The 103,413-nt window shown below is 43.6% G+C and overlaps 3 protein-coding genes and 3 long non-coding RNA genes across 16 annotated transcripts in view; all 6 read right to left on the bottom strand.

Moving 5' to 3' along the window:
• insrb (insulin receptor b) overlaps positions 1-27,374 on the bottom strand; it is an 89,736-nt gene extending 62,362 nt beyond the window's left edge. Inside the window, exons 1-2 of the mRNA XM_076278738.1 lie at positions 26,094-27,374; positions 9,799-10,347 (exon numbers count right to left, since the gene is read on the bottom strand). Coding sequence (XP_076134853.1) covers positions 9,799-10,347; positions 26,094-26,172 — 628 coding nt within the window. The 5' untranslated portion in view covers positions 26,173-27,374. The remainder of the gene's footprint in view (positions 1-9,798; positions 10,348-26,093) is intronic.
• A 1,505-nt stretch (positions 27,375-28,879) lies between these two features.
• Positions 28,880-32,465, bottom strand: LOC143116435 (uncharacterized). Of its 2 annotated transcripts, XR_012985780.1 has the most exons (4): positions 32,277-32,465; positions 31,184-31,295; positions 30,716-31,014; positions 28,880-29,245 (listed from the first exon to the last, which is right to left on the bottom strand). It is a non-coding gene; the product is annotated as an uncharacterized LOC143116435 (long non-coding RNA). The 2 variants fall into 2 exon arrangements; XR_012985779.1 differs by having other exon boundaries at positions 28,880-31,014.
• A 5,352-nt stretch (positions 32,466-37,817) lies between these two features.
• Positions 37,818-43,238, bottom strand: use1 (unconventional SNARE in the ER 1 homolog (S. cerevisiae)). The gene is made up of 8 exons (XM_076278737.1): positions 43,110-43,238; positions 42,147-42,196; positions 41,953-42,031; positions 41,455-41,607; positions 41,087-41,102; positions 40,960-40,990; positions 40,406-40,568; positions 37,818-39,380 (listed from the first exon to the last, which is right to left on the bottom strand). The coding sequence occupies exons 1-8, from the start codon at positions 43,209-43,211 to the stop codon at positions 39,198-39,200; spliced, it is 777 nt and encodes a 258-aa protein (XP_076134852.1). The 5' UTR covers positions 43,212-43,238; the 3' UTR covers positions 37,818-39,197.
• Positions 43,239-45,008: 1,770 nt separating this feature from the next.
• On the bottom strand, positions 45,009-46,009 carry LOC143116434 (uncharacterized). The gene is made up of 2 exons (XR_012985778.1): positions 45,925-46,009; positions 45,009-45,141 (listed from the first exon to the last, which is right to left on the bottom strand). It is a non-coding gene; the product is annotated as an uncharacterized LOC143116434 (long non-coding RNA).
• A 1,222-nt stretch (positions 46,010-47,231) lies between these two features.
• Positions 47,232-51,304, bottom strand: LOC143117179 (uncharacterized). The gene is made up of 9 exons (XR_012985955.1): positions 51,242-51,304; positions 50,834-51,106; positions 50,393-50,695; positions 50,081-50,188; positions 49,901-50,005; positions 49,118-49,225; positions 48,915-49,019; positions 47,648-47,701; positions 47,232-47,448 (listed from the first exon to the last, which is right to left on the bottom strand). It is a non-coding gene; the product is annotated as an uncharacterized LOC143117179 (long non-coding RNA).
• Positions 51,305-56,487: 5,183 nt separating this feature from the next.
• On the bottom strand, positions 56,488-103,057 carry LOC143117178 (myosin IXB). 10 transcript variants are annotated; one of them, XM_076278735.1, is made up of 44 exons: positions 102,673-103,057; positions 91,073-91,969; positions 82,691-82,785; positions 80,796-80,858; positions 80,382-80,481; positions 80,043-80,143; positions 79,569-79,698; positions 79,203-79,292; positions 78,939-79,055; positions 78,611-78,745; positions 78,093-78,214; positions 77,744-77,885; positions 77,384-77,579; positions 76,978-77,053; positions 76,355-76,447; positions 74,405-74,518; positions 73,263-73,302; positions 72,943-73,065; positions 71,261-71,341; positions 70,950-71,060; positions 70,642-70,764; positions 70,324-70,473; positions 69,831-69,988; positions 68,452-69,723; positions 68,190-68,274; positions 67,815-67,976; positions 66,782-66,894; positions 64,998-65,101; positions 64,460-64,653; positions 63,789-63,896; positions 63,500-63,670; positions 63,246-63,287; positions 62,917-63,028; positions 62,747-62,820; positions 62,438-62,630; positions 61,679-61,807; positions 61,303-61,408; positions 60,919-61,050; positions 60,662-60,785; positions 60,368-60,415; positions 59,240-59,358; positions 58,285-58,475; positions 58,066-58,127; positions 57,338-57,467 (listed from the first exon to the last, which is right to left on the bottom strand). In XM_076278735.1, the coding sequence occupies exons 2-43, from the start codon at positions 91,907-91,909 to the stop codon at positions 58,069-58,071; spliced, it is 6,735 nt and encodes a 2,244-aa protein (XP_076134850.1). In that variant the 5' UTR covers positions 91,910-91,969; positions 102,673-103,057; the 3' UTR covers positions 57,338-57,467; positions 58,066-58,068. The 10 variants fall into 10 exon arrangements, 9 of the variants coding, with proteins under 9 accessions (XP_076134841.1, XP_076134844.1, XP_076134845.1 ...); XR_012985954.1 differs by having other exon boundaries at positions 57,413-57,467; positions 58,272-58,475; XM_076278726.1 differs by lacking the exon at positions 58,066-58,127 and having other exon boundaries at positions 56,488-57,467.
• Positions 103,058-103,413: the final 356 nt, after the last annotated feature.

Raw genomic sequence — 103,413 nt, 5'->3', positions numbered from 1 at the left:
TCCGAGACCACACATCAACCCAAGACCCTCCGAAAGAGCTGGTCTGCATACAGCTGTTTCGCATGCTGTTAAAAATACCATGTTTAGACTACACGAATAGGCCACATCCCAGGTGTTCAACATGAGAAAGCTCTCAGAGATGGCTCTGATAATACACAAACACAAACATGTAAGCCGTCATGATCTGATGGCCTATATTCAAATGACAGAGTCTTCCATGGAAGTGCTGAATGTGTTTTGTTTCAATCTACAAATCGAGGAAGCTGTTTTATATGCGCTTTACAGCCAAGGGCTTTGTACCATTACAACACATCCAAATAAACTCTGAATAATGGAGAGCACTGTAAAAATATTTGATCTGGCACCAAAACCCAATCATAAACAAATTCAAACTCATCGTGCACTATGCGTTTTTCTTGTTTTCTTTTTTCCCTCAAATGAACTCGAGCCCTTGACATGCATCATGCAGTCTGGCTCCAAGCCTGCAGCCTTCTTCATCGAGCCTGCAGAGCCGGGACCAATCGCAAGCCTGCACAGCTGCAGGAGAATGGTACACGAGGCAGTCAGCGAGTGAGTTAGTGAGCTAACGCACGTGTGTGTGTGTGTGTGTGTGTGCACGTGTGTGTGTGCGTGTGTGCGTGTGTATGTGTGTGTGTGAGAGAGAGAGAGCAAGCCTGGGAGGGAGGCTATGCAAATGCGGCTGTTTTAAAGAGCAGTCATTGATAATGCGAGCCTCCTCCACGTTTCCCCTGGGGCGAACCGGTGCTAATGAATGGAGCCTAGTGTAACACTACAATCACACCAAACAGAGGCTGCCTCTCCTGCAATGCACTACACCACACCACACCACACCACACCACACCACACTTCACACACGCAGTCCGTCAGGGAGGAAATGCAGCGGGCAAAACCCATTCTTAAAAACAGAACATATAGCGCACAGACATGTGCACTGCACACACTGGCACACACAGAGTGCATATCACTGTGACTGATCAAAGACAATCCATATCCTCCAGCTCAAATACACACCCTGATGGGAGCAAACTATTCTGTGTCTGTGTGTGTGCCATCACAACAGCTCTGTCTGTCTGTCTCTCCATCTCTCTCTGTCGCTCTCTTTGCCACACACACACACACACACACACATATCGTTTCCTGTCGTCTTCCCAGAGGAACAAACGGCGACATAGACTAGATCACAGGGAACAACGCAAAGAATGTAAGCCCACTATGACTGGTTCATGGGGAGAATGCAGGACGCACAACAACATGCTGCTGGCCTTGGGGGTGGGGCTAGAGGCGCCATTGTGATGCGCTGTGCGCTGAACGGATCAATGAAACGTGCGCATGTGGACCCGGACTCTCCTTCTCCAGGAGGTTGCTGCTGGCGTGTGCGGAAGGCAGCCAATCGATCTGCAGCAGCTGTTCCCGCTGGGGCCCCTCAGTTCCTGTCCACACATCTTAAACAGAGCCCTGCGTCACATGGCCATCGCAAGCGCTTCTCTCGCTCACTCGTGGACGCACGCGCGCACACACACAAACACACACAATAAAATAAAATTGGAGGAATTAAAGCTAACGCAAATACTAACAAGGTAACCACAAATTCAAACTACAAAACACAGATATGGTAAGTGGTAGGCCTACTAAATTAAATAAAAACATGCACATGCAGTAATGCGCACACACACACAGACAGGCACAGACAAACACACACACACACACACACACACACACACAGGCCAGCCCAAGACTAACACTAATTATATCGAAAGCATGGGGTACCTTCAAAGGAGCGTGGAGAAAATGATCAAAGTTCAACGGGTAGAGCAACTCAGCTCTCCCGCATCCCCCCACCTCCTGTACCAATGCACGTTTGAGCGCAGGCGACAAGGAGGTCATCGGGGAAGGGGGGGGGGGGGGTGTTACCCCAGCCCTATCGGTAAGGCTGTAGGGAGTTCTTAGCTTTCTCTTGTGGCTATTTATCAGAGCTGCTGAACATGACCAAGGTGTGTGTGTGTGTGTGTGTGTGTGAGGGAGAGACTGGAACATCCTCGTGCCTTTTTATGGACAAAAGAGTACTGAGATACTACGTGCCAGTGTGTTATAAAAAGTGCCGCAGCTGCGACGATCAAATGGACTAAGAAGTCATCTAGTGCTATGACACTTAACTTGGCCCTCTAGAGAACGCCAGGGATGTTCTCACACACGGATTCATTCAGATGAATGGTGAGCATCTCTCACAATGCCAGAGAGTCTCAGAACTACTGCGAGCTCTCTCGCCAACTCGGTCATCAATGTTTGTTTTCCTGCCCCAACACAGAGGTACTGTGGGAGTCTTGTCTCTTCCAATAACATTCCTCCTATCGGGCCTGCCTCAGCCAGTCTCCTGTAGGGAAGGAGCATCAAATAGGGAACAAGACAAGAGACAAGACCACGTCGACCACAGACTGTGAGGGTCAGTAACAACAGATGCACCACCGTGGAAGGCCAGATCGTCCAGCTCAACACCCTGCTTACATGGCAAGTCAACGCAACACAAACAAAGTCATGGGCCTATGGAGCCTCTGAGGGGTCTCAGCTGCATGGCTGACCTCCAGCTGATGGTCAAGGCTGAGGAATCACCATTGCAGCACGTATCTGGTTCACAGTTACAGAACACAATGTACACAAAGGACTATTACGTTTTATTTACTTGGTCATTCATTCAGTTATTTATTTAGACAAGACAGTAACGTAAACATATTATAACGTAAATGAGTACATGGGAACCAGCCACTTCTGATCAGAAGAAGTTAGATACAAAAGAAAATAGCAAGACTTTTTCCTTTATAATGACCTTTTCACACTCCCATACTCATGTGACTACATACCAAAGCCCAGGTTTGCAACACAGTTGCCAATACTGAAACTTGGGAGGAATTGCTGGTTCCTGGACACAAACTGAAACATGACTTTGACTTGACTCATATCATGTGCAGTATACCGAACCTAACACACTGTATTACAAATCAAGCATGTGCCCTTGTCACCTTGCATCCTTCAGAGGCACAACGCAAAGTAGTGAGTAGTGAGGGAGTGATTGGCAGGAAAGCAAGCGAGAGGCCGCAGGCCAGTCAGTCAGTTAGTCATCGGGTGGTGACAGAACCTAGGAGAGGCCAGGGAGCCAATGAGAGGAGGAGGCAACCGGAAGCGCAGATACGGCCGGGATCAATAGTGTCATTCATGCAGCGGGGACTGTGTGTGCTTCACAGACACTTGGTTCTTCATCCTGTGTGTGTGTGTGTGTGTGTGTGTGTGTGTGTATCTGAGGCGAAGGCAGCCGCAGCAGAGGGTGCGTCATCAAAGAGCCCAGTGTTTTGTCCAGGCCAGGCCAGGCCAGGGGGGCTCGGAGCTGGGGGCAGGGTCCTGGGGAAGGCTCGGGCGATATGGGTTGTGGGTACTAGGACCAAACAGGAGGATCATGGGAAGCTCATCAGATAGCACAATGTGTCCGCACAATCCCAGGGAGAGGCTGAGAACTTCCTTTCTGGCACTTTGGGAATGTTGTGGTGATAGTGGTGTGTGTGTGTGTGTGTATGTGTGTGTGTCATCATCAAGTCAGCAGAACACACTGCTACTGCTTCTGTGGAGTTTGACACTCAATGCAGCACTCGCAACTCACAGAAGCGACTGAGGGAGTGTGGAGTGCTGCGGAGAAAGCGAGGGAGACAGGGAGATGGGAAGAAAAGAGTGGAAAGAGGGGGGAAGAGTGGGAAGAAGAATAAAGGGAGAGCTGCCTCTGGCAGGTCCCCTGGGACTTCAATCTCACACCCCCCACAGAGGCAGGTGAGTAAGGAAGGGCTTTTATGCCACATCTGATAAGATGGAGACAGCAGGGGGTGAGTAAAAGAGGAGAACTCACACACTACCCTCTCATGCACAACACACCCACCACACACACACCTCTTTCTCTCTTCCTCCCTCGTTCCCTCTCCTACGCACAGCTGGCAGACTATATCTCTCCACTCTTACGTGGGTCTTGCAGTGCGTGACGTACTTCCACCCACCCACCCACCCCCCCCCCTTTCTCTAACAGCTCTCCTGTCTTCTGCAGTGCAACATGAAAGTAACCATCCAGGAATTCCTGCTTGTAAATGCTCTGTTTCTTTGTAGCAGGGACCCTGTGTGCTGCCCCTAAGCTCCCTCCCTTACAGGGCCTCTGGTCCGTGCCTCGCAGGCCCTGACGGGAAAGTCGCCGTTAAAAACGCGGTTAAACTGTAGTAACCCCGGTGGCGGGGCAACGCAGCGAGCCTGCTGCCGGGGCCGGCCGGATTAGCGCCGCATCCGGCAAACTAGCTGGAGGTTTATTAACTTCATACGCAACAAATTCCTCCGCCGCCCCTTGATCATCAAAAGCGGCGGGGTCTTGCGGCAGCGGTGCCAACATTATTGGCTTTAAGCGCTCGATTTGTTTCAGCTAACATAAGCGCTCGATTTGTTTCAGAAGTCATCTAACATATGCAGGTGAAGGCGGCTGAAGTGCGCTTGCTGCTGATTTTGATTTTGCTGTATTGTTGGAGGGCATATTCTTTGAAATAAAAAAGATATAGTAAAAAGCTAAATGTTGTAGATTTGAAAAAGAAACTTTTTCCTCCTTGTCGAGCCCACAGCTGGCTAAAAGTTATTCACAGATGAAAACAGACTCAAAGCTTGGCTTCATCAAAGGACCCTGAGAAGAACACTTTGTTTTGACTCTTTACGAGCAAGTCAGCACGAGTTCTGGTCTCACACCACGCTTCCAAACCGTTCTGCATGAGTTGGTCTCATTTCATGACTTCATACCCACTGCTGCTCATTGCAGCTTCTGAATGGAGTTCTGCCTGCACAGAACTCGTCAAATGCACCACCCCCTTCATAATGTGGCAATGTTTGTTTTTGAGTGTTTGGTTTTTGTGCTTGCTTACCTCTGTGTGGTGAGTTAGACAAGCACTGGAATATTTCTCAGAATGTTCGAGCGCCACAGATGACACATTCCCAAACAGAAGCTACAGGACTCAGTTCGTTAGCCAGGCCTTGGCAAATCCTGTATATTCTTAAGCTGGCAATTCATTCATAACCCAGCTTGCAATTTGTGAATGGCAATTTTTAATCTCTCTCTCTCTCTCTTTCACTCTCTCTCTCTCTCTCTTCTCCCCCCTCAAACGCTCGACTTAAAATAGCTTCCTCTGATGTGTTCCCCTGAGAGAAGCCTGGTTACTGACAACCAGACTGTTATTATTTTGGTGCTGCTTTGGTGTGTCGAGCAAATCGGGCATTAACGCTGAGCTTGACTGACAAATCCAAAACCATTTCGCTCCATATCTGTGTTCGTGTGTGTGTGTGTGTGTGTGTGTGTGTGTGAGAGAATGTGTGAGAGAGTGTGTGTGAGAGTGTGTGTGAGAGTGTGTGTGAGAGTGTGTGTGAGAGAGTGTGTGTGTGTGAGAGAGAGAGACCAGAGCGAACACAGGTCAGAGTGTGCCAGTGCTATCTCAGAGGGGCACTAGAGGGCCAAAGCCCTGGGAGCAGCAGGGTGGAAAAACACGGCCGAGACGCCTGGCTCGTCGTCCCCCCCTGAAGATGTGCGCTCAGGGAGAGGAATGCCGGAGATGTGCGCTGAGGACGTGAGGAATGCCGGAGGTTTCACCGCACTCCGGGGGCGCGCTCCGGCGGGAATGTGTGTGTGTGTGTGTGTGTGTGTGTGTGCACCTGGGAGGTCAAAAACCCCGACAAGCCGTCTGCCATTTGTTTTTCTCTGTTTGTTTTGTTTTTGCACCCCCTCTCTACCTCCCTCTTTCACCCTCTCCCCTTTCTCTACCATTCTGCCTCTCCCTTCTCTCTCTCTCTCTCTTGTCCCACTCCTCACCTCACTTGTGGCATTTCCACCTAAGTAAGAAATAACACAAACCTCTGGGCCGAGTGAGTGTGTGTGTGTGTGTGTGTGTGTGTGTGTGGGCGGGGGGGGGGGGTTGGCGAAGCTGAAGTGGCTAACAGTGAGAGGAAACCACGTTTTATGGACGCAAAAATAAATCTGAAATGACCCATGGCCTGTTTGCAGGCGTGCACTGGAGGAAGGAGGAAATTATTTTTAAAAGCCGAATCATAGGGGGCAACATGGAGGGAGGGGGAAGAGGAAAGGGAGGGGGGGGGGTTAATTGGCACTAAAGACAACAGGAGGACAGAAAGAGAAGGAACCTGAACACAGCCATGCGGCAGATGACAAACTCACCCGTGCTCAGTCATACACATGTTCAGTCGGCTGAGAAAGTTCTGTCTCTCAAGTTTTTAAGTGTGTGTGTGTGTGTGTGTGTGTGTGTGTGTGTGTGAGAGAGAGAGAAAGAGAGAAAGAGAGAGTATTTGTACATTTTCATATAAGTCCATATATCATTTAGTTTCATTTCATGCAGACAGACACAAACACACACATACACCAAAGCAGCTATTGTCATTTTTCCAAGTGGAGGCTTTTTTTTTTTTTTTAAATCACCCGTGTTGTTTACCCTACTGTAAAACTGCACAGTATTCCTGCGGACGATAAACAGCCATAACGAACAATGCCCTGCCACAGCACAGAGGGAGCTCAGAGAGAGAGAGAGAGATAAAGAGAGAGAGAGAGAGAGAGAGAGAGAGAGAGAGAGAGAGAGAGAGAGAGAGAGAGAGAGAGAGAGAATAAGAGAGGTGAGGAATAAAAGGGAAGAAAAACAACAAAAGGAACAGACCCAACTCTCTCATATTCTCCCCCTGACTCTTGTTTTCCTCCCTCCCTCTCGGTTTCTCTCCCTCTCTACACTGGCGAACTTTGACCTGAAAAGCTCTCCATTGCGCAAGAGGCCGATGTCAACGCAGCCAAACAACATTCACAACAACAGAACAGTGTGTGCCAGAGGAAAAGATAGGGCTTATCTGTGCAGGGGATCTGTTTGTGCCTCTTAGTCCCCACTCTCTCTCCCTCTCTCTCTCTCCCTCTCTCCCTCTCTCCATTTGTTTTTGTAGACTGTGAGCCTTGGACCCTCCCCGATGACATAAGAGAAGACGATGTTCGCGCAACAACTCCTAAAAAGCGTCCTCAAATGCTCGCTCGGCGGGCCGCCGTACACAGCGCACACCTGGCAAGAGGGCGAGAGTGTGTCGGTTTGGCGCGCCGATGCCGTCCTGATAAGACACTGACCCAGTTCCATTAAAGCTCTCATCTGCGAAACGGTTCAGTTCAAATGAGCCACCTGAACGAGAAAAGGAGAGTGCTGAACCGTACAAGTGAGATAGAAAGAGAGGGGGGAAGAGAGAGAGAGAGAGAGAGGGAGAGAAAGAAAGAGAGAAGGATAGAGAGAAGGAGAGCTGACGTAGCAGGGGTGAATGACGAAAGGGCAGAGGAAAATGGATCAGGAGACACCTCGTCTCATGACCACTGGCACGGATGCCGACGGGCACGGTATAGGTCCTGCCAAAGGCCACTCAGCACGGGCGAGCACCTTGAAGGAGTCACGACGACCCACTCGTCAGCGCCAATCTGGCCCTCCAATCTGGTGCCCATTACTCTCCAAAGAGACAGACATTTCTAGCCCACCGCTTTCACACGCCGTCTTCCAGCCCCCCCCTTCCTTTCTTTTCACTCTCTCTCCTTTTCATCTCCCTCTTTCTCTCTCTCTCTCTCTCACACTCACTCACTCTCTCTCTCTCTCTTTCACACGCACTCGCCCGTTGTCTCTCGCCACTCGTTTTTCAGAGCTGTAAAAACAGACGGGAGTTCTACACACAGACGGAGTGCAGGGCCCTCCGTGTCTGACCACTCCTCTGCACCTCCTGGCTGGGTGACATCCACTACTACGACTCGTACTGCTGCGAGAGTGAGGGACAAATACAGCGCTACGCTAACAGTGGATCAGGACGAGGGCAAATCTACGGCAGCAGTATATCAGAGATTTTCCATGTCCAGGCCAATTTCACCTGAAATAAAACTACTACTAGATAATTTACATGTTTACATTTTGCATCAATCAGCTCAACACCTTACACTAATTTAGATTTTTTTTTTTTTTAAACAGATAACAAGTTCCAGCTCTGAAATGAGAATGCAAATACCAGGTTGAACTCCATGAACCTGGTATGACAATGAAAACACACAAACAAAGAACATTTCTGGGGCACTGCATGTTGACACTAGTAGGATACGGTGGAGGATTTCACAACCCGATTCAATTTCTCCACTTCTCCTCTCGCGCTTCCCTCTCGCTTTCCTGAGCTTAGGGGGCCAGAGAGGGGGCAGCGCAGCGGTGGCCCCGCGCGAGGGACCGCCGTCCACCCTCAGGAGTGAAACCAAATGAAAGAAACGAAAGCCCTTTCCAGCCCATTTCGCCCCCCATACTTTGGGGTTAACCCGCTAGTGAGGGGGAGCCACGTGTGAGCGGGAGAATGGGGAACACTCGTTTGCACACTCTCCCTCTCTCCCTCCCTCCCTCCCTCCCTCTCTCTCTCTCTCTCTCTCTCTCTCTCTCTCTCTCTCTCTTCCCTCCCTCAGTGCGTCTCGCCCCTGTGCCGAGAGGCATTGCATCATGATCCCGAAATGGCTCGCGCTTTGACACAACACTTGACTAAAACTAGTGCCTATCACATGACAGCTGGAGAGAGATGAGGGGCATCGCGTTCACTCCGCTGCCCTTTCCAAGCTGAAAGGACACCACCGTTTGAGGCAGAGAGAGGGAGAGAGAGGGGGGGGGGGGGCTTCTGAAGCTCCTCAACGGTCTCTCCCGGGGCAGTTAGACCACCGCCGGGCCTCTCGGTCAGAGGAGGTTTTCCTTGGCGGATGGGATGTGAGGGGCGTAGATGAGCGCACGGAGGTGGCCACCGCTGACTTACAATCAATGTGCGTCTCCCTCCCTCTCCACCCGCCCCTAACAAACGCTAATTCCACTTCTAATTGATTTGCAACGGTGAATCATCCACAAGTACACGTGGAGAGCACATGCCGACCCGTCAGAGGAGTAGCGAAGGAGATAGCAGGAGGGGGCAGCAGGTGAGATCTGTATTGGCACAGGCCCCGTGCATCTCTGCAGAAGCCGCCTGTTTTTTTTCCCCAGATCGCTTTTCTCCTCCTCTCTGTATTCTCTCTCTCTCTCTCTCTCTCTCTCTCTCTCTCTCTCTCTCTCTCTCTCTCTCTCTCTCTCTCTCTCTCTCTCTCTCTCTCTCTCTCTCTCTCTCTCTCCTCTCTCTCTCTCTCTCTCTCTCTCTCTCTCTCTCTCTCTCTCTCTCTCTCTCTCTTCTCTCTCTCTCTCTCTCTCTCTCTCTCTCTCTCTCTCTCTCTCTCTCTCTCTCTCTCTCTCTCTCTCTCTCTCTCTCTCTCTCTCTCTCTCTCTCTCTCTCTCTCTCTCTCTCTCTCTCTCTCTCTCTCTCTCTCTCTCTCGTGTGTGCTGGCCCTTCCCGCTAAAGGAGCTTTGCATCGCAAATGGACCCACACAGGCTGTCAGGTTTTTATGTTACTAAATGACCATAGAAAGGGGTCAATGGGGAGCACTGAGCACCATGCTGCACCAAGCAAGAAGTGATACCGTATCTGTGTATAACCTAAACGCCTGAATTAACTATAGGCTGAAACCGTGACTGACAATATGTAAATAAAAAACGTATCATAGCCATTTAAATGATCAATCTTCTGATTCCTTAGGTTAAAATCTGCCATGTAGACAGAAACCTACAAAAACTCAGAGCAAAATCATCCATGAAAGCACCACTTTACGCAAGAGCTCCAACCCGACGAAGAGGAAAAACAGAATGGCTACTCACTTCTCTGGCAGTGGTCCTGGTTCCAGCAGCGCTCTCCGAAGTGGTCGTTGATGGTGGTCGGCGAACAGTGTTTCTTGCCGCCAACCGTGCCGGGACACACGTCGCCACACTCACGTTTGTCCTTGTTGGACACGATGTAGTTGTCCTCCACCGAGTCCAGCACCTTGGACCAGTCCAGCGTAGACAGGTAACAGAGGTCGGGGTTCTTCTCCAGCCGCACGGCGCCACGGGTCACGTTCATCAGGCTGTACAGGCCAATCTCCTTCAGCTGGAGCATCTCGAACATGACCAGTGCGTAGTTGAAGAAGAGGTTGTTGCCCCGGATGACCGTCAAGTTGGGGAAGAGGTCACTCAGGGTCTCCAGGCCGTAGACGCGAAAGAGGAGCAGGTAATCGGTGATGACGGTCAGCCGGGGGAAGGTCAGGCCGCGGAAGTCCTCCGCCTTAGTCTTGAACATGAGCAGTATCTTCAGGTGCCCCTCGATCACCGTGCAGTTCTCTAGCAGGGTCAGGTTGGCTGCATTGTTCCGGATATCAATGCTGGGACAGACTGTAGAAGCAAAGAGATTGCAGTAAGTATAACTGTGACAGTAAGCACAATTACAACATCTTAAAACAGTAACACTAGTAGACATAGTATAAGTAAAGATCGTAGTTTGCTGCATGGTATTTTGCTTTGGACAAAACATCTGCATTTGGACTGACTGACAAAGAAATGCTTTGGTTGGAAGGTTAAAATGTAAGAGTGAAAATACTTTTTTTTTTATAACTTTTATAATATTTATAATACATTTTTATAAATACATTTCAAATAAATGCTATAATTTTTTCAATGATGTAGCAAAGTTACTATGTGATTAGAACAGAGCTGACCAAAAAGTGCTTATGTTAGCCATGAACAGAATAACAACAAATGTTACAGCTGGATAAAAATGTAAATGTACTGAAATGTTTACCAGAATTAATGACAATTAAGCTGCACATCAATAAACTAATACTGTGCATTGAAAGTAAATCTAGTCCACACAGATATGTTAACTAAGGTATTAAACAACTAAAAACCTGCAGCCATTGCAGGGACTCAGTAAAAGACAAGGGAAATCTGTCCCTCGGTTTGTGGTTCCCCAAACGTCTGATGTATATAAATAAAAGTCAATCATAAGTTCAATGCAAACCAATGCTTTTGTGATCTGAAAAATGTAGGACTATTATGTTCAATTACCAACCAGGCAATTAGTTAATTTATTGATTTATTATCTAGGCCTATTGGATACTGACACTGGGCAACCGCATCTGAGGTCTGGGCGAAATAGGACCTTCACTTGCCCAGTGGACAAGCTACAGAAAAGAAAAGGATTTGTCCAACCCTGGAGCTTATCTTTTCAACGTCGGGTTAGTCCGGGTGAAATTGTATGCGGCCGAGTCATAAGCATGTGTAAAGAGCATCTTTAAATAAAGTGCACTCTCTCCAGCTCCTCATTTCGCTACATCAGGGTTTGTTTATTCGCGCACACTGGCTGTGCTCTGCCGAGGCACTTGAGCGCCTCAGCACCCCACTGAAGTCTCTTGCCTGTGCCTGGCTCCCTGTGGTGCTAACTGACGTTGAGCCCTGTCTGCTCAACAACAAGTGAGAAAAAAACAGAGAGAAAGAAAACACACACACACACACACACACACACGAGAACGAGAGGCCTGGGAGGCAGCTTTCCCTTCGTTTCATTCATAATCTACAGAGCCTTTGTGTGTGTGTGTGTATGTGAGTGTATACGTGTGTGTGTGTGTGCGCGCGCGTGTGTGTGTAGCTGCGCGTTGATAGATGAGACTGGGAGAATTCATTAGCGGTGAGGATTCGCTCGCTGCAAGCATCTGCTGATGGAGCCAGTGGATGATAATGAGTGGAGCGGCGTGGTGCGGCACGGCGCTCAGTGGCTGCTGGCCGCTGCTACGGCGCTCCTGCTCATTACAAAAGAGATTACGGTGATGCTGCTTGCTTTGTTCTCCACCGTTATGCTTTCTTTTCTCCGCACACCCCCTCAGAAGGTTTTTCCCCATTTTTCACCAGAATATGTTAAGATGGCTTAAGCTGGGGAACTGTACTTAAGACTGCTTACTGCAGGAGGCTCATGCATTTTACAACACAAATATTCACTGTCACAGTTTCCAGTCAAGGAGGGATTTCTCCCTTCCTCTGTATTACATCATTTTAAAGGGTGGATGTCCTTGTCTTCCCTTTCTGATGCATTTCAGCGATGATGGCAGTGCATAATTGACATGGCTAGCTACTACATTTTAGACAGTGTCAAAGAACAGCACTCCATGGGCCTAAAGACCAAAAAGCTAAACTACTAAAACACATAAAATAACAAAAACTACACCAACTAAGAGAGAGAGTCCATCAATGAGCACAACTGAGTCTGATTGTGAGTGACGTACTTCGGCCTGCACAGGAATGACAAATCAAAGCCACATTAAGTGGCAGGTGAGGTGAGCATTCTCTGACTATCTTGTCTTGAGCATCTAGTTGCTACAGTGTCTTAATGGATCCTCGTCTTTTTCATTCAGCACTCCTGCACTGCACTTTATCTATTAAGACACCTGCATGTAAACATCTTGTGCGAGAGTTCACCCACACATAGAGCGATGGAGAAATAACATGCCTCAGAAAAAAACAGCACTTAACTAAAACATGACATCTTTTATGCGCCATGTTATTATGTGGAAAAAAACACCGTTCACACATCACATTGTGTGTATGATTACAGCACAATTGCATGTATTTTTTATGCTTACAGTGAGAGGGTATTAGCCTTGTTGACACCAGACCCTTCTCAATTGACAGTGGGTCTAGAAAAGATTCATTGACTTACGACTTCCAGCAGGGGCGTAACTAACAGTAAAATTAAACTTTAATTGGTGAATTAAACTCTCACCAAATTGTTTCAAAAGTGTAGCATAGCAGTCTTGTAAATGAGGGTTTTAAATGCAGTTGTTTACTCAATTCCAAAGAAATACATGTCCATGCCAGATTAGCAATTGTATTTGCGTGCCCGTGTTTTAGGGACATTGGAAATGGGCCTCAATGGCCTCATGGCCAGACGGACCTGCAGAGCAAATCTCAAAATTTCAGAAAGCTTGTATGGGTATTCCCAGGCTAAGAAGGTATAATAGATCTACACAATGTTGACAGAAGTGTATGTGAGATCATACACCAAAATTAAACGGATTTCCCCCCAAAGGGCATTTTTCATCTGTTTTTTATTTTTCCTTAAGACGTATATTCACTTTCACAAATGTTTTCATAATGTCAGGAAAAAAACAAATGGTGTGGTGGGAGGACAGATTTAAAAGTTCATCATTGCTCACACGTTACCACAAAAACTCACAAGGGACACAACCTCGTCTCTGCGTTTCACATGGCCACATTTGGTCTATAATTTTTAGCAGTGATAACATGGTCTTCAAAGCAGCTTTGAAACGGATTCATACTACTGCCCACAATTCCATATAAGTACCAAAAAGAGAAATGGCTTCATCAGGTTCACTCAACTGGGTAAACAGTGGAGGCAACTCCTCGCCATGGTAACGCATTTCCGAGAACACCAAACAGACACAGAGCTGTACGGCAAAAAAAGCTTCTCAGGCAGGAAATATGTAACATACTTTGAGGGAAAGAGTTTTTTTTTGCTACACAGACCAAAATGCTAATGATACCAGTTACAGTTTATTTATTCTTAGATGGACTAGCTTAGCAAATGCACTGATAAACAAACAAGCTGTGCCACCATTTAAAGACTGTGCACACCATCTAATTATAATACATGTTGACTGGATAAGCAACTTGCGATCCAGTTGGTTCAGTATGATATTAATTTCCTGATTTCCTGAGTCTGGTATTCTCTTTAAACGTCTCACAGCTGTGACACACACACACACACACACACACACACACACACACACACACACACACGGGAGGGTTTTCAGTCAAATCAGCAATTTCTAAAAGCAAGCTTGCCCTTAATGGCTTCGAAGTTAAAGCAAATTTCAATCAATAATTAACTCAACATTACTGTACATCACTGTCACCACAGATCACTGAGGCCAACAGCTTCATGAGGAAGAAGCAGGCATAAAAATAAGGTGGGGGAGAAACTGTGTGGGGTGTGTGGTGAATTCTTCTGTGCATGTGTACGTGTGTGTACGTGCGTGTGTGTGTGTATGTGGGGGGGGGGGGGGGGGGTGTGATGATGTGGGACCTCCTGTACTGAGCTGTTCTCACACATGCTTGGCATAACACACTTCCCCTTCTCCCAGCGCCTCTGTCTATTAGCCTTTGGCGCTTCGGGAAAGGAGACCTGCCCCCCTGGACAGGAAAGGGAACACCAGCACATCACTCAAGCCGCTGATTTAGCGCTGTCACCCGGGTGATGTCAAGTTCAAATACGACCCCTTGTTTACACCAATGCCGCAAATTGCAGCTCTTCCTTGTCTCGTTTTTTTATTGGTAGACAGAGAGAGGCAGCGAGAGACAAAGATAAAGAGAGAAAAACAGAGAGGAAGAGTGGGAGAGAGAGAGAGAGAGAGAGAGAAAGGAAGAGTGAGAGAGAGAAACGGAAAAAGTGAGGAAGAGGGGGAGAGAGAAAGACAGAGAGGAAGAGGGAGAGTCCAATCAAGTCTGAGGAAAACTGACAGACAGAAAAAGGGGAGCTGATAAATCTCCACCTTGGCGTCCGTCCGGGAATCGTGCCGGCCAAAGACCCAAAACATCCACCATCACAAAGAGACAGCGAGCCACAGACCAAACATGAGGACCCCAAACAGGGGAAAGAAAAAAAAAACAGCAGTTGAGAAACAAAAAACAAAAACAAAAAACAAGACAAACAAAAGCTGATATGAAAAGAGGCCAAACCACAAAGGATTCTGGGAAAGCCAGCAGGGTGGATCGCTCATCCCAGCACCTGCTGCCCTGCACTTCACCTCAACGCTCAGACGAGCAACGGCTAATTTCTGGTCTGATTCACTTACATAAAACTCCAGCTTCTCTCTTACATCATGGTCTGTTATAGACCTTCACTACAACGGTTTACAACTGTCTCTTAGGGGACAGTAACGCGGCAGTAACCAAGGAGCCCAGGCCAAAAAAAAAAAACTCTGGCTTACTATTTGCCTTGGCTATTGGCCCGTGCACTGAGCTTGTACCGCCTCCCTTTTAAATAAACCCAGTAAAACATCACGGGGAATGACATTCATAACAATCACTTAACTAAATCGACCTCAGTTTGGAACATTACTCAAAGCCTTTATAGGCGGCCCCGGAAACACACAGAAAAGAGAGATGGAGAAAACGAATGCCTGATAAGGGCTCGGAAAAAGGTAACCCGACACCCGTTGCTTTATCGTCGCAGCCCATCAGACTGCCGCACGCTGACAGGCTTGTCTCCTGATGGATTGGGCCTCGTTGTGCAACATGCAGTAACAAATGTCATACGAGTGCAACTGCAGTCAGCCCACCCCCGCCATCGCTCCTCCCTTTGTCACAGCAGTCCCCGACAGGGACACGCTTCGCTCACAGCGAAAGCAAATCTCGCTGCATTATTAAAAACATAATGCTACACAAAAGAAAGTCCTGCCCTTTAGGGTTTAGACTTGGGTTGTGAAATGGAACGACACGTAGAGCACCAAGTGTTGGTCAACTGAGCTGACCCAGTGTGGGGCGGTACAGTGAAAAGGTCCTCGGCAGTGTGTGCATTGTAAATTAAACCAGACACTTAAAGCAGAAACATGAGACCCCAGTCATGTATGACAAGAGGCTAGCAGGTTGGCTTACATCACACAAGTGAATGAAGGGGGGGGGGGGGGGTTCTGGACACAGCTATTCAACTGGTGCAGACAGGCAGACAATGCAGCGAAGTTGAATCTGATTTCGTTATCAGCGCTAGGGATAATATTAGATCACGCAACAGCAGAGGAAAGAGATACGAGGCTCATGAAACACCTCAGTGGAGTGGACCCACAGTAGGCTACTTCCTTTAGGTCTGACAGAACGTTAACCAAACAACTGTCAATGTTGCAAATATTTACAGTTTAGCCCAAATATTATTCATGCCGATGCCAAATCTTAGTTTAGTGAATTTGTTTTTGACCAGTGGGTTTCCCCTGTCTGGAAAGGACATGGAAAACTGGAAACTTTTTAACCATTTCTGTGTTTTCTTGGTCAAATAAAAGATCATATTAATTTAAAAGTTGTCATGGATATGAATATTTATGGACTTACTATACATCACAACAAGTGAACAGAGTTTGTCACTATATAATTTCATCTCATTTTGGCTTAAGTGCTGTTTTTATTTGTCGCAAAGGATCAACACAAACTGGACAAAAGGAATCAGAGGCGGGTGAGGGGGTCCATCCAGCTGCACTGGCCATCATAGTGTTCATTTTCAGAGGGATCCTTTATTTTTAGCATGGCATTCCCACACCGGAGAATTTAATACGCTTCTACCAATAGTAACTGGTGCATGGAAACTGGAACACTCGGCGCGCGGACCACATGGCAGGAATGCTGAGGCCGTAAGGGCTTTGGGCGATTCTGATGGGCATGGGCATGGCCAACAGCAGCATTAGCTCTACAAGGAACCTGCGCGGCCAACACACTACCGCAGACGTGAACAGGCGACTACTGGCACTAAAACGTATCATATGGATGTCACCTTATGTAATTCTACAACTAATAGCCTACTGCCAAAAATGATCACTGGATATAAAAAGGATGTGTTCCATCAAATTTGGCCAACTGATGCATTAGCATCACACAGGTAAGAAGAGGAGCCAGGACAGGTTCATACCGGGTGTGATGGCAAACGGAAAGTTCTCGACAGAAATGTGAAAGCAGTCGGATGGACGGCTGCCTTGATTCTCCCATCACCTTCACCCTCCTTTCGAAAAGACCAGCAGCAGGTATAGGAGCACCTGCCAGGGCAACTGCCTCCGCCACCCTGCTCCAAAACCGAGCCTATTTATAATTAGGATCCAGTTACAGGACAGGAGCCAAGGCATGGCAGATTGCTCCACGCATAAAAGAGCAACATTCAAGGTCTGCCACACTGTTGGATCTCCTGCCAGGAGCCACCTGACAAAATCCCGCCGGTAACATCAGATCCAGCTCATGTTCGTCACGAGCGACGTGCTCCGAGGAGCCACGATAGGTTGTCGCTCTTTTTTCTTCAGAGAAAAAGGTAGAATAATCGCGGGAGGAAATATCTCGGCTCGAAGTCTGGTTGCTGGGCGAAAGGTGGGAAGAGCTTACTGTAGTAATGAATTGGTGATAAAAATAAAGAAATTAATTTACACAAGGTTTTGAATCAACAAAGGAATCAAGACTAAGATTTTTCTTTCTCTTGAAAAAGACTCTGGGTATGTAGCCTATGTGGGTAAATTCCTTCTCTTCTTTGCAGGAAGTAAAGAAATCAGCTACTAATACTTGCACTGCAACGTGGGCCTTGGAACATATTTAAACAAAGACGGAGAGGGAAAAAAAATCACAAACCAGGTGCTGAGCCAAACAAATAAAAGAGAGAACTCCAGAAAGGAGCATTCCTCAAATAGCAGTCTAGCAGCAGAAGACACTCACACACGTCCATATACACACACTAGAGCAGAGCGCCGCACACTAATGAAGAGCAGACCGACAACGGCGTTTTACTCTGCCCTCTGATATAGCCGCGACTCCCGAGACACACCAGGCAGTGCTGGCGAACATGTGACGCTCTTTTTTTTTTTTTTTTTTTTTTTTAAACTTGAGTACAAAGTAGCCCAAACACGGAGGAATCTGTCTAGGAACACAGATAATTTCCTCCCCTTTCCCTCCACCCTGCGCTCCCTTCCAGCCGGCCACAGAGCAGCTGCAGCCTCCCCCAGGGCCGCCGCCGGACTCGGCCTCAGAAACCAGAGGTATTCCGCTCCCGAGTACATCAATTGAAAAACAGATGGGTACTGGCATCTTGACTATTTGGCAATTTCGCACAACATTTTTACAGACCAGATGGGTGGAGCTCGCTACGCTCCCCCATAGCTGCCCCCCCCCACACACCCACACACACACACACACACACACACACACACACACACACACACACACACACACACACACAAACACACACACACACACACACACACACACACACACACACACACACACCAAAGCACGATCACTCACTAGGCAACAGTTTCATGTTCAAGGTAGTGTTGCACGGTGCACGAATACCCTGAAATTGTATTACTATCGTTTTACTATCATTTTTTAAATGATCGTGTTCTTTTGCGTCTTTTCATATCCTGACAACACTAGTCCAAGGTTTAGGGAACACTTGAACTGTTAATCTGCACAGTTCTCGATGGAAGTCAACGGTTCTTTTTGTCAGAAACGTGCCACTAAAAAGCCATGTGCTCGGCTGGGAGAGACAACCACCTTCCAAAGCGCATCCCTCCACTTACATCATTAAAGAGAGCCAGGGCCCGTGCTGACAGTCATTACACTTCACTATGAGACCACATTAAGTTGCTACAAAAGTCGCTTCTGTCAGGTAGAAAAACCTCAGCACTAAATGGCCGTCAGCACTTCAGTGAACTGCTTCGATTCAATCCAAGTTGCTTGTCAGATGCAAAGAACATGTGTCAACAGTGAATGCTGTATCTGTTACCGCATTCACTGCTGACACTAACTTGGTAAATACCTATAGGATGAGGTGGAGCATGTGCGGAATTGCAAAAACAACTCTCGGGGAGGGCAGAGGAGAAAACAGCTCATCTTCCCAGCAGACATGGGTGCCGAGTGGCCATCCATTACTGGCATGAATGTCCAGCCAGTGCTCACTACCACTGCACGTCTCCCCGCTCACCAGTCATATCAGTCTCCATCAGCACCTGAGTGAGGTGGTGCCTTTTAAGCAGCAAGTTTGGCTTATCTCTGTGTGTATGAGGCCAACCCATTTGGACAAGCAAACAACATTAAGACTTGACATGGGGTTTTCCGTGTAACAAATTAAGGACCATTTCCCCCCTTGCTCCTAAAGCTTCCTAGAGAGCAAGTGAGTCATTTTCCACTAACATTTAGTTGTGATAAGAAGATGCTGACCATTCCATACATATCATATCAGTCAGGTGGTGCAGGCTATGTTCACAGACACAGACAGCAATAAGGTTTGAATTTAATACCAAGCTAAGGGGTTCAGCAATATTTCTAAATATTTGCTCTTCCATTGCAAACCCTGTTGCCAAGATGCACGTTGTGTTTTCCATTTCTAATTATGCAATGTTTGCACACTGAATCACAAAATATTTCCAGAGGCCCTACATAAATCCCTATCTACAGTACAGTACGCTGACTTTTCTCCTCTTTCTGCACTTGAGATCCACTCCAGCTCACAGTCTGCCAGACAGTTCCGACCAAAAGCCAAAACAAGAGGCTGTACGTACAGTACGTGATGCACAGCAGCAGCCCTCCCTTTCCTCCACAAAAGCAGTAGCAGTAGCAGGCTAGCCTGGGAGCAGGAGAGGGAAATGCTACACCTCATCGGCCCTCTCCTCATCTATGCCCCGTCTAATTGGTGTTGACGTTAAACAACAAGCTCTAACTTGTCAAGCTTTTACATGAACATGGAGATTTAACGCATGGTGTGTAGAGAGAAAGGGGCACCCGGACAAGCCCAAATAAATAAATAAGTGGCTATGCACAAGTGGACTTTTCTATTAACAATACCTTTAGTGTTTGGTGCGACAGCGCTGTAAACCGTGGATAAATTCACCCCCACTGGTCAGACGCCAAGCCCAACAGGGACCTGTGGCTTGGGCTGGTTGGCTGGCTGGCACGCGGCAGTGTTTGGGCTCGTTTTTCTGAAGACTGCCACTGAACACACTCCCCTGTGCTGAGCGAGACGGCCGCCCGGGCCGGCGCTGCCGCCGGGAGCTGGCCAGCGCCACACACACAGGAAAGAGCTGAAGCCACACTGTCTGCAGCCCCGAGAGCACACCGCAGCAGCACTACGACTGTCAACCCAGCAGCTTCAGGGTTATTAAAATGCATTAAGAACTCTGATTGATAAAGACAATACATGAAGAATGATTTATAGGGAAAACTGTACAAACCATGACAATGTAGGCACTATTTTTAATTGACTTTGCTTTTGTGGTTGGAGACATTTTATTAAATCTGATAAAGTATTCTTTCTTGATTTTCTTTTTTGAAACCCACAGAGTTTTAACATCTTTGCACAGACACCCAGGGAGCAAGCAAGTCCCTTTGAGGTTGAAGCAAGACAAAAGGTTCTTCAGCCCTGAAAAACTCTCCAGCCACTCATTTCATTGTATGAAAAAAAAAAAAACAAGAGCACTTTTGCTCAACAGCTCTTGGCTTTCTTTCAGAAAAGCAAAGGACCGCTGGCAGCTTTATTAGATACCGTGCTTGAGTGACGGGATCCAAGTGTCAGACTGAACATCACAGTAGGAGCTGAGAGGAGTGGAGATGGGATATGGAACGGGTGCTGTTCGCACCTTCGGAGCCGAGGAACAAACAGGATGAAAAAAACCTGCCTGGCATAGCGAGGGATTGGCCGGGCCACTGAAGAGTGGACACTGTGTGCCATTACAAGGGAAGCAGGGATTTTATGTGCCCGTGCAAACATCTGTGGTTCGGCAAACAAAAAACACACACGGCAAAAAGGAAAAAAAAAAAAAAACAGACAACGCCGAACTCCCTGACCTCACACGGCTACGTGCGGCACCAGCGCCAAGGCCGGTCTCCATGCTGACCGGCGGCCAGGCGACGCGGCGGGGCGTGGAGGGAGGATGCTGGGGGAGAGTTGGGGCGGTGGTGTGTGTGGCGTGGGGGGTATGGGGGGTGGGGGTGCGCCTTTGTGTCTCAGCTCCCCTCTGTTGGGAGCTAAAAATACACAGACAGACAATCCTTACAGCCAAGAGCCACCAGCCAGTCATCGATGGATGGGAGCTCAACCGTGCCTCAAGAAGAGGCTCTACATGAAACCTCTCAGAGGTAAAGCAAGAACAAGAACTATTCATCTTTTTGAGTCCTTCAAATTAAGAGGGTTTTCTTTTACAGATTTTATTATTTTCTGTGACACTTTGGTCATTACATAAAAATCACACTGTTTACCGTCACTGCTTCTTACCAAAATACTAGGTTTTTGAACGTTCTAAGTTCCGCAACAATTGAAGGTTCTAAAATTCTATGTTGAATTCAATGAACCCAGATATTCTTTAGAACGTTCATTTCTCAACATTCCCGTCACACTGGTGTGACGGTACTCCTTTAAGGGTTAATCATACAGTACAAAATGCACATCTTCACTTGAAAATTGGCTCTAACGGTTTGCAACACTTTCCTTTACTTTCTACTACTTTACTTTCCTTCAACATAAAGACTGATAAATGGCCGGGAGAAATAAACTCCATCTTCACTCCTTACCACAAGATGAAACAAATCACAGCCACCCCTTTAACCTTGCTGAAAGGTTTACTGCCAGAATAGGGCTGAGCATCACACAGATTTTATGAACGCTCTCGCAGGTCTGGTAACGGCTTCCAAACCCAAACCTACAGCAGTGCAGAGGCTTGCTGTCCGGAGAGAGGGGAGAGAGACACATGCTAATGAGGCCGTATTAATTTTGGCCCCAATCAGCACCACTACCACAGCCACAGCCTGCTGGGAGTGCCGTCAGGACCCCTGATGATGACTAGCCCCACACAGAGCTGTTTATTCCAGCCCACAGCACTCCATTTAGCCCTCCAACAGACAAAATGCAAACGACATGAATTTTTATGACCGGTTCCGTCCAGTCGTTTGTTCATTCGTTTCCGCGTTAAGGTCTCCCAACATTTTACTGCGCCTATCAATCCTGCCTCGCTTGCGAGGACCTCTCCTGTACACAGCTCAACCAGCAAGTGGTGATTAACAACTCAAAGTGGGCTATGAGTCAAAGGTCTGGTTTTCGGTCATATGACAGTCCTTAAAATACATTTAACCCATCAGCTACTGGAGCTTGGACCGGCAGGCCTCCATAACGCATGCACAAGTACGCACACAGACATACACACACACACACACACACACACACACACGCTGCAGACAAACCCCTCACCATTATTACCACTGTTACGTTGGCCACAAGAGCTTCCAACACAGCCACAACTGATCCCAGCATTACCAACATGGCTTAAGGTGGGACTTTTGGCATTAGGTCACTGACCGTTAAAATAGGACCGATCCAAACAGCAACAAGCCCATCAAAATCAAATGGTTCAGTTGTGCTGTAACAGCCCAGCAATAGCACTTTCTAAATGACCTCATCTGGGGAGATATATTTTGATAGTTTGAGAAATTAAGTTGCCGTCAGAATCATTAAACATGCACCTGTGCAAAGAAGTGTGAATCACATAAATACTGATTTTGAAACATCTGGACAAAGCACTGCCAAGAGACAAAACATCAGATTCCACCTCTCACACCGTTACATTCTGTTAAGCAAATGTTGGGATACTGACTCTGGGAGGTTAAAGTGCTACAGAGGCGATAGGTCCTTGTAAACAAACAAAATTTGAAATGTGAACAAAATTCAGAGGTAGTTGAATCCCCAGACTACATTGTTAAGATATGGATAAAAACAGTTCAACTTTGTCAACTGAATACTACAATGGAATCCCTAATACCAAAACATGGCATTAAGAGGTCTCTAAAATTAAATGTAAGTGGTTGTGACTGACATGCATTGGCAAACCACAAAACAGAAACTCATTTGTTTACGGTCTGTATTTCACTAAACACTAAGAGCAACCAAACTTCCTTTGGCACCCAGTGGAATGGAACCAAACATGGTCAGACATCTACGGTCATTCTTAAGAAGCCAGTAGATACTAGCATACTCTGAGCATCTCAACACATGGTTCAACTGTTCACAAGCAACAGCTGTCCTAGGAGAATGACCTCAGTGCATTCAACAGTTTTCCACAACACTTACTTCTTAACTTGGAGCCAGATTAAACAAAAATGGTTGCCTGACACATGCTGTGACGATCTGTCAAGCAGCCAGGTCTGCATTTACACACATCACATTTGGGAGCTACTCCATGTGAATCATTCACCTCTTCACTTGAGGAACGACCATTTAGTTCACATCAACACAATTTAAAAGGCTCCTCCTTTTAGAGTTGGAGTTTGCTTATTCTACACACGCTCACACCGCCACACACACAGCTTGAAGATCAACCTCACTCGACAAAGTAGCATGGATGAAAAAAAAAAAGTAAAACAAAACAAAAAAGCTGTGCGGAGTGATAAAGGCCACCTCTGAGACTCCAGGAGAACTTGGTGTTCACATGCCAAATAGCAAATGAGGAGATGCGTGACCTGGGAGACAGAAGGGTCACTCAAGAGCCATGCAGTGAGACAGTGAGCTGATCTTACACCCCCCCCCCCCCTCCCTCTACCACCCCCCTACCCCAACTGCAAGAGTACCTACAGGGTGGGCCACTTCAAACACATTCCACACGCAAAGCCTGATGGGAAGAATGCCACTGTGATCTGGTAAGTGCCTGAGGATCCCAAACAGAGCCGTTCACAACACAAGCTAGTGGCCCCGTTCCAAAATATTTTATAATATTCTGGGACAATGAGCAATCCCCATTAAATCCTTTAATGGAAATGTAACAAGGCACTTTGCACTGACAATGTTCATTAATACATTGCCTTTTTTTTTGCTTTGCCTGGTTTATTATATCAGATGGAAAAAAAACAGGAATTACTGAACAGAACCAAAAAAGGATTTCACCAAATCTGGCTACACTTTATTTTTATGAGCATGAATGCTTTCACACAGGTCCTCAAACATGTTCGTAACTGTCTCGTTAAGCAGCCGGTGGTGTTTGTAGCACATCTGCTTGCTGAATGAGGAGGACTTTAAAACATTTCCTTGTGGCTCCAAACAGGCTATGACTCAAGTGCATGTCATACAAGAGTATCTATATCAGGAATCCAGTCATGTTAAAGCAAACTTGACGGTGAGATACAAAAACAACCCTACAGGTTCTTAATTGATCTCTTATCGGTAAGGAATGCCAAGTAAGGTGTGGAACTCATCGCAAAATATTTCCCAAAAGTGCATATTTCATATTTCAGAGAGCAACTGGCATGCAGTTTGCTACGTATGAAGAATGGCATGACCCCCTTTAGTGCGGTTGAAATGCAGTCAAAGAACCAGGCTCATGTCATGGCACAGAAATCACTTAGAGAAGTAAACTAAGCAGACGTAACAATGTATCTTATTCTAATGCAGCAGGTGGACAAATGTTTAACCCCTATAGAAAGAGAAGGAATTGGTAGTTTTCTATTGTAGCATATGGATTCATTCACTCTCATACATGTGTTGAGTTGTTTTGGTGAAATTCTCAGTCATAGTGACTGAATCTGAATGAAACTTTAGCTGTGCTGTGTTATTATGAAAGAATGATCAACAATGGTACATGATAGATCCTACTTTCGCTATGCAAAAATAATTTCTGCAACTGGCTAACACTAGCTTACACTACATTCTACAGCTCATGGCAAAATTCAGAAAGTCAGATATTCATCTGTAAACAGGGAAGTGTGTGAGTTCGAGCATGTGTGATCATTAGATGAAAACAAACTTCCTCCTACTCCTTCATGTTCCGTTTTCCCAATAATGACACACCTTAGAAACGCCATGTGCCTTTATTGGTGCACTTCATTTATCAACAACCTACTGGTTACTGAGTTTCTTCCTAAACATAGCGAGTAATACTGCAACTGTATTGCCTAAAATGTAAAGCATCAAATTGGCTAAGATGTCAAAAACTCAGGGGATTCTGAAAATGTCTCATATCAGTCTGAAATTCCTATATAATAATTTTGACGTGTTTTACCTTCACACTGGAAACCAAGTGAATGAAATATACCTAGGCTATGCAAATAGATACAACTTAATTAGTTATTTGAATTCATTTGAATTTGAAATTAATGTTAAAAATGTTCAGTTAGGCCTGCTATCTTACCGCACCTACATTCATGTGATTAGACAGAATCCAAAGCAACTGAAATGTAAATAGCCCCCTATATTGATAATTTTACTACAGTGGATATAATTGAACAAAAGCTTGGTAAACACCCTGGGCTACAATATATCTAAATTTCAGCGTCCCAAAACTATAAACCAGAGGTTCGTGAATGTCTCAAGATTTTCGTTACTGAATGTACATAAATGAATTAGTAGGCCCTATATATTTTTTATTATAAGGAGATAAAATTTGCACATACTAGGCTTCTAATAACATGAGTCTCATAACGGTGCATTTGTAATGGGGCAAAGACAATAGGGTAACGTACAATGATGTCTTCACAGTGTAGGCTATCTTAACGTTTGATTTGCAACAACAACGCTTGATATTCTAGTTTGTTGAAAGAAATCGCGATGTAACCCTAGCCTACTTTGCCTATTCTACAACTGTCCCAGTCATATCGTCTCCCATGCGACATGACTTGGAATACAATCCGCATGCAATGTCAAATAATTTCTCTAAACGCCACGCTTTGGTTTCAGATCGGGTTTATAAAGCCGACCACAAGAGAAGACACGGCACCAGTACGGCACTGGTAGTATATAGGCTAATCCACCACTTATGGGATCTCGGAATCTTCTTAACGTTGGCTAAATTTGTTTACGTTTCCAATACAACGTGAGGAGTGTTGCAAAAGTCGCCGCAGGAAGAGGCCTAGCCGTGCGAGCAAATCCTGCGACTTCCAGTTTAGATTCGCTGCAACAGACCACCCGAGTCCGGTGACGAGAGCTAATCTGGCTGCAGGCTCACGTACAGTACCAGGCCTCCGTAATGTTTTTAAGAGGGGGGCGGGGGACTTATCTGCAACTTCACAAAAAACATATCTGAAAAGTCGAGGGGTGGGGAGCAAGCTCCCTATTCATTTTTTCTCATATGCATGCCTTTCTAAATGCATGCAGTTTGTAATGCTTTACTACGATACCAAAAGGTCAAGCGTTGGGGGGAAAAGGCTAGCGCAACTCAGATGTCAATTGTATTAGGCTAGGTGATACTCTTTACTATTAAGATAAGCAAATAAATAAATAGCCTACCATTTTCCAGAAGCAATCAATAAGATAACCTGTCATATGGTATAACCTGTTCACATGTTTGAATAGCCTATTGCAATGTAATTATTATGGGGTACAGTTATTAAAAGTTATTAACAGGCATACTTACTCTCTCCATGTATTGATCCACAGTGGCTCAAGACGTAGACAAAAGTTACCAAAATGACCGCTGACATTTCTAGACGCATCGTGATGGTAAAACTGCTTTTCTGAACTCAAAATCCGTGCAGGGTAGGCTATTAGTTAGCCTAATATAATGATCAGCGTCTCAGTTGACAAAGATATCAAAAAGATAAAAGTGAAAAATATATATATATATATATCACTTAGAAAAAAATATAGGCTATTCAAAACTTTACAAAGTCCCGCGAAGGACCAGGGGTCCAACGTGGTTGATTGTAAATCCAAAACGTCTAGTTGTCCAACTTTGTTCTGCGCCCCAAAATGAATTGAACATTAGCCTAAATGACGTGATCTTGGGTTCTGACCAAAAATATGCAAACGAAAATCTTCATTGTAAATAGTCATTAGGCATATTCCACATCGGCTTAAGTTCCCGAAGTCCCTCGTTTCGAAAAGAAATCCCACACCGCTAGTAAGGAGGTACCCAAAGGGGTACTATTTGGGAGCTGCTCATACCATGAATGATGAGGTACCAGTTAGAAAATTCCAGTTGAAATAAAATTGGACAGTTAAATATTGTCTACTATCTTCACGTCCAATGATGCAATGTGACGATCTAATTGATCAACAATATAGAATTATGTCCTGGTTCCACAACAACACGGTCCTGCTGGACACAAATATTGACCCAAGACTCAGAAGGGTTGGCCGAGCTGGCTTTAATCCACAGGTCGCTGTGTTTCATGCACTGCCAAGTCTTCTCCCTCTCCGCTCTATCACCAGAAGTTCGCCCTTGACGAAATGCGAATGGGAAAATGAATACATTCCAAGATCCCCTCTAGAGCACGCGTACAGGAAAACCGCGACGAGTTTCCCTTCAGTATGAATCGACGTTCATATAAATCCGCAAAAAGCCGTCTGCTCCGGCGTGATAGACGAAAACAACTATCAAAACGTAATTTAGCCTTGGCTAGACAAACTGCACCCCTCGAAAAAGGGTAGCCTCCACGGAGGAGCAGCAGCTTCCACCACAATGCTTTCAAGTGTTAAAACTCCACGCTGTAGTCCTCCGATTCCTCGGATCAGCAAATAGCCCCAGCTAATCTGAAACAAACGAGGCTTTTGGTTTGACGATCAACACACGTTAAATGTCTTGTTTGCAGGATTCAGGATGGCTAAGTAAACAAACTTATTGGCGTGAGGACAGCCGAAAAGAAGCGAAAACTTCGCTCGACCCGTCAGAGGTTCCTCTCTCTCTCAGGTTCCCCCTCTCTGTCTCTGCCCTCAGTAAACAAGTAGCCTACTGCCAGTCAGCTGGACTAGATACGTGGGATGGTGGAAAATATGGAGCGGATTCTCCTAGGAGACCATTTAAAACACGGATTGGAGTATATAAGCCATTTCTGTGTGCTCGACTGGCAAAAATGTTCATTGATAGGCTTTGTCAGGTCAACTAGTGGGTTTCCCAATCTTTGGTTAGCCTAAATACAACAGGCCCACTCATTTACTATTTCCAGATGAACATTTAGCCTACTAAATTAAGTTTTATTTTTTATTCAGATCTGTTTAGTTTATTAAAATTCTTTCACTATTTTCTATTGAGCAGAGAAGGGCTGAGGCAAGGGAAATATGTGCTGTTGTGATCCTTAACAGGACATGATATTTATATATTTAGGCTATCAACTAATGTTTTTGTTGTTGTTTTACATCATGTCTTGCAGAGCAATGTGTGATTATTTCTCCAATATTCACATACAGTACAAGTGTCAAGATTATAATGAATGTATTAGAACAAGACTCTACTTTCATTCAGTGATGAATCATTATTCCACTCCTCTGTCCTCTTTAACACAACATTATCAGCTTGAGACACAAAATGCCCTTTATTTTTATAATGCACTATTGATTTTGTTATAGGCTAGCATTTCTGAAATCTAAAATTGTTTAAACATGTATCTACACATTTAATGTCTACCTATTTCAATAAAGCATAACAACAAAACAGAAAATGAGACAAAGAACAGCAAGAGTCACTTGAGTACCTTTGCATGAAAAATGTGTGAAAAGAGAAAAGAGTCGAGGAATTTCTCAGAATTCAAATAGATGTACTGCAGATGTACAGTTCATCTTATGCACAATAGATGGCACTGTATAGGGCTGTAAATGTGCAGTAGTCCGCATCATGCCCTATTGGAATAAGGCTGAAACACATTGCTGAAACATTTTACAAAAGCTGAGCTGAGACTGATGATTTGCATAAGGTAATTCTGTAATTCTAGGTGTTATGCTCCCATTAAGAAAAGAATGCATATTCAATCAGATAAATCTTGAGTCAAGTAATTGACCCCACTTCTGTACTGGACAGGCTGAAAGTGATTTCCCCTCAAATCAAATAATCAATCAATCAGGAAGTGCTAGTTGAGAGGATTTGCCGTCTAGGCTGCATCTGATTTAATAAAGGTCATGCAATAAATTAGTCTCTCTTGCTGAGTACTGATATCTTCAATTTTTAATATTTATTTTTCTTTTCTGAAATTAGGTAGCAAGAGGGACAGGAAGCTGTCTTTAATGTCACAATGAATTGTGCCTCAGGGTCTGTCACAGACAAGGCTCATCAACTAAAATACACTTGCAGACAAAACGTTCCGAGATTATCCTCCTTAAACTGCTCCTGAGGTTGGAAACGTACCCTTAAGCACTTCATGTTCTCATTGATGCAGCAGGGGCTGTGCCATCAACAGAGAGAAAGAGGGGGGGGGGGGGGTTGTCCGTGGAACAATAGATTCACATGTCTAGACTTAGACGTTTAGACTTGTAAGCACAGTCAACTTTTCTGTTCATCTATAGCATAACATATAAATATCTTCATCGTAGTTCCATTTAAAAAAAACATCTATAATAAACCCTGCTAACCGGGAAGCAAATGCAGAAGCTGATTTCCCATACATGCTTGTACAGAGTACTAGCAGAGTACAGAAGGCATTTGATGGCAGACGTTCAGGGTAAAACAGAAAGCCAGCAGGCATGTCAGACATGACAGGCACAGTGCCCAGTGTGTGCTATAGGCTGTTGACTTGTTGTCGTGTTCCAGCACTCAGCACCATCCGTTATAGATGTTGGCATCAGGTGTGCTGCATCCTGTGTGTCAAACAAATAGGAACAGGCATGTATTCACTACTACCATGTTCAGCTTGGAGGGGGAAAAAAGTAAAGCATTTCATTGTTATATAATTGTGAGATGATGAAATAGTAAAAAAAGTTATTTTGCAAGCCATGATAAGTAATTGTAGCCTATTCATAGTTTTGTCTTGATTGATCATTACCAATATAACAATTCGGACACATTTCATGATCGCCTTTAAAGTAATCAACTCAAATCAATCTACTCTGACAGGCAACAAACATTTAATGTATGTCTCAAATATAAAGCTCAATGGTAACTGTTCTGTAACACATGTGTATATATGAGGCCATATTTTTATATACAGATAGACAAAAATCATCAAAAAAATCATCATTTTATATACAGATAGACAAAAATCATCAATAACTGCATCATAACTCCTCATAGCCTCATCATGACTGAGTACTGTCAAATTCAAGTATAGCCAGTTGAGTATAGCCTACCACCTGTCAATAACTGTAGGCTATATGGCAACAGGATAAAGAACAGCCCAGTGGTAAGCCAATGGAAGCAAAACTGAGTCAGACACAATACAATCTCATCCTTTCTGTCATGATAAGTAGAATACCCTACAGCACCAGTTAGGTTGGTTGGGCTGCATATCTGTTGTTCCAAATAGCTGGTAGTTATGACTCAACCATGCAAAGGCTGTGGCCAAATATTAAAATATTAATCTGCGTACGGTGTGATGACCAACGTTATTAAGCCAATGAGAGGATCTCTAAACCCCCCTACAGAGAACATCTTGGCTGATACAAAGCAGTGATTATTCACTCTGTGATGCAAAGGGTCATCTTATAACACTGCCTGGCAGCCAACACACCTATAATTCATGATATCTGTCCAAATCTGTGGGACAGCTCCACCTGTGGACCCAGTGACCCACTATTGCTGTGCCCTCTTGTGGGAGGAAAAGGATTTGCAATCCAAAATGTGCCCAAAAGAGAATTTATATATTTTATATTTTTTAAAATTTATTTGTGCTGTATGTGATCTCTAAATGACCACAAAAGTCTGCTGTTAGAACAATATTTAAATCTTGGTCATCAATCCTTTCAGTGGATGTTTTAATTGAAATAAACTTGAGGACACTTGCTGTTACCACCACAACGTAGTCAAAGAGTGGATTGCACGCACATCTCCAAATTTAAACAGGTGCTGGGTAAAAGGCTTAGCCGACAATTGAAAAATAAAAAGATACCCGCACACTGTTTCTATAAGCTCCCAGAGTGGTTTATTAACACCACCACAATATAGAGCACCACATATTCTTTTCCTCCTACTCTAAGCCTGAGGTAAACAAACACCACCAGTGTAAATGTGATACTGCGTTAACCCTCTATCAGAGAAAACAGACCAACTTTGGCTGTGGTCTCTTGGACACCGCCCTCTCCCATCTCACACTGAGGGACACTTGACCCCACCTTATCTATTCAAGGGCTCTCGCTTTTTTTGCGTTCCCATGTGAAAGACACAGCGGCGTTTATCAGTGGCTTGATTGCACTCTCGGGTCTGTTTTCCTCCTGGTCGCACAGCGATGCCGGACCCAGTCAGCCTGGGTGGGGGTGGGGTGGGGTAATGGTGGGGGTTTAGCTTTATCAATGATTGGAGTGTAGTGCTGCTGGCTGTTCAATCCCCTTCCAGAGAATGTGTCAGCCTCATCCGGTGTTTGTTGAGAGGAGTCGAGGTCGGGTCAAAGTCATCTGCACAGGAACACCACGAGCTTGGAATCAACACACATGTTTGCAGGAAACACAATTCATTTTCCGTCAAACACTGGGTGTGAGAATGTGGCTTACATAATTACTTTTATAACTGGGCAAAGTTGGTTACATTATGCATTCACAATACACAACTGAAGCCTAGCAAAACAACAGACACCATTCCCTCACCAAGGTCTCTTTAAACAGCAGTCTGGACCAAATGAGAAAGTAGAGGAGTTGGTATAATTCCTGTCTGGTGGTTCTCTGTGGCATGTGCTGCTGGTGGCTTCATTCCCTGTCACTGAGGCAACAGCAGAGAAAATCGCAATTTTGATGACAGCTCTTTTGCTGACGAAAGAATGCCCTGAGCTACCAGGGCATTGTACTGGGCTACCCATTTTATTGGGTTGAAGAAAATGGCATCATCAAAAAAAAATATATTTTTGTATTTCTTTCATACTGCCAAATATTTTTGGTAAAACCAATAGCCTATTTTGGTGATGTGATGACATCATAAAGGTGCAAAACAATGAATGTAGCCTCTGATTCAGATTCAGAAAGAAGATCCAGTGCAAGATCCTCGCTCTCACACCAAGCTCAAACCGGCCTGCAACATTGCTCAAAAAGTTGCCCCGTGTATCATCTTAAGCAACACAATGAACAATTCATATGTATGCCCCTGTCATCAATATAGCACCATTTAGTACAACCAATGTAAAAGGGTCATGATCCTTCCTGATCAACAGCATTACCCAATGCATCAAGCAATCTGGGCATACATTAACAATATCAGAGTCTTGTTTCCACTTGACAGGTTAAGTTGTGACGTTTTGAGCAGATATCTGATACAGTATTATAGGCTATGAGATGTAACAGGCACAGTTGAGATATTGACTGTTTGCAGGTTTGTGGCATGTCTCGTAGGCAGAGAAAAGCTGTTGCTCTCAAACACTGTCCACATAACAGAGTCAGTGTACTGATGAAGGAATAGATTTAATAGACAGATATGGAAAGTTTGCTAAGTGATTTCATGCTCCCTAGTATTTTTAATATTTTCAGAATACAAAAATACAGTATTTTATTTTGATACATGGCGTGGTTACTGTATTTTGTAGTTTATTTGATACACTTAAAATCAGGGTACTTTTTAAAATACATTTTGATGTATTTTTGCCCATCCCTGACAAAGGATAACAAATTGAAAATGTTTTTTTCTAGATATGGCTGAAATGACAAAATGTGAGTAGAACAAATGCCATCTCTTAGGCTAGAGGACACTGACCTTTACTGTGCAGTGCAGTTTTTACAGAAAGCCTGACATTTTCACACCAGGCTGTACAGGAAGCAGTGGCACAGCTCCTCGCCTCTGGCTGAACCCACTGGCCTCATCCCATCTGGAAACTCCTCGCAGCTGCCAGTTGTTGGGGGTCTTGTTGCTACTGCAAAAAGTTAGAGGTCCTCCACTTTCAGCATTTCACCTTATCCATTGCTTGAACAGACACTATTCAATGTTCCAAATAAGGTTTGGTCAGTTACACCACAGTAAACATTTTGACATTATTCAGCACAATTGTGTACAGGTACAGAACAGAATTTCGATGACATGATAAACACTGTAAAAACGAACATGCAGAATCAATAAATAGCTATACCTTTCAAAGGGAAGGTTAGCCCGGGCAGCAAATTACATTTGCTGCCGCTATAGGGTGCGTCTAGATTTCTAGGCTAAGGGAAGGTTAACAAACTGAAATCTCTTAATTGAAAACTTCTTGAAGCTGCATGATAAGTCTTGATGTTACCAATGCAATACTTCACCATTGGGTTGGTGTGACTTTAACTGCAGTCGAAGAGTAATGATGCATTTGTTAGTAAGGTCAATTGGAATTGGTGTAGGTCTAGGTCTATGTCTATAGCCTACCGTAGTATTGTTTAAATTGACACCAAGCTTCACATTGATTGACTTAAAAATATCAGAAATTGTGTGCTACTGATTAGGCTACTTTGCATTTAGTCAGGTCAGTTTTTGATGTGAGACCTTTTTGTGTGCAGCTCGCATCCTGGGCTGATGATACTTTGTCCACCTCCTATTGGTGACCAACATACTTTCTGTATACAACAGTGTGTGTCACACTAGAGCGGCTGATACCCTGCTGTCTGGATTATTGACTGTGTGACCTGTTCAGACTGAGCATTGATGTTTTTCATAAAGCGGATGAGTTAAAGGATAGACATGAATGAAAGTAGAAAGGAATTCAGATCGTCCTGAAATACCAACCATGAAATCTTAATTTTATATTTGCTTACTGAAGGCACAATAGATCTATTATAGCTTTTCTCGATTGCTTTACAGCTTCTGACAACATTGAAATCACGTTGTCTTATGCCTACACTGAGACACTCTGGCCAAAATGGCAGAATTTGTTGACAAAAGGCTCTTACCCCATCAAAACATTTAAAACATCCAACAGAAACTAATCTTTCCTTCAAACAACACAACTTGAGGCCAAATTACTACATTTTCCCAACCAATCATTACACAATTGTATTTTGTGCTTCCATGCCTGTGTGCCTGTGCCAAATGAAACCCCTTGTAAAGAATTACTATAAAACCCAAATTATAAACACTTTGAAACAAAATGTATTGATGCCATTCTTTTCAGTAAACTGAAATACTCTACACATTACAGAATCAGTTAGGAATATACTACAATAGAGTAACAAAAACATTAAAATAATACGAAGGTACTATAGAGTACAGTAAATATTCAGTCCACTCTGTCATGACAATTAGGCCACATATTCTCATCCACATCACATCAGGGGAAAAACATCTTTGAATGTCTTATCCACCTTTGACAATCTTCAGCACTAATGTCCTGGGCAGCAGCTATCATTGCGTCCTGGTCATAGGCCTGATGATCATACACTGTCCACCTCAAAGCACTAAAGAATTCCTCAATTGGATTGAGGAAGGGGAAATAGGCTGGTTGATGACATGGTCAACTAGTTGCCTGAATTTCATCTGAAACATGTGCTCTTCCTACTACACCCCTCCACGCCTTTTCCTCGGGCCCCTCTGTACCTCTTACTCTAATCCTCACCTGCCCGAGACCTCTTGGATCCATGCTTGCAAAGAGCAACACAAAGGTGGCTCCTTTATGGATGGATACAGACTGATTGCAGATTGTTACTGTTGTTGTTATTATGAAGGCATAGCTCATAGGGCTTTTTGCCCAGACAGACGTTCCGATGTGCTAACTGAGTTTGTTGATTTAATGTTAGGTCTATCTCTTGTGCATCAACCTAATTGTTTAACTAATTTTATACAATGCCTGTTTGCTACAATTGCTGATGACAGTCACTCAGAGGCTATTTACTGGGGGATATGATATGATATCTTGTTGATAAAGACCACCACAATTGTTAGTGGTATCCCTAACACCATTCAAAATAATTTAGTAGTGAAATATAGTTTTTTCCTATTGCTTGCACACAAATTGCAGAATTTGGCTCATTATGTCAAAACTCTACACAAGCACAGCACTTGGAGATAAACAACTCACATCTATGTCAAAGTTGTAGAGATATAGTATTCTGAAATCTTTAAAAAGTAACTTGGTAGGCCCATTTTTTGGGACGAGATTCACTGTCAGCTGCTCAGGGGCTGAGTGAACACCCCTAAAGATCTGATCTATTATAGCCCCTTGTGTTTTTTGAGTCTTCGTCAGAGTTAGTATTCACACTGCATGCAGTGCTTTGCGGATTGGCCAGATGCTTTAATGTTTTAAATCATTGGCTTCTTTTTCCATCTCCAATGGAATCCAGTTTTATAGCGTTTGTGGTCATGGACTCCAACACCAACACCTCCATTCCAGCCACTGAACTCTAGATTTTGGGGGGTAATGGCTGGACTACTTAATTTCTTCCTGACACTTGGTTTGAGGGGTCAACCTTTTTTTTATAAAGCATTGCAACTTCCACTTTCTTTGTGTGGATCCAGTGCTGCTCAGTTGGAGGCAATAACTTGGAATATTTTCTTATGGTTTCAGGAATATATTCCTGTATTTTCCATATTATAATTTGAATCACATGTTTGATGACAATTGGTCAGAGTGATTTTTTTTTTTTGTCCAGAAAGAGATTTCTTTCATTAATAATTGTAGCATCTAATTATATTCAGTTATGATCAAATAAGTGGCACCTCTAAACTATTTGTGAGAATTTGTCATCTGGAACTTGGAGGTTGAATACTTAAGCAACTATTTCAGTTTTGAATTAATGTATTTCAAATCTTCGCAGAAAAAAACATAATATCTAATGTTCACAATTATAATACAGATCGGCCAAATATGTTTGAGCATCTTTTTAAAATGTGGAAATAGTGAGAAATTTCAAGAGTGTTGGAACTCTTTTTCAAGCCAGTGCAAGAATGCATAGCCTTTGGAGTTTTGAATCCCTGTAGCCCTGCATTGCTTCCAGGAATAGGCCTAGTTGGGCTCACCAACTTAGATCTCTATGGAAAGAGCAGGCCAGGGCTCTACACTAACATTTTTTTCCAGGAGCACTTGTGCCCCCAAGTTAAAAAATTTAGGAGCACAGACAAAAATTTGGGAGCACAGTCAGTTCTGTACTTAACTTACACATAATCTAACATTACACTGCAGCTAACAGTTAAACATGCCAGTGCACCAATTGCGAATATTAAGAATGACTGACAACATTTAGGCTACAGGAAACAGGATTTTAAAGATCAGTGCCTACTTTATTTTCAGTCTGTTTTATTTTCCTACATTTTGTTAATGTAAAATAATATAATACATTGCCATATTTGCATTTAGCCTGTATATCAAGTATCCTGCCAAATGTAGGCTAATTTATTTATTTGTGAATCCACCTGTAGCTAATCCAAATATGCCCATGTGACCTATCTGACTGCATACTGCCTAATACTACTACTAAAACAGTCAATTTTCTCTTCCACAAAACATAGTCTAATCAAGGATATATATATATTTTTATACTTTTATTTTTTCATTTGAAATATCTGCATTGATGGGGGCAGTAGCCAAACGTTAGGCCTACACTCGTTTTGCACTTAAGCTTGTATTCGGTGTAAACAAACAAGCATGCGTGGAAGCCTGCAGTAGCGTTCTACCTTTGAATAAAATGGGAGTATTACGGGAAGCTACTTTTATGCCTGTTCGCTATATTTTGCATATTGCAGCCAATACGTCAACTGGGCTAAAAAGCATGTTAGGTTACCTTTCCTTCTCTCACTGCATTCTCAGAATCTTATCCTGTTCCTCCTATATGCGATTAATTCGGTGGATAGAAGGCGGAAGAACTAATTTCTTCAATCTTTTCATCTTGGCTGGCTAGTCTAACTTTCCGCTTTCTCTGCGCGCTCATGGATTTCATAGAAGCGACTACTACTATCGAGTCCCAACGCGAAACTGCTAACGTTGATGGGAGGTGTAGTTTTATGCTGCATTCGCGACGTGATTCTATGGTTTGCACCAGTACTGTTTCTCGATGTTGCGGTGTATTTTGTAGACAAACATTGACATGGTTAGAAGTCATTCGCACCAGTGCGCCTAAATATTTTTTTGCACTCGCACGTCATCATTTTTACTGAATACCGCCTCAAAAATCCCTCCCCTCTTTCAAAAAGCATTCAATAAATAGATTTCACACTGCAGTTTTCCGTTTCTAGATTTTGACACTTGTGCTGTTATGTGGTGGGGGAAATCCACTGTGAGGGTGGCAGAACTGAGTAGTAGAATGGAACAGTGAACGCAGAACTGGAACGGAGACCTTATGACGATGAACACATAACAGGGATTTCTCCACAGATGATGGAACATCTTACATTTCACTTGCATATTTGTCTGCTATACAGAATAGGTTTTGAGAAGTGTTTTGAGTCTTCCTTGTCTCACAAGGAAAACCAAGAAACTCAAAACAATCCAATGGAACCAACAGGCACAATTCATTAAACATTTAATCTAAATCACCACAGAGCATTGTTTTTTTGAAAAATGATTGAATATGGAATGATTATTTGTCAAATAATCACCAATTATAACAATCAACATCATCTGCTCTAAGTTACCAAATTTTGTTTTTACTAAGTACACAATACTGTCAATAGGCTAAATGTGTACAAGATAAACATGATGATGAAGGGAAAAAATGACAGCTCTCAAGTTTGACAGATGGGTTTACATGAGGTCAACGGATAATAACACTACTGTGTGCATAACCTGTGCACCTGCCTGTGTTATTCTTCCATTAATTGTTTTTTAAATTAAGAATTTGGAGGCATTGCACAGTGCTTGAGTTGCAGTTCCTTGCAGCACAAGACTAAACCTCTGAACCCCTAGCCGTACTGGCAGCAAGCCAAACATTTTGAACTGAGAACTGAAAAAGACCACTATTCAGTTTGCATAAGACAGGAAATGTAATGATAGTTTAACGGAGTCTCTGAAATCCCCTTTTCCTTTCAAACTTTAGCCCATTAACATCAACAGTATAGTCATTATGAACTCATACTTCATCTCTCTAAATCCCCACACCCAGAGTGCCTTCCATGTCCTTGCTGTTGCCCTGGACAGAAAACACAACAGAAAAACAAAAACAATGGGTGTGGAAAAGCCACTGCCCTCAGACAAGGAACGAAGTTTACTCAAGTGTGACGATACAGTACTGTCAAGAAACTCATCTATCAAACCAATTGAGACATCTCGAACACATGCGCACGCACACACACACACACACACACACACACACACACACACAGACAGACAGATTTTCTCAAGACAGATTCAGTTCAAGTTATTTTATTAAAATAAAACACTTCATATAGTTTATTCTACATGGAGAGTGGACGTTTTTCGCCTTCAACAAAATTCCTCAGAAACTGTATGGGATATGGGAAGAAATGTATTTTCTAGGGAAAAGGTCTTAATAGACATGATTGGTTTTTCCATTACACAGATCTTTATAACGAATCTCTGAATGAGGAATTCAGCTTGACAGACAATCAACCACAAACTCCCAAAATGACAAATGTTTATAGATAGGCGAGGATTAAAAGTACTCTTAGCATGTCAAAAAAACAACAGGGAAGCTTCAGGTAGGTTTGTTTTAGTCTGAGTCTGTTCTATTACTACACCCCCCCCCCCCCCTTTGGTCTTTGACATACCAGGCTGGAAGAAACACATGACCTGCCTCCAAACTACAGCAACTCATCCAACTAAACTTTTTAGCAACAAGCTTGGACAGGCCAGACTGCTCCCAAAACAGTCAGTTTTGTTTGAGACCATTTAAGACAGTTTTGTTTGAGACCATTTAAGCCCCCCCCCCCCCCCCCTCTGGTATTTTCAAGTTTAGTCATATTAGGCCACTGTTACACTTGGGGGTGATATCTGCAGTCTAGCATACTGTTAGTTCCTTTCCTTTAACACTTCAGAGTTGCAGGAATGCCAGTCATCCACCAGGGGGCACTATGAACAAGCTGTGGTTAAACATTATTGGGGGGACAGCAATGCACAACCCACAATAGCAACCGAAGGAGCAGCCTTGGATGCCAAGACAGGAAAATCCCACGTGTAAAATGTACTCCAACATACTGAAACACTCAACTAACCATCCATGCGTGATAAGGCCGTGAACAAAACAACACACGATAACAAATACAAACAGATGACTGGAATACCACACCCCGTGACTGCATCAATGACACAAACCGGACAAGTTATGTATGGATGACAAGGGTTCACACAGAACTGAAAATGAGACCATGAGAGACAGATATGGAAACCAGGAGTCGTCCTGTGTGCTATGCTCTGGCATCTGCAGCATGTATGCATGTAATAGAATAGAGGAAAGAGATTACGTGTTGTGATGACAGTGCAGTTTAGTCCAACTGGTGCGCAGAGCTGTGCATCACAGCAGCAGACTGCTAGTGGGCAGCCCCTGTGTGTCGATTAAGGCTTTCGTACTGACCATGTTCATGTCCTCTCAGATCCACACAATAGCCTCGTCTGCTTCACCTCTCCTCTGTTGAAATAAATACGATGACAGACTCTTCTCTTTTTTTTCTTCTAGCAGTGTACGTCCACACATGCTTCGTGTGCAAACGGAAAAAAAGAAAATCCAAACTCTAACTCTAACTAAGTGCCGTCGGGGCGGAGACAGGTCATCATCTGAGCTTGGGGAAGATTCGGATGAAGAGGATCATGCTGATGAAGGTGAAAGACACGAGGATGAGCATGAGCCACAGGAACCAGTTGACCGACTTCTTGGCGTGCTGCTCCAGGCGGTCCGACTCGGTCTTCAGCTTCTCGAAGTTGACGTCCGCCTGCCGCATAGAGTGGCTCAGGGTCTGAAAGACACAGAGTAGCCAATGGTCACTGCTGTGATCTGTGATCTTTAGTCCAGGCTTACAACTGAGCTTTCATAATGCACCTTAGTACATAAAATGCCTAAAGAACATAATGGACGATTACAAATCTAATATAACAAGTGTCTCTTAGTGCACAAAACTCTCCAAAATGTTTTTCACAGTGGGTAGGACTCGTCAGAGCAAGGAAATAGCATAACATAATTGCAAAAGGGTTCTCCAATGTTTTCTCGGTTAGCCTTCTAAAATGATATCAGATTAGTAAACAGAATGTGCCTTTGGAACATTGGATGAATGGTTGCTGATAATGGGCATCTGTATACGTATATAGATATTGCATTAAAGATCAGCCATTTCTTTCTACAACAGTCACTTACAACATTAATGATGAAAACAAGGACATTTCTAAGTGACTCCAAACTTTTGAATGGTAGTGTATACTTAGCATTCAATGCAGTGCACTTTTGTCTATTTAAGTTCAATGACAACTCATGTAAAATTAGGAATAATTAATTTTCCTCCTCAACTGTGACATCCTACATCTGCTTAGCAACCAATAAACATCAGCTCAGACCTACAGCACTACTGCCACCTTGTGACTCAATTTAATAGCCTCTCTGCCTAAAGATACAAGTTTCTTACCGTGGTCAAGAAACTTCATTAGCATGATTTTTCTACAGCAGTTGACTTAATAATCTACGCAATTCTTATCTTAACAGATATTTTTTATCACACTTCAGTGAAACACAGCAATTGAGAACATACTTTTAGACATACCTAGCAGTGATCTTAAAATGATATGCAGTATCTAATATTACACAGGAATCTTATGTTATGGTGTTTACCTCACCCCACAAATCATGAAAGACTGCCTTGTGTGAATCAACTCTTATCTGAATATACCATCTCACTGTCTTTTATTATGGTCTATACCTTACACAGCTAGACACAGCTTTTTGTGAGCTACAAAGACAATCAGCACAATGTATTTATTTGGAAGTGCTAACCTGATTGTCTTGTTTGATGATGTTCTGCTGTGCCAATGTGTTGTTCTTCAGGTTGCGGGCCAGATTAAGCATGTCCTCCGCCAGTTTCTCCTGCAGGTTGTTGTGGTGCTGGAGGATGGCGTCCAGCTCAGTGGCAGACTGTCTCTCATCCAAAGGCACTGCTCTAAGAGAAGGAGAGGGATGCCTCAGAGATCTGGCAGATCTGCTGACACCGCCAGACCTAGGGTGCTACTCAATTTCAATGACTAGGGCAAGCCACTATCAAGGTCATTCAGTTAAAAGACAGTGCCCCAAAGACTAGGATACTATTTAAATATATTACATGGCAACTACCTAAAATGAGTCGATTTTTAAGCATGCCCATAATAATGCTGAACTACAACAAATGATCCCACTATAAATGACATTTTGAACCACCTTATAAAGGCATATATTTGTGAGATCTGTGAGACAACTTAGGTGTTGATAAAGTATATCTGTATGATTAGTAGGCCCTACATGCACAAAAATATGGCAGCTAAACCAATTCAGCTCAGAAAATATGAGGAATTTACCTTCTGTGTCGCAGGTCTGACTCAGGTGAATCTATGCAGAAAATAAGTAGTTTGTTACAATTAATATTTTGCCCAATAACCGAAACACTGGGTTTACAACGGAAATGAGAAAATGAAAGATGTTTACCTGTGACCGAGGACCCCTATGGGTAAATAAAGAAGGAAGAATGTGAAGTTCATATCAGGAAAGCAAAGACATCAGCAAACTAAAAATCACAATCTGTAAGGTAATTCCATCAGGCTAAATTTCTCTACTTTCTAGCTATTGACTTTGCACCATTTTTGACAAGGGCTATGGTTGTTGGACCAAATTCTGACCAGATCACATGTAGAGTTAAGAGTGTGGTAGTACAGGACAGGAGATAAACATTTTAAGAGAGTAACTAAAGAGGAATGTAATGGTTACTTCACCATTATATTATCTTTCGGTTTAGTGCACATGAGTACCCCAGCAGGGTGTACTGCAATAGTGCCTTCATTTCAGGTGCAGCTCACCTTCCCCATGAGCTCACTGCGCATTTCTCCTGCGCATCGGGCCTTGGTCTGCATATGAACCGTCTTGCTAGCAGGCATTCTCTCATTGGAAATAGTAGGGGTCCTTCCTGGGGCCAGGAACTGGTTAGCCAAAGCCTTTTCGGCAGTGGAGGACTACACAAAAAAGCAGAACATCCACTTTGTCAAGGAGAGAAACACTTATGTTTAGTGTTTTAGTTAACTGGGACGGATATACCATGCTTCCAATAATATAACTGTTCATTTGAGTGCTGTACACTGTACACATGTTCAAAATGATCTTGTTACTTGGAGTTTACAGTTCTGTTAATGCCACATGCAGTTTCAGTCGCATCTCCTAGACTTCTACATTGGTGGCCATAAAAACAGCCTACAAGACAGAACAATTAAGATGCTTCTCAATATTTATATGCGTTTTTTCTGACCATTCCTTACACTTTAATGTTGTACATAATGTTTTATAAAGCTTGTATAACTAACCAGTTTTTCAGCTTCCAACAGCCCCTTTAGGAAATCCACTTTTCGAGTGTAATCTGTTAAAACCTCTGGAGTTGGTTTGCTGAAAGGTGTAAGAATTCGTTCAGATTTTTGTAGTCAGTGCAATTCTACCCAGTTTGTAAGGATGATTGTTGATAGATGATTTAATTAAAAAGCAAGAAGACAAAAAAATGCACCTTGGACTTTTCCTCAAGGCCACCAACATTTCTTCTAGCGCACCAACATACTGAAAGGGAACGCATCCAGATTGCATCATTCTGTAAACATGACTGCAGCAATGTTTGTCCCTATTTACAGACATAGCCTATACAAGCCTCTTAACAGCATTGTGACATTGTAAAACGCTTACCTGATTAAAATGAAAAAGCTTTAAAGAGTTTAATGTGAAGACAAAACAGCACGGGTCCTGAAGGCGTGATCTAGGCTACTGCTCAACATTTTCAAACCAATCACCTGGCAAGCTACGTGTTATCCATCTAATTCCTACTAGCTAAATAAAAAAGAAAAGCACGGGTCTATTCATGACTTCTGGATGCTTTGTCAAATTGTGAACATTACAACCATTCCTAGTTAACATTGGTTAGCTTGTTAGTCAGTCTTTCCATGGGGAGAGAACAACTTGAACGTTAGCATTAAGTTTATTCATGTTAGGTATTGTCGAGTGGATCCCAATCAAATGTGATTTCAAGGAAATGTAATCACAACATATGATGAAAAGAAACACTCAAACGCTAAGGTTACATCTAGATATTATCATGACATTGTTTCAGGGGGGTTGATAGCAGTACAGATGAGAGAAATGCTAAAGGCATTTCCGTAAATATAAGGATAGACACCTTGGTTGCGTTGCCTATATCAATAACACCACATTCCTAAAATCTAATTTGCTACTTGAAGTATACTGAAGACTTGCTGTCGCTGTAATGTTACACACAAAACAAGCATCAGGGACACCAGCTGCACCCGGCTGTCAGATTCAGGTGCTGACGACGTGGCTCAAGCTTGCTTGCTACGTTCCTAGTTAGCTGAGTTAGCACAGAGTAGATAGCAAATGGGGTTAGCTACTGAATATAAAAACGTCATAGTCTGACAACCAAAATAAGCACAAGTAGATCGACTGCACAGGGATTTAGGATTACCTTCTCAAGTCTCCATTCCGTTTCCCCTCGCTTTTCTGAAGCGATTGATTCGCACCGCGACAATAACCTAATAAAATTTATTTCAAGCCTAGACGCCGCCATGTTTGGACCTGCCGAGTGTCGCAAGGATTTTACGCAAGAAGATTCTGAGGGGGTTGGTCTTTTTTCTGCCTTTAGAGTCCAGTGCATTGTGTAGCCTATTATTCCCGCTGGATTTTTATGTTGGAATGGATTTTTTCCCCCCTTCAATTGGCTTATCATGGTTATATATGGACATTCTTCTTTGACTTCAATTTCTTACCTACCATTTACACAATGTGGTGATGCAATTCATGGGTTTCATCAGGTCCCTTTCCACAGGTGTATTAATCAATCACCATGCAGTCTGCATTGATAATTAAGGTGCTTGATTTTATACACCTGTGGAAAGGGACCTGATGAAACCCATGAATAGGCTACTAGACACTGCACACAAGGGCTTGTTTCATGTTTAGGCCTAATAACAATCATTTTGACTTGTTAAATTTAAATGTTAAATATTACATTGCAATACAAATTAACTTTACATCAACGTGCATAGCATATGCCTATTTAACAATACCAAAAGACATAAACATATATTGCATTAGGGGACACATGATTCTGGTACTCATGCAGGGCTAAACGAGTAAACATCTTTTTTTCTCTCACAAAAACGTGATAAGTGTAGGCCTACTCCATGAGTTTGCATTTTAAATATGCATGAGTTTACTCGGCAAATGTGCATTTAGAACATAGGGGGCACTATGGAGGCTAAATGCGTTGTAGGCTACAACAAATAAAAAGTGTCAGCGATCGTAGCCTATAGCATGTTTTGCAGTCAGAATTAGGGGGGGGGGGGATAAAATAATCGACAAAACATAGGCTACGGAGATTAACAGACATCCCAAGTCTCCCGGAAGTTCCGGGAGTCTCCCGCATATTGATAGCGGCTCCCTGACGCCCGCAAATTAGATCAAATCTCCCGGAATCTAGAGTGAGCGATCAAGAGCGCGCATGCGAGACCACATGTGCATCTGAGTGTAGCGCGCACACGATGGGAGGGAGGGAGGGGTGGTGCGTGTGTGTCTGAGCGCATCCAAGACAGAGATCCTGATTGGCCTGTTTCGCTAAATCAACCAATCAGTTTTCAGTGTAAGCGGGCTTCTATCTCTTTTCTCCCGAACTTAATTAATCAGTTCAGTGTAGGCTATAGAAACAGGAGGGTCATGGCAGAGTCAGTGCCTCAAAAAAAGGAAAATGTAAGACCCATTTCAAAGTGTAGGCTACCCTTGTCTCATAAGAGTAAAACATAATGATGGACCTAGTCTTGCACCCTGCACTGTTTGTAACAGTGACTTTAGCATTGTCCATAGCGGGTTAAATGATTGCAAAAGACATGTTGAGATGAGTTTAACAATGTCAATTCATGTGCATATTATTCAGGCCTATAGCCTACTAGATGGCTAGTTGGCAAGGCTACATGAAAAGACCAAACTACCAAAATCTACACTGTAAAAAGTTTAACGTAAAATTTACAGCAACTTGCTGGCAGCAAATAACCAGCAAGTTGCTGTATTTCACTCTACAGTACACCTACTGTATATGAAATCACAGTACCTATGCCTGATACTGTAAATGCAAACTACAGTAGTACTACCAGTGCTGTAATGTATACAGCATTGAATTGTCTACCGTATTTTTAATCACAGTACATATGGATCATACTGTAACTAAGTACAGTAGTAATACCAGTGCTGTAATATTATATACAGTAATTGTGGGAAATTCATATCCTGCTTTATCTACAGCCAGGATAAATTTGGCTAGGCCTAGGTATGGTTTAGGCTACACAAACTTCCATAAATAACCATTGACAACTTGTTATCAGTTTGAAAAGCAAGTACATTTATTCACTTTTTTCCGTTTAGAAATTCTCGTGTGCTGCATCCTAACGTTAGACCAACGGTTGCAGTCAGCCTGATCCACCACCAGTAGCAGAGTGAAGCAGCACCTAGCAGAAATAGAGGAAGAAAAGATAAATAGTGTTAGATAACAATGTTCAACTGAAACTGAAGGCTACTTACAAGTGAAACTTTAGAATAATCATTTATATATATATACTGTATGTTTTTTGAGTTTACTGTCAAAATGCCAGGCTGAAGAAGGTGTTAGCATAACTCAGTTTCGCAAGGTATATTTAACGTTAGCCAGCTGGGTGAGCTCATTGATGATGTTTGCTTGCAGCAACAGCCATTCGCGCTGTTCGTCCGAACAACGGTTAATGATAGTCAGATGTGACTTAAAGTTAACTTATATCAATATTGCTAAAGTTCGCCTATTAAACTCACAAAACCGTACATGATTACGGGGAGTTAACGTTACATAAGTCAGCTAAACCTCCACGTTAACTTTAACCAGCAGCACATCATCTTCAGCCTAACATTTGTGACAGTAACATACTAGCAGCTAGGCCTAGCACTACTAGTGAATGTTTTATATAAATGATATGAATATAATAAACTGTAACTTACTGAGAACTAAGGTAGGCCTAATATAAATGAGACTGCCATAACGTTAACGTAACATAAAACATTAACGTTAATGCCACCGTCACAGCAACAGCAACTATGATAGCTAGCCTAACGTTAGCTGCTACTTACTTAGTTGATCCAACAAGCATGGATGAGTTGTAAGTTAGACAGTACAACGTACATAGACTGTACACATGCCCGAATTTAATGTAGTACACTTTCACAATGAAACATTAACGTTACATAAATAAATGCTTGCTTACCATTAAGGTGGAGCTGCGAACTTGTCAGAGTGCTGAACACCGTTGGTCTGACTGACTGAACTGTTGCTCAAAAATGATCTCCCGCCCGACAGTTCAAACGTCGTCGCGCGGTGCACGTTTCAATCACCACGTCAAAATTTCCCAGTAAACCATAAATCCATGCCTTTTCAATATCTTTTCAAAATGATGATTTGGATGGAAAATCAACATAATATCAATGTCACCTTGCTATCTGGGAGCTTAACTTTGTATTTATGTGCAAAAAGAAAACAGAAAACCCCAACTGATTTTCCGCCATGTTTTTTCAAAATTTTCAAAAAGCTGACAAGTGAGGGAGGAGTCAGATTTATTACTGTGTTATGATTCGCAGCAAATTTTTATTACTGTAGTTTGACCATTTTTGACCATAATTCATAGCGAAACCACAGCAACATACTGTATTCACAAATACAGTACACATTTTCCCCAAAAACAGCAGTGATGCTGTGAAAATCACGGAATCTTGTTACAGTGTACATATTTTATTTTCACAATTTATATCTATAGGCCTTCCTTATTTGTTGTCCTGACTAGACATTATTGAACATATGAATCTTTTTTTTTTTTTGGGGGGGGGGGGGGCTTCGTGATACCTCCCTGAAATGACTTTTTGGAGGTTGGGATGTCTGCATTAATCCTAAATAAACTAGGCCTACTGTATTTTTTTGAAAGCAGCTTGAGGTCGGTGCTCATGAAAGAAGAATAACTGAGAGACTCTATTAGCAAAATCTTCCCCAAGTTTCTCAGGTTTTGTTCCCACATGAGGCGATGTTCTCAAGGACCTTTCCGCTGGGAAAATGCAGCATATGCCCGAAAACACCGTACAAAGTGTCAACAGTTTTAGGCCATTGCATCTTGTGTGACAGAGGCTCATCAGCTTAGTTTTCATTTCTTCACCTTGGAGATTTTCATCCAATTAGTGTTTTCCAAACAGGTATACTAACAAAATCCAAGGCCTATGTCTAATAATGAGGCCTGTCCTTTTTTAAACCCAGCATTTAGATGAACTAATGGCATTTATTTTGCAGTCAAAATTGTTAGTAGGTAGACTTATACTGTAAGTTGAAAGATGGGCACCAACATATTTAATCACTGGCATAAAATAGATGCAAAAACCTTTGTCTTCCAATATTTTGTGTATGTTGACAATTAATCATAATTTTAAAAAAAAGAGTCAATGTCAAAGAGAATGTCAAATATACAACATATTTTATTCATTTTAGCAAATAGAGAATTAATATTTATTGCATTAATAAGACCACATTGAATGTTTCTGTTTCTTTTGTGTTATCAAATGCTACATATAACCTATTGAATTTCATGACACTTCTTTTAATTCATCAGCGTTTTCTTTTCTTCGAGAACTTCCAAGACAAGGTAGTTTCCTTCCATACTTGTATGCGTAAATCACTATTCCCATAGCAGAAAACAAAAGTGCACCAGTGGTACCTATTGTTGAAGTGGTGAGTCTGGAGACAGTCTCCACTGAAACAAAAAGACATATTTAAATTCTTTATTACACTCAGATATTAACACACACACACACACACACACACACTAACTTTTAATGGATGTGAAATTTCAGTATCAGTTTCAGCGGAGGACTATTCAACCAACTAATTTACCCTCTTCATTAAAGTCCTGAGAAAATATTTAAAAGTTTGTAATGGAAAATGTTACACACCTGCTTTCATAGCATTGGGGTCCTCTCTGTAGTCATGAGTCAGTGAAGTTGAACCTGTAAAATGGCATTCTTTTCATTTATTTTGCCATATATTGAATTAGGCGTTGAGTACTGAAACAGATTCTACTGGAAAAGTAACACCGCTGGCCCTTTACTACACAGACCCAGTGACGGTGGAATTGTGCATGGGGGCAACACAAATGATGAGAAGGTACAGGAAGATCACTTCTAGCCACTGCTGGTCATGGGGTGAGTGAGTGCCAACAAAACCCCAACATGCAGGACAATGTGGGAATGTTTGCCAAGGTTTAAGCCTGGGCACAAGGTGACATTTTGCTACTTGATCTTTCCAACACCCCATTTCCTCTGCTGCTGGGAATACCTCGCTAGGTTTAAAATCAGCGAAACTTTCAGTAAACTCTTGCCTTGTTCTGGTAATTCCCCCAGCTATAAATGTCTTGTAATGAGGCTATTGTACTTGTCTTATAGCCTTCATGCTCCTGTCCATGCCTGTAAACTGGACTGTTTTTGGCGAAGAGAGGTTATTGCTAATTTGTTCTCAACCCCAAACTGTGTCCAGTGCTCTTCCCGCTAATTAACATTTTCACTTGTTGAGTAAACAATTCCAGGACACAACCTTTTTGAAACAGGGCCTATATGTTCCAGTCAAAACATCCAAAATATCCAGAGGTGTGCCTGTAAGGTTAATCTAAAAGGGATGATGATCTGCCTGTAATCACACTTTGAGCTTCCTGACGTGGCCCATCAGGAAAGCACACCCTTAATGGGAAGTTGCAATATCAGTTGTGTCAAACAAGATTCTTTTAAGTATTTTTTTTTCACTACATGTCAAATGTGAGCACAAAGGGGGAAAAATCCATTGCTTCATTGGTGCAGTGGGACACTTGTGTTAACCACCTCCTGAAATCTGAGAGAGAAAATGCTCCAACTCATTGACTCCTGAAATAACCTACATTTTTATGAATGAGAAAACTGTTAAAACACAAAGTCATTCCGAGATTTGAACACAGAACTTTTCTTATTCCACATTTACCATAACAGGCCTGATATGCAAATCAGGCAAACATACATTGATGTTCAATGAGTATGAAAGAATGGAAAAGGTTTAGTTAAAAAGCATCAACCAAATGTAATGTAATGTAATCCTTAACAAATGTTGTTGGTATTTGTAATAATAGCAGATAGCATGATCACACATGGTAGTTGTTGAGAAGATATTTGAACAAAGGACTCGGAGAGAGTATACCTTCCCCTCGGGGTGACCTAGTCATTGATTCAGATGAAGTGGTCTGTCCTGAAGAGACTGAATCTGGAGTTGTATCAGGATGGTTCGGCTCTGTACCAATAGCACCTAGAATAAACACGAGGTGGATTTAAGGTAGCCTACTATCAAAGTATAAAGAATAGTGATACTAATGTGCCGAAATATAGAGAAATGTACAGACTTACTCTCCCCTGGGGATGTTTCAGTTATTGACTCCACTGATATTGCAGCACTGCTGGTCAAAGTGGCCATAGTTGGGGTGTTATACTGCGTGGAGTCCACAGCTCTAATGTCTATGAATATAATACATATACGCGTACACATATTCAGTATACACATTTCAGCTAGAAACAAACATATAACAAAAATGCGTTAGTTTCAAGCACAGTATCTGACAACTCAAAAGGATCATCAGTTAATTCAACATTTTCAAAAACATATACCGGTAATTAGAACCAATTATATACTCTGAAATTAGAATACTGACAAGAATGACGATATTTTGTTGTTTTGTGTTTTATAATAACCTTGAAACTGTATTGTCGTATTTGCAGTTTTGCTAATATGCAAACTATGAACCCTAAGTCATACTGAGATTTGAACATGGAATTTTTCTTATTCCACATTTTGAATTTTAGGCCTGATAAGCAAATCAGGCGAACCTTGAGTTTAAGGAGTACTTTATCAGTATGTAATCCCTGAAAAAGGTTGTTGGTATTTGTAATAATGGCAGATGGCATGATCACACATGGTTGTTGAGAAGATATTTGAAAAAAAAGGCGTGAAAAGTCAGAATATCTAATATTGTATTGTTTGTCCTGTCTTGTTATTGTTGTATCCTTTTTTTGTATACTGTTGTTCTTAGGGTACTTTTTTACTTTTGCGAGCCCAGGGCTCCCTATGAAAACTCACCTGTAAAATAAAATAAAAATAAATAAAAAATAATAATGAAAAAAAAAGAGTAGTACCTTCCCCTCGGGGTGACCTGGTCATTGATTCAGATGAAGTGGTCTGTCCTGAAGAGACTGAATCTGGAGTTGTATCAGGATGGTTCGGCTCTGTACCAATAGCATCTGGAATAAACACAAGGTGGATTTAAGGTAGCCTACTATATCAAAGTATATAGACAGAGAAATGTACAGACTTACTCTTCCCGGGGGATGTTTCAGTTATTGACTCCACTGATATTGCAGCACTGCTGGTCAAAGAGGCCATAGTTGGGGTGGTATACTGCGTAGAGTCCACAACTCTAATGTCTAAGAATATAATACATATACGTACACATATTCAGATACACATTTCAGCTAACAAAAACATAACAAAAATGATAAAGTTTCAAGCACAGTATCTGACAACTCAAAATGACCATCATTATTATTGTATAAGAACCAATTATATACTCTGAAATTAAAATACTGACTAAAAAGACACCATTCTATTGTTTTGTGTATTACAATTACCTTGAAACTGTATTGTCATATTTGCAGTTTTTCTAATAGTACGCATGGAAACTGTGAACTCTGCCGAACAGGTGTAGTGAACTCTCTCTCCTCCTCTTCGATCTGTAGCAGACAGCATGTGGTTGCAAATATTGGATTCATCGCAAAACGTATACATTGGCCCACTCAATTCATCCTCTCCAAACAGCTTGATGTCCACTTCGTAGTTATCACTGCAGTAAACACTAACTGTGCAATTAACCTGCACAGACTGTCCAGATACAGGATTCAGAGGAGCCATGGACAACACAGGGTCAGGAAAGGCTTGAAGAAAAAAGTATAAAAACATAAAAAGTATATTACCAATATATGCCTAAAACAGTATAATAAATCACAAATCATGCAAAATCAGCCTTTTCCAGCCTTACAAAAATCAATGAAATTGCAGCATATTAAACTCACAAAAGACGTTTAGTCTGGCAGAAGCCTTCTTGTGTTGCTGTTTGCATTGTGATATACAAACATAATCTCCAGCATGATATTCATGTGTAGATAAAACAGAGAGGACAACTCCTTGTCTTCCTTCAGTTGTAGTAAAGTCACTGTCATCCTGAGTTACCCAGGAGGCATGTCCTCCAGGGCAATCTGTGGAACAGCTGAGATTGAAGGCAGAACCAAGCTCCACAAACAGCTGACTGGGCTGGACTCTTACAGTGTGTGCATGCAGAGAGGTAACTGCAACAAAACAAAAGTCAGCATAAAAGCGTAAAAACACAACTTAACTTAAAAGAATTGTACTTTATGAGATGCTAAATGAATGATCGTACTGTCATTTATGGTTTTATAATATAGGTTTAAATGTGTAGTTACCCAGCAGCACCAGTGGAAGACACTGGAGCAGAATATGATGTTGTTGCTGAAGTGCCATGTCTCTGCTGAGTGGTCCCTGTTGGGGAAGTGTGGAGAAAAGGGGTCAGGGTGGTCATTTCTACGCCCACCGACAGCCAAAGAATACTTACAAGATTCCTGTTAAAGTCTGAACAACACAGATAAATCTCGAATAGGAAACAATAAGCACACCATCCAGAAGGAAACAATGGCACTAAAACAAAGACAGCATCTCCTATGAGACAATAACAAACAATAATAATAAAAAATAACATTTCGTTTTCATTTATCATTCAACACACTCTTCAGATAATCACAAAACATATTTTTGTTTCAGTTTTTTTTGTTTGTTATGTCTGCTGTCTTTTTTTTTGTCTTTCTGTGTGCTGCCTTCTTGGCTAGGGCCCACTTTATAAAAAAAAAGATATTCTCAATGTGTTCTTTTCCCTGGTTAAATAAATGTCAAATAAGTAATAATAATAATAATAATAAAAAAACATACATTTATACATTTCCATATAAGTTTGTTTGTTTTAGGATTGTTGTCACTTCAAAGTAATCTGTTTACATTCACAGTAAAGGGAGAAGCTGCATGTGATCCAAAGCTCAAGAATGAAACACTGTAAACAGTAAAACAGTAGAACACTGAATGAAAAAAAGGAAAGTCCACATTTCCTGGGGACTTTGCCAGCATGACTGAACTTTGCTCAGGATGGACGTTCTTTCTCACGAGAGGACAGGGCTAGTGCCAGGGGTTGCAAGGAATGCAGTCACACACAGGCCTAGTTTTAATATCTTCATGAAATCTTTCAAAATGTTCTTCATTCACATCATTAAAAGCTGGGGGAAAGATGTAAGCAGTCCTAAAAGCCCCACAGGCCCAATGACTATTTGTAGGAAGACTGTATGATGTCAATGCCCATTTCAATGCCTGATTTACAAATTCCAAAGCAATTTTCACCCATTTCTTATCTAGCATGCCCACTCTACTCCAAGTGGGTTCATAGTACCTAATCCAATAATAGACAGTCAAATATTACAAAAGATGTTGATTATATGATCAAATGACCAAAATCTATGATAAATGTTGATGTTGTGTTGTGTGATGTTGTGTTGAACTCACGTCTTCAGCACTTTTCGTGTGACTTTCCTTGTCTAGTCATGTTTCATTGTATTTTCTCAACTTTATTTTTAAGTGTGGGGGAAATCAGAAATGAAGATGGGACTTATCTGATTTAGTTTATGCAAATGCTTAAATTCTTGCATGTTATTTTTTCAGTGAGGGTATATGCAACCAACCCAAAAGGGCACGTTACCCCGCTGCTCATCCAGCTACACTGGCTACCTATGGCCATGGGCGGATTATGAAGTTTCGGGCCCCTGGGCCCATCAGATGTATTAAGGGCCCCCCACTTATTGTTGTATATTATTATTATAACGTATATTATATGTGGGAGGGGGTGTTTGGGGGTCCTCCCCTTAGAACATTTTTAATTTGTTTGATTTCCTGTATTCTGGTGCATTTTGGGGATGGCCAATACTAAATTCAATCAGATTCATAGCCTACATCCTGATTTGTTGATATGGAGGCAATGATTCCCGGCAAAGGCTTGGGCTTCAGGGCCCTCTGACCGCTTGGGCCCCTGGTCCTGCTCCCACCTACTTGAATGCCCTCATACAGACATACGCTACCTCCAGACCGCTGCGCTCCTCAGACGAACGACGTCTAGCTCTACCACCGGTACGCTCAGGCCAATCCAAACTTTTCTCATCTGTTGTTCCTCGTTGGTGGAAAACACTGCCAGTTCCTACAAGGGCAGGGACATCCCTCTCCATTTTCAAAAAACTCCTGAAGACCCAGCTCTTTAGAGAACATCTCCTCTCATAGCACCACTTACAACAAGTCTTGCTGATCCTAGCACTCACCAGCCGTCTTGAACTGACATGTAACTGTTAAAAACAGAACTCACTGATGCACTTATTCTTACTGTACTCTTACTGTACTGTTTTTTAAATTGTCCTAAAATTGTTGAGAATTGCTTTAAAACTTAAACTGTTTACCATGTTGTTAGTCGCTTTGGCTAAAAATGTGTCAGCCAAATGTAATGTAATGATCTGACTTTCCATGGAATGATCTGATTCTTAGTTTCATTTAGCTTGATTTCAACTTTAGCTTTTAGTGTTTAATCAGCCTGTTTATGCCTCTCTACAGGTGTACAGGGTAATAAATGTTGACCAATCATAAAATGTGTACAAATCGTGCAATCCTCTCATGCCATACAGTTTGTACATTGATTTGGTATAAATGTATGTTATCTCAGGCTATGTGGCAACACAGGCTAAGTTTGGGCATCTCCCAAATGAGACCAACCCTGGACCCTGGCCTGCTGTTCGGGAAATAGTATTAGCAGATAGGAATACATATCAATCAAAGAGTAATGCAACCTGCAGATACCGTGGATGAAAACAAAATGAGTCATGACCTCAAACTCATCATAGTCCATCCTACCATTCCTTCCTCAAGTTCATCCGTATCCCATTTGGTTGCATGTTCCAGATTTCTGTGGTGGATGCTGAGTCTTGTAGAGATATTCTGCTCATAAACAACTCTCTATGACCCTGGCATTTCAGGTGAAGAAGTTACACAATAACTTAAGACATTTAGCAAAACACAACCCAATGCATGCACCACAGTCCCCATGCTTAGCCACAATAACTTTAAGAACTTGTAACTTGTTGAAAAGAGATAATAATTGCTGCTTTTGTACTTTAGAGTTCTGCTCCACATGGTGCAAACAGGCTGCAAGTGTATGTACAGTAGATCCCACTAGTAGCATCAAGCACAAGTCTACAATGTCTCCTCAGTCATACAGCACAACTGATACTATATGTAATTTTTAGATTAGTTGTCAGTACTGTTTGTCGGATCTTCACCTTTGACCCTGTTTTTCTCTTTAGTTTTAGATTTCCTTGATGTTTAGCAAACTAGACCCTTGTTTTTCAACCACTGTGCTGTGAGAGTTTTCCACGGCACACCTGATGATCTATCTGATTTCACTTCATTGGCTCAAAATGATAAACTTCCGTCAAATAATTGTTGTGGCTGTGGTGTTGGTAGTATGCTGTCAATGTAATGAAATTAGTCTTGATACTTGAAAACCATCTTTTTTAATATCTGACAAACTACAGGGCTACCTTTTCATTTCTGTCATGGACATATAATAGGACAATTTAAAAAATATTTAACCCATTGTTCTTTTGTTATGCTCACAAAAAATACCCTACACAATTCTCCATGCGTTTATTTTACTGAAAGGGTCTTGCATACAGGCGATTTTAAGGGACTTGCATTTGTTGGAGTCTTGAATATTATAAGAAAGTTAGGCTATAGTAAGCTACATTTCATTTTTGTAATATTTGGGTTGTTGGTGTGCCATGGAATTTTTCACTGTCAAAAATGTGCCATGACACAGAAAAGGAAAAACACTGAACTATACAGTCAAATTTGTTGTGGTGGATGCTTTCTCCTGTATTTCACATTTGGATTGCAAATGTGATACTAGGAATTTTACATGTAGCCAAAACACTTTATGTTCACTGAGTAATCATCTTATGTCTCATTGTGGCCATCTAGTAAAGAAAGCCATGAGAAAAAAAATTGTACCAAGTCTGTCACTACTCCTAAGTGGATCAGGTGGATGGATGGCCCTATAGGAAATCTGGCCTGCCTCTCCGTCCAAAATAGAACACAGCAGATCATTCTGACGGCAGGAACAAGTAATGAAATCCTGTCGTGCAAGCTCTAGATAACCTGGATGGAAACAAAGGGTCATGACCTCATGCTCATAACAATAATCCATATCCCACTCTGCCTTCCTAGAAGACATTTCCCACCCATTTGGATGCAGGTGCTAGAAGAATGCTGTAGGTGTGGATTACCTCATATGTGCCTGGAAGTATATTAATCTCAGAACTATTTAATAAGTACAACATAATTATTACAAAAGATCAGATCACAAAAGAAAGAATGCATGCACCAGTTTCAAGCCAGTTGCATATGAGTGAAATTTAAAGTAAGGCACCTGCATCACAGTGGACCTTATACTAATTACAATTAACTTGTCCAAATAAAACTTTCATCTCACATGAGGATGAATTGTGGGCAATATGTGAGTGTCTAAATCTTTGCACCGTGGTGGTGGTGGCTAGTGGCTAGTAGGAAATCTTCAACAACTTACAGTTCCTGAATCAGAGACCAGCTTTAGGAGAGGGAAACAGATGATCGAAAAAGATTCAGATCATAATGTAGACTGAAAAGATGGCTAGAAAACATATCTTTACGGAGATGTTGACTGGTTAGATTTTCGCTGTTATGGCATACCATAGTTGTGATCCTGCTCATGGTGTTTGTCCACCACAGCACTGAGGCCTTCAACATGTGATACACACAGACGACACTAGGTGGTGGAAATGTTCTCAAAATGTATTATGTATAGACATTATGGTCCAAAGGGTGCATAAGCTTCAGGCCTTTACGGAGCAACTGGGAGATGTACGACTACAATAAATATATACATTAACACTGGACATTCAAAACCTGCAGCCAGTACAAATTGTATTGTAAGAAAATAAAAGAGTTAATCATTCCTCCATAGTCTTAAAACGCAAAAGGCATCACTAATGACAACAAGAATGATCCACACCGACACTTTCTGTATAATCCACGATTAACACACATCCAATCAAGACTAGACCAGCATTCATTCAGTACAGCACAACCTCAGTCCATCAGCAGTTTTAATGACATTAGTATTTTAAAACACCATGGCTTTCAACCGGAAGGGCTTATCCTTCAATACGTCCATGTTAAATAAAAAAATCCGGTTTCACAAAAGAGTGTCCATCAGTCCACTGAAGCCACGGAGATGTAGAAATGTTAACACGAGCGACACGATGAAGGAGTTAGAGGAAAGTTGATTAAAAATAGGGGGCCCTGGGTGGGGTAAGCGGTTTTGTTTATCATCTCAGAGAAAGTGGCTTGTGCTGCTCCCATTTTCCCTTTGTTAGCAGAAAGCAGTGTGCTGAACATCTCAATGTAGACAGAGATATGGGGGCAAGAACAGGGCAGTAAATGCAATCTCAACCCAACCCCTGTACCCTATTCCCCAACCCACCAGCATAGCGAATGTTTGGTCCTGTGTTGGACATGTCTAGATTTTGTACCCCCCCCCCCCCCGCCCCCAATAACATGAAAACCATACAAGATCCATCCATTATTAATCAATGCTGAAGAGGAGAGAATGTATCAATTTGTGCTAAGTTGTTGATGAAGGCACAACTGATTAAATGTCCACAGCTGGTTTGGTTCTACAATGAAAAGATCATACCAGGGAATGAAAAGGTGCAATATCATGACAATTAACATTATGGTACTACCTCTACGACTAGGAACAAATCAGGCCTCAGGAACCGTTTACGTGCCTGAAGCACAGCATTAATGGTCTTAAAAAACAATATATTAACAGCATTAAAAAGTGCTTTGTGAGAAATAACAACAAACAAGAAAAAAAAAAAACACAAGATGGTATAGCATTCCTTTGTGTCTCATTGAGTGAGTGTAGCTGGTGGTAGCCTGGGTATCAGGAGCACCATGGCCAGGTTTGAGATGGCAGCGGGTTGAGCCAGTCTTAGAGGTTTCGAAAGGGTGCTTCACACCTGGCGAGGACAGGTGGGGGGCCATCCAGACAGCTGTCCACTTCTCAGCCGCATCCTCAGTCCGCCTCTCCCGCAGGAGAATAGTCATCTATGAAGGGGATGTCCGGGTCAGAGAATCGCCTCTTGACCTTGGTGGAGGTTGGGGAGGGCAGGGACGCCGACGACGGGGAGGGCGGCGTGGAGCTGAGGTCGCTGCCGGGGGCGATGTAGAGCGACTGGATGCTGTCCTTGCGGCGGCCTGGGTGCTCGCGCCGCTGCACCATGGTGAGGAATGCGCGGCGCGAGGCCGGCGTGGTGGACGCGGCGGCGGAGGGGGCGACGCCGGGGGGCAGCCGCACCGTGCCGGGGATGATGGGGTGGCGGCGCTGGATCTGCTGCCGCACGGCAGTCAGCCACGAGGTGCTTTCGGCTGGGGCGGCGGGGCGCTGAGGCAGGTCTGCGGGTTTGGGGGGACACACGGGACGAGACCTGCGCGCCGCTACTGGCGTCCTGCCTGGAAGACAGTGGAGCGGATGAGTAACGGGCAGGAACATCAGCTCATGAGCAAAGAAAGAGTCGGAGAAAGATGAAAATTTTTTTACTGACGTAGACATGACAAATGAGTAACAGAAAATGTGACAGTACATTCACTGTGAACGGAAAGGAAAATCATGCTAACGCGTGATATACCATTAGTACAGAACCACAGAAATTCCTGACATTTTATTAATGGTCATCATTCTGAGTCCTATAAATTAGAAATCATTAAAGGTTAACGTAATTAACGTAATAACGTAAATGTAATAAAAAGCAATAATATTTTGTTATGTTATGGTAGTGCTAATAAAGGAATTTATGGATTACCCAAATGCTGTATTGTTAGAAAAAGCTTTTTCTCAAGATTATTGGATACTACTATTATTGGATAACTCAATACTAATAGTTGGATCATAAGACCATCTACTGTCAGGATCAGAAATCATTTACACGAGATCGAACAATTTCTTCTTGGTTTGAGGAGACCAGGAATGTCTTTGTGTGAAAGAAACATGCATAACATAAAACTCATGCAGCTTGCGTTGGCACGAAAGACTCTTGGAGACGATAACAACCTGCTACAGAGCGGAGGGCACCGGCACCCGCTTTAAATGCACCACCACCAGCTTCTCCAGACCTGCACCACAAAAAACGACAGGGAGGGGGGGAGGACCATACGTTGGATCACCGAAGCGCACGTGAGAAAAGCCAGAAAGGGGTTAGAGAGGTCAGGGGGAGGGGGGGGTTCACAGTTGGAATGGGAGAGGCAGCAAGACTGTACCTTTAATACTGACCTTCCGTCTCGGTGGTGCTGCTGCTGCTGCTGGTGGTGGTGGTGGTGGTGGGTGGGGGGCCGGTAGTGAGGGTAGGGGTGGCCACGCGGTCGTCCAGCAGGCTCTCGGAGCTCAGCGACGCCTCAGAGTCCAGGTTCTCCTGGTCCGAGCCGGGCTGCTCCAGCTCAGGCAGCCTAAAAGCCAGCTCCTCTCTGGGACACGATATCAGACACACACACACAGGAGAGCAGAGAGGTTAACAACCTCAGAAAAGTGTGGACAAACACACACAACAACCTGGGGACTATTTCTCTTAAGAGCCGTTCATACCAAGACCGATAGCTATAAGTTAGCGATAACGACAAAGAAAAGTATCGCTCTAGCTAATATGCTAATGTGAATTGACGTTCACACAAAACCTATAACAATAATGATATGAAGAACGATATTGTTGGGGGATCACTTTCAGAGATTTTGCACAATAAAAAAAAACAAAAAAAAACAATAAAAAGTTGACTGCCAGTCAGAATCCATCAAATTTCAGATGTCACATTCATTAACACATTAAAACATCATTAGTCAGTGTGGATGCTCATATCGTTAGTTAAAGTTCTCATTATAGTTTTCATTCCTTGTGTGAACAGTCCTTTCCTTTCAGTGGTTCAATGATTTTTCATGATTTCATTTCAGAGCATTCCGCACCCTGTCTCTTTTTCCATCGACTTCCTTTAGTCACACTTAGAAAATTAAATATATTGTCTGTTTACCCAATTCAAACGGATTAAGTGCACTGAATTAACAACTTAAATAAACTAAGAATCACTTGTCATAAGTGCACAAACCAGTCTCGCAACAAATCAGAAAGGGCTCATTCAGGTGAGAGAACATTGCACCAAAGTTGGTTTGCACAAGAGTCTGATCTATCTGGGCTACTTTAACATAGTAAAGTCAAGCATATAGTAGAAAGGTTCTGTACTTCTCCTGTTTGATGGACTTGATCCTCTCCACCAAGCTTCTCTCTGCCTCCGCGTCCGAGTCGATCGGCTCGTTCTCGGGTACCACGCACAGGTCTGAAGACGACGGCTTCTCTCTCATCTGGGGAGGAAGAGGCCAGACAAAGACAGGTTAGCGAAGCACCGGAACGATGAGCTGTGGGTGGATGATGACCACGATGCAGTGTATTCTGAGTTAGTGGAGTAGGAGGAAATGGGAGGACATGACACCTCTGCCAGGCCACATGCTCTCTCTGTTTTCACAGGATCCTCTAAAACAATGATTCAGGTTAGGGTATTAGAAGGAGGGGATGGGGGTATGAGGACAGTAATACAATAGGTCACCATGTAAATTGAATGTTAAAAGATTACAGAGCACAGATTCCAAAAGACACCAATCACATCACCCTACTAGAAATAAGAGAAAACAACACTCAAGCCAACACACACACACAGACACACACACAGACACACACACAGACACACACACAAACACACACACAGACACACAGAGCACCAGTCTCTATGGCAGGAATTTCAAAGCCTTGTGCTGCATGGCAGATTTGCATCACATATGCTTCTTGGTGGAATACAAAAGCTATTAACACATTTTCAGCTCCAGGGGAGAAAGGGCCTATGAGAAACAACTGTTGAGCTCTCCTACGAAAACAAAAAAACAAAACATACCCCATTGGAAACACAATGGGAACATCAGAGAGGCCTGCAAAGCACAGCTTTGAAACTCATGCCATTGTCACAAAGGAATTAAACTTCCCAACCCCCATAAGAGATGTTATTTTTTCCACAAAAGATGACAAACCATCCCACACCTGCCCTCTATATACACTCACACATCACAGTAGTCCAAAACAGGCACGAGGCTACATGCATTCAACTACGGAGCCCAGGAGGCGTCTCCAGTGCGGCCCGGGTCTGGCTCTGACGCGGGCCAGACCAGTCCCACAGCTGGACGCCATATGGGGGTTAGTATGGGAGAAGGGATGGATGGACGGATGGATGAAATGAGGTGCACGTCATGCACGTGCAAAGATGAGCACTTCAAAAACCAAACAGGACCACGTCATAACCAGCCGAGCGATGCTCATACATACCGAGCCTCTCACCACCGGAGAGGTGTACCTGAGTGGTAACCGCCACGTCTACAGAAATTAAAAAAAGGAACAAAAGAACCAGACAGCAGGACAACGGTTACATATGCAGACAAGAAGCGAACTTAAGACAAACATCAAACTCGTCTGTGGAGCTCCAAACCAGCTCCGCGCTAAGGAGGGACATTAGAGCCAGACATTGGCTTGGGACAACACGCTGGCTGCTGGTATGCAACATGACTGACAAAAGCGCTGAAGACTGGCTGAAGGCTGAAGGGGCAGGAGGTGGGCACCAACCGTGTTGTTTCTCTTCAGCTTGAGCTGGTTGACGGCCAGGTTCTCGGCGTACTCCAGCTGCTCGATCTCATCCATCTTCTCGTTGTATCGTCTGATCTGCTCGTGGATGAGCATCTCCACGCACCTGACGGAAACCCAGGAGGGACAATCACAAGGTTGCACGGCACCTCTCAAGTCACACAGCAGACGTTGAAGGGGAATAACAGGTCAAACCAAACAGATATTAACAAACTGCAGTGTGTGATATTGATATTTACATGGTTGTCTTGGCGACATCCTTCATGCTCATGAGTGGATCGGCGCTGTCTGGACAGCGTAGGATACATGGGGCGAAGACGATGGCCAGGGAGTTGGGGTTCATGCGGTTATGCACCTCCTCTTTTGACACTCTGTCAGAGAGTCACAGAGAAGTCAGACATTGGATGATGTGCTCAGCAACATGTTTATTTCTTCCCTGTTCAGTCAAGTGTGTTGATTGATCCACTATATAATTTAAGACACTCCACCGTTGTTTTTATGAATTGTAAAAACAAACAGCTATTTGCTGCTGCAAATGTTTGCTCTGGAGAATGCTTAAAAATGAAAGAGAAGAGAAAGTCATTGTTGGCAGCTCTGGTCAGCCATTAGAGATGTGAGCTCACCTGACGAGGTGGAAAATGAGTCTCTCCAGCGTGTTGAAGTGTGGGGTGGAAAGCTGATCCAGGCCTCTGTAAATGGCTTGAAGCTGTTCCTGCTTTTCAGGGAGTTCTGCAAAGAGAGAGAGAAGTCTTAAGGCATGTTGCAGGATCTATGCACAATGTATGGACCCACATGGAAAAGAACAAACAAACAAACAACAAAAACAAACAAACAACAAAAACAAACAAACAACAAAAACAAACAAACAACAAAAACAAACAAACAAAAAAACAAAACACTTTTTAGGTTGCCTCCAGACAGGATAAATTCCATTGGGGACAACTGCTTGACAGCAATACAAACACCAATGCCTGAATCCATTTGCCAGAAGACACCTACCCACGGCTCGAAGGAAATCACTGTAGTAGGTGAAGGTCATAAGGGGGTCAGGCAGCTCTCTGAGCCACTGCTTGATCAGGCCTGTGACAATGTGGGTGGAGTAGTTCTCAAGGCACACACTGGTAGGGTCTGGAGGAACAGAGAAGCCCAGAAAATACCACCATAGGCAATAGGCATAGGTTTCAATATGATGTGAGGATATGAAGATTTCAAAACCATCATGCAAGCAGTCATGGAAAAGTATGATCCAAAGGCAGGGATCTTAAAGGTTGTATCAGCGATAGCGAAGATACATCACTTCTGTTGATGTAAAAAAAAAAACAGAGCTAGCTCGCTACTCCCTCCCCCTCCCTCCCGTGCAATTAAAACTCTCCTAAACGCACATCTCGTCGGTTATTGGTTGAAACACTTTATTTTGCCTTTGAGTGGGCTGCCAATCCTTGTTGGTAGCAATTGTTTTTGTGTACAGATCTCGGAGCCTAGGCTGCCTACAGAGACGCGTTTTTTTGACGGCCTGCCTATGGGGCAGACAGCTAGCAGATCGTTAGAAAAAATTAGATGAATGTGATCATTTATGTTTGGGCCTTTTTGGATCTGAAATCGCTGATACAACCTTTAAGTGAAAAAGAATTCAACTACCCATTCTAAACAATGCGACCAGCCAAATATACTGTATACTTGTGTGTGTCTGTCTGATCTAGTCCAATCAAAGCATTTGTAAGTTAACAGTTAATGGCTGCAATTTCTCTTAGGACTTGCCTGCCTCCATCTTCTGGTAGAGTTCTTTCATACGGTTGGCGGAGCCAGACTTCCTGTAGATGCCCTCAGTGTAGAGGCCATTCATCTCCACGTGCTCCAGCATAATCTCCAGAACAACGGGGACCGGGGTTTTGTCGTTGGTCAGGTGGCACACACGCACTCCAAAGTTGCGCAACCCCGAATCCTCCTCGTTCTGAAGGAGAGGTGTGTAAGGCATGGTCACTAAATACACACTTGCATTGAGCCAGCCTAGATTTTTATACAGAGCTCACATAGCATGAGGGATGAGAGAATGTAATTAACACAAACCTTCTTGGCACAGAAAGAGGAGCAGTCAGTGGTAATTTTGCTCAGGCATTTCCGGTGGCACACCATTTTGCAGTCTGTAAACACAAAAGGAGTTTGGTTACACTGAATAAGGCAAAGGAGCCAGAGTGACATATGCTGAAACCGTAGGGATTGCTGAGGTCTTTACTCACAGCTACACATGCAGGCTTTCTCCATGCCCCAGATATAAGAGGTACACTGGTCACATGACTGCACAATGTTCACCTGGTAGGTGGTGAACATGTGGTCCAATGGGCTTTCCATCTACAAATAGCACAGCAGCAAAGTCAGCAGCATTCTCAAGCATTCTTACCAAAAAGGAAAGAATCTTAAGGTTTATTAACAATGTCAACAAATGACACCAGAAAAAGGAAAAACTCATTCTTTTAAGTTTCCTGCAAGGCTTCATGAGTTACCAAAATAAAGTTTGAGGATAAAACTGGATTCAATTAGTCTACATAGGTGAATAAGCTCAACTTACACTTTTATCCTTTTTCCGTCTCTTTTTCCGAGTTTTAGCGGGCTGGAATAAGCAAGAAAGCCAGAAGGTGAATTCTCACCAACACTACCTTCAGCATATGTGATGCCTTTACCAAATAACCATCAGAGAGCACACATGCTCCATTATACTACATTACGGACTTCCAAAGGCAACTAATATTCATTACTTTAAATTAACTCCAGATGGACATTATGTGTACATACACGCGTGTGTGTGTGTGTGTGTGTGTGTACCTTGGCTGGCTCCGCTTCCTCCTTCTTAATCTCTCCTCGTATGAAGCCGTCCAGGACCGATTGGAAGAGGTTGACCACCAGCTGCACCTCGGCCTTCTGCTTCTCTCCCGCGAGAGCCACCACCTTCATCTGGTAATTCTTCATCAGGGCCTTGTAGCCAATGTGAGGCTTCTTTTAAGACAGCCATGAGAACAGAGGAGTGAAGGCACACAAGTATCAGTCAACAAAGCACAGAAAGTATGCAGTTGAGAGGGTGAATGATTTGTGAGGAGTACAGCAAGCGACCTACAGACAAGGAGTACATGCTCTTGATGGTCTCTCTGAACTCCCGGGTAGCCGTGATGAAGATGTCCTCCGTGGCAGACAACTGCTTACCTCTGGAGCGGAGGTCATTCACCTACAGGAGAACACAAAGCCAAACGCACGTGAACCAACTGAGATGGAATTACATGAAATGTCATGATGTTACTGCCTTGATCCATCTGAATGGCTTCGTATTTGGTACATGCAGATCAAACAGGACTCAAGGTTTGATGAAATAAAGAGGGCTAGTCTGGCAAAACCTTGACTGCACATGACATGTCATAATGAGGTGATCTTTCAGAGTAGAAAGACAGTTTGAATGTTTAAGATAACCAAGAAAGAATACAAGTGGAGAAAAAAAAATGATTTGTAGACCAACAAACTGCTTTGATTCATTCGAATAGTTTTGTTGAAATAAGAATGGCCAGTCATACTGTACATTTCATACCAAGGTGATAGGTCAGATAAGTGATCACAAGAGCTGGAGAGTAGAATTAGACTGTTTAAAGACATTGGATTAGACAAGTTGACAGATATAGACCAACAAAAATATATTTTCCCTACGAGAGCAGCAAGTTCACTAGAGGAGTAACTAGATACTTGAACTAGACAAGATGAAACAGTTGATAATAAACAGGCCCAGGAATGAGGCCGGACCTGATTGCCAAGGAACTCGTCCAAGTGGCGCAGCTCATTGGCGTTGGTGATCTCGCGGTCCAGCGAGGCATTCCACTGCTCGGACACCCGCGTGGCACGGCTGATCTTGATGGTGGGGTTGCGGCCTCCACGTCCGCCTGGTGCCTCACTGTGGTGGTGGTGGTGCGTGCGGGAGGAATGAAGGGGGTGGGCAACTGCGTGGAGCAGAGTTGGGAGAGAGGAGAGATCAAACATGAGACCCCCAATGGGAGCAGACATTACAGTGCCGAGATCTTTTGGCAAATATTGAAATGCGTAGTCACTAGTGTGGAATGCATACATAAGCAGATAACAGAAATATGAGCATGCAAGGGTGGCCTTCAGCCAAAAGATTTTACATCTTGGAGTTAGTTTTTATTTCTTTACATCAACGCAAACTCACAAGACAATCTTTTCAATGAAACTGTTGGGGTGAAAACACAAAACGGCATGTTATTGACCACATTTCATACATTCATTTGTGCTATTATTAGGCCCTATTTGTATATGCCTTGTGTACCTTCTGCAGAGCGTTCAGCAAGAGACTGGGCCATAGTGAGGTCCCCATCCTCAGGTGTTTGAACTTTTTCACGCTTCTTCAGGATCTTCCTCAGGAACCCAGACCTAGTGAGCACACACAATCCAAAGTTTGTTTGTTTGTTTGTTTAAACTAAGGCTATTTAATGGCCAGAGCATTGTGCTTAAATATATATTTTTTTTTTATCTATGCTAGTAAGATATTCTAAAACCTTTAAAGGTGGGACCACACAACCCAAAGAATGGATTTAAAATATGCCTCTCTATAGTATAACATGCAAAGCTAGAGGACATGCACATCACACAGAGGGACATATGTTAACTAGAGAAACAAGAACCTGCATGTGTACGATTAAGGTGTTAAGGAAAATATGTGTTTGTGTGCTGCATAATTGCCAGGCTTTCATTTAGGGATGGGGCAGTACGCACGCTTCTTTCCACTTTAACATACTCGCTCACATGGGATACATGTGAGATCATTATTTCAAGACATGTTCTCAAGGTCTGGGTTTTGTCTGTCCCAAGACCCCCACTCCTCCTACCTCCTATCTATCCACCTAGACTAACATTAAATCAAATCTTAAAACTCAAGAGATGTCCTTTTCTGTGCTAACTGTTGTCTGCTCTGCACAGGGGCACCCTACTTATTCCAATCAACCATGGAGAATCCAGAGCATCAACATAACTCTGGGACGAACTCACAGCATACCAGGGTTGTCATCAAAATCACCTGACCCCCCTAAATATATGAGCTCTTAATAACATCAAGCAACCATGTTCACGTAGCCTACTATTTTGTGGTATTTTCTCTCCAATTACTATTTTGGTCTGGTCTTGAACCTCAAGTCTCAATTTTGTGTTGGCCTTGATGGGCATGGTTCTTGGGATTTGTCTGGGTCTCAACATGATCCTGACTACCGCGAGCACACAGAACATTTGCTCACTTTGGCTACATGTCCATTTGAAACCCATGCTTATGTTTAACAAGTCTGATGTTTACATTAATGCCATGGTTACATGAAACACGGAGACAAAATGTTCAATTTAATTCTCAGCCTGATGCTACCACCAGGGCAGTGAATAGCCCTTCCTCCAACAAACCGCTGCTCAAAGAAAATTACGTTTTCAGGAATCCAAGGAATCCATCCCCTCCCATAACGAGGGCCTCTGCAGCTATATAAGGTTGAGGAAAGTTTACACATCACCGAAGATAGATGAGCTGCCCTGGATGGGACTATCAAGGCAGCCGAGACTCCTGAGGGAATCAGTGAGTCATAGACTGTGTGAAAGGCCACCCATGTCTGACCTGAGCTTCGTGAGTCACTACACTGTCGACTTGGTCAAGTTAACAGGATTAAATATGACTTTCAACACTGCGCCTAAAACCACAGGATCTTCCTTCCTTCATTCAATGCAGACTTAGTTATATCAGGGATTTCTGTACGACCCCTCTGACTAATATTATCTTTAGTTCATAAACAGTTGAACAGTAGAAGTGACCAGTACAGCTAAATTGAACTACTAGCACCACATTGTTACTTTACAATATATGCTTAAAAGAAAATTACAGTCTAAAAACAATCTGGGGTCTATTTTTGGATGACAATGTATAAACTTTCTTTGGGGACAAAAACATCACTGCACTGTTAATCACTGCAGTTTTGAGTAAGACTGGAGTTGTCCTTTCAGTTTAACCATCTTGCTCGTCATCAGGTTATCCTGTGGTGTGATATTGTGTTGGGAGACAGGGGAGAGGAAATGCTGTACTTCTCTGGGGTGGAGGGCTGGAGGTGAGTAGTGTCCTGCTGGCCCTCGGGTGATCTCCTGCTGAATGAGCTGGCTCTGGCCCCTTCCGCTATCGACTCTGTAGTGACTTGACCCTGTGGAAAAGTCATCGAGTACACTGGTTAGTAAAGCAGCCAGAGACCACTCCGCTGCATGACTGAGAGACTCGACTCCTCCAAGCAGGTCTTCAGGGTCCCGAAAGGAAGCAGATTGTGGTTAAATGAAGAGAATCTGGCCCATGGTTAGTAAGCGCCCTCGAAAGTCATTACCTCTTTCCATCATTCAAGAAAGCGGAGAATAAATTAGTTGAGAATTTTATGAATTTCCACAAAAAGCAAGTTAGTAGTCCACCACCATTTTGACCTTTTTTTCAAGGTTTAAATCTCACTATTCTGTGCAGGCGCATGATTGGAGGGAGGGGGGAATTAATATACTATGAGATGACAGGTAAGAGACACTGTATTAGTAAAAAATTGCAATAGGCTAACAAATTAAACAAACTGTTCATTATAGAACATTATGCATATGTCAAATGTTAACTGTGTGCATTATAGAGCCAGAATCTTTATGTGATTGGCATGTTACAAGTGCAGAGGGCTCAGTGCTTCAATGATTAGTGTATTCCAAGAAGACTTAGAGGAAACACATAGAGTATGTACTGAACTTAAGGTATGGTTCAGTATTCTGCCAAAAACAGTGTATGCAGCCTGAGATAGTGAGCATTTGTTTATTTCCCTCCGAGGTTGGCTAAGTCAAAGATCATGTAAAAAAAAAAAAAAAAAAAAATATATATATATATACACACAAAAAAATCTGACGCTGTCTGGCTCATGTCCAATCAAGACTGAAGAGGAAAAACAGGTCTTCAGAGAAAGAGCAGGTAAATGGAAGTCAAACCGACGATTCAGGGCTCCATCTCCCAATGCGGTTTTCATTTTATTCCACAAGCAGGCAGCCGAAAACACCACCTCCTCCTCCCCACCCAAAATGTCGGCAACCTCTACTTTGGTTTCACCTGAACCTGCCGTCTGTCTGGAGTCGTGGCCTGGACTGGACTCACGGGGGGCAAAGGGAAAGTCCAGTACTCCACGTCTTCCATTTCTGCGCTTTTTACTGGCAAGCAGCTACGTGCAAAGCCTAGCCGGCGTTTGCGTTCCTTGCTGAAGCGTACTGGCCCCTGAGTGAGCCAGACAAGCACAGTGACATACTAATCCTCATGACAGCCTAGCGTGAGAGCCACATGCTGACAACCGGACAGATATTACACCTGCTCCAACATGCAGCAGCACCTACACATCTCACACACCAAGTAAACTATAGTTAAAATTACAGCATAGCTATTAACTACAAAAATCAGTCTTTCTACAAAAGGTCATTAGTAAGAGGTTACCTGTCTGTTTCCAGGGCCATCCCCAGTAGGGGAGACAAAACTGGACACATCATCAAGAGATAATGAGATATCCCTATCCGAAGCCCTGTAAATAAGATACAAACATACAGAAGGTCAAGAATAAATAAAACAAAAAAACTACAGTAATATACAAACAACTCCAGCTGTATGCTTTTCTTTGAGCTCTTAAAACTCAATTTACATCTGAGCAGTCTCACTAGAAGGTGATTGGTCTTCACAGTGAAAGGAAAAGTGGATGTACCGCAGAGTGTTTATTTTCTTGCTCTTGGGGATCTGTGCTTCAGGCGAGGTGCTCTCTGATGTCTCCCCTCCCCTCTTGCCCTTCCTCCTGTCCGAATGTCTGTCCCGGTCACTCGTTTTGCCGTGACTCGGTAGGCTCGCTGTTCCCACAGGCGGCGAACTGGGGGCTTCACTGTGCCCGTTACGATCCTTCACGATCTTGGTTCCAGGGATATCCAAGGACAGTGTTGAGGGTCGGACCGGCGCGGGGGACGAGCTCTTGGCCTCCTTAGCCTTCCCTTTGTCCTTCCAGGCCACAAAGGTGTACTGGTCCAGCTCTTTGCTGTCAGAGTTCTCCTTGGGCTTGGTCTCAGGTGTGCTGCTGGGGCTGGAGCTGGGGCTGCTAGGGGGCTCCTGGCTTTTGAGCTTGGGGGACGGGTCATCCTTGCAGGCCGACGCAGCCCTCTGCAGCTCCCTCTGGCTATGCTCCAGGCCTCGCTGTCGCCTGAGCTCTCTCTTCTCTTGGCTCCGTGACGCCTGGGCCTTTCCTTGCTGCTGGGGAGTAGTTTTGGACACTTTCTCCTGGACAGCGCCCAAGACGCCTGAATCCGCAGGAACCTCGTGCGTCAGAGACTCCTGCTCCTTCTTTGGAACGGGTGCTGTGTCACTGACCTCCTGATCTTTTGGCGAAGCTGGAGCAGCTTCGTTGACTTTGACAGGTGCGCTTTGAAGCGACTCAGGTGCGGGTCCTGCCTCAGCCTGTGTACCGTTTTCTGGATGGGGGACATCCAAGGCTTTCTTGTCATCTTCTGACGTTGAGGATTCCTGGATGGGGGACCTGCCCCCCTCCTGTGCCTGGATGTCCTGAGAGTGCTCTGGGCTTTCTGCTTGTACCGCTGGTTCAGGCTGGCTGGTGCTTTCAGGCATTTCCTCCTTGCTCTTGGGCTCCTGAGAGTCTTCTGGTGTTACTGCCTGAGAACTCTGTGGGGCAGCCTGCTGCTCCATTTCCAATGCTCGTCTGGCAGACTCTTCCTCCTCTTTCAGTTTCCTAGCTGCCTCCTCTTCCTCTTCCTTCACTCTCTTTGCTTCAGCCTCCGCTGCTAATCGCATTTCTTCTTTTCTTTTTGCCTCTTCCTCCTCCCTACTCTTAGCTTCCTCCTCTTCTCTTCTCCTCGCCTCTTCCTCCTCTCTCCTCTTTGCCTCCTCTTCCTCTCTTCTTCTTGCTTCTTCCTCCTCTCTTCTTCTAGCCTCCTCCTCTTCTCTCTTCCTTTTCTCTTCCTTGATGGACTGGCATCTAGAAAATAAAGTTAGCAACAAATGTTACAAATGACGCAAGTGAAATCACTTTATAATGATGATTAGAAATGACGTGGTTGGTTGTTTATGGGTGTGGTGCAGTACCTTCGTCGCGCCGAGTTTCCCCTCACCAACGCCTGCATCTTCCGGATGGCGGACCGTTGCCGTAGATACTCCGTCCTCTGCCTGCAGCCCCTCCAGTGGGCCTGCAGTAAGGTAGCTGCCCGCCATCGCCGATCCCTACAATACCGCCGCCAGCATCTCTGGATGGTGAGAGAAAGGGGAAGCAAATGTTTTTGGTGCACATACGTACTACATACATGGTACAGCTTGTAGGTCTCGGACAACTTTCAGAATTATTCACAAGAAAAAAAATAAGTCGTCAGGCAACACATAGGCAAACACAAAGGGGAAATACACTACTCTCTCTGTACTTGACCTTCCTAAGAGTTAAAACTATGACTTCAATGTTTTCAGAGCCTTTAAACAGAAGGCCACCAACAAGCATATATTTACCATTTAGCTCCAGTCATTTCCTAGAGCAGCTGAGTCATAATTAAAGTGGGGACTAAACAGTGTCCAGATGTGTTTAGCTTACCTGAAGGAGGATGGCAGACTGCCTCATACATTCAAAGTGCCGCTGCTCCAGCTTGGAGCGGAACCAGCGCTGCAAGAAGATGATCTTGTACATGACGTCCTTGTGCAGCGTGTCCTGCAGCTTCTGACGTTCCAGCTCCTTAAGATAGACCTGAGGAGGATGTTCACTAATGGTCACTTTTACAAGCTTGGTATTCAAACTGTTAAAATATATACAAGCACCACAGGGCTTAGCACTGTGGGATACATGTCATCGAAATCAGTCCATCTTATTTCCTTTCCAATAGTGTTTTTAAATTCACAATGTAGTATCAATTACCTTGGTTTTGCCAATCTGATAGGTAGTGTTGTCTAGTCCCATCTTCCGAAGGAGAGCCGAGATGTCGTCTTGGCATGCAGTAGCATTCCTGGGCAGCAACACCCGAAACTGCTCCAAGAATTCCTGCAAGATCAACATATCCAAAGACAGTTTGGTCGAAGTCAGTTTCTGTTCAAATGCAAATCCCCAAGCAGCAGTGGTGTGATCTGCAGATAGCAGAGCTTTTTTGGTGTAGCATCTCTGGACTTTACACCAGAGGCTTGGTGCAACTATAGGTATTAAGGAATTACACATTCAGCACCTCTCACCTGAAAAGTATACTTGGCACCGTACCCAGACCTCCGGATGCGCACCGTTTCCAGCATGCCCGTGTACCGCAGCTGCTGCAGAATCAGAGACTCATCAAAGTACATCTCCCTCTGATGGAAAAAACAAACACAACATGAGCATCTTACAGTGCAGTTTCTGGGGATATGGAGGTCGAGGCCAGCCTTGGTTTAAATGCGTCTTGCATTTTAAATTAGCAAGCAAGGACCAGAAGTCTGATCCAAAGGCAGGTACAGCAGAGTAAATGCAAACGCTACAGCAGAATTTAGATAGTGTCCACTCGAGTCGTCACCTTTTCAGCATTAGACCTGAGGCAGCGAATGAAGAATGGTTCAGCCCTTCCCAGCGTTTCCAGCAGCTTGCTCAGGGAGGTCTGGAGAAGAAGAGGGCAACACAGTGATTCAGTATCTACAAGCTCTTCCAATGACACCAGGAAACTGACCGGTCAACAAGGCGACATCAAAATTGTTCATTTTTTTTAAAGACTTTTCCAGGAGGTACTTTTGATCATCTCTATTAGCTAAAATCCATTTTAAGTTCTTGGCTTTGGACTCCTCAGAAAATAGAGGCTAGCCACATTGAAGGTTCCAGTAATAATTCACAAACTGGATGCATTACAGTTCAGCTGTAGGCAATTTCCTCTTTTTCATATCAAGCCTTCTGACATCTTGTGGTTTGCGTCTAAAGTATTATTGAAGTCTCTCAACCCAACATGAAAGCAATTCTGTGACTGGACTGTCTAAAAGTATCCAAAGGATCAATCATGGTAAGAGTTTGGGTTCAAGACAGATACGTATGCCTTCCTCCAGACAGACTCCAGACTTCTTCCAGTAGCTTTAAACTTTGAGACTTGAAGTGGGATTCTGTTTTGCTGCAGACATTTTCCCCCATCTCTTTGGAGCTCAACAGCAGTTTGTCTCACATCTCAACTGTACTCTAGAACTGTTAGTCATGTTGATGGAGGACTAAGGGAATTTGTGCGTCATGTCATATTTTTAACCTTCTGCAATGGGAACGGATGACCACTTGCACGGATGACCAAGTGCTACTTTAAAAAGTTAAAAATATTGAGAACATCAAAGATCTTTATCATTTAAGGATTTGCATTTATAATAGCTCTCTTTATTATCCCAATCGTGTATGAATTATTCCATTCATAATTATTTATTCACTTATCAAATCCAAGTGAGGCAAATTTCAAGAATCTTTTCAGTGAGTATGGAGATACGTTTTAAGATTAATAAGGTCTGACCCTTACATGTTACAATATTCAGAAAGAAATATGTTGACATGGTCTTCTTCTTCAGAGGACCATCTTTGGACTTAGTTCAACTGTACAATACTGGGGCTGATACCAGCTGACAGAAGTGGCTTGTAAGAGGAAATCTGTCTTGATCATGAGACAATATTCAGCTCATCAAATAAATATGTTGATATTGTCTTATTCTTCAGAAAACTATCCTTGGATCTAGTTCAAATGCACAACACTGGGGCTGATACCAGCTGACAGAAGTGGCTTGGCAAGAGGAGATCTTTGTCTTGATCAGCATGCTGTTTGTGCTATTTTTTTAAGTCATGAGCTTATATTGTACTTTTTTGCGTTCAGTTTGAGATAAAAAGACTTTTCTAGACACTCAACTGAAATTAAAGATTTAATTTTCAAAAGTACTCAATTTCCACTTTCCATTATCCAGAAGATGGAATTGAAACCACATGTTTGGCACTGCTAGATTTCCCAGAACAGACTGCTTATACTGGCCATTCTAATCTAACACGACTGAATTTTGGAATAGTGGAATAATTCTTAGCACGGGACTACCCGTTCAGGGGTGGGTTTCCCAAAACCATAGTTGCTAACTAAGTTAGCAACTTTGTTGGTTGCAATGCAATTTCCCATTGCCAACCAACTAAGTTGCTAACAAGTTAGCAACTATGGCTTTGGGAAACCTACCCCAGGTAGTTTAGTGGATCTACCTGGAACTGAGCACTGATGCTGGGAGGCTTCTTCTTCTTGTGCAGGTGCAGCAGAGACTTGGTGGTGCGATCATGCAATGTGAGGCTCACGATGAATTTAAGTGACCGTGAGTCAAGGAGCACCTAGATGAGCAGGGACATCAAGGGGTTAAGTAGGAAACACTTAGGACCTTCACAAACACTGACGCTGAACTGGAAGACCTACACTTCATAAGCAATCAAGACGTTAGCACCCATCATCACTAAATAGGAAAGATAGCTTTGTGCTTGTAATAATCGTAACTAGTTTGATTTCAATATAAAATCCTTGCAATCTTTACCTTAGGAATGAGCTGTTTCTGCTTCGTGTTCTTATTTTTCCTGTAGAGAGGAAGTGTGAGAGGGTTTGAGGGTTTGTTTGTGTGTAGAGGTGTGTGTCTGTGTGAGGGCGAGGGCTCAGTTAGTACAGTGAGTCATGCTCAGTCGGTGAGGGAGACGGGGTACACCTGCAGGAGAGGAACGGGGTGGAGGGGGTTGGCGTGGAGGGAAACTGGAGGGTGATGCATTTCAGCCCACCCATCTGATTGTACTGTCGCTAACAAACATCTATCCGTTTCTATTTACTGCAAGGCTAAGGGCTTAAAGTGGAAATCTGTATAGCAGACAGCAGAAATCCTACATGCCATATATCACATTTGACATGGTTGCTTGTCAAAATGTTACAATCTGCCCATTTCTAGTGATTCATGACCGGAGCTCAAGAGCAGCTGCTTCAAATAATCATTGCCAGCATCCAGGAGAGTAACTTAGGCCCTACAGCGGCCTGCAGAACTGCGAGGAAAAGGCGGAGTCTGCAGCACAGCGGCTCTCCTCTTGAGAAACCATCTTTATGTCAGTAATGCTTGGTCATGCAGTAGCAGCAGCAGCAGCCGCAGCTACACAGAAGCCATCGCATCTAGCACGATCATCCAGTTAGCGTTGCTACACAGCCAAATCAAACAGAGGACTTGGCCCCAGCAGGACCTTCAAGATCTAAGCAGCTCATCTGTGCTAACGAGGATCACGCTGGCCGTGGACACATGAAGGCACTCCACGGTGGGCAGCCATGTGCTGTTCTATAAAAAGCAGCGGTGGGTTGAGGCATCTACTCATTACGCTATTAGCTGTTAGGAGTCTCCGTGAGGGAAAAGGTAAGGTGAGGTGAGGAGAGGCGTAGGGTGCCCTCTGACTAAAGAGGGAGCTTGCTTTGATTTCTGAGACAATAATAACAACCTCAAGTGATGACGAGACCGGAAAGGTGCTTCAAACTCACAGATGCTTAAAAGAAGCCTAAAGAACACCGCTCTACTTGATTAACAAGCTCTGTGTGGATGTGTGTAAAGGACACCTCGTTTAAGTTAATGGTTCAAAATAAGGCTGGCACTGGGGTGGGCTGATACGGGCATCGTGGAGGGAGGGGTTGGGGGGGGGGCGTCACACTCACTGAAGGACGTGCCGTGGGAACCGCAGGCGCCCCCAGGACTGCAGTAGCTTGCGAGGGTCCTCACCGTCCAACTGCAAGTCTTTAATGGAGCTGATGATTTGGGCATGCATGTCCCTGATTCAGCCCAGTAGGAGGCGCAGTGGAGCAGGGAGGGGAGGCAGGGAGGGCAGGGGGTGATGGGAAAGGGGTGGGTGATGGGAAAGGGGTGGGGGAAGAGGTGGAGTGGGGTGGCATACAGGTATGAGGTAAAGACACAAACCCCAATACTGAGCAGAACACACGCACGCACGCGCACACACACACACCCTCCACCATTAGAATCAATCACACACTAGAAAAATACTAGCCACCATTAAACACACGCCCTTGTCCCACAAAAATGGCATATGCAGAATGGTGAGGGCTGTGGACTAAGAGCTTATGGCAGGAGGGAGCAATCAATTCCCCTCTCAGAGATGCGTGAAAACAATCAATCCAAGATCCATACAACTAATGGGAAATGCTGCTGCCCTCTGCTCGAGAGTACGGGTATATTGCCTGCTTTTACTGAAAAGCAGGCAATTCCAGGTTCAGAGAGTGGAAAACCTGCTGCATTACTGCTCCAGCCATGCCTTGAGCTACCGCATTTCCTCTAACGGTTCTAGCTGCAAGCTCAAGAATGGTTCTATCAAAGTAAATGCATATGATGATGGACTGTGACTTTCTGAGCCTGGATTGCCCTTCTCTGCTTAGTCCCATTCAGCCCTCACCATGGTGCCCAGCATTAGAAGTGAATTTGCGCCTGGTGTTTGTAACCTCCCAAAGCAGATTGGTGAGGCCTGCGAGCATGCACTCTTCAGAGCGTTGTCCCTGCGTTTATTTGTGCTGCCTTCCATGCGAGGGGAGGTGGGTGGTTGGGGGGGTGGGGGGTTACGCTGGCTTGACCTGGAACTGGTGTTAACGAAAAGAGTGGACTTTCACCTCCACTCTCGGCCGAATCCATGCAGTCAGTACTTACCAAATCCCAAACACTAGCGGGAGGTCAAACAAGAGACTAATGTGGGGCACCCTCCAAAAGAAAAGGACTTAAAAAAAAAAAGCCTTTGCACGAAAAGCTCTCTGGGAATTTGAGGATCTACAAATCATCTGTAGGAGACACTGTTGAATAAATGTACTGGTAAGTGTTGTGGTCATTCCGCCTACATATATCCCGTATATATAACGATTAACAGTGCAATGTGAGAAAGCACAGAAAGCACAGAATTGGAAAGTCCTGATGCTGCCCAGTAGGGGATTTCTCCTCTGCTGGACTCTACGGGAATAGCCCTTTCCCCCAAACAAACCACAGGGGCTTTTCTACTTTATTTCTTTGTGTGCAGAGCTTTCTTGGCTTCCAGTGCTATAAATCGCCATATCACTGCTTAAGCCGAGCAAACAGTCCCATGCCCCGTACTGCAAGATTATTAAACGTGGCCGAGAATTGAGAGCGCAGGCTGAGATGGAGAGAATGAGGCCCAGCGAAAGAAACTGGGTGAAAAAAGGGAAGAAAAGAGACAGCAAGACATAGAGGGATCATATTTCCCTGTGGCTACAAATGGCGGGTTGAGAAGAAAAACATAGGGACTGCTCTGAGAGCTCTGACTAATATTTCTGGGCAAGGTCTTTCTGGTTCCAGTGCGTTTTGAAGGCTTTCGCCAACACAAACAACTGCCAAAAAGTCATTGCTTTTCTCCTCTTTAGTTAGCATACTCAAGATGAACAACTTAAGATCTATTACCATCTTGAAATTAGGTTAAATCAAAACCAAAACCCTTGGAGCGAGTAAACCTTTCCCAACAGCTGCTTTTCTTTGCCTGTAGATGCTACCAAGACCCAGAGAGTTTCTGAACGTGTTGAGAGGGCTCCCCCCATCCGTCCACACAAAACGTCCTGTTTGACCTCCCAGTGTTTTCTTTCAACTAGGCCACTTACTTCTTACTCTCAAAGCTAGCAAAGATGTCCTCAAAGGCCTCTAGGGGGCGCTCCTCTGAATGATCAAAGGAGAATTCGAGCATAGGGGTACGGCTGTGGAGGGGAACAAACGGCACACAGGGGGGTCACTGTAGGGCAGACGGGAGAGGCGAGACGCTGCCGGAGACTGCCATGGTTCTGGGAGAGGCGCTTACTGGACCTGCCTACTGATCATTATGGGGTGCAATTGGCTTAATACTTTTAAGGATCAGTACAGGTGGATTTACAGATCATAGACATGAGTCAATGACTGAATGTGTAAACAGTGATATTACACCAAATAGGATCATGACGGTTGTCGGTTCGCCTTTAAAAGGATGAGGCTTTTAAGCGAGCGCGTCTGACTGGAGATAATCTGGTAAATACAAGCAGAGCACTCTTGAGGGACAGCCTTCTCCACAGGATCATTGTGCAAATCTAGCCAGCAGTGTGTCTTAGGGGATGAGAGAAGAGTCACATGACGTCCCAAAACACAAAGGCTGAAGACAGGAAGAGATCAAGTTCCCCAACTGAAGTTTCCTTCTTTCTATCGTCGCTTGGTTTCTTTCTCTCCTGTCTACACTGAGAGCTGCTATACTCCTTACCGGTACATCCGTTCAATTGGTGTGTTGGACCGTTGTATTTCCCCAAGGGGCGTCCTAGAAGTGGGTCTGGTCACACCTATGTAGGCACATGTGCATGCACACACACACATTCACACAAACACACGCATGGATCAACAATGGAAAATCTATTCTTGAGATTCAAACAAACAGCATTAACAGCTATTTACAAACACAATGGGCCTGTTGTTTGAGAGCAATTGCTTGTTTCGTTCTCTCCCCATCTACCATAATTTAATTTAATCCCAGATGAAAACTGGCCTCTCTCCGATGTCAGTTGAGTGCCATTTTAACATAGGTGCGATTATAATGTGATAAAACTAGCAACGGGCAATGAAGAGCGAGAACTGGCACCAAGCCTCTGTAAGACCGGTTGGCATGAGCGTACCCGCTGTCTTAGCTGCCCAGCGTCGGCCTGCCTCGTTGAACGCAGCTATGCCACGGATGGTGGCACGGAGAATGCCCCAGCGGAACATGGCGATAGGGTCCATCCCAATAAGCTGACGCACGTATGCCCGGTCACTGCTGCGCAGCAGTGCCACAATATCAGGCCGCATGTGGTCAGTGTTCTTCTCCCTAAAGTCCTGCAGGCCAAGGGAGGAAAGAAAGCAGCAATGTGACAGTGGTCAAATAAGGACACAGCCCAATGGAAACAGATAAACGGGCAAATGGCAAAATGCCAAATGGACACTAGCTAATAAAGCCTTACAAAACACTGCATTTCTGGTCAATATTTGAAACAGGTTACCTTGATCTGGTACTTGACGTTTCCAGCAAAATGTCGGATGACGAATGCCGGCTCCATCACCGGTGTAGCGACAAAGTACTTGTTGCTGTGGTGCTGCTGCTTAAACTTGGCCAGCAGTGTTTTGTCAGTGGCATGAGGAAAGCTGTGAGGGAGATATAGCATCATAAGCAAACACATCACATTCACCATCAATTGGCGAGTACTATACTTGTCATTGTGTTCCCTTTCATAACAAAAGCCACATGTCTCTTCAGCTGAGAAGCTTAGTGTTTGTCTGAGAGCCAAAGAGAGAGGGAGCTGCTTACAAGACTCCCTGTGCACCGATACGCGCCCATGTGTGCAACCTTACTTGCTCTCCTCATCCAGTAACTGGAGGAGTCCAGTGGGCTTTTTGCTGATCAGGTGGATGCACCCCACGTTGTCCGTGTAGTCGATGTTGTGCCAGGTGATGCCCTCTGTCTGGTACTCCTCCTGTGGACCAGAGGGGAGGTGGTCAGTCTCCACAGCATGACTAAAGGCCCATTCACACCAAGACCGATAGCGATAACGATAACTATAAATAAATATCGTTCTTGTTAATATGAATGACGACGTTCACACATAAACTATAATGATAACGACATGAAGAACGATATCGTTGGGAATCACTTTCAGAGTGATTTTCAGAACGATAAATAGTTAATAGCCAATCAGAACCCATCTAAATTTTAACTGTCACATTCATTAACACAAGAAGAGACTTTGTTTATCGTTGTTCAGTGTGAACGCTTTTATCGTTATGGTTATAGATATCGTTATCGTTCTTGGTGTGAATAGGCCTTAAATCAGAGGAGTATCGAAGGGCAAGTAGTCCAGAAGCACACGCACCTGCTCAAGTTTAAAGATGTGCTGGTTGAAGTAATACTGGAGCTGCTCATTAGCGTAATTAATGCAAAACTGCTCAAAGCTGTTGTTCGGGAAGTCCTCGAAACCAAAAATATCCAGCACACCAATAGATAGGCACTAGGGGAAGGATAAAGAAAAAAGAAGCAGGTAAGTAAACACTGATAGCTCTAAACACACAAGCGGTCAGAAACTTGTAATTTGAGCATCCGATGGTTAATGAACACAAATTACTTTTTGATTAATGATTGATGGCTTTCATAGACCATTGCAGCCCTAGCACATAGCTTAGCAGTCTTTGACAGACACTCACCGGCACAGATTCCTCCATGTCTTTCTTGTTAAGCAGTGCGTGGTTTATGCGCAGAACGATCCAGTCAAACAAGGCACTGTACAGAGATTTGGCCATAGAGTCCCGTGCTGTGATGGCCTGAGGGAGACATTAGTGAGAGGAGAAACTTTGAAACAACTCTGACAGTGCCGTGCAGGGAGGAAAATGCTACCTTTCTTGACAGGCAATTAACTTTGAGGGTAAATAATGCATGGTAATGGCAGGCTTTCAGGCATGGGTGCTCACCTCACTGTGGCTGTAAGGGAGGATTAGCTTGTCATTGACTGTCACCGTTTTCCGTTTCGTGAGCGCCTCTACAAGCAACTCTTCCTTAACCTGCGAGGAGACATGCACACAGATGACTTCACAGGTGACTGCAAGCGTCTGCGGACCCCATTTAAGCTTTTTAGGGACCCACGGATACTGCGTGGCGCGAAAATGTCAGCTTAAACAGCAAGGGATTTTTACTGGCTAAGGTCAGACTGCTGAGAGCTTAAAAGGCTTGAGAATGAATATTTTAGTTGACACATGCTCACACTTATGCAAAGACTCAGAAAACTACAGAAATGACTTTTTCTCTCATAGAGGGACTGTAAAAGCAGCACTCCACACCTTCAGCAGGTCAGAGAGGGTGCTGAGGACCTCAGGAGGACCCACGTCCAGCCCCTCGTCACGGCCAGTCGACTTGCGCCGGTATGTCACATTGCCCAGATACAAGATGGCCGACAGTACTGAGAATATTCTGTAACCAAGGAGTAATTTGTCAGCAGCATATTCATAGGAATAATTTGTGTGAGTCAAGCAAAAGTGAAAATGAACTCGCAAGCATAAAGCTGCAGGAGGTCAGTGCCTGACGTTATATGAGGCATGAGAGGCAAAACATGGTAACATTAACAGGAAATGCAATCTCTAAATTTAGATTATACGCTGAGCATCTACTGAAAAAAAAAAAAACATCAGGACACTATTCTACAGAAGGTGTGACACATTTATATGAACCATAAAAACCATGTTTAATTCTTCAGGGCAGAGATCTTATAGGTTCTCTGGGAGGCTGAACTATGAGGACCTGGCCTGCCCACTCACTGTTTTTTGGTGGCAGGCAGGAAGCCCACCATCTCCATAGCCTGCTGCAAACGCTCAAAGTCATGTCGAAGGTCTTCTTCATCTTCGATCATAAAGTTTTGCTAAAGAGACAAGAGTCCAAGAGAGAAAAAGGCTTTATTAAGCTCCTCCTTGATAGACATGCCATGTCAAAAAACAAAATGGAACTTGGTAAAAATAAGGACAAAGAACTATACTGTATACATGTGAATAGGAGACAGAGTAGTGCTCATATACAGCACAGTCTTCAAGGGCCTGTGCTGGTGATTGACAGGTTGCCGGTAGTGAGGGGTTGGGAAGGGAGCAGTGGTAGTAACTGACCTGCTTGAGGTAGAGGTAGTCTTCAGGCTGTAGCAGCTTGAACTCCTTGCGTTCCTCTTCAGAGGCTCCCACCAGCAGGTAGTAAAACACGTGGTAGTTCCTGTCCAGGGGTAGAGCTTTTACTGACCAATGATAAAGCCCATTAACAGCCCCAGAAAACACCAATACACTTCAACTTGGTTACCCATATAAAAATGCCAACAAATAATGTGGTTGGTTTGGAGAGTGAAGAATCAATATTCTTGCAAATGAAAATGTGAAATTGTTTGTAAACAACACGATGAAGATAAATGTTTCAGACAGGTGTCTGAAAGCAGCAGAATATTGAATGTGATGAATGGCTCTGACATTTAGACAAAGAGCTTCTGGAGGTCAGAGAGACACAAAGGTCATGACCTCGCCGGGTTGCTTTACCTCTCATTTTTCTCTCTAGAGACCAGGCGGGATTTCTCCAGCAGATACTTCTCCACCACAGCCCTGCAAATGTGTCGAGGGGGAGACCAAAAGAAAACACACGAGTGAAAAATCAATAAAGTGACACCAAGGCCAGTCTGCGCTCTCTCTCTCTCTCTCTCTCTCTCTCTCTCTCTCTCTCATTGGAACAGGCTTTGGGGGGGGGCGAGTGAGACTGCCAGAGCAGATGGCCTTCACAACCCGCTGAAAAGAGACAAAGTTGTCAGAAAGGGTGCAACGAGACTAGGCAGTCACCAGCGCTCTCCCACTAGCCAGTGTGTCTGCAAGTTAGGTCTTTTTTTAGCCTAACTCAATTTGTTAAAGGTGGGGCCTGACAAAAACAAAAACATGCCATCCACCTTTGAATACACTCATAAAAATACCAAGCAGGTATGTTGGCTTTTAGTCTCCTGCTACGTTAAGGTAAACACACACACACAAACACTTACAAAGCTGGAGAAAGGATAAAAGCTGTTTTTGGTATCCCTCTTCTGGGACTGATTTAATAAAGCCCCTTGCTAATGAACTCTACAGGAAAGAATGTTCTGGACTTATTTATCAACGACTCTTATTGGCCTCTTACTGCCGGCTCCTGTGAAGTTGTGTGAGCTACAATAGGGCCATAAAAAGGCGAGCAAAGACAATGCCCTGAATGAAAACATCCTCTGGCCGGCCTAGTGCCAGCATTTCCCTATTGTGATCCATCTCTATAGACTGTGCTCAGAGCTGCCCCACTCTCCACACACACCAAAGGGCCATTCTGACCCTGACTGTGACTCTGGGCCGCCACAATGGGTACAGTGTCGACCTGTGACAAGCTGAGAGAGCCACTCCAGGGGAAGCCGTAACAGGGCACTATAAAACAATTAAGTCACTCAGAATGAGCCTACGTCACAATAGGTTTGATTACACGTTTATGGACCCTTTCTCAGAAGAGCATCTTTAAGTAAAACATGATTAAGTTTAAAAAGTAAAATCACTGACTGTGTTTACATGCACTATCATGATTCTGATCTTATTCAGAATATTGTGTTGTTTATATGAACGCTGAGAAAGCTGTTTATTAATATCCCTGTATGTAAATACTAATCTCATGGTTATTGATGACCGTATTCTCGCCAACGATTTTAGAGAGCGCAGCTGTATAATCTTTGGTTCTAATCAGCACCTGTCAGAAACCGGGATAAAGTGTATACTTGCTACAGTATCCTGTTTTCTTTTGGAGTAAGCCTACTCCAGCTAGCAGAACCGAATTTCTCAAAACCGGGATAAGGCCTTATCCGGGTTCTGCAACTGGGATAAGATGTTTACATGTGCAATCACAAAATCGGAAAACTTAAAAACCTGTTAACAACCGGGATACTCAATGTCCATGTAAACGCAGTCATCATTATAGGTTAGCCAAATCATGTAAGTTCACATCATGCAACTTCTGTGTGGCTTACACTTAAATGCACTCTACGGTCCATCACTGATTAGAGGAGAAATATTTTGCATTGTAAAAGCACAAGTGAATAGTGGTATCCACTAAGGGTGCTAGCGACTGTGCAAGTAGCTTGTTTGAAGAGTCATCTTCCCTGTTTACTGCAAAGGCATCTCCTCTGCAGTAAAGGGGAAATGACAAGCTTAACCAAACTCTGATGTGGGTCATAACCAGAGAGCGCAATGGGGAGGGGGGAGGGTGCGTGCTTTGCAGAAGCCTAAATAAGGAATTAAAACCTGATGTCTATGCATCTTGCGAAGGCGATCTGTGGCACATCACTCTAGGTCAGGTCATCGGGTTTGCCTTGGCTGCTTTTCCATTAATTGGCAGGATCCACACATACAGTACAGACACTATTACGGTTGGCACTTACCCACGCACCACACCGTTCTCCAGATAGTTGACCTGGATGAACTTCCCAAAGCGACTGGAGTTGTTGTTGTGGGCCGTCTTCGCATTGCCAAACGCCTGTAACGGGAGACCAGGGGAATGATATCAGCGACTTTGACAAGACTGCAGTTTACACAATGCTTGTCAGAAAAACAAACACAGCTTCTTTAAAAATGAAAAGAAAACCTTCACTTATGAGTACCAGCTAATCAGGCTCTTTAAAAAATCACATGGCCTCAGACCATGTCCACAATAGGCCCTGCATTCTCCTTCAATGGCCTTTTGGAAATTAGATGAATACTGCTACTGACAAGTCATTCTCAATGACTGTATACATATTGACATCGCAAGCCTTGTGCGCTCATGCACACATAATACAGTAGCACATCATACACAGCGTAGCACACAGACAGAGGTGGGGGGGTACAGCATTATGCATGCACAGCTGAGGAGGGAGGAGCTGGGTTGTTTTTCAGCTGACAGTCACACTGGTCCCCTGTGTGATAAATGAGCATCAGGGGTGGTAGTGCCCCCACCCTGCACCCCACACTGCGGGGCGAATGCCACCACCACCACCACCACCACCAACCCCACCTCTATGCCAGGAGGGCACCGGCTCTGCCTGCAGGTCTGAATGGCGATCAGTGTTCCACTCGCACAGAGGGCCAACAAAAGGCCTGTGCGAGGGGAAGTCCACCCGGTGCATCCCAAATAGGAGCCTGCATTGTGCCCACACACACCAGCAGAGCAGCAGGGAAGGCAGGGCCCTCTGGGTTTGGGGCTACTCGGGGCCACAACGGACAGCGAGAGAAAGAGGAGGGGAGAGGGACGGACAGAGAGAGAGAGGGGGGGGGGGGTTGGAGGGACTGAACATCTGACCTATTTTTTTAAACCAACTTCACCACTGAAGGGACGTTACAGTAAATCTGAGCGAGCACGGAGTAATTAATAAATAAATAAATAAATAAATAAATAAATTTAAAAAATCCAATCCAGGCCATGTGAGCAGCACATCTGAGGGGGGCCTTCAGACAGGAACTGGCAGACTTGAATTTAATTCGGCTAAAGCCTCTTGGCCCTTGGTGAGCGCTGTTTGGGACAGGGCATTGTGTGCTCACAGCCCCCCAGCACCCCTGAGGAAGTGGCTCAGTTTCAGGGGGACCACTCCTGCCACGTTGAGGCTAGATGTGTGACTGGGAGGTTTTGACACGTTGCCACTGGTCTTGTCACGTTAAGCCGACATGCAATACACAGCACTTTCAGTGTGGCTTAGACCAGGGTGAGGCAAAAACACAGACCTGAGGCTCCTGGGAACTCTTTCCCCTCCTCAACTGACAGCATCACAGTTGGAATTCTTAACGAACGTGCAAGTGCATTCAACCCTCAAACATGTCCCCGTTCCGACGCTGCGATTGGTTGGGACGTTCAGAAAGTTTGGGGGGGCTGAACTCCTGCCCAAACAGACCCGCTATCACTCCATCAGAGTTTCGCAAGAAAAGCAAACTGTTTGTGAGAGCAGGGTGAGAAGGGGAAACAGCAAAGAAGGGCAGAAAAGGGGGTGGGGGAGGGAGAGGCTCAGTAGGTTTTAGCCATTATTGTTTGAGCTAACTAAAAAGGAAAAAAAGACACAAAGAAAGACTGAGAGAAAGACTAAGAATGAAAAAAAGAGGCAGAAGGATAAAAAGGACGCATGAGAAAGAAAGACAAAAATGAACGAGAGAGTAAGAGAAAAGAGTGGAGCGAGAAAGAATGTTGGTGCTCTGGGATTCAGTTGTAAGGGGAATTGCATGTTCGTCCTGCTTGTCTTGACTGGTTTGTTTTCAGTGGTGTTTCCTTGCAGGCGACTGCCTGTAGATTTCCACAATCAAACCACAACAGGCAGTTCCTCATTTTTTTACCGATAGCACAAAATGGAGCAGTAATACTTTGTGATGTGGACCAACAGCATTATGAAGTTACATACAGAACAGAGACCAAAATGTGGCTCATGTCTCGAAGTGTCTGGTCAACATCATGTTGGTATCCATGTAATCCTTACAGTTTTAACACCTTTAAACTACTTAAAATTCCAGGGCAGCTTACACTCTTTTGTGGCACCTCTGTTTTAAAACAAGAGTTGGCCGACAATTTCAACACTTTGTCTGAGGGCCCATGTTAGTTAGTGAGTCATAAACGGCCTAGCGCCTACAATGCCAACATTATCAACACGAGGGCTGACAATGGCCGTGCACTGTTCCTCTGGACAAAATAAGCCTGTGGGCTATTCACATGACTGGTAAATATAACCGTTCCTGCGGACAGCTTCTCCTTTATGAGCGGCCTGCAGTTGGTGCTCCAACGCAACAGGGCGGACCAACCAGACATCTCCACTGAAACGACATTATTTCATAATGAGCTCATTCTTTTGGGGAGATAATGCCAGCGGCGCGGTACTGTAAGCTCCAGCAAATAACTTCTGTTCACCCAGAGCCCGCGGGGTGACGTTCATGGAGGTCAGGCCGTGTCATGTGACGACATTTTCAGCCTCTGGCTCGGAGCCTCCATCAAAAGTGCACACACAAACACATTCATGCAGATATACGGGCGTGCACACACACCCACACACACACACACACACACACACACACACACACACACACACACACACAGGCCTGCTTGGTTTGACTGCAAAACATGGCTACACTGACTGCAAAACAACAACTTCAATGATTATTACTCGAATGAAAATAATTCCCGGTGAGATGATGGAGGTAAAAAGAATGTGAAATGAAAGCAGTAAAAGCCTGCAGAGAACACAAAAGGGGGAAACATGGAGATTAAAGCAATCTTCAAAAAATGTACTTTAAAATCACTTCAACATGTATCTGTAGAGGGAAAAAAAAGTGTCCACATGACCATGTTTGGCACCGCACAAATGAGTTCCTCATGCCAGTCCTCCACAGGAAAGCACCACTGAGATCAGGCTCTATAAAGCCAGTCTTCCGGACCTTTTACCCCAAAATCATCGTCTACCCATTCCACCTACAAGTTTCCAAAAACGGCCTTTCCTCATCACAGCCAGGATATGATCTGACAATAACCAGCGTCAGTAACTCACGCTAACGCTAACCCAAACTTTCCATTCCAGGCACTAATGATGAATTTCCCCCTGCCCTTATTAAAAGAACATTCTGACTCTGCATGGGAATGTGCAATTTCCCTACACAGACTTTGAGAATGCAGTAACGTAGAGAAGATGACAAACTCTTAAACTGAACCATACAGTGCATTTAAGTACAGTACAATTTTGAAACCAACACAGCCCTTACACATTAGCACTGGTTGACTAAAAGCAGCGGTCATGTTAGGAGCTAAGCATTTAGCTTTGTGGAGTACTGTATGTGATTCTAATCTTGACATCCATTAACAACGTCACGCCTGCTGCAAAAATTAAGCAGCCTACTAATCCGGATGGTTCACTCATTTTTTCCCCTTCACAATAGAGTGAGGTGTAAAAAGGTGGGTGTGTTGCTGCCAGCTCAGAGCATTCACTGCCAGTGTCATCCCGCTGTTGTCTCATTGTGTCATCACCGTCTAGAATACCAGAGCAGTTCATTCTTTACATGCTGATTGCCCAATCTAGGGAGTCAGTTTTACCAAATATAGCCAGGGCCAGAGATAGTGGAAGCTGAGGAGGAGATAAACAATGGCCATAAAATAGCAACTACTCCTTCAGACTTCCTCAAAAACAATATGCAGCTTGTTGACACCCCATTGAGATAGCCTCCATTGGTAAAGCCGGCGTCCACTAGCTGCCACTTCCTGTTAATGCAGAAAAGGGAGGGGGGGAAAATCCCACTTCCTGGCAGCTGGAGCAGAGCGATAGGAAATTCCTGTCTGTGAGCTAAACTCAGTGAAGCACCACGTGCCACCTCCACCAGGGTGGTTGGCAGGGAGTGGTGGCCCCAGCAGGGCAGCCCAGAGCCTGGTAGAAATGGTGGACAGGCAGCGGGGGAGGTGAAGGGAGTTGTCGTACTTCGTAGGAGCCACACACACCAAAGCCAAAAAAAAAAAAATCAATCACAAACAGAGCATGGGGGAGGAGCAAGTGAGCCCTGTGGTCTCTGAAGCGGAGCGGCGGGACCAGAAGTCATTTGATATGTGCTGATGTCATGCCATTTTAAGACCTTAAAAAACATGCCTCTTTCTTGCAGAGCAGAGAGGAAGCCAGTTTCTGCATTGAACTGCTGTTTCTAACTCACTGTTTCCCCCCACACAGCTACATCAAAAAACGAAAGTCCAAGTACTGAAGCACATCTATTCTAGGATGTCAATCACATACAGGCACATAATGCCCCAGTGCCTCAGGAAAAAAAGAGGCCGGTGCATTTGACTTGACGGAGGGAAAGAGCTCTACCACAGAAGACCTTACATGTGGACATGATCTGGGGTGGAACCTGATGAACCTGTTTCTATGGCGAAAGGGCTGGCTCTGTGAGCAGTTGGGCTACTTTCTAGTCTGTTTATAAAACAAAAATGTTTTGATAGCAGTTTAAAGAAGGAGAAAGAAGAATTTTGTTTTTAAAATCTAAATAATTTTAAATAAGCATATCTGGATTGGAATGCCATTGTATTATATGCAGTCACAAAAACAAGACCTCCTTAACAGAGGTAACCAGGGGGAAAAAACCCCACCAGTTTTGGCTAACGAGAAAAAACATTACAAAAAACAATCCCATAGCCTTATTGACTAAAAAAAAGTAGAAACCCTTCAGAGAAAAAACTAAATTATGTCAACACCACTTCAACACAAACATTGGCAACCTCCCAGTAGCCAAAGAGGGTGGGATCAAATATTGAGAAACGGGAAGAAAGCAATTGTCTAGTGGTCTGCACAGCCTCAGCAGTGATTCATGTGCCACTGAAACTCCTGAGCCTTCAATTGTGAAGGCTGAGGGGCCTTCTCGGAGAACGCTCCATCAGTGACTCCGTGGAGCCATCGGCGTCGCTGGCGTCGAAGCTCGCTGGGAAAAGCTGAAGCGGCTCTGCTCCAGGCTGGTTTCACAGTCCGTTTCTCTGACCGCAAGCGAGGGGAAGCTGGCGAAGGCCTGTAATAGAGGACAATGACTGCTGACGGAGGGGAAAATTGTTTCCCCCGTAACCACGGCGCGAGCCCGAGCGTCTAGATGCTCTCTGGCCCCTTCATCTTATTTCACTTGGGCATGCAAGGGCAGATCGACAAGAGGAGGGAAAGACAAGCCACTGGGCTGTCCAATGCAGCATTGTGCCTTAATTTTGAGATTCACCGCCGAGAGGCAATCACATGCAGTTCTGTGCAAATGCAAATAAAACGCTCTTAAGAACTGACCTGAAGGAAAACAATAATGACAATGCCACACTCTCCACTCACACCACGCCACTTGCGTCACAAGACTGCTTTAGCCTATTACCTATTCCTAGCCTTAATACAAAGCGCTCCTCGTGAAAAGAAAATAGTTGGTGGATTAATCAAAGATCCTGAGAGGCTCCAGGGGAAAGGGGTGAATGACTACCGCAGGACAGCAGCAAAGGGCTCCGGGCCGAAATTTCAGCGCGGGATTGTGGGTATAGCACATAATTTATTCAAGTCCCACAACTCCAGCCATCATAATGCGAGAAATATCCCGCACACATTTTACAGCACTGTCTGAAAACGTTAATCTAATAAAGGAGCAGCATGAATGCCGGTCCGGACGGACCAACTTCTGACTTGAATCGAACGTAACCCCATGCAGAGACACACACAGAACTACTTTGCAGGTGCTCTCTCTCTCGCAGCAGGACTCGTCACCGCTGAAGTCAAATTATGCTAGGTGCTTCTACATCAACTGCTAACCGACAGGAAAGGAAAACAAAAGTTTAGCGATCAGGAGCTGTCAGGAATTTTGCAAACACAGAAGGATTACATAGAGTGGCCATGAGACGCAGAGCACATTCACTTTCACTTTCTAGAGTGCGCATTCATTACGTGAAAGACGCATTATACCAAAACAGCGATCAAACATTATCAAATTTATCATGACGTGTACAAACACTTACAAAGTCATGTAAGTAAAGACTATGTTAAGTGTTGTTCTCTCATTCATTGACGCCTGTAATAAGGAAAATACGATTTTGGTTGGTAAAATGCACCCCCCCCCCAAAAAAAAACCGGTATAAATCCCACCTATGTGAAGCTACAAAGGGGGGAATTCCCCCCCCTTTTCAAAAAAATAATTTTGTAAAATGAATTTTAAGCCCTGGGGCTACTGGCTAGCATAGTCAGGGCTTTGTCTGTGCACAGGCACTGCAAAAGGCAGATCTGAAGAGGACTGGTTACTACAACAACTGCTTTGAACATCAACAGACAGGCCAAAGCACAGACCATAGCTAGTGTGATTTGACCTCACTGACATCAACACTTTTTGTCAATGGGCAACTTGGCAAAAAAAGACTAACCGCTAAAATGCAGAGGTGTGGACAACAACATCTTGACCATGCACAGATTTCAAGAGTCTGTTTTGCCTTTAATGAGTAATTAACTAAGAATGCTCCAGTGTTTCCCACACATTGACTTATTTGTGGCGGCCCACCACAATATGAACATTGACCACCACACAATGATTTTCCAGGTTGTACTAAATTGTGCTTAAATCTGGTTAGCATCATAACCACGCTGTGCTAATTTGTTGCATTTAAGTTAATTCTGCAAACCAACCACCACAAATGGAATTCAATTCTCTGGGAAACACTGTGCTCCACTCAGTGTCAAGAGATAAAATAGCCTATAATGTTTAAAATCATATCCTAGGCCTAGCCTACATCATGAAATTCATTTCAAACAAAAACCTGCCAAAAAACAAGGCAATAGAGCATTATGATATGGCCTATATGATGCTTTTTATGAGGAAGATGAAACCCAAAACGTCACAAAGCCTACAAAAAAAGTGGTCTAGGGGTTAAGAACCTCATCAATGTGTCATGTTGACGCGTGGGTGGGTGTTCTAGCAAAGCAGCACGATTGCGGTTTGAGCCACATCCACGTAATGAAACTTCAAAAATAAAGTTAAGGTCTGAGAAACTTCTCAGGTCACTACATGCCTCTCAGCACTGAGCACAAAGCAGTAGTGGTTGTGCAGCCTGCAGTGTGCGAATCATATCATGAAACCTCACCAACAGCCTATGCACATCATTGAAACTACAAATGTCTATGGTGACCTAATCAAACCATCTGCTTATGTGATCGTAAAACACAGAACACAGTGGCGAACAAACAGATGTTTTCGTGATGAAGAGAATATAAGTAGGGCAACAGAACAATTCTTAGAGGGCATATTTGCATTTCAGATCTGAAGCAAGAACATCTGGTTGGACACAAAATTGTTTGGAAGAACTGGAAAGACGTCACTTGTCCCCCTGAAGATCTACACAGCGCAAACACCCAAATATAAACAACTACAACACTCAGACGCCTCCTTTCCACTTTCATCCACTGTCCAAGGCTGATCTTTACAACATGAACTTATGTCTTAGGCCTTATGCTTTTTGAGTTATATGAGAAAGACCCACCAGTGTGTCTGTACCTCTGTTCATATGAGGGCAGCAGGCTGTAAAGAGGCCACTGTGGTTAAGGCACGAGCCCTGGGAGTCCACCAACCTGGGATTAGGTAAGCTATGTGGGCAGGGGGCACAGCAGAGAGGTTTGTGGGCTGCTCTTTGACATTCCTCAAACAAACACCAGTACAACATAATGGCTACTACTGCACTGCCAATAATGGGAAAAAATGACTTTGCATGAGGGGAAGCACACCAAGGGACCTTTGTTCCACACACATGCTTAACGATGGTGAAATCTAATAAAGTCCCCAATGGATCCATGAGTGCTGCCTAGCTAATTAGATAAAGGCCATTTCAAGGCTGGAGGGGACCATCAATTTCAGCTGAAATTGCTTATGGAACTGCAAAACACACATCTCCCAACACCTGTCATTTTCTATGGTCATAGTAGTCCTTGTTTACATGTTTTGGAGAGTAAAGCTTACAAGTAATTCCAATCACAGTGTATTTGTGAAGAGGTAGTCTGCATCATTTCACGATCATTCTTCTTATTTACAGTTCCTCATTCAGTTCAAGATAAACACCACCACAACGCACCCCATATCATAAGATCTAAAAGGGACTCCAAGCTCAGATAGAGAAATGCAAGTTCAAAATTTCAAAGTTGAAAAAAAAAATCCACCACACACACTGATGAATAATGAAACGCAACACACCCCTCAAAAGGAGACACCATAAATAATGCTAACAACAATGACTCAAAGCTGCTACTGTCCGAGTGTAAATGGCACAGTAAGTATTGGCTCCTTACCTCCAGCACCGGTCCTGCCCCAAGGATCGTCCTCTCCACACCACTGGCATAGCCTTTTTGACTCAGCGCTGTCAGACAGTGGATGAGGAAATTGGTGCTCTGGGTTTTCCCAGAACCACTCTCTCCAGAGATGACAATGCACTGGTTCAAGCGCTTGCGCAGCATGGCATAGTAGGTAACATCAGCAATGGCAAAGATGTGGGGCTCCAGCTTGCCCAGCTGATGGTTTTCGTACATCTTAACATACTTTGGGTTGTAGATCGGCAGGAACTTGAAGGGGTTAATAGCAATTAGGATGCTCCCAGCATAGGTGTAGATCTTCTTTTTGCGGAAACGGTTGCGCAGGTTTTCCAAGATATTGTCCTCGTTCAGAGTGGGAAGGTTGCAGAGGTCGTCAAAGTCCTTCTGAGGACGAGGCAGGAAGCCACGGGCCACCAGCCGCAGGGCCTCTCGCTCCTTGGAGAGGGCTGGGAGGTGCACGTAGCGGACAGTGCCGTCGCGGTTCCGCTCCTGCAGGAGGAAATAGAAGCCCTCGCTCTGGAGATGCTGGTCCTGAGCCTTGCGGGGCCAGAGCAGAACCCGGTGAACGGGCAGATCGGTGGCCTCCAGCACCCATTCCTCTCCACCACACTCCTTCACTTCCGCCAAGACGTAGCTCTTCGACGGGTCCAAGCCCAGGCTGGCGGCCACGTCCTGGATGACCGTGGCTGCCGTGGCATCCTTGGTGACCTTGAGGGTGCAACAAGTGTCTGTCTCCTCAGCGAGCCGTGGGTAGACCTGGAGCACATAGGATCTTCCATCTTGGCTAGCTGCCCCATTGCCATCTATGAGACTCATTCTGGCACCGAGAGAACAGGCTCAGCATGCCTCATGGCCTTCACATACACCATCTAGCACCTACAAGGACACACAACAGATGGACACTCGGTTACATTTGCAACCATTCAAAATGTAAACTGTTTTTATGAGATTTTCAGTTCAAATAACCTGACTTAATTTCTTATGTTAAGAGAAATAATTGAAAAAGTGTTTCAAATGTCAAACAGAATGTCAGACAAATTAACTAAATACACTTTAATGCTTACAAATTTCAATTTGATTGTAGCAATCAATAACATTTGAGGCATTCATTCCAATTTCCCCCAGACAAAAACCAAATACAATATATTCCCAAAACCACAAGGAAAGCTATTCTTAGATGACCCACTTGTGCAACCTTCACTGAATATTTATGAAATCCAGATTGATGTTGGTTTTGGAAAACTGTTCTGAAATGTAATATGCAGCAAAAAAAAAAAAAAAAATCAATGACAGTACTGGGCTTGAAATCAAAACCGGGCGGGAGGTCAACTGCTGGGGTTTCTGAGATTTTTGGAAAAGCTTAAGTTGGCGAATCAACATGCCTTTAAAAAAAACATTTTGTAGAGGGAGGCCTGGGTAATCTCCAAATTTACATCGAAGATATGTCTAGTAAGCTTGGCAGACACACTCTACTGCTAGCTTCATACCAACCTTCACCCAACTCTGATTATAAGATTGTAAGAGTGAGCGAAGCAGGAAACAGTGGTTATAATGCCACGCAAGTTGCTATGTTTTGCAATGCCCAACAATATCTGCAACATACTCTTGGTCTGTACTGTCATTAGGATCATTAAAACATTAAGCCTTTACAATGTTTTGCATCTAGGCAAGGCACAATACATCTAATTTAAAACTGATTCAAACAGGCTTCATTATTGTTTGATATTGCAGACTAAAGGCAAGGGATATCCTGCAATAATCACCAGGCAGCTGGCGATAAGCAAATAAACAACTTTGTATTATCCACATCACATAGACCTAAAATTGTCAAAAAACACACAGACCCAGCCTATGCTTACTGCAGCACTGGGATGCAAAAACACATTCATGTCGAACAGGAAGCCCTTTGCTGTCGAGTTACAACCTACAGAAATGTGATTTCATGCACTCTACATGGATGAATATGACCTCAATCATTGATAAGGCAGCGGGTACTGCAATGACTGTGAACAGTTACGCAAAAAGGGGAATCCTGCCGAATGACCTTCCCATTACTCAGAACAAAAAGGAAGAAAATAGAGAGAGATGGCTTTATAAGGACCACTGAACCTCCAAACACAGCACAAGTCACCCTCTCATTTCTGGATTATTAGATTCCGTCCTGGATGGGTGCCACTGAGATATCACTGGTCAAATAATGTGAAACATCGAGGCCGTTGTTTGGACTGTAAACCGAAGGATATAAGTGATTTCCTGAGGAAAGTCCAGCTTAGCCACGCTAAAGCTTTGCACCCAATTGGAAGAAATTTGATTACTTGAAGCCATATATCAGGCAAAATATACATGTACACTAGCAAAACCTCACATGAAACCAAATAAATGGACTTCATCACACTGTAAAGAGCAGCTCAAAAAAGCAGTTTATCAAAATGCAGTTTTCTAAAACACTCTCAGTCTTAAAAGTAGTCACGATACGACAACTAATATCAAGTGGCAATTCATGTTTGAGAGCATGCATATATCCTCTATAAACAAAGCTAAAATTCATCTTGCTTTGACCTTATCCGATTTGCTTGCATTATTTATGGTAGAGCAAAAATGACTGAAAAAGTACAAAACAAAATATTGAATGCGACTTTCTATTTTTCCTTCTTTACCTTGCGTTGGGGCTGTGCAACTGGCCGAATTAATTAATTTAATCTTCAGTTGAAATTAAAATAACGTTCATTTTTGTCTTGAGTGATAAATCCAGTGCAGCCTTTTGCTTTACAGTGGTAACTGTTGTAGATAGATAGATAGATAGATAGATAGATAGATACTTTATTGATCCCCAAGGGGAAATTCAAGGGTCTCAGTAGCATACAGACATCACACACAACATGCACTAACAGCAGAAATGGTAAACATAAGTATAAGTATAAACATATAACTAAACTCCACTGTACAATAAAGACAGTACAAGATAAGAAAGATAAGAAAACTAACAAAACATGAACTTTTTTGCATGTTTTTTATATGTTTTTCAGTTGAATTGATTATTCAAAAATCAATTGAATTAAATGTTAAATTTAGACAATGGATGTTGTTTCCAAAATCACAGAGTAATCCGATGAAGTATGTGATCTCAATACTGACCAAAATTATTTTTGCGACAATGGAGCAGGCCTACTTTATGTTGTTGCCTTGTGACATTGGTAAATAGAAACAGCATGTTGCTGACGTGCTGATGACACCACGGCTCACAAATAAATGATGTGAAAAGAAACTAGCAGTAGGGGGGAGGGGAAAATATTACCTCTCAAGCTCAGGCCAGCAAAACGAATGAAGTGTGAACATGGCCATAACTCTACTTGCGCTTTTGAACCTTCTGAAGTATTCTCATGAGTTAGTCCATACTTCAAATAAAACCCATGAAGCATGCACATCTGTAGAGTATATTACCAATGACATCACAAATACGCAAAAAAGACTCCTTAACCTTACTGTGATCTCTTGCCCATCAATTATCTCATTTGTCCCATTATAAAATTCAAAGTCCTCAGGCTGAAGCAGGCACAAAGACTTTAAACACAGGAAAAATGTATAGTCCTCTCTCACACACTTACATATAATCACACAGAGAATCTAAACCATTCTATTATACCATTGACCTGAAAAGAGAATGGCTTTGGGCTAACCAAGTTCACACAAATTCCTGACGTGTTTGTCAGAGACACTACTTTGTGTCACCAAAACCAGTCAACATGTAGGCTAGCTGATAAAGACTTCACACAATGCAGTAAGTGCACACAGTTTAAGGCTGGATAAAACAAAACTCATAATTTGTATTAAGCCAGTTCAGAAACTGACAGGGGTCCTATGTTATAGAGAAAGCAGAAGTTATGCCAAATCATTTTCATTTGTGCCCCTGGGCCTATAAAATGCACAGACTTGAAAATGGTATAGGCCTATAACCACAAAGTGCACCATTGTTGTAACTTCCATTAGTGGCTGGCCACATCTATTGCCTTAACTTGGAATTTCAATTACCAGCTTAACTTCAAAGTAGCACTAGATTTAAAGATAGCCATGAGCAAGGAATCATAGAGAACATAATTGTCAAGATTATGGAAGTAGGGCATCAAGCCGTAAAGGGGCTGATTAATGTTTTGCACCCTACATTTAAAAAAAAGGGTGCCTCACTATCCACACAAAACTATTCAGGCAAAAATATATTCCAGACTTCGATTTGCCAACTTCAATCAATCAAACGTTGACAAAAGTTGATCAAGAAGTAGATTATAATGCATAATGCAAGCAGAAGCTTTTCTTTGTCCTAATGACACCGGCCACAAATTCAATTCCTATTCTTCTCTGTTCCTCAAACCTAACAACAAAAAAAGCATCACTAAAGTATATCTTCAAAGACAGCAGCAACAAAGTAAAGGAGTGAGGAGCTCTCTCCATTTGGAAATTTGAATTAATCTATTAAATCTATTTAAAGACCAGTCGTCGTCATATTGACCACAGTGTACGGTTAATGGCCTTCACATTAAATAATGCATTAGTCAGACCCGAGTGCGCGCGATTGCCATGGATAAATAGCTGCGACTCAACACTGAGACACCTCTGGATGACATATACAGGAAGTGAATGAGCCATTAGCAAAAGAAAACAGGAACCAATGAAAGGCATTGCTCATTTACTTCACACAGGCCACAGCAGACAGCGACTCAGAGGAACCCACAAAGCAGTCATCAGACAGTTCAAGGGCACATGGAAGACATTTCAAAGGCCCTGATTTGCCTTGACAACCACTGATACGCCACATTGCTGGTAGTTCAGCTCCACAAACCTCTTACAGTATTTGACCGGAGCAGGTATGGGTTTCTCTCTCCTTGCAGATGCAAGGAAAGAGTTCCCATTGAGGTGTCGCTCACTGCAGCACGAGAGAGAGAGAGAGAGAGAGAGAGACAGAGAGAGAGAGAGAGAGAGACAGAGAGAGAGAGAGAGAGAGAGAGAGAGAGAGAGAGACAGAGAGAGAGAGAGACAGAGAGAGACAGAGAGAGAGAGAGAGAGAGAGAGACAGAGACAGAGAGAGAGAGAGAGAGAGAGAGAGAGAGACAGAGAGAGACAGAGACAGAGGGACAGAGAGAGCGAGAGGGCTGTAGTGTAGTGGTGCTGGCTGGCCCCAATCCCAGCTCATTCTCTCCCAGGAACAAAAGGCCCTCCCCAGAGTGGTAAATCAGCCTGGGGTCCATTATACAGTGCAGATGCAACAGGAGCCTGGCTCTGAATGAGGAGGCCTTCCCCCGTATGAATGAGTGAAACAGAAATATATCTTTTGTTGAGGAAACACCTAAATTTAGGACTTTAATGTTTTCTGCAGATGCCGTGGCCAGAAACTTGTGAAAGGAGCATCTGCTTCTTTCCTTTTTCAACACAGAAAATGGCGATAGAATTGGGGGATTTCCAAAGCTATACTGAACCCTCGTCCACATATGCCCATTGAACTACAGCTATGAAAATACAATATAAAAACTGTTTAGAAACTGCTCACTATACCACTACACCTATGGCCTGCCTAAAGCATGAGTCATACAACTTAAACACTGAAGAAAGTTTTCATGAGACTACACACACACACAAAGACATAAGGTCTTATTTGACACAAACGATCCGCTTAAACGAAGAGAATAGAATCACATGAAAAAAGGACAATAGGATGATGTATTCCTTAACAAAAGCTAAGCCATATACTGTCCATTCCTCTTTGCAAAATGGCTTCATACTTCATCTAAGAGTTGGACAGTTAGACAGTTGTGTTGAATGACAAAAACGAACATAAACACTGAGTTCAACTCGGCTTGCCACAGAACATGTGATCGTCAAGCACTTTGTCATTTCTGCTCTAGTCAGAGTTCAGCACCAATTTTAGCACAGCTCAATAAAACATTCTTTGTGTAATTTACACAGCAGGTCAGTAATCCAACAGAGCTGGCTGCAAACCCAAAGCCCGCCCCCCGCAGACATACATGTGGCCTCACTCCAGTAATGCTCTCCAGATGCCAAGTCGCCCCCTCCTCTCGGGGTGTCTGTCGTAGAAGTACGCCTGGACAATATACATAGGGGCTAACTATCAGGGTTTATCACTATTGGGCGCCCTCAGAATCACTACTACCATGCTGGGCTCTGAACAACCAAGGTGTAGTGGGTCCCATAGATATTTTCAGGCACTGAGTAAAAAGCGGCTGTTTAGAGGGGGCTTTTTTGCCTCTCGTCTGGCTCTTAAGCACTGTGGACACCAGCGCTTAAGACATGAGTGTGCTGCACTTCGCTTTCGACACTCGATTACTTGGACCCCGTTTTTTTATCGATACAACCCCGCACACCAGCGTCAAACCTCTGCCACAACCTCCGCTGGTGCGTGGGGTTGTATTGAGAATAATGTTGATTCAAATGGCAAAAGTGGAGGGCACCGCATTCATGTCGGCGCCAGAGTCCGAAGCGCTTTACTCAGGGTTCATCTACCATAAAATGGATTTCATAAAATCAAAACCCCCGACATGTGGTTTCCATGTAAATCTCATGCAAATACCTCTATGCTAGAGACAAGCATGACAGATACAGCATACCCTGCAGTCGCAGAGCAAGGAAAGAAATATGGTCTTAATCAGCATGATGGGCTGAAACCTGAAACTCTCAACTGAGCGCATCTGCAGAAAACTACTAAAGAGGCACATTGGCACTGAAAGCAATGCCAACCAGAATCCTCTCATTTAGTGGCTGCAGCCAGCGACCAAAAGATTGAGGGAGCTCTCATCTTCAGTGAGTACAAGGCGATCAGCACGGACTGGTTCCACATGTGATTTGCGACATGCACTGTTTCAGAATCAAATAGAGGAAGAAAAAAAAAACATGGAGGGCCTTTCTAGACGTTGCAGCTGTATGCAAAACTCAGGAAGAGGCTGAAGGGAAACAGGCCAGAGGACAGAAGGAATATTGTGAATGGGCGCTGATGTGGGTCTCTTTTTGAAGACACTTCCCAAACACACAAGAACATTTTGGCAGCAGAGCGGACACCATAAAACACTTCCATGCTAGGTTCAAGCTCTCCCCTTTCCTACTTCCTTCTCCAGACAATAACACTTCTCTCACAAGAGGAATTATAAGATCAGGTATTACAAAATTGGACACCGTTTATCAGTTATTATTGCTGTGTGTGTTTACCTGGCATTTCTGACAGAGAAACAAGAGACGAGCAAGCCATGATAAGAGGCTTATCTGATCCTTTGTTGAAATCCTCTCATCCTGTTAGGCTTTGCCATGGCTACTCACCATGCAATGCAGTATCTCTGGGTAGTGTTTGGGTGCCTGCAGGATTGATGTACTAAGATGTGTGTATAAGCACATTAGGGATCTTAACACAGCCTCTCAAATCACAGCTTTTCTTACTATGGTTTTGGATTTAGAATTTGTTTGGCTTTTCAAACTGAGTTAGCCACACGTCAAAGTAATAAAAGAAAGAAAAAAGAATCTCCATATTAAACACACATGATTATAGCTTAAAATCATATATCAACTCAATATTTGCCATTCATCTCTGCAGTGAGATGGCAGGTTTATAAAAAATTTAGCTGGGTGGCCAGTTCTTTTTTCCACCATCGTTTGGTCACTTGGCGACACTGTTATGGCAACATTTACTGTGGCACAGAAATGGACAGCGAGCATAGTCCTGCCCTCTGAGTCACTGTGGTTTCACCAGCCAACGTATTCATCAGGAACAGCCCGTTAGCGAGACGCCCTGCCCGAACTAAGTTTTACTGGTGATCCCATCTGCCAGCTACTTACCAGTGGTACCACTGCAGCTCACTCTGCTGGGACAGAAAACATAAACGGAAACAGAGAAGAGAACAAATAGCTGTGTATGCTCTTGACCATTTTGCTCTTCACTACAAGCAGTTTATATAAAACTTGAAATCTTGGCCATCTCTTCAGGCCTATTTACAGTCAGTGAACTCATACTGCTCTGACAACTGCATTTATCATTAAAACAGAGACACACCCCCACACACAGTTGCCTAAAGTAGCACTTTCCAGGATAATTTCTGGCACATCACATACAACGTCCCTAACGGACAATTGTAGAAAATAGGCTTCATTCACGGGGAGAGAGCCCAAGGGAATGGGTGAGTCTAGGAGTGGACGAGCTCCACTGGCCTGGCCACAAAGGATAGAGGGGGCGTTTCACACAGGCCTGCGTAAACATCAAGTCATCCTGTCCACACTTGGGCAAGCCAGACAAGGCACTTCCTGTATGAGGTCAGAGGCTCAGTCAGTCAGTCAGGCAGGAGGGAGGGAGGGAGGAGGGCTGAACACCAGCTCACAGCCCTCCCTGACCTCAGGTCCTGAAAGAGCAAGCAGATGCACCCGTTCCCAATGCTGATGCTGTGGACCAGTGTCACCTTACAAGTTTTTCTCTCCTCTCAAACACTTGACTGAACCCATCAGACAGCAATAGGCCCTTGATGAGGTAAATAAGGTGTGTAGTTTGCACACTCACTGACGCAAATTCTAGGGTGGTGACTCCCTTCCCAAAATAATGTGGACCAAGGACATGGACAGATAAGATGTTAGTATACTTTGACAACCAAGATAACAAGCTGGACTTTCCATGCAACTTTTAACGGGCAAATGAAACACATTTGTTGTCTTTTATGAATGTTGAAACTTTACGTTAAACGTGTTGGGGGTGATGAGAGGCCAATAAAAGAACTCTTAAAAGGGCAGTCTTGCATTTTGGTACACACTGTAATTATGTATATTTATAAACTCTAACAGTCTCTGTCTGCCCACAGCGGCAGCACAGAGCTGCCAGGGCGGCTGAATGGCACTACACGGTCCAAAAGCTCCCGCCGCTTGGCGTTACAACTTAAACAATTTCCATACGCCGGTACTTAACTCACGTCATCAAAAATCCACAAGGCATAGCTCGGTTAGACACTCGCAATTCAAAGACTCCCCCCCCCCCTTTTCTTCTCTGCCTACAGAAAGACACACCCATTTGCATTCCTGTCAGACGGCTTCAGAGCTCCTTTTGGATTAAAGAGCAACACAACCAGCCCAGTTGTGCCCAGGGAGACCTCTGCCTGGCAAACCGGCACTCCACAACACCCATAGAAAAAGAAAATCCTCCTAAGCAATAATTTTGTTTAGATATGACCTCAAGAGGAAATTCAATGTGGCAGGGAATCTTGCAGATAGAGCTATACCTGATGCAAGTTAATGGTCAGTTACATATTTACATAAAAAAATATCAGAGCTCAGTCAGTCAATCAATACTCAATATCAGTCACAGACACTGCATTTAGCATGTTACTGTTGGACTAATACACCTCAACTGTTTCCATTTTTAAGCAGCACAAGTTGAATGATTTAGGTGTCAATGCACTGCTATCATTTCTCCTAATATCCCCGTGAAAAACACGACTACCTAAAAGGCTGAGCTGGTCAGTCACAATGATAACAGAGAAATGTTAGATCCTTCTCACAGCTAGTCATTCACTCTGTGTCCATGTCACTATATAAATACAACAACTAATATACAACAGCTTCATAAAGGAGCAAGGTTTGCTTCTTTGGTCTGCAGAATTCTCTGCGCTTTCCCTGCGGAGGCAACAATATCAAGGGGATTCATTAGACCGTGTCTATGCCCTCTACTACGCTGCGGTCTCTAACGTTAACAACGAATGGCAAGGCTATGCTCTGCGTCCATAGATACATTTGCAGATTTGAATCGTCTTACCTGGATACCGATGTATGAGATTTGTATGCCCTTTTCTTGATTTCGTCCATTCTAGCGCTTCAGAACGGTTAAACCAATTAGTTCTCTACAACTCAAAAACGACCACTCCTCCTGCGCCTTTCTCCTCCCACGTTTCCAATCTCCTCTATTCGCTACCATAGTCCGGATAGAGGAGGATGTGAGCTGAATGCCATATGGTCCCTCTCGGAGGATGAAAAAGAGCTTCTAGTAGGCTGAGAGGCCCCTCTGTATTGTGTTAATGCGCTTATTGATCGAACTACCACAAGCTGTTTAGATAGGTAGACTCAAATTCATTCCCAGGAAAGGTTTGCAGTTTGTCTTGCAACACCTTGTTGTACATGCATAATAATATGGCATGTTAATAGGGACTCGATAGTAATTCATATTCATTTGAGGAGGAGCATGTTATGACAGGTAGTGTGCCTCTCTCTACATGATATGAACCAGAGCGGTGTGTTATTAGGTTATATTTCTACTGGAGAATGCCTTGCTCCATTTAGCTAAAACACCAACCAAAGCCGCAGCGCATACAGAGGCCAACATTTCTCTCTCCCTTTTCCATCGACTTCTTTCAGGCTACATAATCCGTTTTTTCCATGGCTGCGATGCAGACATTACTCATGAACAAAAAGAAGGGATTTGGGTCAGTTTGCAAGCTCGGGAAGTCATTGTACGAATGAAGCGAATACTTTGATTTAAAACACTGAATCAAAACAACTGGACGGTAAAACAAATGTGTATATCGTGCAAAATTATCTATTGTTCTTATAAGCACTAATAAGAAAAGAATAACTCATAACTCAACAACACAAAGGAAAAGAAAGTTCAGCCAGAGAATCCTTGGCTGCAAGCTAATTTGCAACAAGTTGCAAGATCTCCCATCGCAGCGAATAACAATGGTGATAGCCTAGACTAGCTAGCCAGCCAGACAGAACAAACGAATGGGTCCTTTCTCCTCAGTGATATTGTTTTGACTGACAATTTAATTCCTACAGCTGATTGCTGATTTCGTAAATTAAAACAAACTCACAAGCAAAGCCGAGGAAGACAAATCATTTTAAAGTGTCAGATTTGTTGCTTTGTCGCTATATAGCTAGGTCAAATATAAAAGAGGCCAATCAATGTTAGCCCAAGGCAGGCCAAACAAAATCAAAGTTAACGTTCGCGCTATTCGACCTGCATTATGACATTGACATAACTAACAGCATCTTTCTTAACAGCAGACCTAACTTGAGGTATATTCGCTTCATTCTGAACAAAAGCTGGACCACTAACGTTAGAAGCTAACGTTACATTGTTTAAACAATCACTCAGCGGTAGAAATGAACAATAACGTTATATCCACCTAATTAACTTATCTAATAATTAAGCCAAAATAACAGTTAGCGAACGTCAATCCGTAACGTTAATATTAGCTACATAGCTAAAAGACGCCGAATTAACGTTAACGTTAAATTTTGTTGAGTCGTCCTCGTTTGTCGTCTGTTGATTAACGTTACATTAAAAGTTACCTGTAATTAAAAACTACTGACATCAGAGCCAAAAAAGTGACCAACGCCACTACTGTTAACTTGTAATTAAGCTGCCACTAACATTTTTACAGATAGACGTTACCGTCATCTAACGTTACTCCATATCAAAGATTTCATTTAACGTTAGTCTATCCCTTGTCTCTTAGCAAAATGGCTAACACAGGGTAACGTTAGCAAGTACCGTTTTTGTATTATTTCCATATCATATGACAAAATAACTAGCAAAAGCATCGTGTACTTACCTCATCAAGTTATTCCGTAGAAATGTTACACATTTATGTGTTCATTCCCGTCTCGTGTTCACTGCTCATGAGTATGAAAACAAAGCTTTCAATTCTTATCTGCGATTCGCAAACCAAGTTCTAACTTAACTCAACCAATGCCAGTTTGTTCTGCAGCTAATCGCTAGCTAGCTTACAAAATAAGTTACTAATTGGCTGCCAAGGCGATGAGGTTTACCAAGAATACACTTTCAAACACTTGCTTTGCTACAAACAATAGCTACCTAATAAATTAAACTGAAATCAGTCGTCAGACATAGCACTTACAACCCTTCTCTAACGAAGTTCACATAAAGCGACACCCGCATCCTATTAGACGGAGGCCAGTCTGCTCTCTTGGCTAGTGTACTTCCTCCCTCCAGAGAGCAGCCGTGCTGGTTCGTTGTGAGGGAAAAAAAAGTTGAGCAAAAAGCCGCAAGTCCAGTTTTTATTCATTGCCTTTTGACTCGATAATGTTGTGTCGTTCAGCGCCCCCAACAGTACAGAGTGTCTCTAACAGTTGATTGTATCCAGCATCCACGCAAACAAAGTTTGTTAACAAGTTAAGTCATTAAGTTAGTGAATTTAAATGTATGAATATTAAGTAGAAGCAATTGTACGTTGCTGCCAACTTTCTGTTTCAGGAATGATTCATCAAGGAACTCATTCATTCAGCATGCTACATTTTGATCATAGATAGATAGATAGATAGATATATACTTT

This window comes from Alosa pseudoharengus, unplaced genomic scaffold, assembly GCF_046254945.1.
Source record: "Alosa pseudoharengus isolate Yale_2024_CS ecotype anadromous, Long Island Sound unplaced genomic scaffold, YU_APseudo_1.1 YU_APseudo_1.1_scf_11, whole genome shotgun sequence".
Classification (NCBI taxonomy): domain Eukaryota; kingdom Metazoa; phylum Chordata; class Actinopteri; order Clupeiformes; family Clupeidae; genus Alosa; species Alosa pseudoharengus.
Note: the sequence above shows the minus strand (reverse complement) of the source record. Positions and strands in the feature narration are given on the sequence as shown.

Excerpts from the sequence above, each read along its gene's own strand:
- use1 (XM_076278737.1), bottom strand. The coding sequence starts at position 43,211 with ATGGCGGCGTCTAGGCTTGAAATAAATTTTATTAGGTTATTGTCGCGG. Across the intron at positions 42,197-43,109 it reads CGGAATGGAGACTTGAGAAG|TATGTTGGTGCGCTAGAAGA; the intron begins GTAATCCTAAAT and ends GTTCCCTTTCAG. Across the intron at positions 41,608-41,952 it reads TGTTGGAAGCTGAAAAACTG|TCCTCCACTGCCGAAAAGGC; the intron begins GTTAGTTATACA and ends TTTTTTGTGTAG.
- LOC143117178 (XM_076278726.1), bottom strand. The coding sequence starts at position 91,909 with ATGAGTCTCATAGATGGCAATGGGGCAGCTAGCCAAGATGGAAGATCC. Across the intron at positions 79,699-80,042 it reads CTGCCTGCCACCAAAAAACA|AATATTCTCAGTACTGTCGG; the intron begins GTGAGTGGGCAG and ends CCTTGGTTACAG. Across the intron at positions 70,765-70,949 it reads GTGCCAAGTATACTTTTCAG|GAATTCTTGGAGCAGTTTCG; the intron begins GTGAGAGGTGCT and ends TTGATCTTGCAG.